A 144,179-nucleotide genomic window follows, 5' to 3' on the forward strand; every position below is an offset into this window, starting at 1 on the left:
GCCCATATCTGGTGTCCCTTGTCGTGATATTGCTGGAATATTGATAAAGCGGCGTTAAACCATACTCACTCACTCACTGTTTTAACGTAGGACAGTTTTAAGATGGCGGTCACTATGTAGTCGAGTATGGACCAGAAAATCCATTGATTGACACCAAAGAGCATCGATCGACACAGTTGGAAACAATGCCATGGATTTTTAAAAAAACATCTTTTGTAGTGTGTTATGGGTAATTTTGTAATCAGGTGAAATTGCTGATAGTGTGACATACTGCCCGGGCAACCAATGTTATGGAAGGGGTTCATTTAACATCTACATGTATATATGCCACCATCGCTGCAATTTCGTATTTTCAATCAATAGCTATGATGGATACACAATGCCATTTAGAAAGTGGTCCAATGTAACATATGTTACATTTGGGGTTACACTTTCTCCGTAAAGTACAGATTCTAGTACTTTTGTTTGGTTGATGTAAAGAAGTTACAAAGTGAAGCTTCGGGTTAGAAAGCTTTAATAGGAACAATGGTTGGTGCTAATGAGCACATGGTCTTGTTCAGGAAGTCCAACTGGAGTGATCTCCCCCCTTAGTGTATACTACAAACCTACAACTAGTAATGTTGATAATGCTATGGCAGGGATCCTCTGTTGGCCAGAAATACACATGTTACAGTTGAGTCTAATCAGGGATTTAGAGTCAGACACCTAATCGCCAGCACACAAAGCTGTCTAACCCGCTCAGCCGTCGCGGTTTCCACAAGACTACCAGTTGTCCGACTTCCATTTTTGTGGAAGCCGCGGTGGCTGAGCCGGTCAGACGGCTGACTAAACATCATACTTCTCAAACTTTTTTCATCATCACCGAAACACATTTGAATCCTGGTTATGTGAATGGGTCAAAGAAGAAATCACAGTTCCGACTCGTAACTGATAAATGGTACTGATACTCTTTCAATTTCAGGTTTTTCTATGTGTTACATATTAAGCCCATGGGGTGGAGAAGGAGATAGCCTAATGGTTAAAATATTCGATTACCGCGCCCAAGACCCGGGATCGAGTACAATAAGAAGCACATTTATGATATTGCAGGAATATTTATACAACTGGTGTAAAGCCATCCTCAGTTGCCCACTCACTCACTCTTGATAATCTTCAACTGTGTTGTAGAGCGTAAAACCAAAAACTGTACGACCGGTGATTATGTGAAAGTTCACTCTCCTAAGAATGGACAAATTAATTTCAATTAAAGTAATCATGAGCTCATTTTTGATGCGATATATAACATTGAAACATATAGTTTGACATTACTCAGAGAATTCACTTATGTTAACTAATCAAACAGTCTATCACATGGTGATCGATGCTTTTTCACTCTTCCTGTTTAGACGCAACAGCTGTCAGTTTGGTTACCGTCTTTACAATCCGTCCTTATGATATACAGTGTATAATCGGAAGACTTGCTACGTGATATTTGAGGTGTCTTTTTTCTGCGGAGACGGAAAAACGTATCGGAGGTCAAGCCTATATTTATCCTTTCATTATCGTAGACATGTTAACGAGGCTGTTCGTCACGATATGCCACTAACGTTACACCAAATCCCAGCCTATATATCACATTAAACCAATAGAAAACGTTAAAAGGATCTTTTTTACATTTATGTCCCATTCACCACCCAAACTGTCACCTTGTCTTCAATGATGAAGTCCATTGGGATTATTGCTCTATTTTTATTATCGTAATTTCCCATAGCACTCCCAAAAATGCAAAACAAAGCAGAATCAATGTTTTAAATGTTTTTATATTATTCCCTTGTGTAGATAAAACAAATTAAAATGTGTAAATTCTGATCTTCATAAACCGATCGACCGAGCACATTTTAGATACGGGGTTGATACGTGAAACACATAAATATGCGCCTAAGAATTATATCCCTTATATCTCAGTAAAATTATCATTAATGTGTTCATAACATTGATCATGTGAGCATGGCTTTAATTAGTGTCAGTGACAGATTAGGCTTCCAGTTGGACACAAACGTGTTAACATAAACTACCACCATACACCTGAAGAACACACACACACGTACGCACGCATGCACGTAGTACGCACGCACACACACACACACACACACGCTTAAGAATGGTACTTATTTTATTGAAGCCGGAACAATATCAAAATCGTAAGAAGATGCCAAAAGCATATAGTAGTCACTGCGAGAATGTTTCAAATCATTTTGAAAACAGAAACTTACAAAAGTTTCAATTAATTTGTATGTATTGCACGCGCGTTACGTTGTTGAAACTTTAATTTGATTTTATAACTTTTAAAAATTCATAAATATATATATTCACATCATACGCAGTTGCTGACGTGGTACCGTAGACAACTTTTCACCGAAAACATTAATTCCTCATTTTTCAGCGCGAATTTACAGCATTACCAACATGGTAGGGGGCACATACTGCGAATTCATTTTTTACACCAGTCGTAAGTGAAACCAATCTATTTTCATACAATGTAACCCCGTCACAGATTAATCTTTGCTAACCAGAGCAGGAGTGAATGATGGTTAAATATACATTATCAAATTACCTACGTTTTTTTCATTCTTTAATAACATAAAAATACAACTAATATCCTTTCTTTTGCACTATAGTTTAAATAACTCGTTCTATAAAATTCATTTCCTGCAGGTCAGCTGCAGCCCATGAAGACTTTCTTAGTCAAAGAGCCAATTGACGAATAAAAAAGCAGCATGTACACTTTTAACAAAGCCTTGTGGGAATTTTCCATAAGATGGTGTTGGCGATTATCTTGTACAGGCATTTCGGGGGAAGTGTGAAAATGGGAGGGGGATCTTTGTAAGCTTGATTAGGTTGCGTTCTATTTATAGTGCTGAAGGGTAATGGTTTTCTCTTATTCCTGATTCTTGTTGCATGACCAAACAATAATTCATGCCGTTGTACCTTGTAGTTCTTGAAAGCTTGTGACTGGGAACACGGTATGTTGTAGTGTAAACATCAACCTTGCCTACTTGATCATTGAAGGTCACTTTGAACCCAGAGGTTTTGTAATTCTTCAAGTTAGACTGAAAGTGTCAAATTCACCGTAAACCATTTTGCGTATCATGTGATGGCTGAATTCGAACGTTCTTGGGCCATGAAGCTTGTTTGTACACGTAGTTTACAAATGCATTTGAGATAAAGATCAATAATTTCAAGTCGGGATATAAACGATCCCATCAATGCCATTCCATCGAAAAAAAGTTCACGATTTGTTGCTTTATATAATAATTAAAATAGATTACAGAAGACCAAGGCCTGATATATAGGCAATATCTGTTACCTTTATTGAATATACGATTCTATATTATTCTCGGATTCGTTTAACAAATTGCTCACTGAAACCCCCATCATAACGTGTATCGTAAACAAAGCCTCAAGATCGTAGCAACGCAAGGATTCCTTTGTGACCTGCTTTCCCCTGACTGCTGGTGTTAAAGTGATGAGGACCGTATAGAACATGCTGACCTTCATGCTTTGATAAAATTAGTCCGACCTTAGCCCCGCAGCTGTTCGCCTGTTTAATAAACAGACAGCTTTAGACACTGCAGGATCTTCAGGCAATCAGTGGCCAGTGTCACAGTGACCTGCTTGGCAGCTAGTCACGGTGACCTCCATCGATGATTCACTGAAATCAGCGAAACACAAAATAGTATATTTGAGACATCCATGCGTACTCATCATTTAGCCACTGGTTGGGTGGCTTTTGAAATGCTACCAATTACGACCTAACATACAATTCAATTAACATAGTATGCAGTTCAGTTTCATTACTAGTATATCATCGTGGTTTATGAACTGACTTCGTTGAAACCCTTGAGCCACTCTCATTCTTCAGAATTGTGGCGTTCTTTCCTTTATTCCTTATTCTTCGTCACGATCGTACCTGATCACAGACATAATTTAAATGAAACTTGAGACTAACGATTGTATGCTTCAGTTATGTTTGAAATGAGTTAATGTGGTTGGACATACAAAGTTCATTTCTTGTCAGGTAAATGAATTCAGAGCAAGTTATCAGGGCCATTTAAAAGATGATTCTTGAATGAGAAATTTGCACTTTGTTTAGGTTCGGTGAAATTCTGGGCGACTCTGCCGACTATCGTGAGCCAGTGTTGATGCTAACGATTATAATTTTAGATTATATTTTGCAGGAAATCAATTCTCTACTTCTTTGTGAGCAGTTATGCCTACTTTGTGTCACTATAATAATTATTTTGATGTGTTTGTAAGATCGACGAAGTTCAATAACATTTGTGTAATTGTTAAATTATTTGGTCAGATTGTACCAATATCGGTTTCCTCCATAGCATATTTACCATTCACTTATTAATTGGGGCATACACCCTTCACACAGTCGTGTCTGGCATTGACACGTTTATCTGAACAGCCACAGAACTCACGTTGTAGAGATGTTTTGATATTTCAGAACCTGTTCTAGTTTACAGAAAACGCATCTTCACTTAATAATCGATCAATTAATCGATCTAAGTTAACCCTTTTCTGCTGAAAATAGTTGGTTCAAAATGTTTTGACGGAAATTTCCATGGAAAGCTTCCGTATATATAATATATTACATAGGTTTACAAAGTAAACGCTGACCACGATCAAAACAGTGGAGAAATTACGAAAAAAGGGACTTCACTAATTTATACAAAGGCAACATGTTCCTTTATTAAAATATGAAAACAACGCAGCAGATGCTTAATAAGAAATATTTCACTAAATGTAATAAAATCTATCAGATTAAAAGAACCAATGTCTGATCCAAGTGGTTCGAAAAAAGAAACGTGTGTTCTTTTAAGCTCATGATTGAACTTCCACAACCTGTCACAAGACTTTTCATACTGCTTCCACCTGACTTCGTCAAAATTTAAATATTATCCTAAGCCTCGTGAAGAACCAGCTACAATTTGAGTTCACAACTTTAAAATGAATATGGATGCTGTAGAGGAATTTGCCACAAAAAGGGGGACAATTGAAAGGTGAATTGAATATTGAATATCAGACAGTCAATGTGTGATGTTGTCATTGGTCGAATGCACAAATGGAACACGAGGAAACAGAACTGGGTCCCGATCCACAAAGCGTCCGTAAGGTTACGACCTGTCGTAACTCTAAAGTTTATCAAAGGCTTACGAATGTCGTAGCGCTACGAACGCTTTGTGGATCGGGACTCTGGACTGTATCTATTCTGTCCCAGGCAGCAGTCATCACATGTCTGCCTGCTCTATATAAATCCTGTTATTGTATACCATTCAACAAATTTGTCATCACTCTTCATTCAACATAAGTTAGTGGATAGTTTGATCTGCAGTGAAAGTACGTAATTTATGTGGCAAGAACATTCCCAAAGAAATCAAGCTTTCAAACACAACCTTGAAACATTCATGAAGTACGTGGTCTCGAACAGCACATACCAGGGGTGGTAACGCCAGATTTACCATTGTCACTCAGACTCGATTGTGAGGAGATTTTAACTATTTTCTTGTAATCAAATGCATAAAGGCGCCTTAATAAAACACATTTAGTCATTTAAAAGTAATAACTGAGCGTTTATGTAGACATATATCAGAATAGGTTTGCCAGAATTGTTACCAAATTCCTCCAACAGCAAAATATCAAGCATTCAGTCTTGTCCTTTCCTCCACTGAACAAGTCTGCAACGTGTGCTTTTCTTAAAGATCACATATACTCTAGGGGGGGGTACAAATACATAAATCACTAACTGGCATCGCTATAAATGAAACCCCGTCATTAAAACTACTCACTTCGATCTTTAATCAACTTAATTCGACCTTTTTGACAACAGAGCACAATTCTCACCAGCGAACAAAATTTCAACCAATCAGAGCGGGGCGTCTCTGTGACGTCATATGAGGAATAGCTATGAGGGCCGACGCAGAATTCATCTACATTTCAGGGGGTAAATTATCTTGTTTACAGGTTTTTTATAAACCTGAAATCGTGACAACTGTTGTGGAAAATGAAAGCTATATGTTCTCGCAATCTACTGTCATATAATTTTGTCTCCTGCTTTGCCTAATTTCCGAGTTACAACTTGTTTTCATAGACGATTCTGTCAAAATCGCTTGGTGTCGCTCGGCCTTATTTGTATAATGACTGATCCAAATTGATCCCATTTCTGTGTTTTTTTACCTCGATATTTAATCATGTCACGTAAAACTTACACAGCGGATTTGTCAAAAGGTAGTGTTTATGTATGTAGATTTACAAATCTATACTGAATACACTCTGTCGTGTCTGTGTCTGCGTAAAAACAACATCCTTCCTTCAAAGGATTAACCGCCAATACAGTGATTGATTGCTCATTATTGGCTGACTAAATTACTGTTTTTAAAGAATGGCGGACATTATGCAATCAGTTGCCAGGTGTGCTATCTTGGGTGACCAATGAGACTATACACCAATGTGACATACCTGAAACGATATATCACTTTTTCGTATACTAGACTGTTAAAAGACACATTACTTGGAACAGCTGCAGATGAATGGCATATCACTCGTTTTTGTGGATATTGATGGATACTTTCCTCGAACAAGGTAATAGCCTGACATTGTTCCTATAACTTTAATCTGTTTTAATTTTAATATTTGCATTTTGTTTTTATTCATTTGTCGTAGCATTCAACAGAATCGTTGTTTTCGCCGTGAAGTGTAATGAGACATACACTAGGGCGTGTGTGCGAATTATGATTCACATTGACAAACTATAAAATGTCTAGATATTACAGTCCTGTTATAAATGCACTATAAGTATCAGCAGATCGTCTGCTTTTTATTTAGTTTCAAAATGCATACAAGTATGATAATAAACTAATTAGGATTATAAGACCAATATAAAGTCGTACATTGACTAGTATCTACACACTGGTGAGTGCACGTTAACAACGTGAATGTAGCAAGAAATTTATCGCGCAGTATTGTCACTTCTACCCCCCACCTCGCTTCCGTGGAAGAAATCGTTATGTTATAAGTTGTGTCATGCAAAATGCTTTTGGTTATGATTCAAATACATATTTAACTACTAGTAGAAAGTAGTTTTGATTTTCTAACTTGATGAAAACAAACCATAATTTCATTAATTCTAACAGACTTTAGCCCGTGACTTCACGATTTTCAAAAAAATGGCGGCGCCCTGTCGCGAACATCCGCCAGTCTGAGTATAAATGCTATTTAGGTTTGTTTTCACCGAGTTACAAAATCAAAACTACTTTCTACTGGTAGTAAAATATGTATTTTATTGATGGTCAATAGTTTTTTGCATGACATAGCTCATAACATAACAATTTCTCTCGTGGAAGCGAGGTGGGTGTCAATATAATACTACTTACAGTATTATTGTTACTTCGACCAGAACCTCGCTTCCGAGGAAGAAATCGTTATGTTACAAGTTGTGTCATGGAAAATCTTTATGTCATCAATCATATACATATTTTACTACGACTAGTAAGTAGTTTTGATTCTTTAACTTCCGTGAAACGATCTGAACACAAGTAAGATATCGTTTCAGGCTTCCACAACGCTCGCTTCGCACTCACAAACATAACCCATTTTGCACGAACTGCGTGGTCCTGTGGAAATCTGTGCATGGCGACACCATCGCCCGACCTCTAGGAGCAATTGACGACAACGCAACGATTTGGCATGTCTTCGTTGATGTCGAGAAATCATCAAAATGACAAGCTTGCTACACACTTTCTATACAGCTAACTGAAAACCCTTCCTCATATGACGTCACTGCTGTGCTCTGGCGACAGAGTTACGTAACCTGTCTGTGGTTTCGTTGGCGGGAGAGAGTGAAGCAGGCGACTTTTTGGCAACCTTTAAATCGCTCGGTACTAATTAACCACAAGTTTTTAAGAATGAATTTGGTGTTCCGCATAAGACTGACCACAAATCTTTCATATGTAATAGTTAAAAGAGTAAAAAAAAACAAAGTTTATTTGTTCTTTAACACTACAAGGCTTAACCGCAGAGGTTGTAGCTACATATTGTTTAGGTTTTATAATTAAGGTTGTCATGTGCCAAATGGGCTAGCTTCTATCTCTTTATTTTCTTTTTGAATCGTAAATTTCATTCACGTCCAATGTCCAATATTTAAAGGCGTCCAATAACCAAGATATATTCCCTTATGTTACAGCTGTTGAGTGAATAACAAAATATACATGTATTGGTACCATCGTGTAGCAACGTGTACCCCGCGTAGAACTAATTAGCGGAAATTTGGATACAATTCAACTGTACAATGACGAAGTAGATACTGTTATTGAAAACTATATAATATGGAAACAGCCCAGACAGTGGTACCATAACAAGATGACTGATAACGCTGTCATCACTCCCTCTAGGCTCTACACTTGAGACAGCTTGACATCCTATGTCAACCAAATACGTTTTACAACATATTCATAACAGTTATTTATTGTTCAATATGTGAAGTGATACACAGACTGAGCCATTGTAATGACAATCGTTGATATAAAAATGTGTATTATTATCAATAAAATACTATATACCGGATTGTAAATTACAAATCCCAGCCTATTGCAAATGAGATCTTTTATAAAGTTTTAATGCCAACGTCTCACGGTAACGATAATGTTTGGGAAGTTGTACCAGTATATGAGTAACTACTGTACACAATACTTTTTCAAATTGATATATTCATTTCGATTTTTCACACACAAACAACAAGTAGATCTAGATAAACAGTAACTATTGTATTTTTTCAATTACGATGTGTTTCTATTTAAAGGGGCACTGATCCAGAGCAATCTCAGTGGACTGGTTGTTGCTTTTGTTATTGTTTTTATCCCGTGAGTACCCGGATGATATCCCATAATTCTTGACTGGTTCGCGACCTCTGCTGCGCTACCCGCAAGCGCAATTGATAGTAGCAGTATAGATTGATCAACAAAGGGGAAATCGTTTTTACTCGATAATATTTCTATCTTCATTAATTTCATAACAAATGAAGACGTTTAAAACGTACAGATATGGTTGTTTTTTGTCATACAAAAGTAATGTTTACACCTATATTCACCATGTTGTTCCTTGAACGTAAAGTTCATACATAAACAAATGAAACTATGAGGTAAGAAATAATATATAATGTATTGAGATCACTGCAGTCAGCTTTTCAAAACATCGCCAGTCTCTGCAAAATATACAAGTTACCCTACAATAAAATCAACAATGCTATCTCCTAATAGTGCAACTCTCAACTTATAGTAAAAGGAATCGAGTTGGGGAACCTCCTAATAAGCGTTTTATGGACTTTAATGTACAACATTATTTGTCCAGTCCTCGGTGGTATGGGACGGTATTGTGACGGATATGTCAACCCGTCATGCGTATTTCTTACTAGAATACACGGGATTTTCTCGGTTAAGTATGTTACTTTTCCGTTTTTTATGATGTAAAAGGGAGAAAACTCCAGTTTTGTGTGAATTGTGAGTTTGGCGCCATGTAACAGTCACTCCGAGTAAAGAAGAATGTTTAACTCCCCAAAACGGGTTGAGGTTTATGTCTTCACAAATGATACAGCAACACAGCTGTCACGTATAGTCACATATAGTCACAGTATCACAATGGCTGCCCGATCTATAGTCAGTATTGTCCATGGCAGACTTAAAGGTGTCAAGATGATAATGTACGTTGTCATCGTACCAGAATTGCTACCAAATTCATCCAACAGCAAAATATCAAGTACTCAGTCTTGACCACAGAACACGTCTGCGACATGTGCTTTACTTAACACTACACGGCTTAACCGCATAGGTTGTGGCTACACAGGGTGTAGGTTCTATGAATAAGGTTGCCATATGCCTAATGGACTAGCTTGTATCTCCTAATTTACCCTTTGAATCGTAAATTTCAATGACGTCCCATGTCCATCATATTCTATTTACAGGCTTTCCATAACCAAGACATAGTACCCTATGTTACAGCTGTTGAGTTATTAATACACAGGCACAACAGATTGGTACCTCCGAAGTGATGATGATACATAAGGGGCAATATGTACGCCGCGTTGAACTAATCAGCGGAAATTGGGATACATTTCAACTGTACAATGACGAAGTAGATTCTGTTATTGAAAACTATATAATATGGAAACAGCCCAGACAGTGGTACCATAACAAGATGGCTGATAACGCCGTCATCACTCCCTCTAGGCTCTACACTTGAGACAGCTTGACATCCTACGTCAACCAAATACGTTTTACAACATATTCATAACAGTTATTTATTGTTCAATTGGTGAAGTGATACACAGACTGAGCCATTGTAATGACAATCGTTGATATAAAAATGTGTATTATTATCAATAAAATACTATATACCGCAATGTAAATTACAAAACCCAGTCTACTGGAAATGAGAGAGATGTTTTATAAAGTTTTTATGTTAACGTCTCACGGTATCGGTGATGTATAAGAAGTTGTACTGGTATATGAGTAACTTCTGTGTCACTTTTTCAGACTGATATTTTCATTTTGATTTTCACACACAAACAACAAGCAGATGTAAATAAACAGTAACTATTGTATTGTATTTTTTTCAATTACGATATGGGATAAGTGTTAGACGTCTAAAACGTACGAATATGGCTGTTTATTGTCATACAAAGGTATTTTATATTCACCATGTTCTTTGAACTTAATGCAATCAGTTCATACAGACACACATGAAACTATGAGATCACTGCAGTAATAAGGCACAACTTTTCAATACATCACCAGTCTCTGCAAAACATACAAGTTGAATCTGATTTCACTTATCTATGCCTTGGGCACTTCATTGCGGAAAAGTGATCTGAATGTGAATCGTTTTCCATACATCAAGTTTTATAGTATGAATAAAATCTTTAAAATAAATTGAATTTTCAAATTGATAACCATCGTCTGAGTGTTCTAAAACTCAACACAGGTCGTGCGGAATACAAGGAGCGACAATTGGATCTATTCTTTGATCACTACACAAGGAGGAAGTTTTCCAGAGAGAGAAGTCTATCATTAGATGTTTAGTGTTACATGCTGGTTCCGCTTTGTAACGCACCAAAGAATCTATGCGCCTGAATTACCGATCACGCATGCCCATAATGACGTCACTTTAAACTGTCTCTTTATTGTGTTGCAGTGGTTTGTGTCCTCATATATCAGCTGCCCATTCGCCATGTGTCATGTTTTCTTGTAAGTCGTGCATACCTTTGCAATTGATAAAAGAACAAATGGTTGGCATTGTGCAAATACCGACTTGTCAATTACTGTTGTATCAGAGTTTAATTGAATTCATGTATGTTTCCATGAATGTCAACATCGAAACAATGTTTCACTTTCGATACAAACAGTATCAAAATTACAAACTGATTTTGTGTAAATATGATTAGTAATGGAAATCCCCGTTACTTCCTCTTCTCAAGGGGCGGTGGGTTAGTCTAGTGGTTAAAGCGTTGGCTCGTCACGCCGAAGACCCGGGTTCGAATCCCCACATGGGTACAATGAGTGAAGCCCATTTCTGGTGTCCCCCCGCCGTGATATTGCAGGAATATTGCTAAAAGCGGCGTAAAACCAAACTCAGTCAGTCCTCTTCTCCAAAGGATTTTATTAAAAACAGAATTATTTTTCGAAAAGAGAATTCAAGAATCTAAATAAAAATGGAGAATCAAATGAACTGGCAACTCCTCTTTTATGCGATTGAATCGTATAAGAGACTCAAAAGTTTACCAAGAGCGTGACTAATTATTTTTGTATATTTGTTTTTTTAAAACGGCATGTGCTGCTGCAGAATACCTCTTCCGAAGGATGATTGGTTTGCTTCATGGCATTGATGGGGTAATCATGTCGAAAGAGAAAGAATTAATAGGGCCATACAGGGGCTTCCTGAAAATATTTCATTGTTTGCGTACATGGAGCTAGTTGCTCTTTTTTTTCAATATAATCCCCGCCGGGACAGATCATTTTCAAATTCGATGCATCATGATCAAGATATCTGTTTCAATTCCCGTCATAACAAAGTAGGAACAATTAAATACTGTTTCAGTACTTTGACCGAAGTATCGCAATCACTTCAAAGATTCTCGTTGATAAGTTATGGAAAATGTTTTAGATATAATTGAATTACTGAAAATATCTGTAAACATGGTAACTAATCAGTCTCAGTAGTTATTTGCAATATTATTTAACCCTTTAGACATCAATGTTTGTGTTATGCGTTATTTTATGCTGCTTTTCCAACTAAGACAAAGATGGAGATTTTAGTTTAAGCGTTCACCATTTATCTCGACCGCGTGTTACCTTTTTAATGTTTATATACATGATATGTGATGTTCCAGAACGGCTCCTCTATAATCAATAAAAGGTTATTTTAATACTAAAGCTTCATCGAATTTGTTGTGAGAATTGCAATTTGATTTGCTCTCACAGCACTTCCATGGGAGCCCTTTCAGAGAGAAGGCCAAGCATAAATTTGATAACGACATGAAATGTTTTATGTGATGTGAATGGCTCCGATCAATGTCAATGACAAGTTCGAAGACGTTAGTGCTCCTGGACTAATGGAATAGCGGAGACTGAAAAACTGCTCCGATAACCACTGGGTCTAAAATTCTTTACTGGTTATTCAAACGCCACTGTCACTGCCACTAAAATTTAATGACATTGGTATAAATGTGATATTTATTGTGCTGAAGTAGATCTTCTATCATTTCACTCAGGATTTTTCTGTGAGAAATGAACTTCGGGTCATCAAGTTTAAAACGGCCAGCCACGTATTCCAAAAGAAAAGAAATTGGATGGAACTGAATACCAAAGGGAAATTCAGTGTAACTTCTTCGTCCTCAGATTGTTTCACTGGCTTCTTCCGATGTCTGTGATACGAGAACTTGTGTACATCATTGATTAAAGTAATGACTCAATCAACCTCTCTCTACAGGTCCGAAGTTTAAAGCATTGCCTCTTTGCAAAATAAATGAAATAGTTCCTACATTAAACGTCACCATGAAAAGAACTTTACACTTGTACCTTATAACTGTATAACTGTATTATGAATGACATGTTTTAACATCGACGCACGTACAAGATGATGTATCAGCAGAACATAACGAAATAAAAACCTATCCTATGCTCATAGAAAGAGTGCAGTGTTAAATTGTAGAAAACCCCAAATATTTTCGCATTTTCGTAACACTACGAGGCTTAGATCTCGACTGCTCTTCTCTCTCATACCTCAGTAGCAGGGTCATGGGTATAAAACTCCAGATGCAACCCTAAGATGATCCCCAGTCTTTCAGCTAAGTGATGAGGCTCTTCAGTAACATACGAGCAGCTCATATTCCCGCCACAGTCACTAGTTTCACGTGACATGTTTATTCGATCAGTAACATTGTTTCAAGTACATTGCATTGTTTCTGTAGGTATTCAGTGCAGTGGTTTGCTGGTTACTAAATTTAGACTGGGAGACAAGACTGATCCAGAATTTTCAGGCCTTCCGCAAAAGTCCTGTGTGGTCTGACAAAGAGAGTTAGAGAAGTTCAGGAAACGTTTCGTAAATAAATGGGACGTGCTGGTGCCTTACGCATCTCACATTATATCACAACTTACAAGAATACAGGAAATTGTGCGTAGATCATTCTTACTCTGGATACACAGCCTTGGCCTATTTTGTAAGCTTGACCACTGTCGCACCGATGTGGCAATTATCACCACTTCATCGCTACAATGACTGCATTTATATGATATCCCCATTGCCCTTGGCACCAAAATCTGTACTATGTCACTCTATTTTGTACTGGTCGGCTCGGAGTAGTTATTCCTTTGTGGTCATTATGCATAGCTTGATTTACACAACGATGCATAGTTATCACATTCTCAATACGACGTTAAACCTAATTGCATTCATCTTAATTACATCATACACTTTTTCTGTTTGTTGTATTGACACTGACTTCTTTTTAGGACTGATTTCCAGTTAACCTATAGTTTCAACTTGAAGTATTATGTTATATTAGAATCTGTTCTTAGATAACGGAGTGGGGGCTTCTGTAATACGAGACACCATCAAGAATCTGTGTCTGAGGAATACATCAATTCGTTCATGAAGTTACGACAAGAAGCATGATATATTTGCTATGATGTTAACGCTCTCTACATAACAGGTATGTGCACTAGACGAACGTATGACACTAACGAACTTATGATCTACAAAACCTGTTTTGTTGAAATGGAAAAAAGAGTAATAAAAAAGTAAGCTTCACGGATATTGAAATCTATGGCAGTGTTGACATTCTACGGATCAAATAAGTATGACACGCTCATTTGCAGGAAGTCATTTACCTTCAAACACGCGTTTTTTAATAGATAGGCAGCTGTATATCGACTGTATATGTACACTCAATGGTCCTAATGTGTCGTAGAAGTCCTGGTACAGGTTATACACACAGACAAAATGGTGTATTTTTGTGTGTACGTTTTGTACAAACGAATGATGTTGCATATTGCTGCCAAAGAATGTTTTCGGATGTGACAGCCATATGAAGCGTGAAAGCCCAAGTTTACAATATGTATTACAGTAATGGTTGCAAACCGTGTAATTCCATGGATAGCAACAAACTAGACCAGACTTGCACATATGAAATGAACCGAAAGTCCCAAGGTTTACAGGATAATTACAAGTGAAACGGAGACAAAGTGACATAAACGTATAACGATAATAGCTTAGATGTTGAGACGTTATTGTTGTCAGCCAGCTAATGGTTCCAACATTTCAAATATCAAAAGGGAAGAAAAGGACAAGATGATTATTTCGAGAATGTTATGGTCTTTACAGAATTATTATAATTCTCTGTGCAAACATTTCATATCAAGAAACATGCTTTCTAATGAATAATTGAATAATACGCTTTCATTATATTAATAAAATAAAAAGTTAATTTTCTTGTGAATACGGGCTCTATTGACAGGTTAACATTGATATCGCTCTAATGTGTTTACTTCTGCACCGCAATCTCAAGACCTGTTCCTAAGCGGTCTACAAATGCATGGAGTTAGCATAAAGCTGTCTCATTTTCTCGTCTTTCTAGAATGATAATGCGTTTAGTTCCCTTGGCAGGCGACTGTCACAGACAACAGACGTGTACACTCGAAGTGAGCATTCCCTTGATACCATGAAGCTGGTTGAACCTCAGCTATCTGCAACGTTGTGAGATGCCTTAAGCATTATACAATGCTCTCACTGTTTGACGATAGCAACATGGTGGTTGTCAAGAGTATTTGTATATTCATACAACGCTTCTTCCTGTTGTCGTTATTGCTTTGCAAGATCAGTTTTGAACACTGGTGGAATCACAGGTGATTGGAACAGATGGTTTATGGAATAATAGTGCGATGGTGTATGTCAAGAGTGCTGCTGTCATTTTCACTTTGCTCTACCGTGTTTTATACGATATAATTTGGAAACGCATATTCGAAGTTTTAACATTGACATTGAGTTGCTGTGTGTATCTAAAACAGCAATGTCGGTCGGGTTACAATCGAAATGGACTTGAGCACAGATACACACCATGTCTGATGCTTGAAAACATGCTTTTCTATTTACTTGTTTCGACTAATGATCAATACTGAACATTATTTACTGATGGCGTTCAGTTATGTCATTGCACGTGGGATATCCACATCCAAATGGGTGTCAATGACATCGGGTTAGCTGATGTTCTTGAATATAGCACTTTTTCTGTTTTCCTCAAGACAGGTGACAAAGACCATATCTTTACATGACCAACCCTCTGCTTATGCATACTATTTGCCATCTTGTACACAAATATATTTGGTTGAACAATATTTTGTATTGAGTAAATGAAAAGCCTTTTAAAAACAGTAATCTGAGATGTAATACTGAAACGTGTATCATCTCAAGGAAATAGGTCGGTTTTAATTAAACGACAAGGGATCTATACACACGCACATACACGCACACACAACCCCATTTAAAAACAACCCAACACACTAAGAGGTTTACACAATTAGTCTCTGATCCCATGTATGTATGTATCATGTATGTAGACGAATGTCTGTATGAATACAGAATGTACTATCTGTCTGTCTATCTATCTATCTATCTATCTATCTGTCTATCTGTATGCATAAGACATTAGGAAAGGTCTTTCCCTTTTAGAAACATGAAGTCACCATGTTCTAAATTTCTGTTACAATCAGTAGCACGTTTGACCACCCCTGGAAGTCACGCAGGACGGCGGCTCATTCACTTTGCAGTGATCGCGGTGGAATAGTTTTCCACTCAAGAGTCAGGTAATAGTTGGTGCCAGTTGCAGGTCTCAGTATTCCTTCCAGACACCCAGCAGTGATTGTTTTCTCCCGCAAATCAAGGAAGCGGTCGTCCCCTCTAGTGGCTCTAGGGCGTCCAGACCTGCGTCAGGAAGGTTTGATGTTGCCGACATCTGTGATGCAACCTGTTAATGACAGATTGACTAACATCGAAAACATACCTCATTTGACCAACCTATAGCTCTAGTTCTTTCATCAATTGTGAGATGCCTTCGTTGAGGAATATAGCAAAAATGGCCATTATTTCACCATCTAATTCTCTTTTTGAAACATGCTTTAGGATGAGCATCTCAAGAAAGATGCTTATGTTAAACATGCACCTCTAAATGATGCAGTTTGGCTACTTCTGTGGTTGGTGTAATTCAGCGAGTAAGACCAAACATTTTCTGAGAACAACACTCCACAGCAGCGATAACTGTGTAAATCACAGCATGAAATTTCACCTTCAGAGACCTCGGTGCCTTCTTGACATTCATAATTGCTCGTTGACCCTATCACGCCTTTGGGGAGAAACAAGGCACCAAAACAATTTGTTTTAGCAAACATATATCTCATTACTTTTGCTGGTCTCATTCAAAGATATTTCTTTGACGAGGTTTTCAGCAGCGTGCATTTTCCTAGTTCTTCGGATGACCGCTCTAACCCTCCTCTTCGTGTCTCCAGTGTGATGTCTGATGCGTTCCTTTTCCTGGGGATTCGCTGTGGAACGGTTGTTCAAGTTCGTGACGAGGACAATCTTCCATTAACGATGCTTATTGTTCGCTGCCTTTCGCCGTTAGCAAACCATCTACAAGACACGTTGAACAAGAATTACTGTCAGTAACTGTTCATAATAATCATAGTTTGTTCTTGGATTTAACATCGCCTGACAGAACGTTTGTAACAAGTCGCGAGTGGCTTGTTGCATGTGAAACGTGCAAGTGGATTGCTGCGACTGCCAGAACCGCTGAAGAAACATTCACATCTTATAAAACTGTTTGATGCATTACCAAAATGATTTTACCAATTAAAATCGCGGCTGCGCGAGAGTGATTAACGTTTGGAAGGGACACTTAACGTTCTTTCCAGATGTGAGATTCATGATTACTTGTGGAGTTTGTCGATATGAAAAGACAACAGGGTGAATAGTTTTGCCAATATTTGTTGCCTCCTGGGAATTTAAAAACTGTTGACTGTGTGCCGAGGAACGACCAAATATATCGCGTTCAAAGTTAGTGCCTGATAGAGTGTGATGGTGGTATACGCCAGTATGTCAGTTATACCGCGATGTGAAAGGCAGATGTGAAACTTATGAGGACAGGTATGGTTGTAACAAATCAGGAAACATAATCGGGGGAACCAGTATTTCAATCGACAATCATAGGTTAGTACAATAACATAATTTCTAGTTTGGTCAAAGCAAATAGAACCGAGTTAATGATAAGATATTAAATACAACCTCTGTACGTCTTGGTCGTGTTGTTTAGCGCAGCACTCAGCAGCATTCCAGGTCTATACATAATCGAATCTGGGCTAGACATTAACATCACGAGCATCGATCTACAAAATTTGGAGAGCAAGTATCGGTCAAATCAGCGAACCTGACCTCCGCATGTATTGCCTCTCACGACAAACGGGGATTGCTGAAAAGCAGTTCTAACCCTGATCTCCGTCAGTCAGAGTGACAGGGCGTGCAGTAACAGATTCCAAGATCAACGCGATATGAATGCAGGTAAAGGATCCGCTTTAAGTTTAGTCCTCTCGACCACCAATATAGCAGTACATCTTCAAATTAATGAACTATGTTTTAAAGAATTAACATATGTATATTTTTTAATTTTCAAGAAAGCTAGGATAAACAAATTGGAATATATCCCATTACCTTGCTACCGAAATAGCCCAACACGTTGTACAAGTGGCCCTTTTTCATATTGTATACCTCTCCTTTGCTTTGTACTCAATTGACTCACATCTGATGTATTCGGTCTAAATTAAATTTTGTTTTAAAACTGAAACTTAATATCCAGAACAAAATGTAGCCTTTCAGACCCTTTTAAGACGGACTTTCTTGTTTGACTTTCCAATGAACCTGACTATGTCAGCCTCCGACAAGTTTGATATTGATTAATGTTGTAGGGTGTCTCAAATTGAACGTTGTGTGTGTATTTTACCACGATAATCAAATTTAGTTTGCCTGTAATATGATTGCAACGGTATATAACGCTATACTTTAGTTTAGATATTCCGTTGATCGAAGCTAGAAAAGGTGTCGTGTTGAAGTAATTTGATAAACCAGTAGAGAACTGAACAATATAAAATACATCTGTCGGACACTCTCCATGCGTCTTTATCATATATGGACTCAGTGCCTCCAACAGAATGCCAACATGTCTAGTTATATATTCTTGGGTGTCCTATGCCAGCAAATCGGCAATTTGAAAATAGGATTAACTTTTCAATTTAATATCCATTCCAACAATTTGAATATTTAGAACTTTCAATTTAATCAAACTTGCCTGGTAATGCTTCAAGCTCCACTGAAAAGTATTTTGTGATTACACTGTTTGAGTTGCTGTAACATAAGCAATCACATCTGAACGTCTTCACTTCAGATAGAACGAGAAATCAGCATTAGGATGATAACGACCTGGTATGTCTGTCTGAGGTGAATGACTCTAGTCATTGTAGATGACAGGTTGGAAGGCAGCAGTCATCCTGCTCTAACGTCACTGTGGAAACTGTCCATTGTTGCTCTACCAACAATATGGTCTGTAGCTCCATATAGTTCAGCAATTAGTGTACGTTTCACAACGGTTCCTTTAAAGCTGAATCGGAAGGTTTTAGGACCTATACACAAATTTAGGTCAATGTACAGTTCATGAGGTGGATAACCATGTAGCCATTGAGGTGAAGTCGTGAGCAATGATCCGCTCAAATCATCGGAAAATCATTAATTATTTTTTGACATTTTGACGAGGATAATGAAGTGCTTCAGAATACTCTGACGTTGTTATGCATGCTATATGAAGTTGTTTTGTATGAAATAGACAACTACATATATCTGGTTTTATGTTGTTTTTTCTCAGTTTTATGAGTATTACGTATCACACACGAACGCACGTATAATATTTATAGTTTAAATGCATTAAGATGCTACCGACAGAGCAGAAGATCATTGTATTTTATACACCTGCTGTCATCATGTATTTTAAGTGATCCATGCGTATAATTTTCACAAATAATTTCCCTTTAACACCGAATGATTTCTGTTTTGGCAGATATGTGAAACAGATTATTCGTTGAATGTAGTGTTAATATTTATATCACGCAATCTGCACTTGAAGCACATTATGTCAACATACACATGCCTGTATATGTATTAACGTCTTTTAAACTATACATTGTATTCACAGTGTTTCATATACAGTGACTGACTTTAACAAGTTCCAGTTTTTTGCTTTAATACCCGCTATAATTTATCGTCCTATTAGCAAATGATTTACACTGGCTTGCGGTTCGCATAAACTTTTCCATTTGGGCTTGTACTTATGACAGCTGTCACTGTCAGTATATGTACAAAAATACCCACGCAACGTGAGACGTTGAGTGCTAAAGTTGTTGTGTCCAATCACGTTGTTAACTATATCTAAACCCTATATGTACCACAACTGGTTTTAAATCGTAAATGTCACTTGATCAGTCCTGTGATAGCGTACATTTGCATCAAATCACTATTATATTGCGACAGAATTTCAGTATCAGCTAATTGGAACAGACAGTCAGTGTTGCGGGATGCATGTCGTTTATTTACGTACATAGAAAGCGATGCTTACAGAGTACAACCGTTATATACTACCAATCAAAAGTTTAGACTCACTAGTGTAAGTGTAGCCTATTGCTTCAATCAATTTATCTAACCTTGATTTTGCAAAATATTCAATTCAGTTTAAAGGTACTGTTTACACATGAACTAATGTATTGTAAAACAAAGTCATAATGTTGAAAATATTATTGTCAGTAAATGATGAAATCAGTGAAAATTGGCGAATTTTTAACAAAACTTTACACCAAAACGCAGCTGATCACATGAATGCTATTTTCACATGCTTTTTAGCAATATGATTCTCGTACAATTCATCTGCATAAAGTTTGCAGTTGCTTCCTCCAAGTTAGTGGAGAAATTCATGTTCGATGTAACCATATGTATATACATAACATATAGTGAGTGCTTTAGGTGAATCTAAACTTTTGATGGGTAGTACATTTGTTCAAGATGTGTTTTTATCAGTTAGTGAATCATTTAAGGATAGTATAAAATAGCAATGTGTTGAAATAACTTGCTATCATGTGTCTTAATAAAGTTTGTCTGAGGCAATATACAGGTAATATTATTGTGTTTTGTAGGTTAATTTGTTTTCTGTAAACCGTAACGTCATTCCTGTTCACGGTTTGTGATGTGTCACTTATATTTACTTACCAAATATCAACTTAGGAATACATTAGCATCAAGTGATTTTACAATTGATAAGAGTGACAGTGTTGCTTTTTGCGTCCTTTATTGCGACAATTATCAGTTTTTAGCATTGATTTGATGTAATTGGTAATCCTTTAAAGGAAATGTGTGACAAAAACTCTAAAACTGACATTAATTGGTAAGTGTAAATCATATGAAGAGATCACTGAAATAAGTGATGATAGCAGGTGCCATCGAAGAATGTTGTGCTAATCATATTTCAATTAGAGCGTATATCTGAGATATTTGTTGGATACGGCATACTATGTTTGTACAGTTCTTTGCAAAACACAGTGGAAGCTGACTGATTTAATATTATTACACAGCAATTTCTTCCTGTACGGTATTTCATCGAAGAACAATATTTTTTGTGTGAGGTTCAGAACCTGAGGAATTCCCCCCGTTAGTTAGGGACAATGTTCTGTTTTGTAAAAAATATCATCCCCACTTCGGACTTTGTTAACCACATAAAGCACACTCGTCGTGATACAACATACGATACTTAAAGGAATACGGTTCATAAACGGTGCCAAATCCATCTCACTCCATCACTGGAGATACGATTAAAATACTGATCAATCCCTCTCAGAGGACAAATCCTTCAGGTACGGTCGTTTCGTCACTGTAGAAACTGTCGTCGCTTTCCTCCTGTAATGTGTTAGTCCTCTCATTGAACCCTTTCAAAATTACAGAAATGCGATGAACATCAGTTGGGTTAAGGACATGCCTCACCATATTGATTTATCAAGGGAAAAGGTTTTCCATCTTTCCTGACAGTACATAAGATTGGGTTGTCTTCCTTTTCTTTGGGAAAGGTAATTAACGTCCAAAGGAGTGATGAAATATAGTGAGTGAGTTTGGTTTTACGCCGCTTTTAGCAATATTCCAGCAACATCACGGTGGGGGACACCAGAAATGGGCTTCACACATTGTACCCATGTGGGGAATCGAACCCGGGTCTTCGGCGTGACGAGAAAACGCTTTACCCACTAGGCTACCCCACCGCCCCGTTATGAAATTGAACAATCTTATCAATGAGACAGCTCACTCCAGAACGTAAAACTGCACGAGGTCAGTCATAGTAGAAGTGTATTTTTAAGAATTCACTGACGAAGATTTTCTAATTGTTTCGAGTGTCCTTTTCCCCACAGTTCCTTCATTAGGTCAAAGTAAGTGCATCAGCAACGATCAACATCATTGAAAAGAAAGAAAAATGTTTCTTGTAATTGACAAGTTGTAAATTCGATGATCGGAATTGTATGATGACCTTTTCTTATTTTCGATTTCTTAACATACGTTTATGTGAATGATATAAACCATTCTTCAATATCAGGCATATATTTTTATCATGCACATATCAGAAGTATTTTAGGCTCAAAATCTTTTGATAGCCCCTCGTATTAACTTTCTTAAAACACATCATGCAAAGTATGTTCATAATTAACATAACGTACGTACTAAATCCATGTTTCCACATGGCTATGTCCGTGAATACCCTGTGCGAAATCTGTGAATTTTGTATAAACAAAATGCATGTAATATAGTTAAAGGTTATTATGATATTTCAATGTAAAAGGAAACATTAACCTTGCAAAATGCATATAGCAGGAGGGTGGAGATGCCTAATGGTCCGCTCGTCATGAATACCTGTGTTCGATTCCCCCACATATCTTCCTGGAATATTGTTGAAAAGCGGTGTAATACCATCCTCACTCTCGCAGCGTTGAGAATTTTCAGGTTCTATACTCAAATACTTATGATATGGTCCGAATCGAACAATATAGGGTCTTACGTTGTCTGATATTCTTTACTTTTGCACAAACGTTCGTTTTGCTCCTATTGTGGTTAATCTACGCCATAACCTTCCTGGAGATATCTTCCATGGTTGTTGCATGAATGCGAACTCATGAATACACTTTTCTGAGTGAACATTTGATGCTCTTTGTATTAATATAATATGATTTGACGTATATTTGAATAACAGCTTGTATTACATCTCCGATATACTCTCCTGAAACAATTTAAAGATGAAGAAACAGTGGGTAGTGCACGTTCCTTCGTTAAATTAACATTGACCTGTTCCCTCTTAGTCATAACATTTTCACATCAGCATCAACTCGTATTCCCATGCGATCTACACATGCTTGGAGTTACCATAAAGATATCTCATTTCCTTGTCTTCCTGGAATGATAATGCATTCAGTTCTCCTGGCAAACGACTGTCGCTGGCAATAGAGTGAACCGTCTAAGTGAGCATTCCCTGGATACGTTCAAGCTGATAATGTTGCCGTTTGCTGTCACGGTTGTTAAATACCTCATGGTTACAGACTGATGTACTTGTCAGACAAATATATGGTGGTTGTTCCGAGTATTTGTTAATTCAATAAAACGCCACCATCTGTCTTGACATTGCTTTAAAAGAATATTCATTATCATGAACGATTTTGTGGCAGAGTTCAGCATCAGTTCATTTGAAGAGACACCACTGCAATGAACGACATGTTGCCTGCTCCTTAACAGCTCCACACGGCAGAAATATGGGAACAATGTCTGTTTTATGTTATTATCGGAACAACGATTTATCAGCCGAATGTGCAAAAGGAAAACACAATAGACTCTCCAGTAAAGACTTCAGAACAATTGTGCAACTGTGTATAGGTGACAATAGACTAACACTTAGTCCCTGAATATATACAATTTTCATAGTTACAAATAAACCCATTAAAATTGAAAAGGAGCCCCGATGGGGTGGGAGATTCAGATTCCTGAACCTGGGGAAATCTAGACTTGCATCATTTAGGGCTTTAGCATTGCAGGGAGGGCTAGGAATTATGGAAAATAATGTGGTTCAGAGACTGTGAGACTAAGATGACAAGTGTATACAGTTATCAACATCATTTGCAAGTTTAATTTGTATTCATATTATTTCATACTGACATTAAGGTACACTAATGAAAGCCATCATTATGTCCTGTGTCAGACTTCATGGATGGCAGTTCTCAAACATTGTTATGATTTTGTTGATATTCAGAGGAATTGACATTATTATCTTACTAGTAAAATGGAAACGTTTCATTGCGACAAGGTGTTATGTCCTAAGGAAACATTGCTTGCAAGACCATGATTGTGTATGACGGATGAAATGTATAAGCTGACATACACTGTACATATATGCATGCTGGGTTTATTATTATTATAGATTTGGTTACCCCGAGAAGAAATGGTTTTACAAAGGCAACCTCGTTATGTCGTGTCAGGCTCACTGATTTTGTTGAACCATGTCATCGTGTCCCAATTCCGTAGATCGATGCTCATTCTGTTGATCACTGGATTGTCTGGTACAGACTTGATTATTTACAGACCGCTGATATATAACTGGAATATTGCTGAGGGCGGTATAAAACGACAAACAAACAAAAGCAAGGGTACTTATTAGAACGGTAAAGAATTCTCTGAACAGCATTTTTACGAGAGTACCCTTGGTTAAATATCATAGCTGCCTAACACTGGATACACAATTTTTGTTTCTAAATTCGGCATGCTTTACTAGAATTTGGTCTGAAATAACAGACCCGTCAACACTTTTCAGTGACGTCATAGGACGTGTGAGGTCCACATCCAAATTGATGGCGATGCCAAGATGCCATGGGCTCAGGAGAAGTTGCAGTGACAGTAAACGTTTACTTTCGTCAAGACTGGAGTTACCTGACAAAGTCCATATTTTATACCTACTTTTATCATATAGTGCGATTTAAATAGACGTGCTGTCCTGTATTTACTAAGCTAATGTATACGCGCGATGGAACGGCCGTGTGAAACAAACATTGAATGCGTTTTCTATTAAATAGTTGAAATACATGATGCTTCTTACGTGACCTCTTAACGCAGACGTGCGCGCGTCTCACCTTGGAAGACTTAGCTGAAGAACCAAATAGATAAAGATCAATTAATTTGCAGTTTTCCATGCAGACGATTTTATAAATGTGGCTTCAACGTTTTAGTTATTCTGTGAATACTCATCCCCCCCCCCCCTTCTCTCTCTCCTCTAATCCCTAACATACTGACGATGAATATTTCCTTAATTTCTTAAAAAGTTCAGGGACTGTGCCAGTTATTGGTACTCCGCAATGCCACAGCTATTCACTTACAGCGTAAATTTTAGTGTAAGTACAACATGATGAATTCACGAAATAACTTTTTTTGTTGTTGTTGTAATTTTATTTCTGAATCCCTGTTACAGTCAAAACTAAGCAGCCAGGGGGCAGGTCAGTCTGAAGATATACAGTAATTTAATGGGATACAGGTGGAAATTTTTACGAAACAAGTCGTGTTGATTGACCCAATCATATAGCTGAAAGGTGATGACTGAGGTCAGAATATGGTAGTTTGTTTCATAATTCGTCATAATTGCCATACATAATGCCTAAGATAAAGATGGGTCTCTTTTCCTTATCTCATATATGATGTAAATATGCTCAATGTTGAGACAGATCCACATCACATTTACTTTTACAAGAACATAAATGAAGACGTATCTGTATAGTCGATATCAAAAGACTAGAAGATGATACACAATATTCAAAATAATTTTCAAAACTATTTTCAGATTAGGAATGAAGTATATGTGTGAGACATTTTCAAGCTGGCAGTGTGCAACATAGTGCAAGTAAATAATTCCTATATGCACTTACCACTAATTGACAAATTTTACTTTTTACACAATTTAATTTTTCTTGTTATATACGCTGTTTTCTCTTTTCCGCCCAGAGGAATCTGTTTTCGGATAATTGAGACTGGCTATTCTCTGAGGAGGAGAGCGTTTATAATTACATGAATCCGAATGTTCCAATAGTAATTTTAAAAATCTGAAATCGTTTGTTTCATGCAGAATGAAATGACTGATATATTTACTATTGATCTAAGGCGTCTGGTGTTTCAAAGTACGAATTGTTCGTGTTTTATCCCGAATAATTAACTTTTCTTTTCCTTAAAATGATTTGCTTTTTATATGTTTTTATTTGAATGTGGTTATTCCTATTTATCTTGAAGGTAATACAACAGGGAGGTTGTTTTAGAAAGAAGATAGATAAAAGCATTTGCCTTAAGCACTCGAAGCCTCCATGAGTGAAAGTCCATGGTACGATTATATTAAAAGTAAGATTCGACTGTACGACATACAGCCGTGGTATGGCAGGAGTATTACAGTGCGTCGTTCAACAACAAAAACGTACTTATTCATGCAGATAGTGTGAGTGGGGTTGCTACAGTAGGGTTGTTTAACAAAAATAACATTTTAGCAAACATCTGGTTATTCATTAATATGACTGATAAAATAATGTCCTCCAACAGAAGTATACCATTTGCACATAGGAACATCGGTGAGCAATCGCACGACTTAATGTTTATAATCTGCCCTTTTGGGTTAATGCTTCATATTCTTGTCAGAATAGACAGTTTTTGAAAGTGAAATAATTTTGGGGCAGCATTCAGGCCTTTTGCCTTAGATATTATCTGTTGTTTTAATCCCTCAGTTCATCAAGTATTACGTCACATCTTATAGGTGACATAATCATGTACTTGCATTTAACTCACATAAAGTTGTATTGTTGAATATACCACACGTAATTGTTGAATATACCACACGTAAGTCAACGCCGAGGGTTAAACACTTTAATCCACAAGGAACTCTAACTCAGAGACTGAACACATCAGTAGAATGTTGCTTGGTCACCCATCATTCATGTGCCTTGTTGGAATACGAAAAGGCAAAACGAATCCGTCATTAGAAACTGTAAATCTCTCTCATATAGTGCATGCCACTAAAACATTATTTCTTTGTTCAGCTTTAAATGCATTCCGTAATTACTGATCCGGTCCAAAATGATCCAAACATACTTGAATCAGCAAGGAAGCCCAGTAAGCATTGTATGTGGTTCTAGATTGTCACTGGCAATAATGGCATTAACAGCAAATAAGGAGCTATGACGTTGAGGGATGCGCTGCACGTGGTTATGTCTTCTCACTGTTGTAAAATACTTAGAGCATCATGTTCATGCTGATTTGGCTGGTAGACGTTAACATCAGAAACATTATTTACATCGGTTGTTCTTTTAACATGACTGCCACATTTGATTCAATTTGTAATTGTTTATAAGTCATGATGTTTTTTATTATATGGGTTTCTGTGGTCGACTAGGACTCCGTTGCACAAAGCTATCTTATCGCTAGGATAATCGTGCCTCCTGTGTGCTTTAACATAGACTTATGATACTCTTGGAGTTAAAATCGGTTTGTGCAAATGTTCCCCAGGATGCTGGGCTGGTAGTAAGAAGGGATTTTATGGATCGGGTGGACACGTATGGTTGATGGCGTATGGATTGACCAAACAGGAACAGCATCTGTACGGAACAGTGTCTATATTGGACGTGGACAGTCCATGTGCCTTGTTGTTGGAATACTAAACGGCAAAACGTATACATCATTAGAAACTGTAAATGTTCTTCATCCAGTGTACACCAATCAAACATTATTTCTTTATTCAACTTCTATTGCATACCGAAATTCCAAATCCGGTACAAAATGATCCACACATGCCCGAATCAGCTAGGATGCTTAGCAAGCCTCGTATGTGGCTTTAGATTGTCACTGGCAATAAACGCGTAAACAGCAAATAAGGAGCTATGACGGCTGAGAGATGCGCTGCACGTGGTTATGTCCTCTCACTGTAGTAAAATACTTTGAGCAGCATGTACATGCTGATTTGGCTGGTAGACGTTAACATGAGAAACATTATTTACATCAGTTGTTCTTTTAACATGACTGCCACATTTAATCTGCTCAGTAATTGTTTAACAATCATGATTTTTTATCCCATGGGGTTTCTATAGACGACCAGGGCTTCGTTGCACAAAGCTAGCTTATCGCTAAAAAGAGGATTATTGTAACTCATATACTTTAACATAGGCCTACGATATTCTTAGCGCTGAGATCAGTTTGTCCAACGGAGCCATGGTCCCCAGGAACCTGTGCTGGTAGTAAGATGGGAGTATATGGATCGGGTGGGCACTCAGACTCCGTGACATGGTGTATGGATTGACCAACAAGGAACAACATCTATACGGAACCGTGTCGATATTAGACGTGGACAGTTCATTCATACGCGCTCTGCTGTTATGTCTGAACTATGTTTAATAAGACATAATTTCTTGTTTTATCGGAGGACTCACAAGTATTAATATCGTGTTGTTTGGCTCTTTGTTTCTATCATGTAACATAACAAATTCTCATCTAAGTGTTTCTTTAATGTAAAAGTAGCAATATAACAACAAAATCTTAACCGCTTCAATACAACCTGTCTTTTGAACCCAGAAATGTTATGTCATTGTTACATAAACCACAACTAGATAAGTGAACCTTTGCTATTAAACGAACCAAGAATATGGTAATATAAGTACACCAGAAATGATCTTGAGGTTGTGTGTTAATAACAAGACCAGCGGTTCATAAAGTATCAACATTTATTTTAAATCATTCGCTTAATCATTTAAAAGGGAATGTAAAGATACAAGTAAAAAGGTTCTCCTTAAACTGATTTAATTTCGAATATATATCATTCCTACATCCGTTGACAGTTTAGTATCTGTCAACACCTGTTAGGGTCACCTGCCACGTAACATGAATGGATCATGAACTGATCCTTCTTAATGTGTTCGTACCTGAATCACCGCCTTTATCTAATCTCTCAGTTCAGGATTTTTGTCTGGTGTTGGAAGTATCAGTTCTAGTCACATTAATCTTTCAATTAATGCTGCAGAGAGACCAGCTAAACCAATGTTGGTGTGGACCAGGACTTTTGTGGACAAGAGTTGTTAATGCAAATGGTCCCACAACGCTCCTCAAGATGCAAGCTTTGTATATTTTTTACTAGTTTCGACCGGTTAATTTCTTTTTAAAGCCAATGCTACAAATGGAACTACCATTTATATATTGATGTGCTAATTGTAATGGGCATTTAAGCTTGCTTACTGGTATGATTGCATTTATATATATTTATGATATATTTGAATAATTGTATTTTGCCCATTGTATTATGATCAATACCTGAAAAAGATATCCAATAAGTTCAAAATGTATTGTTAACTGTGCAGAAGAATTGGTGTTTTGAAACTCGAATCATGTCCATTCTCACTCCCATCAATTAGTATCGGATCATTCCTCAAACCTGGGTGACAAATCAGTTCTGTTATTTCTGTAATGTGTAATTTCCAGTTATTATTATTGACAGAATTGTTGTTTCACTTCCAAAAATCCTTTTGCAAATGATACACTCCTCTATAAGTGTATAGGCTTTTGCACATATTCACGTAGCAATGTTGTCGTTACTGCTTTTCAATCTGTTTGTAGTAACCAATAAACAAAATGTCTGCTTTAACTGATGGCGCGTGGTCCCACGTACGGCGCACCACAAAAGATCAGAAGAAATTAAGATATGTTGGTGATGGCTGTAATGTGGATGACAGTGTGGAGCTTGACTCCTGATAGGTTCCTTGGGGTTCGGTGCTGCTCCAATCCGAAACACTTGTTATATTTGGTTTCTGTTGAGGTAAGTAACTTTGTCTGGAATTTGTGTCTGTTCATCAAGTCGTAAATGGGTACCCGGTAGGAATGAGATAATTATCTCATGTTAATCTTCAATTTCCTCACAAGCCAAGGTTTGGTTGCATGGCCCGCAGTTAAATTACAGCAAACTACGGTAAACACAAACTCAAAGGATCCACTAATTTTTAACTCATTATGACAATAGTTGGTCATGCGCATTTCGACTAAAACAGGGTGTTGTTTCCCTCAGATCGTTATAGACAAGCTCGTTATAAACGTAGTTTCCTGTGTAATGAAATTCGAGATCTTCACACAGAGGTAAAAACGCAGTTTTACAAGCATATTGCAAGCAAAGGATTTCATTAAAAAGCTTTACTTCAAGCATTGGTTGTCGACATATCGGAACTTGATGAGGCTTTTGTCACTATTAACGTGGTATTTCTCAAAGTTGTAAAAATTATTAAAATATTTCTCTTAATTTGGAACTATGGGCCGAGAAGTGTTTGTGTGAAATTTGTGAAGAAATAGAACCAGCTTTTCAAGAAACTAATAAAGGCTGGCCTTGTTTTGTGATTAAATATTATTTTGACGTACCTGAAACAGGAAATCTTTTAAGGAAAGGGGAGGTGGAGTAGCCTAGTGGTTAAAGCGTTCGCTCGTCACGCTGAAGATTCCCCACATGGGTACACTGTGTGAAGCCCATTACTGGTGTCCCCCGCCGTGATATTGCTGGAATCTTGCTAAAAGCGGCGTAAAACCAAACTCACTCACATTTAAGGAAATTGCAAAGACCTACATAAACCATGATAGAGTGCTACACCAGTGTCGTTTTCTTTCAGCCTGGATGAATGGACGACTGGTCTCTGATCTCCCAAATATGCAGCGCTGGTCATGTAGAAGTGTCCGCTGCCTATAATTGGCAACATTCCTGACAGTCTGATCAGTGTCTTGTCAATCAGGTTACACAACCGTTGATCCGAAAGCTACACTCGGGCCTGAAGCAAGAAAAATCGTTATTTTACTCATCTGGAAAGATAGCTTTCTAACTTAAACCTTGGATAATAATAACATCTTTATTTCAGTGGGACTTTGCATAGCGGTTTAAGGTTTCGCCACGTTTAAAACAAATTATATATGATGTGATTATATCCAAAGTAGTCTTTGAATAATTGTAATCATATATGTTTCAAATTTCTTTCATCAGAACTGGTCTAAATATGCTACAAACTACCCTCTTGGATACACAAAATATCCACATAAGGGACGGATTTACAATTACTAAGCCGAAATTAAATAAAAGTAATAATTAAAAATACTCATCATCAGCGTTTAAGAAAAACTTGAACGTATACTATATTTGAACAGATGTATAATCGATTCCAGAATATCAAAGACGATGTTTGGTTCTAAAGCATGGAACTTCATACCGGGACATCAGACAATCACAACAGAATGAATCAATGTTCTCTGTTAATGTGATGTTTTTCAATGATAGTGTTAAATAAAGATGCATTTGCCTTAAAAAACTACTTGTAAACGGATTACAGACATGATGCGTTGAGATAATAATGGATGCTTTGACGGCTATTATTGATGGGACACCATGTGTCCCGTATTTGTCCAAGCGCAGACATTGTCTTTGTTACGGCTACCACAGGTGAGACAGGACACAATTAACGACCTTTTAACGAACATCTAGTACCATCAGTATTTGAGAATGATTCATAAACACATGTTTATGATATAGTCGGAATCATACACTGGTTTATCAAATATATCTTAATGTGTTTGTACTCGATTCCGCATATGTATCTCAAAGCGTTTTCACAAGCGTTTTCACGAGCGTTTACGACGAAGCATCGGTTCAAATTTAAGTCTAATTTAATGCAGGTGAAAATATACTTCTAAACCTAAATTAAAGAGTTTCTTGTAAAATAGTGAACATATATTACCCCACAATATACCATTTCATTAAGACGCAGACTTGAGTCTCATGCATGTTTTGACCTATTTTCTCGCACTTCTTTAACAAAAAGCGACCAAAGCTAACATGAAAGTATTTATGTGATGTTTTGAAATGCTTGTAATGGGCATTTAAGATTCTAAACTTTAATTAAATTGAAATAAATTAAATTTACTGGATCCTTCTAGACATGTCTCTGTCGTTCTGCGTGGCCGCCTCCGTGCTTTCTGCGTACGGTCGTAGTGGTCAAGCAAATGGATTTCATTAATAGTTTCATTTGAACTATATTTTTTTAACGATCGGAACTATATATACGACAATATGGTTATTAATATCGGTATTTATTCAGCTGGTAAATATATATATGTGCAAATACAGCCATATAATAGAATAAATGAGGATCGTGGCCAATACGGAGACATTGCCAACGTACCAAGAATATCCAATCGTAGATGACCTCGGTCTTTCTGAGATTATGTACTTGAAACAGAAAATTTATTTTAAGGTTCCAAGACCTACATGTGTAATCAACCAGGGGAGCATCACGTCAGTGTGGTATTCTATACTTTATGGCACACTCCGGCACAGCGATGACTTAACATAACATCACTGCCACAGGCTAATTTGCATATCACGTGACCGGACTTTTCTCTTGTTTGTAATCAAACGCGCATATTCATATTAAGAAGAGACTGGACTCACAAAAGCTTTTCGGCGCTCTCTTCATAATGTTTTACATTGTTACATATATATTCTTCCACAACTGCGACAGTAAGGTCTATGACAGTACATATTTAGATATCACACTTGCTGCATCGTTTGCTCTCCATCAGCTTCCATGAGAGCACGAGGAGCCGTACAACCTATGTAAACAAAGGATCGCTACGCAAATCGAAATAGTGTTACATGTTTTAGGATATTTTCTCAATGAAACTAAACCATTCTATCAAAGATGTTTAATAAGTTGTGTAGACTCGTCAAAAATAAAAGAGTTGAGAAATATGTAAATTATATTGAATGGACGGTGCAAGATGTGACGAATCGTCACATTTTTCTGGCCTGTGGCAGAGATTCTATGCTGGCTTGCCGCATGGAACTCTGGGTAGGAGGAAGTGTACTTTATGGCGGTCGCCGAGATGTATGGAAAGCTGCTCTCTGATCTCTCAGACAGCTAGATATGCAGCGCCAGTCATGTAGAAGTGTCCTGCTCCTATAATTGGCATCTTCTCTGACAGTCAGGCCAGCGTTCCTTGTCAATCATGTTACACAACCGCTGGACCGAACGCAACTCTCAGCTCTAAAGCAAGAAAAAAATCATTATTTCTGTCCTCTTGAAAATTGTTCCTTTCCAAAGTAACCCTTGGAAAATATCAACTGTATTTTCTGTATCTGACCTTTGCATGAGCGTTTAAGGTTTGGGTTTCGTGTTATGTCCGTATATTGATTCTGTTAGAAAGGTCATCATGTTTTCGGTGAGATTTACTCTTCTGTCAGGTATATACAGTCAGCCTACGTGAACCGTATGTAAGTAAAAGTGACAGTGACTTTCCTTGTCTGCGGCTTTTCGCATTCATGAGGTTGCGTTCCTTAAAAATCGAATAAATTGACTAGACTTTTTTGTTGCCAAATCTGAATTGGAGGATAACTTGATTCTAGACTATATTAAAAACGATGTTTGGCATTTGTTGCATAACACATCATACCACGACGACACCAGAACAAATGTGTGTGTGTGAATGTGTGTGTATGCGCGCGCGCGCGTGTATGAGTGTGTGTGTGTGTGTATGTGCGTATGCATTACGTATGTGTGTGTATGCGTGCATGTAAATTCGTGGGTTTGTGTGTAGGTCGGTATGTATGTTCGTATGTTGATACTTTTAAATGAACGCTTGTATCATCATGAATGTTATGGAAAGGATACGTAAGTAGACTCGTACATAACTCTGTGGCTTGGTGTGTTTCGTCGCCAGTATCCTTGAGATGATGGTATCTGATTTCATTCTTCAGAAATTGATGGTATTGTCAGAATCCTTTCTATTGACATGCGTTGTTGCATCCTTCGTATGCATGGAGTCGGTGTTCCATAATGATTTATATTTGTGAATGAACGTGTGTTCGTAAATCTCTTCTCAGAAAATTGGTGAAATGACCTTGATGAGTTAATGAGTTGGGATGTCCTTCCCGAAAAGGCCTTCTGATAACATCCAATCACAGGTCTCAATCATTAGTCTCACATGAAAAAAATGTAACTCAGCTCCACCACGGAAATCCATGTTTGACATCAAGACGCAATAAAAAGATCCCAGGAAAGAAATTGAGAAAGATAGATGCATGCTCGCTTGCAAAAAAACCCGCCCATATTGACGTGCAAGCTATCAAAACAAACAATCAATATCGGGACGCTGTGACAATGAATATTTACATCATGTAACATTTCAACTATGAAACTGTCACTCAAATGTGAAATATATTTTGAAATGTGTGACTGTACGTGTGTAGTTGGCACATCTGGAGGATGGTATGACTATTTTATATAAAAACAAGGTCTTGCTGACCTTATCGTTAACATTCAGTATACGGTATCGTATGAATTCAATCGATTACTGATTGTACCCTTTACACTTCTGAATATTTGTTTAACTACTAATCAGATTAACTACGCTCGTAATGTTAATTGTGACCTCTCTCTGTGCTCCTTTGGTAATGAACGGGAGAAGTGAAAATGGAAAATGCGTAACATAATTAGCGTCCTAAAGTAGGTGCCAGACTAGGATAGGCATATCGGTTCCTGGGAGAAACCTTACACCAACATACATAATGCAAGAAAATACCGAAGCATGGGTAACATGGTTTAAATACATATTTCGCTGGTTACTCATATGGGATCGAGAGATCACACCCGCCTGTGATAGTAACTCACTTACATGTCTGAATCCGTTACACCAGGGTGTTAGTCAGTGTATTCCGAACTGTTATTGATCAAATTAGCAAATAATCCGCATTTGTGGCCAAGCCTGTTAGTCTCTCCTCGGGGATGGTCTGGTCAGAGCAGGTTAATTGTATCATATTACCGTGCATGTACATCAGGCCTGGTAGCGATTGTACTACTTCATGACATGATGACCAGCTGGGTCTCGTTCCACAAAACGATCGTAGCGCTAAGATGATTGTAACTCCCATACTTTAACATAGACTTACGACTGTTGTAGCGCTAAGATGATTGTAACTCCCATACTTTAACATAGACTTACGACAATCGTAACGCTAAGATGATTGTAACTTCCATACTTTAACATAGACTTACGACTGTTGTAGCGCTACGATCGCTTTGAGGTTTGGGGCCCAGACGAGGAAGGGTGGAGGACAAGCGTGAGTGAGAAATTGAGTTTGGTTTAACGCCGCTTAAGCAATATTCCAGCAATACCACGGCGGGGGACAACAGAAATGGGCAAAACACATTGTACCCATGTGGGGAATCGAACCTGGGTCTTCGGCGTGACAAACGAATGCTTTAACCACTAGGCTACCCCACCACCCCTGGAGGACAAGAAGATTTTCACTAATCCATTCTTATAAGTTTCACAGCCATTTTTCTCTTTACACCAAAGGGAATTTGTTTCTGGGGATAGTCAAGACTTAGACTAGTTTTCTTTTCCACTGACGTTCTATATTTGATTAACTGGGTCGATGTTTCTGCTGGTAGACTGGACTCCCCGAGATTCATCCATAAGGTCAGTGGCAACTCAGTCAACTACACTAGAAATGTTTGGTCCGAGACATTAAATTAACTGACCTCCAATGTGTTGTAAAACACTTCTTTTCCAAACACTTTTCTTTTATTTATAAGCATCGGAATCTCTCTACTTCCACATACCAGAGGTAATTCCGAATTAAATAACCGGACTTTCCCCTTTACACCAAACGGAATTCGTTTCTGAGGATGGTGAAGATTGGGTATTCTTTTGCACTGGCGTTTTTATATAGCGTTCTAAGTGTTACCCTTAAGGATTTGAATCCTGGACTTCAATATTTTAACCACAATGCAATAAATGCTAAAGTACATTTACACGCGCTTTAGGCTAAGTAAATGAATCAGTGGGTAGGGTTTAACGTGGGGTTTAAACTTTGTCTTGGTTCAACTTGGGCACCCGTGAAGATCCGGGTTAGAATATTGATCTTCATAACCCATGCTTGTCGTACGAGGCGACTAACGGGATAGGATGGTAAGGCTCGTTGACTTGGTTGACACATGGGATCGGTTCGCAATTTCGTAGATCGATGCTCATGCTGTTGATCACTGGACTGTCTGGTCGCAGACTCGATTTTTACAGAGCGCCGCCATATAGCTGGAATATTGCTGAGTGCGGCGTTTACATTACATTTATATCACAACGTGCCACTTTAATGTGGTAGGAAAGCCACAGTTGTAACAAGTTTAACACTTACCACGGATATGGTGCCGATGAAGGATTCGAACACACAGGTTCTTCTGGTGTGCCTATAAGGCCGCAAACACGCATAGACACTATAGACGACTGTGCCACTGAGGCCTCTGACACTTGCAGGTGGCATTCAAGGTGGTGAGTAACAACGAAGCGAAGTTACTATTATGGCTGACAACTTCTTTAATCTATTCTGATGCGACGTCTTGGATCCTTATACCCTTGTCAAGCACGACTCTTGGCAGTTTCAGGAACAGGGAAGTTGAAACCTGAGGTATTATAGAACTACTCAATACACAAGTCGCATCTAAACCAGAAACAAATCGAAGATCATAGAATATTCTTTCACGTTTTGTTTAATGTAGAGTAATACAGATGTCAGGATATTCGCGAATAACGCGACATGCATTTTATTTCATCAGGTTTCGTAATGAAATGGTTTCCAAGTAAGCTTGCTTGGTTGGGTTGCTGTTTAACGCCGCACTGAGCAATATTCCAGCTCTACTGGCGGCGGTCTGTGGCGGTCGAGTCTGGACAAATCCAGTGATCAACACCATGAGCAGAATTGGGATACGATGACATGTGTTAACCAAGTCAGCGAGCCTGACAACACGATCCCGTTAGTCGCCTGTTACGACAAGCATGGGTTGCTGAAGACCAATTCTAACCCGGATCTTCAAGGGACACCAACCTACCCAGTATTAGAATGACTGTTCCGCGTGTCGAACCACGTGTACTACAGTGTCTGGTTTGGTCATCTCAAGCTACCGCAACAGGGACTAGCTTTCACAGTTCGTTGTATCCCGTGTATGTGTAATTTTGTCCTCAATGTTTACCCACTATGGACTGCTGGCCTCGTACAACGCCTCGTATAACATCCGTCTATTAAATTTGGCAATATAATACCAAGCCAATATAATGTCAATTGTAAGGCAAAATATACATGATGTTCATCTGAAACTATTCTCATTGTAATTACAGATAGTAAATTTCCTGGTGTGTTGTGGATTTTCGAAAAGGCAGGATTATATTATAATGCTTAGTTTCATGACGCTGTTTGTAACAGTGTCTAGTAGTTTGACCTTTTCATTGTAGACAGTCAGGAACTAATGCCTACGTGATGAATAATAAATGGGATGATATTAGATTTGAGCGTAAATTCAATCTTCAACGCATGCCCGTCGAACACAACACAGCTGATTTAGACCAACATTCAAACAAGGCCTACCCAAAGTGTGTATTTTAGGTTAGTATTATCCACGAGGACGATGAACACCTAAATCAATTCGTCTATGTTTTATGAAATGTGAAATGCTTAGTAAATATTCGTTAAAACGTTTTTAATACCCTTTTGGAAAATTTCCAACGCTTTACTAGAAAATTCATTGCTGTTCCATGTATTGCATTAGATTTGCCCTTGCAACACTTTGATAGAAAGAGTCCCCATTAGAGGTGAACGACCGACCATTTATTTGTTAAGAACATGAAAGGACAGAGGCATATTGGAAGAAAGCAGCCGCCATGCTCTAATATAGAATGGAGACTGTAACACACATGTATTAAAAAGTAATTTCTTTTTGATCGCGATCAGATTTCATCGGGAGATCGGAGTCAGGTCGGGAAATGATCACGAACCGATTGCGGCACGATAAAATGTTATTACGTGATTGGATCACGATGGAAATCCACTATGATCAAGGCGGATCCATTTTGCAAATAACAGCGACAAAACTCAAATTGAGAATCTTTTCACTCTGAATTTTGAGGCACAGCGATTTTCCTCACAGCACAATTGAAATTGTATTAACTTGAAGGCCATCATCGGACAAAACTGGAACGGAAGCTCGTGCAGTGAACACAGTTTAGATAGTTTGATCGGGCTTGCCAAGACATTTCTCTTCATGGTAATCTCAGATATCCCAATTCTCGTTCCGAACCTTTATCACAGAACGTAAATATTATCAGCCTGCGAAAGTTCAATCTTATAATACGTGATACCAGATCGACAGAATGACGTTTAACTGGGTCAGTCAAAGGTGTGATAACTTGAAGCTATCCACCGGGAATAGAAACGAGAGAAATAGAATAATCTCCACAAAGATAAACTTCCGTTAGCAGTATCTAACCAGCACACCAAACGACCTAAATCAATGTTTTCGACAAGATCTGTAGCACTTTGCATTTCCTCTCTGCATTAATAAGGAATCGTCTTAGCTCGGAGTATGGGGGCGGTGGGGTAGCCTAGTGGTTAAAGCGTTGGCTCGTCACGCCGAGGACTCGGGTTCGAATCCCCACATGGGCACAATGTGTGAAGCCCATTTCTGGTGTCCCCCGCCTTGATATTGCTGGAATATTTCTAAAAGCGGCGTAAAACCAAAACTCAGTCAGTCAGTCAGTCGGAGTATGGAAATGAGTGTCCAAACCGCTAAACAATATATACAAGCGCATTTCAAACTCCCTGTCGGACGGCTGTGGCATTCAGGGCAGAATAGCAGTGCCAAATCGCAGGAGAAACATTGAATGAAGATTGAATGTTTTCGACGTGTGATTTAGAGTTGCGCATGCTTTCGATCACCGGTGCGTCTGATCCAGACTCGAATCTAGAAATCCCTTCGTGATATACGTTAGAGAAACAAAACAAGTATACATAATAATAAACGGGTTGGACATCAAGCCCAATTGAAACCATGACACTATCAGCTTCATGAATATGCTGTAATTAACGGGAAATATTGTGGACAGTGTCATCAGTGCACTAACACTGTGATAGACTGACACATCAAAGATACTTCTGTGATCATGATGATATGGTTGACTGCCGGGTTTCATTTACTGTGCAGTTTTCAAGACGTTGTAAAAGATCAAAGGGAGGCCACTCCAGCATTAAGTGATGAACGTCTCTGCCTCTTGGATTAAAACACAGAAGCATCTTATATCCAGTAACACATATACATGTTGATTGGTATCATTGGATTAATGATTCCATAGTATTTCATACTAATATGTGGTCCGGTCACGGAATCCGAAAACTGTAAGTGAATCAGATAATGTCTTGTAAACTGACTCGGCACGTTTAACATATTTGTAGTTTGACGTTTGAGTATCTTCTAATGACTTTAGCGGCATCTAAATGATCATACATCTTCGTCAGCTTGGGTGGCATGTTTAGTTGTTGTTGTTAACAGATCACAACATAATACCAACAGCTTCCTCCATCGATGGCTGAATGATGGCTCCGGCCATGTGATGTACAGACAATGTGCACCGGTTCTTCATATGTCTGTTCCACATATACAGATACTCTCATCCTGCCACGTGCTATGAGAAAGATTTGTTCTTGAAGTTGTTTCTGGAACCACCACCGGGGTCAGACGAAGCGCGATCCCAAACTGCACGTGTTGCTCATACAGGTGTTCCCATGCTCAATACACTTATCTTTATTTACTTTACAAACGTTTTAGAAACTCTGTTTAAAATCCACCATGGCATGTGCTCTCTAAGACCATATTTTCCTTTGCTGCCACAAGCTAGACATGTTTATTATCAACGAAACCGCCATACGTCTTCCCATCAAGAAGTAGATTATCGGATGCGGAGAAACTTTGTCTTGGCTTCTTCCTGGTTCCATGTAGAGACTGCGTGGCTGATGAAGCTGCACACGTTGGTTTGATTCTTGATGGAATTTCTGATTATTTGGTCATGGCATTTCTGGAACGATTGAACCATGAAATACAATATCTTTTTTACCTCTTAGATTAGCTTTATAAACATGGGGTTGAATTTATGAGAAATGCGGACAGTGGCGTTGGGAAACTGACAAAACCAATATAACCACTCCGATCTCATACCAGTAATTACCCAGTGCATAATGCCCTTGGCCCATTCGGAAATATTACCATTGTAGCCTCATATGGCTAACTTGTCCGAGATTTCTCTCACTTTTGAGTGTAACCTGGATCGTTTCTGGTGTGGAGCTTAAAATATGATTTACATGAAACGTAAAAATGTGATATTGTCCTTTTTGTATTTATATCGTTGTTGCTGAAATTATGTGTCGCCTAAATGTTTAGAGCATAACAATGCAACAGAGAAACTGAAACAATGACCATTTATAACATATTTTCATACACTATATTTTCATTATTACACTGTGCCTTTTAGAAAGTGGTCAAATGCAACACACGTTGCCTGATATGTTGTTTTACAGTATTCTATTCTCGTGAGTCTATTAACAAGCATAAAATACATTTCTGATAAAAAAGTTACACACTGGCCAGATAATTACCGTCATCTACGTCCCTTTGGTGAGTTCAGCACAATGATGGCGTTAAACTGCAGTGCCACACTTAATTATATCAGAACAGTTCCATTTAACAATTCACTGGACACTGGAATTCATACACTGAACAAATTTACCCATGCATGTGACATGCTTTGCAAGTCAACACACAAGTGTTACAAAACATTTAGTCTCACCCTTTGATCCTTTCAATGGGAAGTTAGAAGTGACGTTAATGAACACTGAAGTACTGTAACGGCAACGTGTTACCGAGGAGGAGAGGACAGTAAGCATTACCTGGGGGATCCTTGCTCTCGTGCAGACAGCACAGGGATCAGTTAACACACATCAGTGACACGGGGTGCTGTTCAATAATGAATAATGCTACACTAAATGACACTTAAGTTGAAAGAAATTCCATACCTATGGACAGTTAATTGCACAATTTATTCACCGGATTTACGGTGTGGGAATACATGTTAATATTGTCAAGGATAAAGTAGATGTCAAAATGTCCAAATTAATTTATACATTAGCTCTTTTCCTTTGTTGTTATTTTTTAGTGCTTAATACCTGTTTAGGTGTACTCGTGAAATTGGGTCCGGTGGCTGCTTCATAAAACAGTAATACATAAAAAGCTGCTTTTACATCACTGTAGAAAAATAGTAGCTCGTTTTTGCAGCACTGTAGAAAAATAGTAGCTTGATTTTACAGCACTATAGAAAAATAGTAGCTCGATTTTACAGCTACTGCACTACAGAAAAATAGTAGCTCGATTTTGCAGCACTATAGCAAAATAGTAGTTCGCTTTTACAGCACTATAGAAAAATAGTGGCTCGCTTTTACAGCACTATAGAAAAATAGTAGCTCGATTTTACAGCACTATAGAAAAATAGCAGCTAGATTTTACAGCACTAGAAAAATAGTGGTCAAGCTTTGACAGTACTAACCACTGTGTCATGTGTAAATAGGCAGTTGTTGATGCGATCTACAGCGTACTTTGAATATCACAGATACCATAACGTAAAACACATTAGAAGTTGACACCTCTAAATTTCATACCATACAAGTGCCTACCTTTATAATTCTCCGCTACAAAGTTTACAAATACGTCACAATACCCTATGACGTAATTTGTGACGTTTTGTCGCAAGCTACACGTGCAAAGCAATAACCTGTGACGTTAACTGTTACGTGTTTATTCCCAAGTTGAAACCAGCTAACACATATATACTGCACATATACAATTGTGTTCTAAAATGAACTAAATTCTCAAGTCAATACGCCACTCTACAGGTATCTCTATGGCAGTACAAGATAGAGTGGCGGCACAAATTTTGAGGTAATATAATATCAGGGCAGTGATGATAGACAATGGTGGTTGGATTCAATTTCTCAGCATCAGCAGTCCAACTTGGAAGAATGGGATTGTCATAGAGTATCCAGAGATTGAAGTGATCACACTGCTGGTCTTCATATAACTTGCGATGTAATATGAGATGAGAGGCAAGACTTAATTCCCCTTATATACCTCTCTAAGATGATTCTGGAATAGATCCTTCTCAGTCTTTACAAATTATTCTGCACTATTCTCTGTCACGGGAGAAGCCTCCAAAGATGTATCACAAGTCTAAAGGTGTAAATGGGCCTATTACAACTTTTATAACACCCATTAAACTTTTAAAGATCAATCAATCAATCAATTTATCAATCAATCTAAATACAACACACCACTGTCCCTCACTAACAAGTAAAACATTGTTGTGCAGGGTACATGTATAACACTACCTCATAACATAACTTAAATAGCGCTGGGTCGGTGAGTAGTGAAAGTTCCTCTTAGTGACCTTTCATCTCTCCACTCAATGACGTTGAATAAGTTTCCAATATTTGTTGTGAAACGGGAACAAAAGTACGAGCCGTTTCATAAACACTAAATACCGGCATATTGTTATTCAGTGGTATGTTCAACAGGTGTGTTATAAATGAAGTCCTGCATTCTGACGAATATAGCTTTTTTTAATATTCATCCTTCTTTAACTGTTATTAGCGGCCACATGACGTCAGCAGTGGTGTCTGTATTACGTCAACATTAGTACCTTATTACATCATACATGACATCATCAACGTTGAGCTGAGCTCATACTTAAAAATTGGTGGAATTATGACTCAATTTAACTGCATTTCATGTATACATGGTGCATGACATGTACAACTTCAAAATGTGAAACCCTATCTGCATTTTGCAACAATAGTCCATCTTTTTTTTTAATCTTTATTTTTTTTAACGTCTAAATTTCATACCGTACAAGTGCCTACCTTTAACCCCTTGATGCCGAGTTTTTTTTCAGGCGCACATTTTCATACGGTTTGAAAAGTGATCGTTGTGCGAGAATTGCGCTCGCGTGGTCCTGGATCTACGTACGGCTATAAAATTACACAGAAATGTAGAATATTAAATTTCCTATCCGTTGGTAAAAATATAAGTGCAACTACCTCGGCGGTTTGAGAAATAGACACTGCTAAATGTTGTCCAATTTTTTGTATGCGTTAAAAGACAGTAATTTTATCCGCTTTTTATCGCGCACCGATAAAAGCACTGTGCTACGATTTTTTTAATGTGGCATCTTTACGGAAAGTGTTAGCGAAGAAAATACAGCCTGATATCTGAACGACATAAGTGTATATGAATTGGGTTTATGTGCTTGTGAATAACGTTATACACTCAACATTAAAAATGACTCGCAATAAATGTCAAAAATGGATTTTCTTCTATGACGTCAAACGACGACAGAGAGGTCATACACGTATAATGATAAGGGGGCATAACTCCGTTATGCGTAACACTAGGTCCATGTAACTCAGATCACTTGGAGAGAATTTGTTGTGGATACGGACGCTATATTTTCGTTATTTTATGTTCATGGTGAACCAAACTATTCCAATTCAAAGTTCCCCAATGTGAGCGGATGCAGTTTGGTAGTTTCACAATTTACAAGAAAAATGATAACGTATTACATGTGAAAGCACGTAATAGCGATTTGGATGGCCCTATCCGATATATAAGTTAGTTCTTAGATTCCCATATTGTCCTGTTTGTGTAGATGTATTTTGACTAATTTTGCATCGTTATTTCCAGAGTACTAGCCATATCTTCAAATGTAATGAAATTGCTGAAAATAATACACCATTTTAGTTGACGTCATTGCTTGTTTTATGCATTTTGCGACGTCGGAAAAGACGACATTGGTATGCTGTTTAGTACATATCTCACCTAATTTCCATTAATTGTGTGAAAGGTCTCGGCTTCTATGTCAGAATTTAAGACTCTTTAGACAAAACATAAAATGACTGATTTTTCCATTTAAATAGTGTTCTGAATATATCAACAATTAGACAGTTTGACTGTGTATCTTTTTGTGAGAAACACGCGCACCTGTTTGGCATCAATTTAACGTAAATGAAAAATAACATTTCACAACACCCGAATATTTTGTTTAGGATAAGAATTTTCTTTGTTTATGATTATGTAGCTATTTCTCTTCATAAGTATGCAATGGAAGATGCAAAAAGATAGCTTTTTATATATTGAACTAGTACGTACTATATATTAGAATATGGATGTAAGATTTCTCCAAATTAAGACATGACATGGTTTATATATTTTTAAACAATTTTCGTATAAATGTAGTTAGAGTTTGATATCCTGTCATCACAATATTTTTAAATCGAATATGAATTGATTATATTATCGAAAACAATGATAGTGAATCATAAAACGTTTCCGACAAACGCGCACCTGGCCAATCAATTTACATCATTGTTTTCTCTATAAACCGACACACAAATGTGCAAAAACAAGACAATTCCTTTAAATATGTGTGCATATACATTTCATACCATATATAAATCATTTTCATTAATATTATCAGTTTTACTTATAAGGTTGAATTAAATCGCCGTTCATTAACCTGTTCATGTGAAACTGCAATATTAGTCCAAATGCATTGAATATTGTACATCATCGGAACTAATGCAATTGCAGTTATGGCTACGTTTGATCTTCTAACACTTGTGTAAAGGTTTAGAATATGGTGTATTGCACTAAATATGTCAATTTCCTATGTAAATATGATTCAAACAATCAAACACTTTCAAAGAATAAAACACCGTAAACTCTATACGCACGTATGATATGATATTGAACAAGGCTAAATGTGGATACTGAAGTCAGTTTCATGAAAAAGTATCTGAACTATACGCAAAATATACACCATAATACTGACAGTGTAATCGGAAGGATTGGGCGATTGTGTTTACTCTTGTTCAACCGACCTTCACCTCAAAGAAATTGCCTAATATGTACAACAATGTTGACGTATGACATCACTACCGCTGACCGATTTCTTACAAAATGGCGGCTTTGCTGACAAGGGTACACAGGATTTTGCGAGGACTCTTCCATTGATTCAGGGATCGTTTGTACATAAATATGAGATGTAAGTAATCAGAATGATTCTGACTAACTGTGTATTGTTATATGTTTCTATCGTTTTCACTGTAAGTAAGAGAAGAAGCCAGAAATGCTGATATATTACAGTTGTCGTTCTGCGTGATTTTGCGCCAGACATGGCGTCACGCTGCACGGAAACTTTGACAATTTCTTATGAATTATCAAATCATTGCATTGTATCTATTTATAATTTCCTATTTCTTACTACGATTATCTTTCCATGCATATTCAAAAGGAATTGAGCTATTGCAAGCTATGAATAAACAGATGAATGTTGGAAAATTTCAGAAAATGCTAGGCAGTGTAAAATCGGAATTTGTCTTTGTTTACGTTTCGAACCAGCGCAGTCTTTCGAGCACAGCGTTCGTTTTCACACCCAATATGTTTCGTCTCATTTTATCTAGACAGTTGGTGTTGGTGACACAGACCAGTTGCAATTTGATTCTAAAATGTATGGGGAATTCAGTGATGCATTTTTCGAAGCTGAATATGAAATATACGTGATGTAATAGGCGTCTCAATACCGGCCTTCGCGAAACGTGATTTTGTAAACACTATCCAATATGGCGGAAAGCGCTCTACGGCGTTCGTGTAAGTGCATTTTCGAAAACATCCCAACCGATTCTAGATTCATCGGCAACGTTTCAGAATTATAATTAGCGATTTCATGTAAAACTGATATCAGTGATCATGAATAGGTTAGTTTTGAAATTCAGTACCCAGGAATTATCCAGGAATACAGCAAATCCGAATCGCGATTTCACATTTCAAAAAACATACATTTTGCAAATAACTTGAGCTTTGTCTAAAATAATAGTGGATTTCATACTGTGTCGAAAAAATGTTGCCATTTTTTTCGACGGGTTGAAGGGGAAGCCTATTGTCCCTTGGCAAGGGGTTAACATTCTGCAGTACAAAGTTTACAAATACGTCACAATACCCTATGACGTAATCTGTGACGTTTTGTGACCGTAAAAATTCTGGACTTCATTTGGACTCTGATCTCTTTGAAAGCTCATATTGACACAGTCTGCAAATCCTGTTACTCCATTTGCGTATTCAGAAACTCCTACAGTGGCAGCTCATGCTCTAGTGCGATCTCTGGGTTTTTTTTAAAATTGACAACTATAATAGCATCTTCTGTGGTCTTTCCGAAAAACTTCTATTAAAACTCCAGAAAGTACAAAACTCTGCAAGCTCGACTTGTCAACAAAGTTCCCTCAAGGATCCGCATAACGCCTGTTCTTGAGACTCTGCACTGGCTACCAATCAGGGCCAGAATTAAATTCCAGGTCCTAAGTCTTGCCTACCAGCTAGTCACCAAGCACAATCCTTCCAGAATGTTAAGATCTTGGGAACAAACGCTTGATCCTGAGTTCGAATCGCCCGATTACGTTTCTAGGTTTCGCAACACGCTCTCCGTGCTCGTTGGTTTCGCCACATCGGTAAACGTCTGAAACCTGAATCACTTTGGCACATTTACCGGAGATGCAAAACAGGGTTTCACAGTGTACCGATTAGAACCATGGTTTCATGAGTGAGCAACACCGTCAGCGGCCGATGTTACAAACATATAACACTGTGTACAGAAATAATGTGATTTTATTGATCATTCAAACAGTCATTCAAACAATGATTCCACGTCTCAACATGAATCAAGTTTCCACCAGATGTGGACTAACAGAATAACAAGAAAAGTCAGAGAAGTGAGTTGCATGAAAGATTGAAGGGTCTGGTGCCAAGTGATTGTGGAAATACGATAAAATACGGCCTGCTTTAAATGATCCTGTTAATTAAGAATTGTGTTACAACAAAATACCATATATCAAACAATAGCAATATGATTTTGCTTTGCATCTAAGTGATCCTGAGTCTTTGCCATTAAGAATGGTTCAAATTACTTATGCAATATTATTAAGAACATTTTCCAATATATTTTCAATTTATTTCGGTATACACGTAAAACCGGTTTGCTCACACCGTTTTTCATGTTTATACTCCAAATGCAAACATTTACTTGACGTTTTATAAATATACAAGTTAAAAGTAACAACCTCATAGACATCTTACTTTAGTATGAACACCCAAACTGGTTGACAACCACACGGAATCACTTATGCTCAAAACTGCAACACAAGCCCCACCCACTCGTTTATCATCCAATCAAGAAACAGTATTCCCGTAGTGGGCGTGACCTAATATCTTTCGGGTTCATTGAAACAATCGTAAAATTCTTGGATGGCAACTAAACAGCCTTGAAAAATAAATTCACACTAGTTTGTTAAACTGTTTCATCAAATCGTTTGAGTCAAATTATTACTAGTATGGTAAATGGGTGAAACCCAAATTATTGGTTAGCAACTACAATACCTTAAAATAACGCGCCCTAATTAATTAATATGTTTGGTTCCGTCAAATTATCACTATGGTAAATGGCTGAAACCCAAATTATTGGTTAGGAAATATAATATCTTGAAATAACTCGCCCTATTTTATTAATATGTTTCATCAAGTAGGTTCAGTGTAATTATCAATGCGGTAAATGGCTGAAACCAGAATTTCGTTCTCAGAACGCAGCATTTGTCCAACAAGAAAATCGGTCCTTTTCAAGAAGCAGCGTGACTATCACAAACACCAAATATTGCACTTGACCTTCTGACACACTCAGATCTAAAACAGCTTGCAAAGGCTAACAGGTGTATTGAGCTTATGGATATAAGCTGAAAGACAAAAACAAGTTAACGATAACGATATGAGATCAGTGTTCTATATCTACACAACAGTTGTTGTTGATCGACCCGTCTGAACTGTGGGCATACTGCCGAAACCATGTTTAAACAAACTTTGCAAAATAAATTGGATGTTCATTATCTTATACAGGTTTGATTAGCACAAAACATTCATTTTATTCTAACTGTTTGCATCGGACAGACACATGTAATATTCTAGAATATGCATATATCTGAAGCTTCTAAGGAAACATGAAGGCACGTCGATTTTGTTATTCTACATCTTGCACATAGAAGCTACAGACGATGGCCAACAGTAAATGAGCACTACATTGTAAATGGGTGAATAAATGGTATAACATATAACTACCATGTGTTTATGGATGTACAAATAAATCAGCGTAACCAATCACCAGTTATATTTAAAATACGATTGAAAACCATATGTTTATTGCTTCAAAAACACTAGCTTTAGTCATTATTGAAGCTTTTCCCAATACACGTGTCCAGACAACAATTCAGATGATGATACGAGAACGAGCAGTTTTGATGTTGTTTTCATTTTTTCAGTAGACTCTTGAACTTGACACTTGAGCTCTATTTGGTCAGGGCTCACGCCGCGTTGAAGAGTATTACATACGTATAACAGAATCAGCGTAATGTGGGACGTACCTCCACGCGGTGAGGGTAGAGTTATAGACCAATGAGGATGGGTATTACCAAAGGTCATAATCTGGCCAGTATTGCACCACGTAAGCTAAAATCATGACGGTAACTCGAGAAGTGTATGGACTTCAAGAGTTGTATTGCAAGAATACAGGTATCTAGTTAACCGAGGAAGTGTTAAATGGGAAACATGGTGCAAATTTATGTAAACATCTACAATAATTTCAGCAATACTGAAACATCTCACACTGTCGTGTTATTCAATAATACTTGGATTGCATTCTTCAGTGATTGTGCTCATTGGGAAGCGGATGTGCGTTAAGGTGAAGACGAATAAGGGTTTAGGTTCAAGATTCCTACCGATTGTTACTTTGCTTGTGAAGGCGATAAGGAAGCCATGGAGTGAAAACTCATTGTCACGAACCAAGGGCTGTCATGAAAATGCTTTACTCTCAATGCCAACAAGGAGTGAGCTGAGGTCAACGCCGTTTTTTAACAGTATTCCAGTTATGTAACGGCATGCAAGCTAAATGGGGGAGGAATGCCAGACGTTCAGGGCTTCACACGTTGTACTTATGTATGCGATCGGTGTAACGAGCTAACGTTTTAACCACAAGGCCACTCCACCGACCCCTGAAACATCAAGTTAACCGAGTTCGAGTTTACGAGGTTCCACCGCCTCGAGTCACAGAGTAAAGTTCATTGCACTGTGAATACAGAAACATACTTATCACCACAAACAACATGTAATGTGCCATAGATTTGAAGGATTCATTTCAAGAGAAGGGCTAATACCAAAGGAACAGTCACCGGTACTGTGGTGATTCATATGAAACAATATATACACTAGTACATAACATATTGCAACAAGGTAAGAATAAAAATGTGTAAGACAAGGTAGCACTCATACGTTCATTCATATCATGGCATTGCTAACAAAAGGAAATTCAACAGTGAGAAATTGTGTAGTACAATGTGGCTGAAGTGCCCAATATCGTGTTGAGAAACACCTCACTACTACTCAAATGGCATGGCTACATCATATCAAATAACATCAACATTGCACAGATGGGATTTATATATTTTTGAGTGAGAAAGGTGTTGATATGGTTTAGTATGATTGTCGCAGCTGAATCTGTCTGAGGAGCTTACATGTATATACCGTTGACGACGAAGAGCATCAAACAGTTCATTGCACGAGGGAAACAAAATGTCGTCCGGTCAAAATCTTTTACCAAAATTTCAAAACATTGATGACGGAAAATATTGTTGTTGTTTGGATACCCTTCTCAGTGCCAGGGCTTTACTTCATAATGACAACTGGAAGATATTTTTTCTGAAACAAAGACACATTCGTTCGATTCGAATCATTGTGGCAATGCCAACAACTGCTGATAGTCTCTGCTTCGAGAGCCACTTTAAAATAGTTCAGGTATCGTCCAAATAACCACAGGAATTCCGCCCAATAAAATATGCATTCACCTTCAGATATGCTGTATAGCTGATATAGTCCAATTAACCAAAGGAATTCCATCCAATAACTTATGCATTCACCTTCAGATATGCTATAAAGCAGGTATAGTCCAAATAACCAAAGAAATTCCGTCCAATAAGCTATGCATTCACCATCAAATACGTTTTGTAGTTGGTATATAGTCCAATTAAACCACATGAATTCCATCCAATAACCTGAACATTCTCATTCAAATATGGTATATAGATGGCTTTAGTCCAAATCACCACAGGAATCCCGTCCAATAAACTATGCATTCACCTTCATATATGCTTTATAGCTGGTATAGTCCAATTAACCACCGGAATCCCGTCCATATCCTAAGCATTCTCATTCAAATATGGAATAGAGTTGGTATAGTCCAATTAACCACAGGAATTTTGTCCTATAAGCATACCTACACCTTCAGATATGCTTGAAAGCTGGTCTAGTCCAATGAACCACAGGAATCCCGTCCATATCCTAAGCATTCTCATTCAAATATGGAATATAGTTGGTATAGTCCAATTAACCACAGGAATTTTGTCCTATAAGCATACCTACACCTTCAGATATGCTTGAAAGCTGGTATAGTCCAATTAACCACAGGAATCCCGTCCAATGACCTAAACATTCTCATTCAAATATGGTATATAGTTGGTATAGTCCAAATCACCACGGGAATTTTGTCCAATAAGCTATTCCTTCACCTTCAAATACGCTTTATAGATGGTATAGTCCAAATAACCACAGGATGCCCGTCCAATAAGCTAAGAATTCACCTTCAGATGTGCCATGTAGTTGGTATATACACAATATATTATCTTTCATGCAGTACATGTAGTACCCCGCATCTAGTTGCAATGTTTAAACCATACACATGGTATACAATTCCTTCTACTCCGTCACAAAATACAGCATCACAACCCTTGTCACTGTTGTTTGTCAATGCATCAACAGGAATCATATTCTAACAGGAGTTTGTCGTTATTATGTTCCATTTGTCAAATAACCTGGACCCTTGTCCACCATTGTCCACCAGTTCCATGTTATTCAACGTTGATGTAATACAGCCAGTACACCATTATGAACAATATGAATGCCACGGGGAAGCCGATTCTGGAAGCCACATCTAAGTACATGGCGTAGACTATCCCACGTTTGCCCGGTCGCTTTGTGCTATAGCTGTCTCGAGGTGTGCCGCCGTCCAACGGTGAGGATTGCTGCAAGAGAAGACACACACTGATGTACGTATTCTGGTGGAAACAAATGCAGTAGCACATGCAAAGACGTGATTTCCAACTTTGCTCATTCGTTAGTAAAGGTTCCACTAAATCAGAATCACATGCTACCTGAGCGAGAACAGCATGTAAGAGATAGAGACATGTGACAGCTGTGATTGGATGAAATAGTGTAAGATTTTTATGTTTTTCAAAATCACATCTATCCAGTAATTAAAACTGACCACAATTTTAAGTGTTTCTTGCTGTCATATTTATCACCATGATGTATGCTTATTGTGTGTACAGATATTTTCCAGTAGGTGACATTTGGTGCGGAACTGGGATTGATGTGTTCCGCTGCCTGTGCTCGGAAAATTAGCAGGATAAGTTAGCCGGAAATTGTGTTTTTATTGTAGTTTAAAGGCCAGACTACCCATGTATACATGGCTGTTGACAGCCTGGATGATTTTTAAAAATGTAACGTTACTATAGAAGTCTATGGGAAAACATTTGGTGTTGTGTAACCTAAAGGTTTCACATTATCTGGATACCCATGAAGAACCGTTTTATAATTGGTCTTCGGCAACGCATGCTTATCGTAAGAGGCAACTAACGAGATAGGGTGGTCAGGCTCGCTGACTTGGTTGACACATATCATCGTATCCCAAATGTGTAGATAGATCCTCACGATGTTGAAAACTGGATTGTCTTGTCCAGACTCGAATATTTATAGACCGCTGCCCAGTGGTTAAAACGTTCGCTTGTCACGCAGAAGACCCGGGTTCGATTTCCCTCATGGGTACGATGAGTGAAGCCCATTTCTGGTGTCCCCCGCCGTGATATTGCTGCAATATTGCTAAAAGCAGCGTAAAACTGAACTCACTCACTCAAATCAGGATTGAACCCAACTCACTTCCTAACAAGAAGCTACATTTACCTCTTTCAGCTGATCCCCTTTTTCCAAATCTCTAGGAATACTGAACACATTGCGTATCGTGAAACCAGAGAGGGTTTCCTTGCGGCTCAAGACGTTGACTATAGCAAACTCCAGCAGTGCGGCAAAAACAAACACCAGACAGGTGGACATCCACACGTCAATAGCTTTAGTGTATGACACGCGCGGAAGTGAGGCGTTGACCCCTGAACTTTGCGTTGTCATGGTGAGAACAGTCAGTACGCCCAATGAAATGCGGCCTGGAACTGAGTTGACGGTGAGCCAGAATGAGATCCAGGACAGCATGACGATAAGGATGCTGGGGATGTACATTTGGACGACGTAGTAGCCAATGTTGCGAGCGAGGAAGAAGTTTGCCTGGAGGCAACTGTGAACGCCTGTAAACAAAGACAAAACAGCATAAACAGAATTGATGAAAAAATACACAAACACTGTGAAAGCGTAGTGGATTTCCTGTACATTTGTGCGTAAAATGATAGTGATTTAAATGTTGAACATATTAAAGTGTCAACATTTTGTTTTGGTAATAGGGGTGAATTTACCACATTCTTATGTAACAGAGTGAGGTCAAGACTTCACCGTATGGAGTGATCATATTGTTATATATCTTATAAGAGGAACACACTGCCTGCTCCAAGCGCTCTAAGGAAGTTTCCGAATATATTTAATTGAAAGGTGTTCAGCTTTATCAAGCAGTTACAATTCTTGCTTATAGGACATGGGCAGTATTGGATATTAACACCACTCTACTTCTATAGAAGTATATCGCCCATACGACGCCACATCACTAGCTAAAATAACTTGATAGATGTTCAACGTTTTCATTTTTCCTACCCACATACTCGATTCCCATCACAATATTTGACACGTATTCTTTGCGTTTACTAGTAATATATGCGAAGAGGTATACCACCAAATTTTACTCTCTATAGTATACATCCATGTTGGATTCTGATTGGCTGAGCAATATTGTATAATTCCAGATGTACCCAGGTAACCTATTACCTATAATTCTGATGTCATTTTTCGTCGACCGATAGTCATGCTGTGGATCACCTGATTGTCTGGTCCAGACTAGATTTTATACCGCCGCCATATAGCTGGAATATTGCTGAGTGCAGCGTAAAGCTAAACTCACTCACTCACTCCGATGACATAGTTTCGTTTTGTAGGTTATCAGAAAGTCCCAATCCCAATCCCTTTAATCAGTGACATCCCACAGATTTTTCCTCGCTGATGCGTGTAATTTGATTGGTTGGGTGTCTTTCGCTTCCATACTAGCGATCGAATTGGTTTCGGGTATTTATCAATATAGAATGGAGAAATGGTGTCGATGACACAATTACCTGTGCTCTGATGGTATTTCTTCCTGCATCTGTTGGCTTCGGATCCTGTCACTTCAAACTGAGGCAACTCCACGATGTCGTTAACAACAACGGGCTCGCTGTTAGACGAATTCATCCATTTAAGGTTGAGTTTGTCCTCGGCGTATCCGACTGCAAATATAAATGTTAGGTTGCATTATGACATTTTACCCACAGGCCCTCGTGTCTCTGCGAGGATTAAAGATTAAAACAAATAAATTTTGATATGACCCCCGACGCGAGATACTTCACAGTACAATAAATCACGAAGCATTTCGTGTCGGCGGTTATCTCAATATGTTTTATTTCAATTTATTTTTTAACCTATAATCCTCGCAAAGACACGAGGGCCTGTGATTTTACCTGCATCTGACTCAATGTTTACGTTGAGAGACCAGAGATACGAATAATAAATGAACGCAGTGTTAAGTGAAATAAATGGTCCTTGTCCTCAACTGATAAGCAAAGCTCCGTAGTGGTATACTGTTGGACAGGCGTATAGCAATAAACAACCCATAAACAAATATTAATAGTTAAAATCAAATACGTGAAAACAATGATAAACTTTTAAAGTGATAAACTGGCGATAGTTGTGATCATAAGAATATCATTTCAGACAAGCCAAACAATGTGAGCAAGACTCACTAATACCCAGACCGTAACTCCCAACTTCACCCGAAAAACAGTTAATAATGATTATTCTTGATTATACAAGATTTTTATCACACTTTGCAGTACACTTTTTTCTTATAATCTGAAAAGCCATTACCCGAAGCAAAAACATTCATTAAATGATTGTAAAGTTATTGGTTGAACAAATTTGATGTGGGACATTTTTCAGAGTTCAAGAGTTTGTGATAATTCTCGATCAATCAAAAATATCAAAATACAATTTTGCACAACACCTTCAGATGTGGAGGGTAATCAACGCATTGTACCCATGTGGGGAATCGAACCTGGGTCATCGCCGTGACAAGCGAACGCCTTAACCACTAGGCAGCGCCACTGTCACTGTTTTTTAGACTCAGCTACAATATACAATTATTGCATCTCGTTTGTGATATCCTAGGCTAGTTCGGCAAAATTGTATTGAATTAGAAAATGCAATATTCAGAGGCCCCAATGAAATATCCTGATGAGTTTCTTTTAAGCACTGAGTCGCATTGTTTATAGGCATGCCCAATCCCATGCGATTGAAAGAAAACAAAACAATTAAATTAAAACCTAAAACCTTATCTGATTAAATGTTTCAATCAATTTCACTTTTTAAAACTTTTTTCTTAAGTGTTTTTAACACAAACTGTATTGAGTCATAAATTGATGTCGAACCTAATCAAATTTACCCGTATAAAAAGAAAATCAATTAATTTCAATTATAATATTGCCAATCAATCAAATCAGCGAAAAAAGTGACCACCGCAATCTAATGCCCGTCATCTGGTCAATTCGACAAACAGACAATCGGATGACGGCTCAAAGGATGACGGCTTCAAGAGGCAGTATCATTACGACCTTCTCTCCCCAGGGTTACACAAGGCCGTGACAAGCGTTTAATGATGCAACAATGCGTCCAGTGTTCATCATTTGCTAATCAATCACGAACGGGAGAGACCGTCTACAAATACAACCCCAAGGGGACCAAAGCAATTTCCCTGGCTCCCAGTAAACAGGTTCTCCTGAATGTATGCGATAATGGCGCGTGCGCAGCTGCTGCGATGACAATACTTACAGCTCATGATCTGGACCGAACACGACTGTTTGTCGAATGGATAGTACCGCAGGTTCATAGGGCAACTCAATGTCATCGATAACCTGAAATTAAACGAAAGAAAGATCATCAAAATCTATTCGAAGCTGATCTCACCGCTTCAACCTGAAGGCACTTATTTGGCTGCAATACAGGAATTAAATTAATTTGGACCAGGGACATCTTCATGGGTTCATTGTATAGTCTCTCTTTGGGTCTCTTTTAAAAGGCATCTTGGGTCGTCGCAATACATTTAATTACGACAGCGTCAGAGAAATTACAGTCAGGATAGGGTATGATTTGGTGGATTCTCGAAAGGGTGTCAGCTCTTTGATCTGGTGGTGCTTAGATCTGGTAGCAAGGAAACTCTGAATGACATCAAGAGTTGTACTGTGATTACCATCGTCTTACCAGAATGCTTGATGAGGGAGAGTGGGGGTGGAAGTGGGGCAACGGTGTGTGTGTTTGTGTGGGGAGACATATTCCGATGAGTTATTGAGTACTTGGCTTGTGTAGTGATATTCCAATAAAGCAACCTGAAATTGTCTTCGCTCAGTCTGGTTGGTGGGGAATCTATTGTCTTCGCTCTGTCCGTGTTTGAGGGAAATTCGGCGGGACTAGCAAACACTTTAAACGCTTGAAAACCCCAATCTCCACATTGCCCGTGAGGTACATGTGATGCAAAAATACCATTTTCCAAAATACCATTTCTTATTACAATACACCCGTGAAGATCCGGGTTAGACTTGGTCTTAAGTAACCCATGCTTGTCGTAAGAGTCGACTAACGAGGTAGTCATGCTCATTGACTTGGTTGACATATGTCTTCGAATCCAAGCTACGTAGATCGATGCTCATGCTGTTGATCACTGGACTGTCTTGTCCAAACTCGATTATTTACAGACCGCCGCCATATAGCTCGGATATTGCTGAGTGTGGCTTTAAAATATTAGATGTTGTATATGGGTAGAAATGGTTGAATGTCTTACATGTACTCGTAGTGCGCTGAGACCCATCGAGTTACATCTTGACATCATCATTTGAAATATTAGGTTTTAATAAAATCATTTAATATTGAGCAGTAAATAAATGAACCCGACTCATGTGTTTGAAGCGTTCATAACATTTCAATTCCCCACACTGAGAGTCGAACCACGAATCTTCTGATACCATGTCGGACACCTCAAAATTACTAAATCGGTTAATACATACAGTAAACAGACAAATAAAGTTCCATGTGACCAGCGAAGTGGCAGGTACACTTCAGCCCCTTGTCCATGGCAGGATCCACTGCTCGTAGTTTCGAACAGGAAATATGCGCCATGACTCCAGGTAAAACTGACAGTCTACCAATTCACAAGGTACATGCTCCATTGATTACATTGTCAGCAACATGCAAGTAGACTTGGTCCGTTTTAGAAATGATCCCCAGTAGCCCATGGTTGTCGTAAGAGGCGACTAAGTTCAAGCTCATTGACTTGGGTGACATGTCATCGCATCTCAACGCATGGATGCTCACTGTGTCAATCACTATATGTCCAGTCCAGAATCGTTTATTTATAGCTATACACAGAATGCCGCGATAAACAACAAACAAACAATCAATGATCGCAAGGGAAACACCGTCATGTACACATAACGTACAATTCAAATCCTGGCACTTTCTCGTGTGTGAAAAGCAACAACAAATAACACTCAGCTACATGATCAGCAATATGTAAAGAAGGATCCCAGTTTACAAGGACAGCTTCATTGTAGTCGTAAAACATGATGATGCGTTACTTACCTGGATATGTAGAGAATCAAACCATCACGATACAATCGCATCATCTGATTGGCCATCATGACGTCATGGAAGCTTGCCTTTTTTTCGTTCGGGAAGAATATATCTGGCACCCATATCCTTTGAATACTTTGTGAGTCGAATTCGAGAAATGTAAGATTTCCAAATGAGGGACCAATGTTAAAGCTGACAAGACGTGTGTCCTTCCATTGTAGATGCAGTAAGACACTTAAGGTAAAGTCCTGCAACACAAGTGGAGATATACCATGAGTATATAATAGGTAGGTACATACAGTGAATCCTGGATGAATCGAACATTCCGCGGTTATTTCTGAGCTCGTTTATCTCAACACGCGTTAATTCGAACGATTTCACACGAAGTATCATCATTTGGCTTAACGGGGTTCGGATTAATGCCATAAAGGTGTTATTATCGCCAAACAAAGATGTCCTTGAAACTGATATTCTTAGTCCTCTTTGTAATATTGCATAAAAGGAAAACAGATCTTTATGACTAGGTGACGATTCACAATCGTTACAAAGTAAATGCTGTGGCTATCCTCGACAGTTTGAAATTTAACGAATTAGTTCAGATTTTCAGATTTAGTCTCGCATATTTGCGAAAGACGAAATATAATCGACTCACATGTCTTTGATAAGCGAACTAAACTTTACACACTGCAATTATTGTCATTATATTTGTTTATACATAATTATTTACACATCGTCAGTAAAGTTTTGAACCCTGAGTCTGAATGACAGCTATAATCTAAGCCTTTAAAAACAAGAAACGGTTCTCAGGTAAAATCCTTTAAAAATACATAACATTATCTTTCTTTGATTACAACAAAGTAGTATATGCGAGGAAGAAAACTCTCAAAAAGATCTGTGTAATATCATATCCAGAATACTTCTTACTTTATTGAGTGTTAAGGAATCTCCCTAAGATATAAACCCTGTTGGAAGTGTTAGGAAGAATTTATTAATATAACCGAGAGCTTGATACTTCTTCAGCATCCGTTTAATTTCTATCAAAGAAATGGTTTGATAAGGACCCTTTGGCCCAAATTATCTATACCAATATAAATTAAAAATCTTCAGGCAAGTTACCAGGAGCATATCCATATAAATAAATACAAGGCTTTATTTGTGTAATAACATGAATATTTAAGACTTGTGATAATAAATGATATGGTAACGTGAAGCTAGAACATTTTAGGAAACACTTTATGAACACTTCAGTATGAGAAGGTTTTTGACTTGGTTGGCTAGGTGGTTTGTTGTTTAACGCCGCACTCAGCAATACTTCAGCTATATGGCGGCGGTCTGTAAATAATCGAGTCTGGACCAGACAATGCGGTGATCAACATCATGAACATCAATCAGTGCAGTTGGGATACGATGACGTGTGTGAACCAAGTCAGCGAGCCTGACCACCCGATCCCGTTAGTCGCCTCTTACAAGCATGGGTTGCTGAAGATCAATTCTGACCCGGATCTTCAAGGGGGAGACAAGCATGGGCTGCTGAAGATCAATTCTGACCCGGATCTACACGGGTCAGATGTGCCTGAAGACAGTACAAATGCAATTGGTTCACGGACCGATTTTCTTTTGAAATTGGAAACTTCTCTTTCTATTTTTAAACCATTCTTATTTAAATTAGTGAGATTTATACACTGAAGTGTAGGAAGTAACATATGGGCATGTCGTATGATATCCCATTTTGTATCTATGCTACTTCAACACTATATACCAGTGACTTTCAGGATTGCCACATACCATATTTGCTTCGTTGATGGAGTCAATGCTATCCACGTACAGCATAACCTCGATATCTGTTGCCGTTTCTGAAAACAATAAAATATAAATGAGTATGATGATAAACAACAAAAAATAACCATAGCAACTACAGACATGGGGTCTGCTATTTGGCGCAAAACTCAGTGCTCAGCGCATAGCCTTATACATATGAGCCCGGTCAACGATTTTGTGTGCATTCAAATTGCATTCTCATCTCCTTGGGGAGAATAAAACCCAAGCTGCCCGTTATCGAGTGGTGAAGTTATTTTATTACTATGAAACCATATAGATTTGTATGTAACAGGAATATAAAGTCTGTTGATACAAAAGTGCCAGAGGATGTTTATGTTCGAAACTCATGTTTTGTCCAGTTGCGCATTTTACTTTACGTACCATGGGGCTTATAAATAGATTGTTATAATCTAAATGCGAAAAGTCTCAGACAGAGAAACAGGACCACTCTGTCTACTGAAACAAATACCACTGGGCGAAAAACGCGAAACAGCGGTGAAAACCATATCAGTGGATCCCTTAATGTCAGTGATGACACCGGTGTTATGAATGAACATTGTATAGCCATAGTGTCTATGTCCATGCAGCTCAAAGATAAATGACAATACAGTCAAATCCCGATGAGTCGAATGCCGGCGTTTCGAATATTATGCATAACTCGAAGTACCTGTCGCTCCCGACCATTCACTGTTAGTAAGGTGCCCCAATAAGTGATTGAAATCTGCTAAGTCGCGTTGTTTTAATAAAGTCTAATCTCTGGATGCTGCCAACTTCATACTGTCGCAACAAGTCTGCCTGGATGACGTCTTGTTTATTTGTGGATTGGGTAAAATCATTAGATAAAAAAAATGCTTAGGCGGAGGAATTAGGACTGAATCATCTTTTGTTTCTACCCTCATAGACATACCTATGTCTCGAATACATCGATAAGTCGAATTTATTACTTGGTCCCCAGCGATTCGACTCATCGGGATTTGACTGTATATTCAAAAAATATAAAATATGTACTTTACCTCATTGCGTCATGAAAAGTGTCACTGGTGTGTGAATGAGAGAGAGAGAAAGAGAGTCTGTGTGTCTGTGTGTGCGCTTTAAGCCATTTCAGCCTTGTCAGGGTACACCAGAAATGGAAACTACGCTGAGAGTCGAACACGGGCTTTCGGCGTGACGAGCGAACACTTTAAACCCCTAGATATCAATGAGATATTTACCCGTATATCAATGAGACAGAAATCAAACCATTCATTAACACGACCGAATATCTTAATTCAAGACACGTTAACTGCATTATTGCATCATGCCGCATCAATAACAGAAAACAGAGGCAATGACGAGGTGAGGTGAAATTAGGTTTGACGTCGTGCTTGAGAATATTTCGCTCATATGACGACGTGCATGCGTGTGTATGTGTATGTGCGGCTGCTTGTACTAGCCCAGACTTAGGCTGGTTTTATAGTGCTAGCCCACTGAGATACCATGCCGCAGTGAAGCATGAATACCCCACTCAGACACATTATACTGACTCCCGAGCCGACCAGTCCTTGTTGTACCAATTAATGCCGAGCGCCAGGCAGGAACCAACAAGTACCATATTTTAACGTCTTTTGGTATGACGCGGTCGGGGATCGAACCCGCGACCTTCCGCATTCCGGGCGGACGCTCTAACCACTACACCACGGATGCGGTCAGAGGCAATGACGATCCTCAAATATGACTTTTATTTGGACTCTAATGATTTAACAACTAAATGTGGGCTGCAAGATAAATGTACGTGTATTGAAATACCAGTTAATTACAAAAGGTGTTTCACCTGTATATACACGTAATTTGAATATGACAAAGGCAACATCTTTTTGCTCGATTGCGTCGCCTGTTCTAATTTGAAGAATAATACTTTGCTGTCAAAGTATGAAAACCTTCTCCATCGTTTTGTGCATGAGTACATTGGGAAGATCTAGAAAAGGTTGACAGGGAAATCTCATTAACAAGAATTCCCTATCGGGCCAACAAATATGGTTAAATGTGGGAAGTAGCACGGACTGGCCAGTCTTCTGTGGCGCCGTAATTCGCTGTGCCCAGAGTTGCGACGCTTGGGTAAGCCTGAAACCTATAATTGTGGGTTCGAATCCATGTTTGCCTCGACAATGCTTCCAAGTATGTCAACACCATACATGTGCTCGTGGAGTTCACATAAGTGATAATCGCCATGCATCACTTCGGGCTTTCATCCGACCTCAAGCTGATACACCTTGATATGACTTGAATATTGTTCAAAGCAGTAACTCACTCACTGACTCTAATACCAGCATCCGTTGTTCTCCAAAGTTATACAGTTGTATTCATTTTTTGTAAAGGATTCGAATTAATGAGGTTTCGCTTTATGAAATGACACATTGATCTGGAATCATAATTTTGTATTGACTAGGCACTGGAGTTTCCATTATCATATTTCATACGAAAATATACGAATGCATACATGTCCAATAGTACTATCAGCCAGACGTTCAAGAAACATACAAAAACATTTTCAACTGCACCTTATTTTATTTGATTTCATTAAAGGCTAGCTTGTTCTTACACATTACCCATAATTTCACAAAATAATTGCACTCAAAGCACTCAAAATCCATAGTACGAAATTAGAAGGAATGCATGCACTTCAAATCCACCCACGTGAGTTCTAATATAACACCGCCAGGCAATAAAAAACATCAGCAACATTAATTGGTCGAAAAATTTGAACAATTGAAACAACTTGGTGCAGTTTGAGTAAAATATGCTAACGTAATGGTACATTTCTTCTCAAGAGCTCCAGATCGTACAAGACACTCGGCGGCCCAAAGGAATTCTGTTGGATGGCAACCAACATCAGGGCTCTACTGAAGGATTGATGGGAGGAACTGTGTAAATTTCATGAAGGGTTCCAGATGCCTGTAATTGCTACACTATTCAAAAAAATGAATATCAGCTTCATTTTTTACTGTCAGAATGATGTATAACATCAGGGATCAGTATCCTATTATACAAGAAACATTGACACCCGTGGAAGAAATACTGGATATGTGTCAATACAACCGATCAAATCCGTACGGTACCTTCTGACGTATTGATATCCAATGTTGCATCAATTACGCCTTTAAGATGAATAAGGATCAGCATTATTAGCCGTGTGGGTCGCGTCGACATGAATAACGCCACCGGATGTACCTCTGATTTATGTACGTGGCTGTTTACCATGTAGAAAGCCTGGACTAGCAGATGTTGTTTGAGGCAGAATGCCGCGCTGCCTTTCTATGTTAATGTATGTCAAGATCTAGTGGCCTTTGTCTTGTTTATTATTACGTATTTTGAGCTGACATGTTTGTTGCTGATGGCCTAGAGTTCTTTAGAATATAGATGAAGCTGTTCAGAAACGTGTACTGTAAGGGTTACTGTATCCAAGACGTGTATGAGGGTGACTGTTTCACAGTTGTATGTGGGTGAATATTCCACAGCTGTATGTGGGTGAATATTCCACAGCTGTATGTGGGTGAATATTCCACAGTTGTATGTGGGTGAATATTCCACAGTTGTATGTGGGTGAATATTCCACAGTTGTATGTGGGTGAATATTCCACGGTTGCATGTGGGTGAATATTCGACAGCTGTATATGGGTGAATATTCCACAGTTGTGTATTGGTGAATATTCCACGGTTGTATGTGGGTGAATATTCCACAGCTGTATATGGGTGAATATTCCACAGTTGTACGTGGGTGAATATTCCACAGCTGTAAGTTGGTGAATATCCCACAGTTGCATATTGGTGAATATTCCACAGTTGCATGTGGGTGAATATCCCACAGTTGTATGTGGGTGAATATCCCATAGCTGTACGTGGGTGAATATCCCACAGTTGTATTTTGGTGAATATTCCACAGCTGTATGTGGGTGAATATTCCGCAGCTGTATGTGGGTGAATATTCTACAGTTGCATATTGGTGAATATTCCACAGTTGTATGTGGGTGAGTATCCCACAGTTGTAAGTGGACGAATTTAGTATATAATCGTAAACTGGTTGGATATTAAACTCGGGCTTGATAGCATGAACAACGTCTTGCGATAGGGTTTGATAAAAGGCAGGGAACACCAGACAATATAGCCGTCACTAACGATAATGAGAGATGAGAGTCACCGGTTAAAAGTAAGACTTGCTCGTAACTGGATCTGGAACCTATGGCAGAAACAATATAATGGTTCTCATCGCGGTAGTTAAATCCTGTGGTGATTCAGTGTGAAAATGTCCTCCGCATGTCCACCATAAACGTTTTGAAAGCCTGAAGCCTTGAATGCTGTAATCCCGATCAAACAAGTTGTGTCTATTGACAGACTATAAAATCTCCGCCCAGCAGGGTACTGGATAATTGCCTGATAAGGCGGGTAATTCGGAATTAACCATCCTGCTATACATAACTGTAAATGAACGAAATCATCCTTATTACTTACCGCCCTTCTGTTTGTTTGATATACACCCCTCCGTACTGCTCAAAGCAATTCAAACAAGATCTGCGGTCTTAAACGCAGGTTTACAAAAACATTAAACATTTCATTTTACTATGGATCAGCAAAGATAAATTTGAATTACCAATAACATGATTTTTTAACATTAATAAATTATACGATCATAAAAAGCATCGTATAAGACAGCTGGTTGACATGCGTTATGTATTACCCCAATTCCAAAGTTCTTAAGAAAACATTCAGTATTTTGCTGATTAATTAAGATAATTTTGACAGCATGGTCCCTACAAGCCTCTAAAAGAAACAAAAAATGTGGAGATGTATTTTACAGGTGAGTGAACATGACCACAGCTGGTCGGAATGAAATCCCCGAGAATAAATGCAATTTCAAACATTTGGTGTACTTCGCAACCTCACTTACAGGCGTTGTGGCATGTGCGTTATTTACCAATCTCCACTGACCCCAGGTGCCCGTGAGCATGCACCAAGTACCAATGCCAGAGCTTAATAAGTTAAGGCAACATTCGTCCAAACACTGTATCATCACGCGGCTCTAAAACACCGGCTGACGGCGAACTGCATTTCAATGACCTCAACATTAAAGACTACTGCTCCACCAAGCCCAATCAATTGTATAAACATCTTTTCCTGTCTAAACTACACCCTTTGATTTGCACATCTCTGGCTTCCACGCCTTTCCTAACAGGCTTTATCAGCTTACTGCCAAGTCAATTATTTCAATTATGTTGTTTTCTTTGTTACATTCAGCATATATCCATCCCCGACAACCTCACTTTACATTTCTGCTTGACAGCTGTACAAGAATCTGTATAGAAAGGTCGCACTCACTATGAAGTTATGTGTATACAGGTTTGACAATCTTGTACGTCCAACTTCTAAAATGCCGCTAAAAGAAGTTACAGTATTGGAAATGGTGTCATCAGCGACCCATTTTAAATATTGTTAAAAGGAATATTTGTCTTAATATTAATATATTAATACGAATATATTTTGAAAGTAACCTCGATCGAATTTTTAAGTGAAGCGCCTGTTATCGCACTAGATCCTGTGATGATTAACTTAAATGCATGGGTAAAAATTCAGAGGTTAAGTGGTGAAGCCAGGTTGTCCGAAACCGTTTTACAAACATTCCGTTATATAATTTGCATGTGACGTAGTTGAAACTTAAAGGCCAGGAAGTACGAACGAGTGCAATTCCAAGAAGAATCATTGCCTAGGAAACATCAGAGCCCTTTGCTCTGGTACTTGTTAAATCTATTTTGGAATTGAATCGGGGGGATTATGGCAGCCCGGTAACGCAAGGTGTTATAGCCGTGTTCCCACACACTACAGCCTTTCAGGCACGTTGATAACATCAACGCAGAGATAGAAACAGAAGAACTGGAAGGGTCTGGTGTTAGAGACAGATGACTGCTGGTGTTGAATGCAACAGGCGGTTACCTGAGTTATAGTTTGGGGGCGTGTTCTTGACATCCTGGTCACCTGTCTTGGCGGTATTCAGAAGTAGTTCCAAAAGTTGAGATCTGAAAAATAGCAATGACAATTGTTAGGAATATATGACACTCAAGCATCAAACACAAACAGAAAAACACCGGCATAATCCAAACTTTTCAAACAGTTGAAGGCACGGATGGGTTGTTCGACCTGGGCACCGCAATTTGCTGTTCAGGGTGCTGTTGTATACAACAACCTTAGCGCAAAGACTACCTTAAGTCTATGTTAAAATATTGGAGTTACGGTCACCTTAGCGCTATGATCTCTTTGAACAACGGCACGCAGATCTATGTTCTTAAGAGACGACTAATCAACGGGATCGGAAGGTCAGGCTCGCTGACTTGGCTGACACATGTCATCGACAGATAGCTTGATGCCCATGTTGTTGGTCACTGGATTGTCTGGTTCAGACTCGAATATTTACAGACCGCCGCCATAGAGCTGGAATATTGCTGAGTGCGGCGTTAAACAAACACAATCAGATCTGTGTCCTAGTGGCACGCAAGAAACCTATGATAATGGGTTCGAGTCCTTGTTTCTCCCGATTATGTTTCTAGGTTTGTCAGTACCAACCGTGCTTACAAAGTAATAAACGTACATGACACACCAACATAACAGTAACACTGCTGATAGCTCACTCAAACCACCAGTATACTCCAACTCAGTCCTTCCTCTCACATCAAGCTGAAACGCCGTGATATAACTGGAATACTGCTCCCTCACTCACTCTGGTCTAGTCCCGTCTTAGGATGCCACATGTACATTTGTAGGTATAAGGTAGGTGGATGTAAGTGTTGTTTTCTCATTAACTGTGGCAGTGGGTAGTCTATAGGTTAAAGCCTTCACCCATCATGCTTCGTTTCGTGTTCAATTCCCCATCTGGGTATACTGTATGTGAACTCCCTTCAAGGGTTCTCCCGCTGTACTATGGAATCTATAACCCTCTCAGCTACTCAATTTCTAATCAGCAAAGTTTGGCGAAATGTTTCTTCAATACTTTCTGCAAAAATGGTTACATACCTATATTCCTCCTTATTGTTCGCGAAACATTTCTAATGTTCAAATACGTATCAGAGATAATCGGATACATGATGGAATATAATGTAATTAATGTATGTACTTTTCAAGATGAACAATCTTAATTTATACTGTTATAATAAAATCAAATCTAAACATTTTTCAAAAGTTAATTGCCATCACGGAAACTGACGTTACAATAACGTCGCTTTCAGCGAAGCCGATTAGACGTAACATCGTAATAATTGAAAAAAGACAAATATAGTAGATTTTGATGAACTTGATCAAAAGCTGGTTTATCAGGTCGATCATTAATATGGTATGAATGGTTCTGATAAAAGGACGGCTCTGAGTCTCGTGAGAATGTGACCATGTAATCACGCCATCTGTTTACGGCGTTCAGAATGACCTTTTTGAACTCATTACTCAACGTGAGGCCGCAGAGAATACGAAGTCACTAGGAATGCATAGATAAGCGATGACCATGAAAGGGAAATTGATGCGTAAACTCATAAAAGGAAAAGGTAAAATGATTTGATTAAGGTGGGATAAAAAGCTTTCCTCCAACTGACGTTGAATATAAGTCACTGAGCCTCACTGGGACATCATAGCGTTTTTATGATTGTTTTGCAGACAAGTCCACGTTACTATCTGGTACTTCATCTGATTTCAAATCTTTCTTTGATTAATGCCTATATAACTGTCACCAATGCTAGCAACAATATACCGTTACCAATTGTTTATCCATATATAGTGACTACGTTTATAAATAACCTCTGGATATAACGAACTGTTCCGGACACTTGCTGTATACTTCAATCACAATGTGTATAACGAACTACGGTTATTTCGAACTAAAATTAGCGGTCCCCTTGAGTTCGTTGTAACCATAGTTTACTGCATGTACAGGTCTTTTTAAATACGATTTTTTCGTTTCTGTAAAATTGTAAATAAATTAGACCCAATATCATTTTCGTAATTCAAATGTCTCTGAATCTCACAAGGGCATTACAAAATATCATCAGTTCATATATCACTTATCAGAAACATTTGGATACAGAAATGACGCTTCACTCTTATCGAAGTGTAGATTATCTGCAACTAATTCACCGACTACTGGTCTCCTTTCTGCAATAACATTTTAGGTACTTCAATTTCACCTGAATTACATGGCACAAAATGCACCTGCAGTTCAGTTTTTTCAAATGAAGTGAGATGTTTTTCTCATCTATTGCATTTGTACTACATGAAATGTCCGAGCAGCATGTCGCACTGTATTTATCTTCATGCAATTTTATTCATGTCAACTTTCACTATGCAATTTCAATCTGAACAAACATTTTGTAATTTTGAAGGAGTATTTTAAGCGAGTGTATACTTTCAAGCAATATGTACATAGTCAGTACTGTTCTGATCCAACATAACGTCCACATCTTTGGCTATATTGACCAGGCAAGCATTTGCCAATCTTAACGAATTGGCTTGTCTAGATGAGAAAATAGAATGAGTAATGTAGTTACCCTTTGGACGACACCCTTTGCTCGTTTTCCCTCTACGACCACACATGGCAGACAAACATTATCCACAAGTATGATATAGATGATGAAAATGAGAAATGAATGCCTGCCAGGATGCGGGTCAGGTCTCAGATCTTGCCCCGGACATAGATGAGGCGTTGATCGTGGGAAGAGCTATAACTCAGCGGTTGATTGGACATTTGTCACATCAAATCGACATCGCTTACTGCTGCAGTAATACGAAAAGCCGCTGTCTTAGACGCTGCTGGCAGTGAGGATGAGCTCTGATATACTGTGTTGCTCTTTAGTTACGTTGCATCGTGTTAGGGGCGGTGGGGTGGCCTAGTGGTTAAAGCGTTCGCTCGTCACGCTGAAGACTCGGGTTCGATTCCCCATATGGGTACAATGTGTGAAGCCCATTTCTGGTGTCCTCCGCCGTGATATTGCTGGAATGTTGTTAAAAGCGGCGTAAATCCAAACTCACTCACCCACTCATTTGTTTGTTCTTTAGCGCTGGCGGTCTGTATGTAATCGCGTCTGGACCAGACAATCCCGCGATCAACATCATGAGCATCGATCTACGCAATTGGGATAGGGTGACATGTGTCAACCAAGTCAGCGAGCCTGACCACCCGATCCCGTTAGTCGCCTCTTACAACAATCATGGATTGCTGAAGGTCCATTCTAACCCGGATGTTCACGAGTTGATGGTTTCTGTGTCACATGGAGGGTATGATGCCGACAAACCTTGTAAAATAAAATACTACTGGTGAATCTTGGATTTGAACCATGGTCGTAATTCTCTGGCATAGGCAACCCTGTATAGTTGACCCCTGAGACGACCTCACCCCGTGTACGTCGGAACCACGGCAATCATCCGATGGTACACAAAACCTCAAGAGGGATAAACGAAAAAGTATATTTTTATGAAGAGAGGTGTTATTGAAGACTGAACAGGCGCATATCTCATTATGTTATTGTAAAGAAGATATTTAAGCCCAACGCTGAAATCTTAAGCTAAACACCAGATGTGGCAAAAATATCAGGACGTTTCCCGTTTGTATACACATTGTAGCCCTCGGGATATCAGCTCAGATTGATTTTAAAGTGAACAGAGTACACACAAAATGTGAGATTACATCTAATTGAATTCGCGTTTTTTGGCTAGATAGTTAGTTCACAAAGTCATGAACTGAGCTACACGTGTGTTATATACGCTTGCGGATGTGTACTGAGAACGAAAGCATCAAATTGGAGCGGAAACTGTCTTTTGCAGGTGCAATTTATACACAAACGCGAAATTACCTGACATAAACATGTAATTGTTTAAAGTTCCTGTGATAAGGATTTTCATCAGCACGGAATATTGCCTTGAGGAATCTGTTCTGTTCAAAGTCAATAGTCACAAACACATACAGAGGCAAGTCAAGTAATCATCTGAAACCACACGAGAACGTATAGTATAAGTCAAAATGGGGTAAATGCACCCACCATCCTTTTTGTCACTGACGTATCCAATTTGGAAATGACTTCCACCTATCTACCATAACATATCTACTGGAACCTTGAATGTTAAAAATCCGATCAAACGTTTAAGGAAAAGTCGCAATACGGTCTTTTAAATCTTCGCGAAAACAACTTCTTGACTGTACCTTGTCTGTAGTTGTGAAATGGGGCTACTGGAATATTACTCGACTTAAAGGGAAAGTTGACTATTGGGCAGTTGAAGACTTGTCATTATGTCTTGAGGACAGGTTTTTTTGTGTGTGTGTTTTCCACCAAACTGAATCTTTATGGATAGCTGTAACTGTGATGACAGATGGGTTAAAGCAAAATCAAATATACTGATACGTGATGATGACAGATTTCTTCCACAGTTCACATATAGCATGAGTTATTTGGTAAAACGTCATGTAGTCCTGCGTACATAGGGTGGTTATGTTGTACGATGCCTTGTCTGTGGAAACGTGACGCATTACATGCGAAGCACCAAACTTTGGACGAGAGCTGGCTGGGATAGAGTGCGTGTACTTCAATTATGTTTCCTCTTTTTCAGTCTGAGTATTTTGACATCCTGACAAAGCCCACTCTTGAAGACATTCCAAGGGTTCTTTAATTCTGTTGGCGTATGCATTGTCATTGCATCGACTGCATCCATAATTATTTTAAACTCCACGAGATAACAGGCTATACACGACATGTTGGTTCAAATTGGTGTCTAGTCGATGAATACTGGTAACTAACGATCGTTCAAATTGTGAACAACAGAAAAATGGCCTGTTGTAATACGAAATTTGAAATATTGTGGGGCATTCAGGAAAACCGCTTATACTTACGCTTAAAGTTTATGGTTTGGAAAATGTTTCAACGCAGTATGAAGAACACTACACTTTTGTGGTATCTGGCTGTTTGTAGAGCCCATCCAAAAGCAAAGGCTGATCACGAGTATAACCAATTGTTCTTGAAGGAGAGGCTTCAATGGTATCATCTACCCCTCGTCGTCACCTTGTCGTAGGGGTGACGGAATATTTTCCAAATAAGAGTTAAACCAATTTCACTACCTTATTCACTACAAAAGCTGCAAATCCATCGCATTTACCATTCCTTTGCTTACATATTACTCGCACTGTATACTATCAATTTGACACACACCAGCCAAAATTCACCCCCACAACTCTTCACATCTACATGCTTGTCTATTAGGTTTCTCCTATAGATGTAGGTACGTCATTGCTTCCAGAATCGGTACTGCTGGATGCTAGCTACATATTGTGGCCAAGGAAAATCTGTTTCCTTTTCCTAAGGAACTACAATTCTGCCCAAAACACACAAACATATTTAAACGCATAATGACAGACGTTGAAGGTTCCGTATTTGGAGATGCGTGTTATCTGCCTTACCAGTTAAGAGATGGACTGCAGCAACGCTTTCGTGTTTCAAAGGATGTTCCATATTATATAATCTGACAGCACAGACGTCAGAGCCTCTGTAAATATCCGGACGGCTTCTCCTACACTTGATTACTTCGCCAAAGAACGTATCCTGTAGCAAGGGTCTTCAAGACCTTGGGCCAACATGTTACTGACTTTAAATACAATCACCCAACTTTGTTAAAGTGAAATCTATTTTAGAAACGTACTTAAACTAGATCTTCACATGCAAGCATCCAGACTCATAAACCGGGAGAGGGCTATCTGTAAGTGGAACCTCGAGCTCAAAGCATGCACCAGGAGAAATTGGTCACCAGTCTTATTTGCAGAGTTAGTATCTTGAAGATTTACAATATAGCTAAGATTGGTTGCAACGGTTTGTTTGGCACAGGTGTTACAAATAATCGACATGCATGCTGATACAGTCTTGACACAAAAATCTGTTTTGCTAGGCACGATATAAATATTTCTGAGACTGCGCGATCACAGTTACTAAGAAAATAGACATTATTTTTAAAAAAAACAAAGGAGGAGTATATGAATATACACCATATATATGTAAAAAGTGAGTGAGTTTAGTTTTACGTCGCTTTAGCAATATTCCAGCAATATCATGGCGGGGGAAAACTAGATTTGGGATTCACACATTGTACCCATGTGGGGAATAGAACCCGTGTCTTCTGCGTGACGAGCTTACGCTTTAGCAAGTAGGCTGCCCCACCACCCATATGTGAAAAGAATTGCTTGGAGCAGAATTCACGAAGTTAGGTGAAAACAAAACTTGACCCAGTTCCAGCCATCGAGAAGTCGTAGGTAACATGAAACCATTAGCAGTAGACTGAGAAAGAAAAGTTCCACCGTAGGCTGTCGACTCGGTCTGTGACACTCAAAGACTTTGATTGACGCTCGAGGGTCTATGTCTTGATCCGTCTAATCTCTGAAATTACTTCATATTCATCCCTTGTGATTGCAGACAGTGCCTGAAGCGGTAAGGATCCCGTTTTGACTTAAATGTGATACTGAGTAACACTATTACCCTTAAAGCCGCAACAAATCCCAGAGCTTTTTCACTACAGTTGAGCGTCTACGGTCGTGATAAGAACATGTATGAAACGTTCGGTTGCGCTTGTTTAATTGAATATCATGCTCCAAGACACAACCTCTGAAAGTATTCATCTTGTGGGATGAGACTGCATTTATGTCAATGTTCATTACGATCACTTGTAAGGGCACGATAACATTCAAGTCCATTGCCATGCGAGAGTCGACAGTCAATTGTATATACGCATGGCTGCATGTACAGGAAGCGCACTACATACTGTTTAACATCAGGGGCGCTGGGGTAGCCTAGTGGTTAAAGCGTTCGCTCGTCACGCCGAAGAACCGGGTTCGATTCCCGACAGATACAATGTGCGAAGCCGATGTTTTATGTCCCCGCCGTGACATTGCTGGAATATTGCTAAAAGCGGCAAACTATAAACTCGCTCATTCACCTTTAAGATCACTTCTCCCTTCTCCCGCATGGCTGTGAAATATTACAGCATTATCATGATAAATATTGCAAAAGTGTTTAAAAAACTTTAAAGCCATAAAACGAGACCCTCTTGAGAAGGTTTCCAGTATCTACAGCTCATCACCACTCAAAACAGGTGGTTAAGTGCTTGAAGAAAGTAATCAAATGTTAGCTTGACAGGTATACAGAAGTGCATCAAATAACTGAAAATATACAACTTCCTTGCATGGCTGTAGTTTTACAGTAATATCCATTGACTTCCGGGCAAAACGGATACACCCATGTTTAATGGTCGCTAAAATGAAACAAACAAAAAATGGTCGTTCAGTGCTGATGTTTTGTTTGTTTGTTTGTTAACGCTGCACTCAGCAATATTCCAGCTATAAGACGGCGGTCTGTAAATAATCGCTTCTGGACCAGACAACCCAGTGATAAACATCATGAGTATCGATCTATGTATTTGGGATACGATGACATGTGTCAACCAAGTCAGCGAGCCTGACCACCCGATCCCGTTAGTCACCTCTTACGACAAGTATGGGGTGCTGAAGACCAAGTCTAACCCGGATCTTCACGGGTCTAATGCTGATGTATTTCGTACTGATATCATGGATATGCTTTTTTTTTTTGGCATTTTTGGGTGACTGCTTCAACTCTGTTGCCGTTTTGAATGTGTGTACTACAATGTATATTGGTCAAATCAAATTTTCAGTGTATACGTTCTTCTGTTCTGTATGGTTTACAGACTTTATTTATAGCCTCTATGGAAATATAACTGGATTCAGAAAATAAAGTTTAGTATTAAGTTCGGAAAACACACTGGGTTAGACAAAGATCAGAAGTTTACTAATAGCTTTGATGACCAACTGCCCAACGAATAAGTAAAGTTTGAACATTCTGGTTATAACATAGCGAGTCGAGAAATTAGCAACCTTCGACTTGCCAAAATCGGCGCATAATGTTGACATGTGAATCGAGTACAATAACACACTATGAACCAAGCCACTGTGGTCATTCACCATGTTCTGTTCATAACCGACAAATACGCTGCTAAACCTGGACAAGCACCTTGTAATGTTACAGTGTGATCGCTTTGAAGAACATTGCCCTGAACCCAGAATTTCCCTCGCCTGTATGTATCAATAAACTGCCAGTACTTTGATGAAACAGCAAGTGAGTATGGCAACATCATTTTGATTTCACCGAGTCATAGATCTCACATTGTATCCATAGGGATCATCAAACTAGGTCGCACCTGAGTCCAAAGAGCAGGAGGAACATATGCAGAAAATGATGCATGTAAGAAACAGAAACACACCGGTAATCGGTAAGAGAACGTAAATGAATAAAGATACCACATTCCATGAGAACTGACCAATGTGTACAAATGCAATGCAAAAAGACCTTCATTCGAAACCCGACAAATCCTTTTGTAGGACATTGCCTTCCCTCAGCCTATGAGTAATTCTGAGTAATTCCAGACTCCCTTCATCACCAGCCTGATGGCTCCCCATGGCAATATCAGGAGAACTGGCAGAAGATGCCCAACCTTCAAGTATCGCTTGTACTGCGTTAGGTAACAAGTAGGCTTTTATGTACATGCTGGATCCTGGCCAAGATGGAAATTTAAAAGTACGATGCGAAACATTACCCTTTATTACATGCATTTTCCTACTTCATTTGGTTCTGACGAGGAGTTATAACCGTGGTTTCATTCCCGTTAACTCATAAAACATGTAAATGTGGGGTAAACGCAGTGTAATTTTTGCAATTACGGTTTTGGTCTTAGAGATTCGTCTGACTCTTATTACCACATTATAATATTGGTGTAGTTACTGTACAATTCAATTTAAAATTGACTTAATCTAAAATAATGTTATTAAGACTGTTACATTTACACTATTCTTTATCTTTACTAATATTATTAATTATCTCAAAACACATTCTTTAAATTAATCAAATATCCAATACTCATCATTTTGAAATGAGCTTCGGTAACAAATGATAAACGATGCAATTCCCTATTTGACGTATGACACATGTTCCAGGTGTTTTTCGGGTTAATAATTGACTAGCCTTCTCGTGTGTTTATGGCGGTGCCACCTTTCACAAACACCTGGTATCATCACTATTTGATAGTGAATTATAAACATATTCTCACGATATAGTCGTAATCGCACACTCGACTCTGCTCTTGGCACGGATTTGTTGTGGAAAGGGTTTTGTCGCTTTTATTCAATACCGCTACGAGTGAGTGAATGAGGATATTCCAGCACTATCACGGCAGGGGACACACACATTGTACCCATGTGGGGAATCGAACCCGGATCTTCAGCGTGATGAGCGAACGCTTTAACCATCAAGCTACCCCACCGCCCGAATAGTTAAGATATATCATTGTCAGACTGTTGAGGAAAGTAAACAAGGGATACAAGCCGTAGACGTTTACCACTGTAGTCTCATACCATGCTAAAGTAAAACAAATAATCAAATCAGGGAGAATCAAGGATTCGAATCCATTCTCACCAGATCATAACACGGCGAAGGGACGTAACTCTACACAGTATCGTGGTTCACTGAGGCACGCTAACAAAAAATTAACTGACACATAAATCCACTTTCTGAACCTCCCCAATACTGTCAACATGATCGTGTCGTGTCAATATGACCAGACAGTTTATATCGATGTTAGTCTATTTAACATCGATCAGAATCATGAGGCCTTTGAAGTTAAAATGAAAGAATTAAAAAGCCAGTTAAGAATGTGTCTTCAAACGGTTTTCAACAGTGGATAAATCTTACCGTCCTCCAATAATCACGACAGGGGGCAAAACATTGTTTCGTTCCATGTGTGGAAACACTCTATGTAACTGCTGTTTAAAATGTATTCATTGTTAATATTTAAAGATTGTATTTGAAGTGGAGCATATTGGATAGATACTGTGATTTATGGGAGCAAATATACTCAGATTGTTGAGTAGGTATTCATGATGTGATTCAATAGACAAGTTGATCATGTTATTTTGCGTGATTGTAGTTATTGGAGTTTAATGAGTGGACGTTGCACTAAACAGTTTATGCGGTATAGTGGATGTACGTCTGCCCACAGAACGGGAGGTCTTCGATTCGATCCCTCCCCGACCGAGTCATTACCGGTAATACGTTAAAAGCGTTAAAAGAAGGTTCTTTTTGTTTACCTGGAACTTGGTATAAATACTCTCCTCTCTCTCTTTCTCTCTATCTCCCTCTCTCTCTCTTCCCTCTATATCGCTCTCCCTCTCTCTGTTCCTCTGTCTCTCTTTATCTCCCTTTCTCTCTGGCTTCCTGCTCCCTCTATATCGCCCCCCCCGTCTCTGTCCGTTTTTCTCTCTCCCCCTCTATATCTCTCTCCCTCTCTCTCTGTCTCTGTCCCTCTATCTCTTTCTTTCTCTCCATTTCTCTGTCCCTCTATATCTCTATCGCCCTCTCTATCTCTCTCCCAGTCTCTCTCTCTCTCTCTCTCTCTCTCTCTCTCTCTCTCTCTCTCTCTCTCTCTCTCGCTCCCTCTCTCCGACAACAAACCACCACACCCTGACATTTTACGTTTTAGGTGACTATAACGTCCTCTAGCATATTTATAGTTTCGTAACATAAACCTTCTACAAATATATTGATCGTCCTCAGTAAATATAAGTTGTCCAGAATAGGAAAACACGCTCTAAATATGTTCTCTGACGATAGCAGCGAGTAATCGTCTCATCAAACCTGCACTTGTGTAATACTTGTCTGTTCAAGTGACACCACCTCAAATAGCCAACCAACAGCTGCAAACACACATCATATTTTTGTTCCACTAGTCCATGCATCTTTCACTTCATAAAGGCCTAATCGCAGTTAATTCAGCACGTGATCATGGCCCAAGCACATACACTGAACTTCCATATCGATTAGGGAACTTTTAATGAACAAATAGTGTATACGAAGAAGCGATGATGACTCTATGAACCACACTTGGTGTACTTTTACCTACGACAGCTATTTCATGTTGGATATGGGGCGGTGGGGTAGCCTAGTGGTTAAAGCGTTGGCTCGTCACGCCGAGGATCCGGGTTCGATTCCCCACATGGGCACAATGTGTTAAGCCCATTTCTGGTGTCCCCCGCCGTGATATTGCTGGAATATTGCTAAAAGCGGCGTAAAACTAAACTCAGTCAGTCAGTCAGTCATGTTGGATATAATGTTAAAGGTTATCGGAGACATCGTGCATTTTTCATTTTGAAGTTATGACCCCTGGTGCAAACATCTCTACTGAAAGCTATTTGCTTTTAAATATCTCATCACATTAGAGAGGTAGTAAAATTTGGATGAGCGTGTTTCATTTTCGAACCGATCATAACAATAGTCTCATTTTCATGTCATCGCAGAGGTCGGAAACGTTTCAAATGCCAGGATAATTTATCAATGTTTTGTTTTTTCTTACTGTAGACAGTTTGGCATCAACGAAAGAGTTTTAACATGTTTGGCTTTAGAAGTCGGTGCTTGTTTCCTGCAGTTTCCTAATGAACAAAATATGCTATTGACTTAAATGTAACTTAAAGTCGTTCCAGTTGAAGGCTTGCACGTCAGGGCCGAAAGAAGTTGGTTTAAGTCAATTCTAGATAGGATTTCATGCATTGATTTCTTCTTGCTGGATTGAACAACACCGCCAGAGCATTTCTTTCAGTAATTGATGAAACGTGTACATAAAGGGCGACTTTCGTAATGAAGGCATGTGTCCGTACTGACTCAACCTGATGTTCATGAACATCCAACAGTTATTGGAAATACATAATTTAGTTCAAAAGTAACTAAAACTGATAAAACTGATACATTTGAATTATGACTCCCTAGGTACCATTCTTGTATCAAGTTACTGTATCAAGTTCAGGGAGGGTATGTGTTGAATATATTGAAATAAACGACCCGAGCCTATTCGAAAGAGAGAAAAAATATACTGGGAACGGTATACTTTTGGAAATACAAGAGCTATGTCTCGCCAAGACCTGATGTTTTACCAAACAGATCTAGTCAAGTAATGAGACGTTCACTTTTCATTAAAACAACCTCAAAATAGTGTCTAACTCTGAGGATGCAACATTTTGTATCGTTAGTTTCCACCTCTCTGGTTCGCGAAGATTATTAGGGAGAGAATCGTATACCCTTCATATGATTGTAGGTTCATGTCTACCAATGCATGCAATCCGGATTAGAACCGTGCAACCTTGTCTGATCAGACTGACTGAGTATGGTTTTACGCCGATTTTAGCAATATTCCAGCAATATCACGGCGGAGGACACCAGAAATGGGCTTCACACATTGTAACCATGTAGGGAATAGAACCCGGGTCTTTGTCGTGACGAGCGAACGCTTTAACCACTAGGCCACCCCACCGCCCCTAACACATTGCAACGTAACTAAAGAGCAACATAGATATGACGGCGGAGGACACCAGAAATGGGCTTCACACATTGTAACCATGTAGGGAATAGAACCCGAGTATTTGTCGTGACGAGCGAACGCTTTAACCACTAGGTTACCCTACCGTCCCTTGTGTGGTCAGAAGAGGCGACCAAGTGGATCGGTTGGTCAGACTCGGTTACGTGGTTTATTGCGTGTCGTCATACTACTATAGTGTGGCTTGCTGCTCATAACATCAACCGCTGGATTTGCCTAGTCCACAGATGATTATTTACAAGTCCTTTCAACATATATGGGGTATTGCTGAGTACGGCGTTAAATGACAAACAGACAAACAATGCATGCTTCGGAACAAAGCAGGTTAGGGGCAGTAACGTGACTGAATATCATCGTACACTAATGCCTGCTCATAATAGTGATTGTTGGTTTGTCTGAGTCAGATTAAATTATATGAAGGCTGCCGTGATATAGCTGGAATAGTGTGTGTTGTGTTAAACAGCAAACAAAAACAATGCATACTTCGAACAATGCAGGTCGGTGAAAGTAACCTTGTGTATTCCACTGAAGACGTTCAATATCGACATGGACGGAATGATCATACTTTTACATTTTAGATTATACTTTATAGATTAACTCCCCATTATTTCTCTGCAAACATTTGGTGGATGACATGTCGATTTCGAATCCAAGAGTTCCACTAAATTATATGCTTCCAGATTTGTCATCATTACATCCGTGTGGTCAACTGCATCACCATTTCGTCGGGATCAAATGGTGAGAATGAAAGATTCGTTTCGTTTGTCATTACATTCTCATCTGTTTACCTAAGTAATCACATTGTGTCACTTACTAAATACCTTGCTGTACTCATATGAAAAGGAAGCAAACGAATTTAGGCCTAATATTTTTGTGCTGATGCTAATAGTATTGAATTTCGAAAAATGACAATACATCCATACTGTGTTCCTCTAAAAGATGTCATTTGGGTTTCGACGCAGTAACGTTGGAAGGTATACGATAGAAATTTGCACAAAACGTTAATATACATGTTGAAACAAGAAAGTAATAGTAACGTGTAGACATATTTCTAGTTACCTTTAACCGAGCCTGGCCAATCGTCAAACATGGACGTAAAAATTGATGTGAAGTTCTGATTATTAAATGGTCGATACACAGCTTTACATAAGGTCCATTTTTCAAATTCTGAATCTATGACATTAATATTTTTGTTAGCTTCGATTTTCTGTAATACTACCAGATTTGACTCATCATTAGGAATATTAATGTGTTTTAGGGTCTCGGGAAGGGTAACAAAATTATTGTAATACACAGAATACTCCTGGAGGAATATTGATGTTCCGGGCTCAGCAAACTTTATGGTTTATGGTTTAATATTCTAGCTGAATACCGTTCTCCTAAAATATCGGCGGTTGTTAACTTTGGCAATGAAATTAAACCTCTCTGCATTTTATGTCCGTAAAGTCTACATACAAGAATAAACGCTTATTTCTGTGACGATGAAAGAGACTGAGGTCGACTCCCTGATAAAGGGCACGCTGTGGCAACCAAATTAGGATGATACATGTATAGCCATTGACAGATATTTCATATCATGCAGCTACATCGTCACTACCTTATTTATAAAAAACCTAGGACATTACATAAAAGTAATGGGGGTAAAATAGACTTACAACTAGTCTCTGAAATGAACATATTTTACAGAAAAAAAAGCTAATAGTTAAATTAATAAAATATATTGAAAAGGAGCCCTGAGAAGCTGAGGAAGTCTACACTTGCCACATTTTCTAGACTTGCGTGGGATTTCTTGGATATATTTGCTTCAGGGTCTGTACGACAGACTAGGGGTAACCTAATGGTTCAAGTGTCCACTCTTCAAGCTGAAAACAGGGGTTCGATTCCCCACATAGGTACAATGTGTGAAGCCTATTTCAGGTGCCCCCTGCCGTGATATTGCCGTAATATCGCTAAAAGCGGCTAAATGCCATACCCACCCACTCATACAACTATGCTTAAAAGGTAATACAGAATTACTTCCTTAGCTTACAGGATCCACTTTGAACTGTTCGAATCTAAGAATTGCCGCAGCGTGTCTTAGTTTTTACCTATGTTCTTTGGTTACTCAAAAGTAAAAGGCGGCTATGTGTTTCAGCGTTTGGTCTTCTTACGGTAAGCTGACAATCCGTACTACAACTGAATTGGAGTTTTAAGAAGCGTTAAATCCATCGCTCATTAAGTCCGGTAACCGGATGTCTTGTCTCTCGGAACCACTCTTTCACTTCCTATTGGAACTTTTGTTTACAGCAATATTTTTCAGTTCGATGAAGTCAGGTGATTCGCGACAGTGCTTCTTGTTTGAGAAAACCAATACTGAAACACTGCTGCGTTGCTTAGACAAACACACACAGGTTCCTATGTTCGAATATTGAACAACTCAACATCAAAAGTTGATGGATCATCACTTTTTTACACATACACTGTCCTTCAAATGTAAATATGTTATCGAGCATTTCGAACTGCACAAACACAAAATTTCCATTTATGAGATCTAGAAATTAACATGCGTGACTTATGAACCCTCTTCAGAACGGAATCTTATCGAACAGTGTGCATTCAAGCAGGCTGCACTGATGGCAGGAAAACAAGATACAACACTAGCTTCACGGCAGACAGGAAAGGGATGTGTACAGACAGCCATACAATGAAGCTTGACGCGGTAAATGTAGTGAATAGAATACATAGAGCAGCTTCAGGTATTTCTGTTTCAATATTTTTTTAACCTTCACAACGAAGTTCACCATTATGGATTTTTACTTTGCTGACTATATATTATTCCTTGTGTACCTGTATACATGGATTTAAAGTGACTAGTGTCTTTATGGGCTGGGGAAAAAAGCAGCTCAGAAAAGAATATCTTCGTGGTTATTGATTTGTTTGGAACGATCAGAATAATCTTGGAGTTTTCACATCAAAATAAGAGTGAGTTGGTTTAACGTCGGTTTAAACATTATTGACCCGTGAAGATCCGGGTTAGAATTGAAGATCCATGCTTGTCGTAAGAGGCGACTAACGGGATAGGGTAGTCATGCTCGCTGACTACGTTGATACATGTCATCGTGTCCAAATTGTGGAGATCGATGCACGTGATGTTGATTACTGGATTGTGTGGTCCTGATTATTTACGGACCGCCGCCATATAGCCGGAATATTGCTGAGAGCGATGTTAAACAACAACAACAACAACAACAACAACAAAAACCCAAACACTTAAACATTATTGTGTTGATGTTTCGATGTGCCAGTTTAACGCTGCTATCTGGTCGAAGATGTTTACCAGTTTCATGGACACAGATTCATGGAGACGGGCCACATTCGTTCTGCAAACAAAGACTCATGAAGACGAATATGCGATTCAAACCCACGATAACAGGATTCTGGCTTGAGGGACGAAACAGTGAAATGTAGCTACGAAGATGACTGGGGCACTGTGCTCTCGGGTAATTAGACTGCGGTTGGACGCTAGTACTATGCATGCACTACAATATAGTATTTGTTAAATGAAAGAGAGAGACGTGTCTTGAATAGTATAAGAGAACTCATATGTCAGTGATTTAAGACACACACACACACACACACACACACACACACACTCACACACAGCATTTATATTGCAAGCTAAGGCTATAGTGTTCCATTCAGATATAATCAATCGTTTTCTTACACATGTTCCTGAGATTTGTTTACACAGCACTCGGTTGAAGGTTTCACAGCAAAGGTTTATTTCAGTTAGCAATTGAACAGTAACACATTTTGCAACTTCCCTGTATTCCTTACACACGACTGAGATACGACCTCAGATTCATGTCATGCATTTTGTGTTCGGTGATGAAATACTGCATGGATTGGGTTATCGTTAATGGTTATCTCACTCGAGTAAAAACTCTTTTACCGGAACTACTTTCAGTATTCCTAAAATCACTGATGTTTTTAGAGGAGGATCGTAAACATCGGTAGATATAAAACAAATCCAAAAAAACATTGATAATGAATGGAACATGTGTCTAGTTTTGTCAATTAACTTGACAGCAGTTTATCTCATCTTGTGGTACTTCACTATCATAAAAATATCACGATGATAAGAAAAAACACACGTCCTCTATTCACATGAAGTCTATCATTATTATTCCCCTATCTACAGCAAATATGAAATTAATTCAGATAATGGGATATCACAACATCACTGATGAAGAAGTTAATTGCAGTATATATGTGTGTCCACGAATTAAAAAAACAAATGACATAATGGCTCTCTGAATCTGGCACAATGACCATGCTATGGTTATAGGATGCAATGTCGGTGCCAAGCTCCAGCAGGAGACATATCTTACAGATGAGGAGGCATTTATAGAGACATTCAGAAAGAGCTGGAAACAACCTTATCATGCAATGCTGCCACCGTGATGTTCCACAGTGGGATGATTGTACAGGCATAGATGCCTGCTGTAGTCAAGGTAAATCTTTATAGCCTGGCTGCGAATTACAGCACCATAAAGATAAATGCGGGTTTGTGGTTTGTACGTGAACGACCGTGGACATGACTGGTAAGTGGGTGTCTGTGAAAGAAGGTAGCGAAGACTTGCAAATTTTTCCACACTTTCACATTTAAGTCGTAATCTTGATTTTGTTTGGTTGGTGTTCAACGCTGCACTCAGCAATACTCCATCAATACTCCAGCTATATAGCGGCGGTTCGTATTCTTGATACCGTTGACGATATATTGCATACGTTCAGCTCTGTCGTGTAATGATGGACGCTTTTGTGTAAGCGTGATCCAAACTCTTAACGTTTGTGTTGCTTATGTAGCAGGTTTATTTGGGTGTGGACCGAGCAGTTTAGTTTAACACAGAGTATTTCTGTTTTATCATGGCGTGTCAGCTTGTTATGGGAGAATAACCTGACGTGATGCAGGTCTCAGACTTTTACCACTTTGATGAAGCAGTTATTTGTTGATAAACCTTTACGAATCTGAAATTTAAAACCATGATTATATATTTCTGGCACTCCTAATGGGGGCAGTTATGTACATCGAATCGCGGCTTCTTAGGCTTAGGTTTTGTTGAGCTATAATTTATCCATTTGAAATCAGTTTTCACAAATGCTTTGGAATCTATTATACAAAGAGAAGCCAGCTGAATACACGCTTCGCAAAGGCACCAGATTAGACATGTGAATACACCTTTTGCAAAGTCATGCAGTCAACCAGATGAATATACGTCAGTCATGTCACAGAAGTAGCAAGACGAATAACCGTTGGTTGTATGGTGAGAAGGTAGGTGAATATACCATCCATCATGTCATGTGTAGCAATGCGAATATACTATCCGATTAGCCAGGTGAATACATTTCTGTCAAGTACACAACCACCTAGGTGACAATACCACCCGCCATGACTCACGAGTAGCAATCCGAATTCACCTTTCATCGTGTCAATCGAGAAACCAGGTGAATAGACCAACTTTCATGTAACATAAGTAGGCTGGTGAATATACCATTCATAATGCTCTTTGAATAGCAAGTTGAATATACCATTTTAAAAATCACTCGAATAGCCATGTGAATATACCCTTCGCAAGGATACACGACTAGCCAGGTAAATATAACCTTCGCAAGGCAACGCAAATAGCGAGGTGAATATATCTTTCGCAGGGTCACGCGAATAGCCAGATGAATATACCCTTCGCTGGGTCACGCGAATAGCCAGATGAATATACCCTTCGCAGGGTCACGCGAATAGCCAGATGAATATACCCTTCGCAGGGTCACGCGAATGGCTAGATGAATATACCCTTCGCAGGGTCACGCAAAAGCCAGATGAACAGGCAGATGAATTCACCATCTCCTCTTACTTACGAAGTGCACACACAGTTAGCATCCAAATTGTTTTATGATCCTTTTCGTATATGACGCAAGTCAGCATAAGGTCAATGTTAACTGTACTTTATTGTTGAAGTATTATGCCACCTTCTCGAGAGAAATGATAAAGTAGGAACTTTGAAGTGTCGATTATCACGATTGTTATTCTTATCCCGCCCCTCATCACGTCTACAGGATGATTGATAACCTACTCCATCGCGTCCTCGGTAAGAGATTATATGAGCAATGCGCCCTCATTTCACTTACATCTCAGACATGAGCTTCAACAGGATGATTGTGTTAATGCTGAGAAAGCATTTCAAACTATATTTTCAAATACGTTCATGAAAGTGAGTGAGTGAGTTTAGTTTTACGCCGCACTCGGCAATATTCCAGCAATATGGCGGCGGTCTGTAAATAATCGAGTCTGGACTAGACAATCCAGTGATCAACAGCATCAGCATCGATCTGCGCAATTGGGAACCGATGACATGTGTCAACCGAGTCAGCGAACCTGACCACCCGATCCCGTTAGACGCCTCTTACGACAAGCATGGGTTACTGAAGATCAATATTTTAACCCGGACCTTCACGGGTCTACGTTCATGAAAAGGGAGACATCTAACTAGCTGTGCATCAGATGTTGACGGCGATGTCATAGCCTTATAGTTAAAGTGAGTGAGTGAGTGAGTTTGGTTTTACGCCGCTTTTAACAATATTCCAGCATTATCATGGCGGGGGACACCAGAAATGGGCTTTACACATTGTACACGTGTGGAAATCGAACCCGGGTCTTCGGCGTGACGAGCAAACGCTTTAACCACTAGGCTACCCCATCGTCCCTTATAGTTAAAGAGTTTCCACATAACTTCTTTGAGACGCATTTAGAAGTTGGAGCAGTAAGGAATGATAACAATATATGGATGAACAACTTCTTTATTGACGTGAGAGCGACGTTTCGGTGAAGGTTCTAACACCGTTATCAAGCAAGTGATGTTTCCTCATCTTGCTAAGGAACCGGTTTTAGTTTCAACATGGGTTAATTTCATATACTGACTTTGCATGTGTTTGCGACTGCTGGAGCTCTTGGGCCAGGATACGTTCACCATTTCGAGAACACCTTGTATCATTAGATTTTGATAAAAATTCATAAGATCATGCTCATGATACAGTCAGAATCGTTAGTGAGTGAGTGAGTTTAGTTTTATGCAGCTTTTAGCAACATTCAAGCAATATCACCGTGCGGTTCACCAGAAATAGCATTCACACATTGTACCCACGTGAGAAATCAAACCCGTGTCTTCTGCGTGACGAGCGAACGCTTTAACCACTAGGCTACCCCACCGCCCCAGAATCGTACAGTGTAAACTGCTTTTAGAAGAGACTTTATTGAATAAGGAAAGTTTTTTTCGATTTTATTTCCTTACCCTGACGTTGCAAAACATCGTAAGTCCATTTTTTCCACTAACATTTGAATCGGGCTGTGAAACAATGACGAATACTTTATGATTGGTTTGTTTGTTTAACACCGCACTCAGCAATGTTCCAGTCATATGGCGGCGTTCTGTAAATAATTAAGTCTAGACCAGACAATCTAGTGATCAACAGCATGAACATCGATCTACGCAATTCGGATACGATGACATGAGTCAACTATGTTAAGCGAGCCTGACCACCCGATCCCGTTATTCATCTCTTACGACAGGCATTGGTGGATGAAGACCAATTCTAACCCGGATCTTCACGGGCCCTGTCGTTATGAAAAGAAACCAACAATCAAGATGGCTCAATCAAAATCTTCATTTCTATTTCTTCCAATCAATAAACCAACGTGACAACTTTGCCCGCTGATGTTTTAAAACAATGTTTAAAGCCTAATTGTATTTTTTTAATATTTTTCATCATAAATCAGCTTATCGAGATACTTTTCTTTTTAATAATGCGGCGTAAAACCGTATTCACTCTTGGCCTATGCCTGTAAAATAGGTCAATCACAGAGCAAGCATGATGTAACTCGCCATTTCGACGATTAAGGTACGCTAGATTTCCCATTTCGTTTAGCTCACGGATCCTCGAGCTCAAAGCTGCATGTGAAGTCTCGCGAGAGAAGCTATGGCAGCACGCCATGAGAGCCAGTTAACCTCCTGCAAGCCGTTTACCACATGTATCTCAGTTTGTTTTCACTTGCCATTATTCGATGCATCCGCACATAAGCAAGAGACTAACGTCAAAACATATTGCTTCAAGATTTATTATGTACTTCCGACGAACAACAGTGAATAATAGAATGGCGTGTATGACTGAACGCTCAGGTGGTCTGACTGTTTATTACAATAGAAGCAATTAGCATATCATGTTCCATAGTTTACATGGCACAAATATGCCCAAAATATGTTTGGCTACATGACATTCGGTGAATTTTACGACATAACAGAACACTTATTGTGGCTTCCTGTGTGGCTGTTATTTTATTCGTGTACACAGGTATACATGTTCCACCCAACGCAAATTGTATGTGGTGGATGATCCTGGCCAGCTAGACTGCCTTGCAGACCCTTTAAAAAAGGAGTCCAAGTCAAGTCTAGAATTAGTGTAAGCTCCTGAAACTGATCATTGTTGTTGAATCCATTTGAATTTTCCTAAGTTTCCATTTTGTGGATATATTTCTGAGATTGAATGTACCCTTGGGCAGGACATGAATACCCTTTTTGTGAAAACCTGGTGTTATTTCGTTGATGTATGTAAAATATAAAACTGTCTAATAAGCGCTGGAAAAATGTTCTTCAGATTGTTGAAAAACGAAATAAGTTATCAGCCAAAGAATACATTGTTGAAAGATTTGTTGTCTAAAAAGTCTGCTTATAGATTTAAAAATTGAAAAAATACCCTGTTCTTCAGGAACATCTGCAATATCTAGTTTCCATACAAAGTCCCAGGTTTCTCGAATGGTCGGTCAGTAACGTACAGACTTGTATCTCCGGAAACAGCGTAAGCTGCTCTGTTGTCTAATTAAGAAGCCGCGGTTCGCGGAGTTTTTGTACCTTTCTCTTGCTTCAACCTCAATTTAAGCACCAGCTGTGGTAGATGAACTTAAACAATTCATGTATATACGCAACACAATAGCAAGATGGGAATACACATGCCCATGTAACAAATAAACAAGAAATCGTCAGGAACATCTCTCAGGGATCCAGGCAATGCGGGTTCGAGAATCAGATCCAGCCCGAATTTGCCCAGTGATCCATTCTCATTGGCTCCAATAAATTAAGCAGGCGGTGGGGTGGCCTACTGGTTAAAGAGTTCGCTCGTCACGCCGAAGACCCTGGTGCGATTCCCGACATTAGTACAATTTGTGAAGCCCATTTCTGGTGTCCCTCGCCTTGGTATAGCTGGAATATCATAAATATGCTAAAAGCGGCGTAAACCCATGCTCACTCACACGCTCACTTAATAAAGTAAGGTACCCACGCAGGATAAGGATCAGACGAATCGTCATATAACTGCAGTTCACGAGCCATATCATGACACATGTACTGTAGCAATGTAAAAGAATAAGGTGGCACTTTACCTTTATAAGTATTATAGTAAACGTTCACAGATACTTGAATTAAACCAACCCACCATATTACAACTGAGAAACTGTTCAAAGCAAAGTTAACTGCTAACTCATTTACTTATTTACTGACTCTCTTCGACTGATCTGGGGCTCCGGTGACCTAAGGTACCGTAATTCAATGGACAGAGTTGCCTCCCTTTGGCGTGCCAGAATCTTATGATTGCCAGTTCAAATCTTAGATCCCTCCTGATGGTGTTTGTATGTTTCCCAGCAGTTATTGATTTACACCAAAGTGGTAATATCTAAGACCTGTATCAGTTTGGCCGTTCTTCCCACGTCAAACAAATACAAGAAATAATGTTCAACGTGGTGTTAAATCAACCTCACTCGCTCACTTAATCCGACATTTGAAAAGACTTACGGTTCATGAGAAGCCTTAACTTATTTCCCTTTCAAATCACATCTCAGCGATTAAGTTAGGACAAGGCTGCTTAACATTTCATCTGAAGGAATGAAACATCTATCGCACACGGTGATACTTTACTGAGACCTCATTTCGAACTGGATTACGTACTGTATTTCAAACAGGTTCCGTTAGGAGCGTGATTAAGTGACTGGAGGAAACCAATTACTTGAGACTTCAATCCCCACTCCTAACCACGGAAGAGTGAAATAAGGTGTCTTGAATTATCTGTGATTGAGCTACTTAACCTCCCTGCCTGTCACCCAGTTATCTGTCCGTCAGGAAATAACCCACCGGTTCCGGCAACTGCAATGTCCCAAATGGTCTCTCCATCGCTAACTGCTCAGTGCAAGAATGGACTCATTTGTTATAACTGTCCATATTACGGCAAACAGTTGTCGTTCCTGAAGGTAAAGTGTTTGATCAAATTACATTAAACAATATCGGCCCCGTCATCCATTCCTTTAAGTGTGTTTTTTGTATGTCTGATTCTTTGTACATGCGCAATACGTATGACCTTGGCTATCACACCCCACTCTTGGCCATCATCACTTATTGGAATACTTGTGTGGTCGTCACACCATCACATATAGATGTCTACTGACAAATCCTTAAACTTTGTTCATCTTCATATTCAGCATCAGCATTGTCTGAATTATTATTGAGCTGTTGAAGTCGTTATAGACTAACATCTAGTCTCTGAAATAAACATAGTTTTGCAGAAAAACAGTTCCTAATTTATTATCATAAAACATAAAATAGGAGCCAAGGAACGTTCTTCATTTTCGGAAATCTAGACTTGCCGCATATTCTAGACTTGCGTGGGCTTTCTTAGATACAGTTGTTTCATTTTTGTCATTATTGCTCGGATCATAGCCGCACACCTCGGTTTCATCACGATATAAGAATATATAAGAATAATGGCGGTAAGCCTAGCTATTGCCCTCGGACCTTTAAAAACTACACTTCAGGCGTCAAATATCCGTAGCAAAACACGCAAACAGACACACATAGAGGGAGACAGACAGACACAAACACACACACACACACACACACACACACACAGATACACCATAAAATCATTATAAATTGAAACATTTTGAAAACTGATTTTGAAAAATGTTTCGGATATAATTTCAGGTAGCTGTCGCTGTTATCGGTATCAAAGTTGAAAGACTATTTTTACTACGCAAAGATAGTTGATCCACGCTGGAAAAAAATGTTATCGTAGCATCAGCGGTGCAAGATAAATCACATCCCACGTTGGCTTCAAAGTTGGAACAACAGCTGTCAAGACCGACTACATGTGTTTTCAGATATCCCAGCTGACGACCAAGTTCGGCCAGGAACAGACTGTTTATACTGTCTAATGGAACTGTCGGGCCCTTTCAATGGGGACTAACTAACACCTGTAAACAACTTGGCTACTGATGTTTGCCCATACACGTTTATAACCAGTGCAGGAATGTACAGCACATTGCGAAAAAATAGAAAGGGAGGCTTATATGTTATACCCAAAGGAGCACCTATATGTAATGATACTTGACTCCTAATTAGGAGCATTAGAAGTCTATTAGAAAATTTCCATATGTGAAAGATGCAGGTATCAGGTGAGATTGAAAATGACCAAATGCACGGCTCTGGCATAGTTACCAAGTTGATTTTAATTCAAGTATAGGTACAGTAACTCGGGAACTATCATATGTTTATAAATATCCGCGCCGAGTATCCATCCAACCATTCATTGGTACATACGTACGTACATTCATACACAAATACACATACATACACTCACATACATACAGACACACATAGACAGACACAAATCACACACACACACACAACATACATACATACATACATACATACATACATACATACATACATACATACATACATACATACATACATACATACATACATACATACATACATACATACATACATGTGTGCGTGCGTCCTTGCCTTTGTGTGTGTAATGAATAGCGTGCATGCTCCTTATGTTCCGCCCTGCAACTACATTGTATCAAGGTGCGCACAATTCGTTGTTCAAAATGCGCCTTTGTTCACTCAGCAGTGAATGAGTACCCGGAACCAGAGACGTTAACCTTCTTTCGCCCAACAAGTTGGTGCACTCCCCAAGGAGCTGAGAATGAAATCATGTGCAAAGAGATCCACCTACTGGTGTCTTAATGGCGCTGTGCTTTGAGCATGTTCCTGTGTGGTCTATAAATATAGGGCAATGTAAATGGCTTGTCGTTATCATTAAAAAGCTTTTACGTATACAAGGAAATTTGTGAACATATCTCATTAATTATAGTGACAATTTGCAACAATGTATTTACATTACATTTAAACATATATTAATGGTATATACAGATAACAGTATTTACGTAGGAGTTAAATTACAATGTGAAGCAGAGTGATTTATTCATTCATAAGATAAAGTAATGGCTTGTCTTCAAAGCAGTGATTTGCTGGGATCCAGAAGCACTCTGAATGGTTTGATAACGAGTATCACATTCCACCAGTTGACTATCGCCCATATATCCTCTCTACGCAAGAATGGTTTATATGTCTAGGTGGAATTGTGGTGGAGTGATTAACCTATATACGTCACAAGTCAGTCCGTGTGATCTACTTGAAATTTGAAAAAAAGATGATATGTCACTGTCTACACACCAGGTATGTTAACCTCAGAGTTCGGATAGATAAGATTGTCACATTAAATAGTAGTAGAGTCTGTTTTGTTGCAGCATCTGAAATTGTAATAAAAGACAACAAAGAAATAACACACGCTGGTAAATTGTCGGCGCTGAATCTTTTTGTGTGTATGCATATGAAAACGATAGCACTGTGTTTTTATACTGACGAAAGTACACCATATAGCGTACATACATCATGTAGTTCTGAGAAAAAGACAACCATTACCGCATCACAATACAAGGCCAGATAAATCATCAGAAAATATGAAAATAGGTTTCACCTGGGTGAAGGACCGACCAGTTGAAATTCTTTGAGGGTTGTGGTAGATTGGAATCAAAACAAAATAAACTCTGCTCTAAAATTTTCATTTTCCTCTTAGATTTTTCCAACAAATCCAACAGCAGACTGGACGTGTTCGATGTTATTCATAACAATCAGTGGAATTTGGGTAAGTATGATTACCTACACCCCAAGCCCCTTACGGTGAAGAAACCGTATGCTTGAAAAGAATATCTATTCTGTCTCAAAGGAAAGCATCAGCGAACACCCTTCATCCCCTCATCCCGACTCTCAGATAGTTAATAGTTCCGGAGGTATCCCTTTGGAATGAAGGCTGGCCGAAATTGGCATCTTTAATGCTTCTTCAGTGTTTAGTTGAGAAATAGCGTTAACCGCACAATGGTAGTGTTAAAGGAGGCTCGTGTGACCATATGTATAATGAAAGCTGTTGTTAATACTGACGTTCATTAACACAACATGAAACATGAGATTTTAGTCGTCATATATTTTCTCCTCTTGAAGCTGTGGAAGATTGAAATTCGGTGGACACTGATTCAAAGGGTCTCCTTGACTGTAAAGACTGATATTCCAAAGGTTCTAGAATGTCAATGTTATGTGCTCAGCAACATCGCTACCTCGAATACCACTATGACAGGTGTGTCCAGCGCTTTTTCCCGGAAGTGATCACAGCTCTATCAATATCGTAACACACCAAAACCCGTGTTAGAATAGATCTTCAGCATCCCATGCTTGAGGCGACTGACGGTCTCGGGTGGTCAGGCTCGCTGACATGGCTGACACATGTCATCGTATCCAATTGCGTGTATCGTTGCTCATGTTGTTGATCACTGGGTTGTCTGGTTCAGACTCGGTCATCTACAGACAGTCGCCATATAGACGATTAACGGTGGTCTTTTAACTCTAAGATCGCTTTGTGAAACAAGCCTTTCGGCCAAGTCGGAATCCAGTGAAATCTCCGACCTCACTGTTTTGTATAATTTTGCTTTTGTTTGTCTATCCAAGTTTGCTGGACTAAGTTACAAATGACTGAGAGTTCCAAACTGGAACGTCATCGTCTATATTACCCTAATCTGTTTAATCTTGAGGCTTAATACTCCAACAACCCTTTGTCGTCAACATTATCATGAAGCTTAACCGAGATGAATGACCATTTATGATTTTTTCACTTCCATCTGATATGATCTTGTTGATATGAATTATGCCTATGGAACCTTTTGCTGTGACGTGCAAACATAATGACGTTATTTTTCATCATCATTACGCGCTCGCGTAGAATAAACGTTTGGGTAACATTTTGAGGGATAACAATCAATAGAACTATCGATGCATTGCAGTTATCAAATGGCACTGATTGTCTATCGATATTACGTTTAATAGCAATTCTTGACATGGATACCGCTCTATGTATCGATGGTATCGATTACAGCAGGTAAATGGGAATATTGACTTTACCGTAATGATTATGCTTTCTGTAAAGAGATGATGGCTTTTGCATTGAGAAGTCGTTTAACTTTTTATGAGGCAATAATCAGAGCTGCCTACCTTAACCTTCTGATACCTTCCCAAGTATTCCACTAACCTAGATAGTCCTTGTGACGCTGACCTCCTCCGTGACCTACTGGATGGAGCGTCGGCCCTGAGAGCGGAAGGTCGGTGGTCCGATCCCCTGGCCGCCTCATACCTAAAAACGTCATAGTAAACTACGGTTATAACGAACTCAAAGGACATATAATTTTAGTCCGTTTTATTCGAAGTTCGTCTATAAGCATTTCCACTCAAATATATATGTGCCCAATATATGTCCCAAATCAGTTCGGTTTTATCCGTTCGTTAGAAACGTAGATCGTACCTGTTGTACACGATATGAAGGAGGTATAACAAGGGCTGGTCGACTCTGTCATAATTTGTTTGGATGTTGTATTCATTTTGCACTGCAAAGGGTATCTCAGAGGGAGAGCAAAACCGACTGAAGTTCTGATGGGTACAACCAGCCACAGCCACTGCCACTGCCACAACCACAGCCACTGCCACGCCACATCCCGATCCCCATCCACAGCCGCGCCACATTCACAGCCACAGCCACAGCCACGCTACGCTACGCCACGCCACGCCTCGCCACATCCACGCCACATCCACAGCCACTGCCACGCCACATGAACAGCCACGCCACATCCACATCCACAGCCACAGCCACATCCACATCCACTGCCACAGCCACATCCACATCCACTGCCACAGCCACAGCCACGCCACAGCCACTGCCACAGTCACAGCCACAGCCACAGCCACGCCACATCCACATCCACATCCACATCCACATCCACTGCCACAGCCACATCCACGCCACAGCCACTGCCACTGCCACACGCCACATCCACATCCATATCCACAGCCACTGCCACGCCACATCCACATCCACAGCCACATCCATATCCACAGCCACAGCCACGCCACGCCACATCCACATCCACGCCACAGCCACTGCCACGCCACATCCATATCCACAGCCACAGCCACGCCACGCCACATCCACATCCACGCCACAGCCACTGCCACTGCCACTGCCATGCCACATCCACATCCACATCCACATCCACATCCATATCCACATCCACATCCACATCCACAGCTACAGTCACAGAGACATTTACGTCTCCAGGTGAGATAAGTGATTTGATCTTGAACGCGGCGCTTATCCCTATTTCATCTCACCTCATTAAAATAGGTAATGGCATACATTTACATGTTATAACTAGGCATTGACATCATGTCGAATACCACAAGGGCATGATGCATTTTCCCGATCAACACAATGCCATTGCTATTGTTTTCAGCAATAGTGTTTCACCTATCCTCTTGCATATTTTTAGATGTGCCTGCATTTAACTTTTAAAAGTGATTTCGGACAGCCGATGCAAAGACCGCCAGTTGTCAACCATATATCGGTATCGAATGTGACCTTGTTTCCATTTAACAAAGGTATTTCGGTTACCTTGTGTCGCTGTTGATTAGGCACAAATGTGACACGATATGACATTTCCACCTTAATTAGCAGAAGGGTATGCAATGTGTACATGACATATACATGTACATTGTCTTGAACACCTGGCAGCATGGATAATGTTGATGCCAATTAACAAAGGTATTTCGGGCACCTACCTGTAACAGTCTCATTGACACAATTATGAAGCAATATGTCATTCTCACCTTCTGTGTGAGTACAAACTAACAGAACAGTATGTTCTGGACACATGACATAAACGTGTACATATCCTTTTACACCTGGCAGCATGAATGAAGTTGCTCCAAATTAACAAAGGTATTTCGGTTACCTACTTGTAGCAGCCTAATTGGCACAACTGTGAAGCAACATGCCATTTTCACCTTGTGTATCTACAGACACAGCAGTATATTCTTGTCACATGACATATCTATATCTACATAGCCGTCAACACCTGGTTCCTTGAATATAGTTGTTTCCAATTAACCAAAGTATTTCAGTGAGCTACATACGGCAGCAAATTTGGAACACTTTTGAAGCAACATGTTATTTTCATCTTGTGTGTGACCACAAACCAACAGAACGATAGGTTATCGAAAAAATGACAAATACATTTACATATACAGCAACACCTGGTTATAGTTGCTTCCAATTAACAAAGATATTTTGGTTGTATATAAGTAGGGACATCTGTCACAGATAACATGTGTGACGACAACACAACAGAACAGAATGTTATGGACAAATGACATATTTACATAGCTTTCAGCACCTTGTACGTGTGTATAGTTCCTTCCAATTAACAAAGGTATTTCGATGACTTACACTCCACATCTGGTTTGGAACAACTGCTACAAGATATGTGGGTATAAAATGGACAAAAATGACAAATATATCTACACAGCCAACGACACCTAGTTGCATGAATATACTTGCTTCCAATTAACAAAGGTATTTCGGTTACTTCTATTTGGCACATATGTGACACGATATGTCATAAGTATATCATATGACTACTGACCAACAGAACAGCATGTCATGGACACGTGCCATTTATTTGTACATTGCCTACAGGACCTGGGAGCATATGTACGGTTGCTTTCTTTGATGACCAAATGCAGAAGCTGTTTTGGAAAATGTCTTTTTCATTTTATGTGTGATAACAAACAAACATGCCTTGTGTGTGTGGAAACAGGACACATGACAAAACCGGGCTTCATAGCCACGTGTTGAATGATAATAGCGTGTTAATTTCTTTCTTAGTATATTTGTGTTTTATAATGATACATGCTATTGTTACGAACATCTTCAATGCTCGGATGCAGTCAACCATCAATACCTTTTGGGTAACATGAAAGCAGTTTGATTCCTTTGATAACGCTGAAATATTTTAGAGTATATTCATAAACTCTCTTCTTACTTCTTCAATGCTCAAATGCAGTCAATTATCAATGCATTTTGGGTTATATGAAATCAATGTGATTCCTTTGATAACGCTGTTATAGTTTACATCATATTCATAAACTTACACGAGTGAAATGGTATAGCTCTATTACTATCTCCATGAACCAATTTGCATTAAATGTCGTTCAATGAAGAGATCTGTGGTTTAGTATGATCTCCATATCAAAAGCTTGTAACACATCAGCGCAAGATGATAATCAGTCTTGATTATCTGCCATCAAGTATCAATGGTAAGATAATTGAGAAAATAGTATTAATGGATGACTTAAAATCAGTGATGACACGGTATTCGTCACAATGGACAATACATAAAACAAGAAGGGTATTGTTTTGTTTAACGAAACCCACGCAGTAGTACTTGCCACACTACGATGGTCCATAAACAATTCGCCTTTACCGGACAATCAAATGGAACGCAGAAGGCCCATTGAGACCAATAAGTTGCGTGTTTCTCAGCCTAATGGATCAAAATTACATTACCATAGTTTATCAAATACTGATTAGATTTGACACTCTACCGATCACCCGTGAACCTTGCAAATACATAATACGAGTAGTAAATTTCAAATCAATTACGATAATAAACTCTACCAAGTGAGTAATTGCATGAATCAGGACAGCTGGTAAAACGCTGGCTAATAAAAGATCATGCAATAGATTATATTTGCACAATATGACGTTCAACCTTGCTAAGTGATCTGAGACTGTTTTATTGGGATGTTATTGTAAACGTGGGAAGTCGTTTTGATTTGGGCAACACAATGCGTAATGGTAGAGTGATTTCTGTATGCGATGACTAAAGCAATATGCTTGTTATGATAATGTGTAATAACAACTGAAATTTTCTCTAATGGTAATTCGGTTATGGTCGTTTGTGCTGACAATGGGGATTTGGTTATTAAATTCAATATCTGACAGGAGTCTACATATAAATCTTCATTACAAATGTATGCTCCTTTATCTAATGACTTTATTGTACTCTTCTTTACATACATATAAAAGGGACATTATTTCTGTTAATCAATAGTGTCTATCATGTTGTAGTTCTATGGTCTAGCACTGTTTGAAAACGAACGGGATCACATATTGAACGGCAAAAATAATAACGATTTGTTTTTCCAAACAATTATTGTAGGGACCGCCAACGTATACTACTAAAAGAAGTTAAGGGACTCGTGACATGAAAGATTAACCACAGTCCTATGAGAATACGGGTGTTCATGACAGAGTATCATTTGAAAGCAATAGGTCTTCTTAACATTTGGATATATTATATCAAAATATATATTTGGTTTAGAAATACAGATACATATCTGATGCAAATAACTGCTACTTGGAATGTAATGTACATGACCCCCATAAGCTAACACTGGGAATCATCATGTGATGTGAAGAACTGCTTGAAACAAAACGTAGGGAACAATGCCTTCCAACGACGTTCCTACCAATTACATAAACAGCTTAGGGTTATCAACGTATGAAACGTCTGTTGATCCAGTTAAAACAATTTATCAGGAAATCATTTCTGTTCAAGGAATTCGGATTGCTGTTTCACAATTACCAAAATCTCCGAAAGTATATCCATCATCCCCTGAACAATATACCCCGAGAAACTGACACGTCTTCTGAGCAAAATCAAATGATATAAACAAAAGATGCCTGATAATGTGTTTCTGAAAGATTTCGTTCTGAGCCCAAGAAACATCAAATCGACACTGCCTTCCATTTTGGTGATCCAGCTTTAGTATCAGAGTCGATATATGGCCCTGAAATCGATGTAGCTGTCAACCTGTTTGATGAATGTCCACATTTCGAACTAACGTGATTATTGTTTATTCGACGTTGAGCTTATCGGTTTCTTATACAGCTTTCACTGTCACATGTTACGTCTGTACTTAACACTTATTTTTTAAATATTTTAAATCCATGGTAGTGATCCCTAACACTATCGTGGATGGAGAACAAAATACGACTGATTGTATTTATGGTCACTGGAAACAGAACGGAAAAACAGAAGGCATAATGCAGCTGTTAGTATGCGCTGTGGACTTCTGAACAAAGTCCTATCGGTATTGGAATTCTTGGTCATGTTTCTTTCAGAGCTTGGCATGAACCAGGGTTCTTTGACGTGTTTCGGTCCTCAACACGACATCAAAGAAACGTGACCCACAAGCTCCACATTTATTGCCTGCGTTGCCAAGCAAAGGGAATCGTGTTTTCCAGCGTGATACTGATTCCATTTCATGAAACTCTGCTAGGCAAAATTTGTCGGATTTTATCATGTTTTATGTATTTTGTCCTTATTTTTTGTTTGTTTCTTTGCCCTCTTAACAAAGATTGATCAAAAAGCAATTGAATTTTGTCATTATATTTGAATAAAAGCAGTATAACATTTGAACATGTGACCTCCCTTCGTGTGCAGGTTGTCATTGTCTATGATTGATCAGCTAAAGTGATCTGTTAATACACTCTGAAAAGGCATAGTGGACTTTGGGAAATATTGAAATACAGTAACAAAGAAACTGGTTTGTGATAGTGAGGTCTGAAGGCATCAAATGCGTTTGAACCTTCACTGATGTTGTCATAAATGAACACAGTAATGTATTTTAGTATTTGGTATATATGAATTTAATTGTAATTCCATCATTGTATATTAATCATGTGTGATTGAAAGAATATTTTCATTATCCATATATTCATCCGTATTAACAGACTGTTCTGTTATGCGTCCATACTATTAGACCGTCAAACACCATTGTGTCGAATTTGAATGGATCTACGTGATTACTTCGTGTTATTCGAGGTTCGATACAAACAAGATGACTAAGGAAGTAATACGCAGGGACCAGGTCCTTATTCTCGAAATGTTCGTAACCCTAAGATTTCTTAACTTTTGTCGTAGACAATGTGTTAAGAATGGGTTTAAGAAGTTCGTAGGGCTACGAACGTTTCGAGAATTGCTAGCCAGGTTTTTACTTCGAGACAATCTTACGTTCGACGCATTAAACGTTCGACACAACGGTGGTTGTACATATGTCTTTAAAGACACTGCACACGATTCAATACACAATCGCATGACAACCAGTGCTTGCAGAGACCTCTTTGTCTGTCTGTTCCTCCGGAATTAGACCGCGGTTGTGGTAGTGAATGACGGGACACCACTGATTTTCAGTTATCCATTTGTATAATTGCCACCGCTATATTGCCTTTTACGCCCAGTGGAATCATTTCGCCAGATAATCGAGGCTGGTTATTCTCTGCATTGATGTTTCATATTTAGCTGTTGCAAACCCGTTCATCTAAGTCCCATGTAGATGGTAGACGTCTCCAGTGATGCGTCGGAATGTATACTGCGGTAGATTTTAGTCGGTTGAGTAAGCTGAATACAGAAATAGTAGGTTCTGGGCAGCGATGGTTCGTGGGTGCGGAATAATGTATGGCATTATGCTCACCCGCCTGAGATAAAAGTCCATCATTTTATTTCTGGCATTGAGTCTAGACGTAGCTTTGTTGAAGAATGTTGTACTTTCTATATAATAAAACCATATCACATGGCTTTAGAGTGAACTGTGTGCAATAGGGCATCACTTATATATATCATCTGATGGCTATGATTAAAGTCATTCGTACGTACCATGCAGGCCTGCAATAAAGGCTGTCATTTTTTATGCTATACAACCTTATCATTTCATTTATGTAATATCCATGTCTCAAAGCCAAATGCCACGTTGTCCTTATGTGATATTGCGATAGAACAGTCTGGAAGAATTCCGGATCCAATGACATTTAGCATCTTTAAAACCAATCCAACTGCATTAGCACACGCAGTTCATTTTACAATACTCGCATTACTGTCACTCCGTTTGCCTGAGTCACCTCAAAGCATACATACAGTAGACTGCAGTTACCAATTGTTGCCAGCGGTACGATTCCATTAAATCATTCCAGTGTGTACCAAACCGTAGAGCAGGCAAGAAAGCGAACGCCTGGGCCTAGATTTTCGAAGCGCTAAGGTAGTCGTAAGTTAATGTTAATGTACATCACTTACGACTATCTTAGCGCTAAGAGAGCTTCGAAAATCTAGGCCCTGGATGGTACCGACGGAATGGACATACCTCCTGTCATGAAGACGAAACTAGGATTAGTAGCGCAGACGAAGGTCGTCATTTTGTAATACGCTGTTGCCCGATAGTAAAAAACACATGTTTATATCTGTACAAATGAAGCCGCAGGGATCAACAGCTGATAGAGGAATCTACAACAGCGAGCTACTGATATGTGTTTTGCTGTCGACAGTCATGTGCTGTTTTGATGTCCGTGCGCTGATATGTGCCAGATAATCACAGTCGGTCCATCTGGATCTGACTTTACGTATGAAATGATTTATTATATGTGTGTGTTGAAAATTCAAGTTGAGCTTTAAGTGTTTTAGATTAAAAACGTCAAAAACCCTTTCCAAAACCGAGCAACTTCTAAGCTGGAGTCAAGAGTCATTCTGCGGTCTTGATAAGTGGGGCATGTTCACTTGGAAACTTGATTTGACACCTTTTTCAGTTTCATAAGCTTTGAATGTATAGTCTTATATATATATGGTGTTATAATTATTTAGAAATATAACTGGGTTAGTGAATTATGTTTAACAGTATTACGTAGTTCACATCTAAATGTGACGAAAACCAGACCATAAAGGGTTACAATTTGTAAAACACATGTGGTGTTTGTAGTTTAAGAATCAGTCTTTGAGAAAATCTGAGGTTCGAAAACGCGACCAGCTTATTCTGACACGTGAAACTTACGCAAAGGTTTACAGTGAATTTTAGCGCTAAAGATCACGAGATTACGCGTGGCCCGGCCTGCGAAAAAGGTTAGTGTTAAATGCTAATACTGGATCTCTATTTATGTACGGTGTACTGGTAAACAGTTTAGCGAGAGCTGTCTACTATGGATAATCCTTCGTCGTTGGAACTCTTGTCTCACAAAGGTGGATAAAATACTACGATCAAGGCTCAGGAATTATAGACATTTAAGTGTTGGCATCTTATACGAAACCACACAGAACCGATATGAGATACAGCTCTACAGATGACCCTGCACTGTAGCTAATAGGCAAACGAGAAGAGCATTATTTTAAATGCGTTCTACCAACCAAAATAGAAAAGCTTGAGCGGATTTATGCCTGATCACATTTCTGACAAATCTGATCTTTCCTGTCTTCGTGTAATACAAAATTTAACAGAGCGTGTGTTGTGTGGAATTTTCAAACCAAGCGTGTACTTCTGACCCATCTGTTGCCAATATGAAGACCACGGGAAGCTTGGCTTGGAATGTGCAAAGTATCAATAGTCATCAGAGCAACATCAGCAACCGTGTTCTGGCAAACATATTCTTATCATCTCGATTGTCATTTAAACGACCCTCCTTAACGCGAGAAGAACACAGGAGGGCAGATAACCCCCTCCCTAGATGATAGACACCAACGAGAAGACAGCTCCATGAAGATAGCACACATTTATCCGACAGACCAGTAGTTAAAAGGTCGTTTATCTTTTTTCCTTTTTTAAACGACGAAAATAGCAAATGTACGCCTGGAAGATGCATTTTAATTTAACCATATGTTACGGTTATGTACTCAGCGAGTCTGTATCACTTATAGCTGGGTTAAGCCCAAGCCAAGAAATACATTATAAAGTTGACTGAACGACTTGGTACTTGGTAGTGGAGATGCATTAAACAGTGTGCTTTTGTTTTGCAGTCATATCCTTCCAACGTGTCCAATGAGTTTTAAAAGTGACAATGCTGTTCCTTAATTTCTATCCCAAATGAACAATTTTAACATTTCAATCGTTAACACTCCTCCTGGTAAATTTAATGCAAATTGTTTAAAATTGTATTACGTGAACAAGATTGTATTACTTGTATGCTGATGCATATCTGGTGTATGTTTATCAACATGAGTTAGTCATTGATATCGACACATCACAGACTTGGTGTCCCAGTTCAACAAAGGCAGTAATTATAACATCCAAAGCAATATTGAAATGGTCAATTGACCAGACAGAATTGTCTCCTTCTAAGCTCTACTATGGTAATGAAGCTATTACAGATATAATTAGAAATGAAACAGAATCTGGAATATATCAGGTACCACGGAAACAGGCGAGCAGTGTGATTGATTTCCAAATTAAATCCATGCCACTCTTTAATGAAACAGGTAATCAATGACACAAAGATTGCATTTATAACCTTTACTTTAAGAAAGAACAATGTTCATTGCTAACGGTTTCCCAAAGGATCAGTAAAAATAATGATGACAAAATTTACTTATTGATGGAATCTGGGACTACGTGTGCGAGATGTAAATGTTGGATAAATACTTTTATCCACAAAGTCTGCTCAGTATTTTCTTGTAATGCAGGGGATTACAAACACAGGGACGTTCTTGGCTATTGATTTTCAGGTATAATTGCAATTTTGATCCCAAAGGCGGTTAGTGGATCACAGTAAAAAAGACATTGGGTTGGAGTGCAAATATTCATTATTCTTCGATCTGTTTTATGTAGAAATGGTTAAACGTATTCGAGGGAAGGAAAGTACTTAACACAGAAATGTATTGACTTAAAATCTTAATGGGCTATTTTAGCAGATGTCTGATGGAAATATTTCATATGAAACATTCTCTACTATTACTGCAGGTTGAGATAAATAAAGGGTTTGTGCTCGGGAGACTTGAATTAACAGAAGGACAGATGTATGGTGGCCTCTTATTCTCTTCAGCTAAAATCCTGATGACATTCCTATGCTGCCACGTGTTACACCTATTCCCTCTGCAACATGTACAGTTATGTAACAGTAATATTGTTCTGAGTACTGTGTACCTAAATGCCATTTTGAGTGAGTGAGTGAATGAGAGAGTTTAGTTTTACGCCGCTTTTAGCAATATTCCAGCAATATCACGGCAGGGGACACTAAAACCGGGCTTCACACATTGTACCCATATGGGGAATCAAACCCGGGTCTCTAACCACTGGTCTACTCCACAATGCTAACCACTACGCTACTCCACCGCCCCGAATGTCATTTTGAAATAATATTTTAAAAAAGATCACCTGACAGTACGAACAGGACAAAACCCTATTGTGTCTCCAGACTGTCTATCGGGAAGCGGAAGGTCGGTGGTTCGATACGAGGTCGCGTCAAAAGACGTTAAAAGATGGTACTTGTTGTTACTCTGCCTTCAGATCTACAATCCTGGAATAAATGAGATCCTGGAAGGCTCCAGTCACAATATTGAGTCTGAGTTGGGTACACACCTTTAACCGCGTCGTGGAATGCCAGTGAGCGAAACAAACACCAGCCGGGGCTTGTACAAGCAGCCATGTACACGTGCATGTGTGCGCTGCATAAGTGCAATAATCATCAATTGGACTTTGAACTTAATTACACCCCACCTCGCGGCATGCTTTACTAGGAGGCCGTTATATTTCGTTATGCAGCACACTACGGTTACTCCGAACTCAAAGGGACCAGCAATTATGGTTCGTCCCCGGATATAATTTCCGTTGTGAATACTAAAATACTAAATTAAATGTATAATAAACTCCGGTAACACACACACACACACACACACACACACACACACACACACACACACACACACACACACACACACACACACACACACACACACACACACACACACACACACACACACACAGACACACATTCACACAATGAAGATCCCACACCTTCTGGATCCGGCATTTTCAATGGTTTGACTGAAAGGACTTCAACATGGAATGGTACCAGTTCCCACCAATACATATCCCCGTGTTAGTTCATCGTGCTGAAGTGACGCTGTCAGTGCAATTAATGTGGGTTATTGATATGGATTACTGTGAAGAACGGAGGTTGTACGAGGAATTTCACATGGCTCAGCATCTTGACATGAAAGCCGCTAGTCAACAGCATCCTCACTACTCAGATGTGCCAGTGTCTTACGCAGAGCCTGGCTTGAGTTCAAGGACTAATTGGAAACTACAGAAAGGTAGATCACACTGTCGGTTGGGTATACACAGATTAATGTTATCATTATTTGATGGATCTTCTTGCCTGACAAACGAAATTCTGAAATGGTTTGAGATAAGCAGAAAACTGTAAATCATTAATGAGCATTATTCACAGTCAGCCATTCATTAAGTGAGCACGAATATTCTTGAAAATCTGGAATTAGTAATCTAATCACAGTTTGCTGTTTAGCCCCACACTGCCCCAGTGCATTGATGTATAAAATGCCTAAGAAATCATTGACATGATGATTCAGACATAGGTACTAGGAAAGTACCCACAGCCTTTTTCAAGCAAGCAACGAGAACAGGAAAGAAGAGGCATATGCAAGGGGAGTTATAACAATGAAGGAAGTTTCATCATTGATGCTGCTTACCTCTTTCGGCTCTTCTCAACAGATACAGCGTCGTGGATTATTATTGAACCTATTACAGCGTAAGCCACAAGTCTGCACATCTCCATCCTTGCTGATGTAATTTCCTCCTTGGGTACAGATACCAGTTCAGTTAGCGCTCTATAGTGATGCATAGGAAGCTATGCTACGTCCAGCCTTGAGATGTGCACCTCTTTCAAGATATGTGTTTCTTAAAGTGAGAGCGCTTCGAGAATCGTGCAGATGCGGCTTGAAGACCCTTTGCGACTGGTTACGAGAAGAAGGCAAAGGCCAGTCTTGTACTGATGGCTTACCATCAGGGCCTGACAGCATCACAATCAAGACACAGGCATCTGCAGAACTTTACGTCGCTGTTGCTTGAACATGTTCTGGCGCAGCAAGCGGGAGCGTAAACCAATACACAAACACAAGCCTCTGGAGTAACCGCAAAGCTGATTGATGATATCTTAACCATCGAATCGCATCTTCTCAAGCCCATTCATTTATTGTGTATGTAAGAAAAGCAGTCTCTTGTTGGCAGGTGTGATTATCGCCGCATCTGTGCTGGGGATAAGGAAGTCAGACCGTTACTGCAGCGTCTTAGTAACAGAGAATCCCTTAAGGCAGAGTTCCCAAGATATCGCATCTGGAGGCACGATCAGTGCAATTACCTCTTTCGCTTCATCAAATTTCCAATCGTCTTGCAGTGCTGATAGAGTATACTGAATGATTAAATCAGTTATCATCGCTTGTCCATGTATACCCTGTATGTTGTTTAGCTAATACATTAGGCTGTTTCATTGGCTATCATCATGAAAGAAGCACATGGAAGGGTCACACCCACTTCGAGTCTGACCAACTGCTTGGAACTTAGCACCTGTTCGCACGAGTGCAACGCTACCACGGCATGAGATAAGCAGCGCACCGGAGGTAACTTGTCTGCATCCAGTGAGTTTTCAAAGTAACCAGACTCCTAACAACTGGTGTTTTTAAACCGTCGTTATCCTCTGCAGATCAGTGTTATGTTAGACCACAACGGATATCCCTCGTGCTAGCCTCAAGTAATTTGCCACCAATTCAATCGATTTATGCAATAAATTACTGTCAATAATTGTCCATCGTGAATGTATTAGGCGCCCACAAACATTCCCGTTGCATTGACTCGTGATCTCAAAGGAAATAATTTCTCAGCACGACTTCTTTCGTAACCTATTGTAACATGTGATCACGTGCGCCTTTATAGAAATGATTCCTGACTCCGTGAATCCTTGGATCGTATAATCAATTTGAGATTCCGTTAGTGGACTTCCTGACATTTGTGTATTATATTTGTGTATTCCCTTATTCCAAATAATATAAAAGTGACAAAACCATTTCCATATTCTTAAGAATTTCTGTTAATTGCAGACACGCTTTAGCCATTTCCACTATATCATGATTAGGTGTGATATTGTGAGGTGTTCGCAAAGTACGTGCACAACGTCACAAACACAAGGACACACACAAATCAATAACCGCCCACTTAAAAGACTCAACCACGCGAAACTATGGCACAACTTATAATGAGGTATTGCATTGGACATACCTTTTTGTTACTGATGTGGCAAATTTGGAAATGTCGTAAACTGACTACCGCAAAACGTTTAGAATGCTTTAATGGGGCCTTGTTGGTGTCATAACTTCTGGGTAAGGGTAAAACGAAAGAATTACATGCACAATTTCGTAGGTGTTCGCAGTTTTACAAACATTAATGTACGAACTGGGATTTTGTAAAACAGATATCTCAATAATTAATCTGTTTTCTACTAAAGCGCTCAGTAGTACCATTTAAAAACATCTCATGAGTATTGACAGGAAATTATTTCATCTAAATACCTTCATTAAGTTGTTGATATCGAACAAAGTTCATTACATTTCCGGAACAATCAGTAATAACATCTATTGATGTAGTTATTCTTTAGGTTAGGATATGATGGCCATTGTCATGACAATATCTGTGCTGCATTTTCCAAATATATCACATGAACAATATATTACAAATAAATGTAACATTAAAAGTGCAAACTGCATGTAAAGTGATCATGATAATGACGATGACGATGACGACGACGACGACGTCGACGATGATGATGATGATGGCATGGCTACCTGACCGAGTCGCATGGTGCAATTGTGAGTCAACTCAGCATTGTTTTATCCACACCCTCAAAAAGTAGCGTCAGACAGGGTAACAATAAGTACCATCTTTTAACGTCGTATGACGCGACAAGGGGATCGAACCAACGATCTTCCGCCCGGCAGATGCTCTGTACACGGTACTGCTGGATCGGTATAGATTTTAAATCTGTCATAAATAGTACGTGTTTTATCACCGCCTACTCAGCAATTCTGAAACTCCGTTTTAAAAGTCGTACCAGATTTGCGCATCCATAGTGAGTCTTAAACATGTATCTTATCTTATATGTGGAGTGATGTGACCGGTGCTTTTAAGGTCAAACAAGTTCAAAATGTTTAAGTACATCGATGACTGACATGATGACAGCATCTGCCCAACTAGACGGAAGTTATGGTAACATTTTTTTAAAAAGATGCAAATAAACAATTCTTATCGTATTCATAAAAACAGTTCCCCATTACGAAATGACAAAAAACATTTTGTCCGGGCTATTGCTGTACGTTTTCCTTGAATAACGAACTTCCATTGGCGAAAGATACAGACAGATGGTCTGTGGGAGAAAAGTTATATTCCTCAGACATCGTAAAGGCTATTTTCAGAAGGTACTTCCGCCCGGTACCGACTAATGTCAGTCAGCAAATGTATAAAATACTGAAAGCTGATACTAACCTTTCAACCACAGACCTTCCTAGGTCCTGTAGCTCACCTTCAAACTTCAAAACCTCAACCTAGTAATTACCAAACGTTTAAACTCTTTGGCGTAATTTATTTGCCTTTACATTAACTGTCATGAAATGTTCTGTACATATGATCAGCAAACTTTAAGCGTTTTGTATTGTGCGTTAACAGATGAAATATGTCATGCGGGATATCAACGACCATTTCAGCTTTTTGTTCAGCATCACACGGTGGTGAGATCCCCAGAAGCATTTCCTGGTCGAAAGAGATGACGAGGTGGATTTGATGGTCAGACTCGGTTACTTGATTCATTACATGCCATCGTTCTCCGTTCTGATCGAGACTAGCATACTTGAAGACTGTCGTCAAATGTAGCTGGAATGTTGCTGAGTGCGATAGTAAACAGAAGACACAAAGAGTTCAGTATCTGTTAGACCTGGCCAATCCTTAAACTAGACGAATTATGATCTATTTCAAACATTCGATATTTATCAGTCATGTTCGATTATGATGAAGTGAAATGTAAAACGTCAGATAATAATGCGATTATGTACTGGATTAGATGTACTGGATTATGTACTGGAACAGTTCTTGTCAGACACATATTTAAAAGTTGACAATTTAACACAGTAACCACGCACAATCTTACCGCTAAAGATCGATTACTTGGTTGATTGTGTGTCATCGAATCACACATTGCCATCGAATTACACATTGTCATCGAATCACACATTGTCATCGAATCACACGTCATCGAATCACACATTGTCATCGAATTACACATGTCATCAAAATACACATTGTCATCGAATTACACATTGTCATCGAATCACACATTGTCATCGAATTACACATTGTCATCGAATCACAAAATTGTCATCGAATTACACATTGTCTTCGAATCACACATTGTCATCGAATTACACATGATTTCGTCGTTGCTCTTATATCAGATGCTGGTTTGTGTGGACACAAGCTGTCGTCATGTAACGGGAATATTTCTATCCATGGCGTTGAACTACATACAAACAATAAAACATCTGAAGAACAGAGTACCATTTGAAAATAAGGGTTATTGTGTTTCAGATGTGCTGTTCTAAGCACAATTGAACCAATTTATTTGTTATTGTACCCTGGTTATCAAAAAAGCCTTCTGGGCTCTTCCTTTTCTCCTTTCCGACTGAACTTGGTTACAAAGATTCAATAACGAACCAATTTCCTGCCCTAAAAAGTTGAAAAAACACTGCTGATAGTTCCAATGTTTTCATATTATTTTACAGTATTGACTGTACAGTAGAGATGAATAGGCTCAAGTTTGAAGGAAAACATTGCAATCTGATTTGGTGAATTTCTGGAACATCTCTTCAGAAACTCAAGCACACAAGGCCGCCATGTTTCCTCGAAATATTTTGTTAAAGGATTAATTACAATCAGCGATTTCTGTAAATGCACGCTTGTGGTTTCTCATTAGTCCTAATAGCATTGATCGTTGATGTTTCATCTATAACACTGTTATCATAACGACTGCTTCTGTTGTTATCTTAGCGGGCGTGTATGTGCAGTTTGTTAACCCACTGTACGATGTTGGAATCTCTCTTCATATCTCCTCAAAATGAACTCGGTCCGGCAGTAAGGACTTGCTGAGCAACCAATTCTCGTTTAGATTGTCCTATGTATATAGAAGGTGTCGATTGTAAATGTATTAACTGAAGGGTCGGTAGTTTTATCTGGGCGCGGTCTGCATTTTCAGAAATAACATAACCTGAGAGAACTAATTTTGTTCTATTTATCAGGAAATACAGAACACCTTAGAATGAGCACTGTATTATGGCACATTCTTCTTTTTGGATGGTGGCAGGGGAAAAGGAATGCCTTCTGTCAGGATGAGATATGTAGTATGTTGGGAAGAATGCGTATATTGTATCCAGGAACCATATGCCAGATTGACCTGTATGTTTGACCATGGCTACACACAAATGCTGTTAACATACAGCCAGTGAGCTATGCCAACTCTTTTACTCTCCAAAGTTAACATTTGACGTACATGTACATTTGTATTTTTAACCCAGCTTGCCATGATTCCTTAATGAAAATACTTAATATGTCTCAAGCCGTTGTGAAGAATTGCGTCCCCTTGGTTGTGTGAGGATCCGATGCATTCGGCAGCATGCGAATTTTGTTTTCAGTATTTCAATTTTGTCTTGTTTGTCAGCTTATGTTTGTTTTCAACAGAATATCAAGAAGATGACAAAACAATTGAATTTATACTTTTCTCCAACATTGTTGATGTAATCCGGTATTCTGAACAGCGAACCCCGTGGGTTCATATAAGGTACACGGGTCCACACAAACCAAACATAAAACGTCGATGCGAGAGAATAATGTTTCCATTATCCATTAACGCAAAATAACGGTGAAAAGTATATGAATAGAACACACAAAAATCGGTGAAGACACCAGGCGTTCTCGAAAGCTCTACCGTTGGCTCCCAACACTCATACAATTATGTTTGTTGTCTGATACAGCAGTATTCCTGCGAACGTACGTACATATCAGGCTTAAACAAGTTTCGCAGTTTCTCTTTAATTCGAACGCCGATCCTGAATCTGACATGAGCAGGATGCCCACACGGTTCCTTTACGTCAGACTTAGCTAATTGAATCTTCATCCGGAACATTTTGCCGACAGTAAATGTGTCTAACCTACAGATAGTTTCGATACGATGCAAAGACACTTGTTCTTCCAGTAAGCGAGTGCCACAAACCTACTGAATTGAGCTTAAACATGTACTTATGATATAGTAAGAATCGTCCAATGGAATCTGTTTTTAGCATATACCAACTGCGTAGATCGATGTTCATGATTTCAATCACTGGATTGTAGTGTCCAGAATCGGTTGTTTATAGACCGCCCTTACATAGATGGAAAGTGCGGCGTTAAACAACAGACAAACATATTGTAATATTACCGAACAGACCTGACAATTAGAAAAACGGCTTTGCAAATATGACCCTATCTGACAGCAGTGATATATTTCCCATAAAAAGATATACATTATCTAAGTGATGATTCTTGTAAAACCTTAAAGTCAAGCGATCTTCACAGCCAGTTTAGTCTGTTGACGGTGCGTCAGTCACATACTATCTAATACAGTGTCCATATCGCTGTTTGGTATCACCAGATTAGAAGCACGATAATCATGTGTTTTAATCATGTACGCCTACACTTCCTCCTATAGAATGACGCTAAGCTGTTATCTGGCAAGATGGCGATGTGTGAGCCAACAGCTCCCGTTTACACATCTGCACCAGGTTGTTTTCACCGATAATTTCAGAGGCAGGCATATGATCTTGTCTAAAGTCCTTGACTTCGGTTCTTAAACATGCGTGAGTCACAGCCTATCCTTGGTGTTTTGAAATTTCATTTTAACTTCCTAGACTTGATTATGGGAGGAAATGAATGTGTGGAACTAACTAACGTGGAAATATCATATTATCTCATTACAGGAGAAATTGTTGTAAATAGAAGAGTGAGTCTAGTTTTACGCTGCACTCAGCAGCATTCCAGTTTATGGCCGCGGTATGTAAATAATCGAGTCTGGACCAGACAAAACAGTGATCAACAATATGAGCATCTATGACATGTGTCAACCAAGTCAGCGAGCCTGACCGCCCGATCCCGTTAGTCGCCTCTTACGACAAGCATATGTTACTGAAGATCAATTCTATGAAAATAAAGAAGAAAAAACCCACCTTTCAATAATCATAAGAAGTCTGAAAACTGGGTCCATTTCACGAGTATGATTGAGATTTTGACACCTGGTGTTGCGATAAGAGAGCGTGTCCTAACGGTGTCACCCGTAATGAACAAATGCAAAGACAATGCAGTGTTCACCAACAAACAACAAACATGGGGACAGTACAGGTAAAACGATAATTGCATCTGACACCATAATGGTCGGACGATTACACAAACAGAGTAGTATACTAGGAAAGAGTGAGTGAGTGAATTTAGTTTTACGCCGCTTTTAGCAATATTCCAGCAATATCACAGCGGGGGACACCAGAAATGAGCTTCACACGTTGTGCCCATGTGGCGAATCGAACCCGGGTGCTCGGCGTGACGATCAAACGCTTTAACCACTAGGCTACCCCACCGCCCAATATAGGGAAGGAAGGTGGGGTGACATGATACAAGTAATATTTACCTGTCCAGAAACAAAGACTCAGTGATCAGAATTACGGACAGATTTATTCGAAAGGGCCCAGTACGGATAAGCGGTGGTTCACTGTGGAACACAAATCGCACCTACAGCAACGTGTTCAGACTAAAGACGGGTCGTCGTAACATGTGTTGTACATGTCTACTTCAGTAGAACAAGTCATCAGTAAAGAGAACAAAGCTTCTCTTGAGAGAAAGTGATTGGGTGCAGTTGATGTATTACAAAGGAAATACCTTAAACAATTAATGAGTCGCATAACACAAAAAGGGTAAGAGCTTTCAACACATGCAATGGCTTGCTTATGCTGGGCTAGGCAAGACGGTCTTTCATTTTGTTGATTCATGAATGTTTAACTACGCTGGAACATATTGACTACAACAAAACAATATGTTTATCTACGGTGTTGTTTACTTGTTACGAGTACATAATGAGAACTGCACGTATGGCTTCGGAGAGAAAATACATGATACGAGTAACAGGGAAATGGTGGCGCGTTTAACAGACTTTCTTATTTCAACGCTAATGACAGCTCCTTAAAGTGTGTATGCACATTTGTACTGTAACGTGAAATTAAATTTTGAGTGATTTATCTTCTACTCCATAAAACTGTTTGGATGAATAACCTTAGAATTTTAGACTGGTTACGTAATCTCGCCACCCCCATCCATGTCTCTTCTCACATTCATCTACTCTATCCCTGGAGCGGTGGGGTAGCTTAATGGTTAAAGTGTCCGCTAGTCACGCCGAAGACCCGAGTTCGGTTCCCCACATGGGTACAATGTGTGAAGCCCATTTCTGGTGGCCCTGCTGTGATATTGCTGGAATGTTGCTAAAACCCATACTCACTCACTCATTCCATCCTTACACCTCCCATGACCTAACGGTTATTCATGTATAGTTCATCATTCCAAACGGTACCTCAACCACATGCACTAGGACGTTCATTGAAATCTGCATCCAGTCTGATCTGCTTCTTCGCCACACGCAAAGATTTATGCATACAACCTTTTTCATGGCTACAGTTATGCATACTTTTGAATTTCCAGTAACAGATTGATTTGATTATTATGTTAGATTTCCAATATCACATCAATCTGGAATTCTGAAAAAATGAAACTCTGATTAGCTTTTCCAAACATTTCGGAGTTAAAATTAAAAACGTTGATTCTAAAACTCTATTGATTAACACTCACAGTTATTGTTCCAAAAATCGCATTAGTCTTCGCATCCTTCGCAAGGAGACCATTGTGACTTCAGTACACGCGCAACTATGATACTAATTACCCGTGTGCCATTATATTGACATGATGCATAAAGCGTTGCTGGACACACATTCCTCGTTTTGTAATGGAAATAAATCACGCACTCCAGCTCCATCAGCTTGTACCGAAAACAGAGTGTGCAAACATTCTAGTAGCACCAATTGGGGATTCCAGTATTAGGCAGGGAGTGCCCCATTGTCCATTTGTGGTTAGTTTCAGTTGGTGTGTTTTGTCGATGTGTGTGACTATTTGGTGTGTCCGAACTGGGATATTTAAGAGATATTTGAAATGTGTTTTACGTACATGCTATCGTTTAAAGTCACTAAGAAACCGTGTACATTAAAGGCCCGCTTTTTTACAGTCAAAGGTAGAGCTGTTATATAAATATCAGTGATAAGAGTTTCCATCATAATATTCATTAACACATGATACAGTCAGATGGTACAAACAACGCCGCCTATAGCCAACATTTCATGTGTCTATGATATTGTTAGTTTCATTCAAACAAAACTAAGATCCCCCGGCTTAGCACGTCCTTAACCATCGGTTCTGTAGTTGGCAGTATCTTCTTATGGTTATGGAAAGGGTTCCATTCTTATATTGTCATAGATGTGATGTTTCATGTTATGGTCATGTTTAGTGTACTGAATACTTTGAGAGTAGTACATGGTGTATGGCATAACAACACTGGTCCAGACTCGATTATTTAGACCACCGCCATATAGCTGGAATATTGCTGAGTGTGGCGTTCAACAACCAACCAACCAAACCAACTTACTAGCCAACCAACCAATCAACCAACCAACCAACATAACAACATCAGGCATGAGAGCAGCTCCAGGCCACTCCACTAGACCTTCACAGGCATCTTCTGTAATGTGCGACAGGATGCAAGAAGTGCTATACATATTTGTGCCATCGCTGAGTGTCATGTTAAGAGGGGCGGTGGGGTAGCCTAATGGTTAAAGCGTTGACTCGTCACGCCGAAGACCCGGGTTCGAATCCCCACATGGGCACAATGTGTGAAGCCCATTTCTGGTGTCCCCCGCCGTGATGTTGCTGGAATATTGCTAAAAGCGGTGTAAAACCAAACTCGGTCAGTCAGTCAGTCATGTTAAGAATTCTTTCCGTTTGCTGGAGACCATATCAACGTTGTGTAGTGTCATTACAGTAAAACAAACAGGTATATAACATCTGATATCAGCATCCAACATAATAGGAAACACACCAAGCACAAAAAGTCATAATTTGGGATGTAGGTAACAATGTGTCTCTTCTGTTCTTTTAACATAGGAGAGGGTGCACCTCGAGTTGCCGGGATGCTATGAATGCTCAACCTACAATGAGCAGCACTGGCCAGAAGATTCAGCTCATCGTGTAAGTACAAGCGATGTGCACTGATGATATGTCAAGAACAAAAACACGTACATGTACCAGGGAACAAGGCAACACACGGAAATACGACTCATACATTATGCATTGTCTGTGGGGAAGCACCAAGTCGGAAAAGAAACTAAAGCATTCTTAGATGACTCTTGGATATGGATAATCTGAATTGCAAACACCTGTCCCAGGTGGATTTCTTTGGTATATGAAGTACACCGGTGAGAAAGTATATAACGATGAATGCTACGGATGAATCCACTAACGATGCTATCAGATAAGGTTAGTACAGTTTAATACTGTTCCTTAGTGAATAATGGCGGGTGACTGTTACTCCAAGAAAAGAAACTTTCCTGGATGAGTAATTCATGAAAAGTAGGAACAAGCCACAAAATACAAAACAGCTTATTCCCGACAGACGCAATCTTCATTTTTCTGCGTCATTTTTTGTGACGGTTTTCCGACTAGTGACAATGGACATTTTAAACTTATCGAATTACCTTCACGGTCTGGAGGGCCCCCAGAACATTCACATCATAGAATCCCCTCCTAGAATCCTAAAACCAACTCTTTTTTGGCTAATTGTGTCACTGTCAGCTGCAACCGGTACAGACGGACATGCTTATTCTTTACACGAAGATGGTGGTATAGTCACTAATTTTCGATGATCCACTCATTGTACTTACGCCTTTTTCGCGTAAAATCGAGACTGGTCATTTTCCGACGATGACGTTTCATGTTCAGTTGTGTAATATTTCAAGGAAATATATACAATGAGGCAATTCGTGGAGAAGCATGGACACTTTGTCAATTGAATTTCGCCTAAGCTTTCATTAGCAAATATCATTTAAACCCTACATGACTAAATACCTAATAGTATCATATTTGAATAAACTCCACATTTTTATAAACCCTATGCCCAATCAACTGGATGCTTAATTGTAATTCTTAAATTTGTCTCTCCCCGTTTATCCACTTCATCGAAAAAAACGTAACTGGCAATATACGTTCCAGTTGTAACCTTATCCAATAATTAGAGATATTTACAACGTCTTCAATCCATACTTTACTGAGAAAGGGTAATCCCAAATAAGACATATGTTACACTTGACCAAAAGGTATATTGTCTTCAATATGACAGTGATCATAAAAGGGAAATTCTCCTTCTACTGAAAGCGGCCACTTATTGCCACATGTTGTTCTATTGTTATTTCCCTGCCAGTACAGACTGAGAACACTATACAAGACCTGGCCTTGAGTGCATGGTGCGTGGAAACGTGTGCACCATACGCTTCCTGGTAACCTTTCACCCCAACCACCTTACCTCATCCCTCCCACTCCCCCGGCACTTACAACAGATTAGTGAGATGGAAGACTTGTTGCCTCGGGAAGATATGGCTAATGATGAAGATGAACCTACTGAAGAGAGGCCAGGATTTGGAGGAACAGATGCGTGATGACATAGCTGAAATCAAAGAAACCTTTATCTTGCAACCTTACACCTTACAATGGTACAACACATAGAGCACTATTGCCCATTGTAGTAAGGACCAGAGGAGTTAAAGGTGGGTGCTCACATAACAGGTGATACTTTACTATGATGCATAGCCATATCAGTACCTAGATCACGGTCGAACCTACATGATAAACGTAAACGTATGGAGTGCAAGAGCGTGTTCATACATCCATAAAGATTAATCATCTTTTGTGTGGGCGACCTATGTGAGATAGGTGGAGGTAATATAGTGCAAATACGCGTAGAGACAAACAAATAGTGTTACTTAAGAATACGTATATGTACTTAAGAACAAAAGGAACAAGGGTAAAGACTAAAGTGTTGTAATGAATACCTCTAATTCCTCTTGGAGGAGCTTATGTTGATGGAAAAGAAGCACAAGACTTGAGTCTGTAAGGAAGAGGATAGCAATATGGAACGATGAAATGATTAGGTAAATTGATAAATTAGGGTTGTCAGGGATGACTGTGAGCGTGGGACTCTGATGCTTGGATAGTGAAGTTAATCCTAGATGTTAAATGGAGGGTGTAGGTTAGCACCATGTAATGGATCTTTCCTATTGAGATATTTTGACACATGCAGAAGCTCAATGAGGCCGATAACTACGGTTTGTTGCTCCGCCTAATTAGCAAAGAAGACGGGAAAACCAAACTCCCACATAGAACATAGTACATTCGTATGAGGGGTAGTTTTCTGTGATGAAGTCTTGACGTAACTACTTGATAATCAATATTTTGGATGAGGATTGATACACTAGATATATATCCTACAGAAGATTGTTTATTTTTTCGGTTTGACTTAACTCTTTGGGCAAGACAGGTACCATTTGGGATGATTTATATTTCTGACAAGGAACCATGCCCTTGATATATTTCCTGCATCCGTGAATTGTGTAAAACACAAACACAACTCTAACAATATTAAATTAATTTAAACAAACTCTTCTCGGCGAAAATACCGCAATCAGTGTGGAAAAAACATTCTAGATGATCTACGTTCATATTGACGGCAATCCTCTCAGGTCCTGTGGTCAAGAAAGGACACCTTAATTAGCACTATGGAAACTTCGAGATGCAATTGTCCCAGTTCTTCGAACTAACGAAGTAGTTCTGAAGTGACTGCATTCCATTTCAAATGCATGTGTCGATATCCGCCATACGGAGCATAATACTGTTAATAATGCATTATTGTTTGAGTGTATCGACTGCGGCATGTACCATCTTGTTTTGTGTAATAACATTACATGTTGAGTCTTGATCACCAATAAATAACTACCACCAATCACACAATACAACAGCTACCCAAAGTTGTATTCACTACTGGTAACAAAGAGCGCTATTATACAATCAACATGTACAAACTGTAACTTCGAATAGTTATTCAAACCATTTGTAACCAGTGGAATTAATGACGGGAACTCATTTTCTCAACAAGGAAAAGATGAATCAACATAGTCACGGCTCTGTAACTCTGGATTGCTACAGTGACACACACACCTCAATATATGCTCAGGTGACAACGCAGTGGTCTAAACGAACCCGATCTAAGTGCACAAGACAATGATGTAATAATGATGATCAATAGAATATAAATTACGTATGATCGACAGATTCACCATTGAAATCCATATCGAATATGCATTGCAATGAGAGCACGCGTAAGAACATAATAATACTGGGTCGCGGACATGCACTTATGCAAAAATATCTCAGCGTTGAAATATGTTTTTGAAGCATGGATGGGAGGCTTAATCGATTTGGACATGATTAGCTCCGTTCTCAACCGCCTTTCAGGAACACCAATTAGTCAGAAGCACATGGTTCTGACAACAGCTGGAACAGAGCAACCACGTGGCACCGTCTGTGGAACCTCTGTCCGATTCTGAGACAACTGTACATTGACTACACGTCAACAATATGAAAAATGAACCCTGTGCACTTGATATCCCTCCAGTCCGGAATTCTAACATGTCTTTGTTATAAGAAAAGAATAGATACATTCGAATGATTAATTGTACACTAATTAAATTAGACCTAAATCAGGATCACATATTGACCATACATGCAGACTATAAGCAACAACGTAACAAATAATGTTAAAATACAGACATATAGATCTACTCTTAACATGATTTTAAAGAATGCACCCACTTACCTTACATTTTTTACACAGAAGCAATTCAGGATGAAATGTGTTAGTCATGTCTATCGTCATCTTCTTATGCCATGAACTGACAACTCTTACAGCAGGGAAGCGTGTAATATAGTTGACATACATATTCCGTTTGGTTATAAAATATATCATACACTTGTAATATACACATATGTCAAACTTGAGTGGATCATTTCCTTAAAGTGAGCCAAAAAACCGTAATAGTATATCCATAAGCCTTACAATAATGCCTTTTACATATTGCTTAAACGTTTAACATCATAAAGTCTTCATTTAATTATTTGCATAACGTATATTGATGAAGTAAGCATGTTTAGCATTTACAAATATTTGTAAATGATATCAAAGATTGCCATTGTGCCCTCTCATAGGAGCTCTCCTATTCATAGTGTTACTGCAAAACGTTCCCGACGCAAAATGTTATAGCTATTAGCTGTCGAGTACTTGAGCATTGCGTGCAGTCGCACGCTGACTCGGAGGCTCGCGAACGTGCTTGTGCACCGTAAATATCATAACGGAACCTGTCTACATATTGCTGTACCATCCTCTTGTGTAAATCCCATTAATACTTCACTACGCACCCACGTTTCCTGTTATGAAAGATCCGGGTTAGAATTGGTCTTGGCAACCCATGTTTGTCGTGAGAGGCGACTAACGAGATCGGGTGGTCAGGCTCGCTGACTTGGTTGACACATGTCATCGTATCACAGTCGCGTAGTTCGATGCTCATGCTGTTGATCACTGGATTATCTTGTCCAAATTCGATTATTTACAGACCGTCGCCATATTGCTGAATGCGGTGTTAAACAACAAACCAACCAACCTACCTGTTAAGAAATCAATTACAAATTCTGATTTGAAATTTTGAACATGCAACTCAAACGGCCTTGCTGTGACTAGATTCTGTTTACATGTATATGTATGATGTATTATGCATACAATAACTGCTGCTTTAAAACAAGCTGCCTTTATTCGAAATTGTCTGTTTTGCTTCGGTTCTTCTATTAATTTTTATGAGGTTCTTGGACGACTTGACTTTGATCTTCAGTCACAACGACAAGGCCACGTTGTGATCCGCCAACGGCATCATAAAAATATCTGAGGGTTCGCAAGTGTGGAGTTCCATGAATTTTGCTCCCATACCCTTCCGTCGTATGTGATGGTTATACGAGCGTGAATGCACTGAAGTCTGTGAGGTCTCATGAAATGGCAATTTTCCCTTAGCGAATTGATTCCTTTGTTATTTTCCCGTAGTTTCGTCTCAGGATCAAGACCGAAACACTCGGTTATGTGTACACCCTCAACCGTCGCTAAATTTATGAACTACATACTCATGTCACTTTCTGTTAAGAGTTGTTTGAGGACAAGAAAATGCAGAATCGTTTCAAAGGGCAGATCGCAAAAGTCGATATTTATGCAATTTGCATTTCTCCATACTTAACAGCAAGCACCTGCTTCTACATCATGTCATCTTTTGATATAGTCAGAAATACATAACGAGACCACAGGGACGTGTGTTTTGCATCTCGTACGTATTCATTCTAAGTAGAAGATGGACAAGTAAACCACAGAGGACATTCTACAGACAGCTGGGCCACGATTGGAAGACAAATAACTCAATGTTTTTTATAAGCCTTGGTGCTTTGCAAGAGTCTGCATGCACCTCACAACAATATACAACTTCGTCTGGGTTCTCATACCATTCAAACCATCTACAGAATATATTCCCTGAGGTAGTGAAGGATCTGTTTGATACGCATACTAAATGAACTCGTATTGACGAAAAAACACAATCCAGAATAATAAACTTCATTTCAATGTTTTTCTCCTGTCAAGCGAGGTCGGTGAATATGAATAATGTTTTACCAGTGGCATACAGAAATATCCAACACATGCATTAGTTGTAAATAAGATTCAAATAGGAACATGTCCTGTCATTCAGAGCAATATTGTTGTGATACATGTGTTGTGAGTTAATTTATGCAACAGTCTCTTTGCATGAATGATGTCGGTGTTTTACGTTTTTTTCAGGGTCATATTTAGTTACATGTGTTCTTCTATCTTCAAATGGCAGTCTAGAGGTTAGACCATCGCACGGCACCCCAAGACCAGGGCTCGACAGGGGGTAATCCAATTCAAAATTTGATTCAATCGCCGTCTTATTCATTATCTATTAAAACAACGCGATGAGTAGAAACATTTATACACGTACAACCAACGTACTCATAGACATTCATAGATTCGATGCAATCGCGAGTAATACATCATATATACAATGAGAGAATCTAGAATCCAAACCACCAACCATCTTGTTGATGGCCAGAATGATGAGAACTATTTATGGTAATGGTATAGCTGATGACAAGATGAAGTAGCTTGGTTGCTAAATGCAAAGGAGAAGACCACGGACGATGTTAGTATCAATTGGCACTTAAGTGTGACAATGAGACTGACAGATAACTGTATATGTGTCTTATACTGCACCGATTGCCTCAGATAGGCCCCGGCAATTTACTCGTGACGTTATCTCAAACCGATATGATGGGGAATGGCTTCTGTTTGGCCCAGACCTTTGCCCAAGGCTTACAGTGAGTAATGTTCTCATTAGGTCTTAATCTTGGGAAGATGGTTTTACCTTTCCCATCCCTTCCATAGGCACACGGGTTAGAAAGCTATGTTTTCTTAAGCATTACTTAAACATTTATACCATGGAGCGACATCTGCAAAGACTGGGGATTGTTAGGGTCATTCAGAAGATGGCTCGGGCATGCCAGAGCGTGGTCAGGTTTATGTTGAGCAACACTGTCATAAACACAGTCGGTGATTGGAGAGATAATAATAGCCTGAAAATCAGGCACACTGCTTGCCCAAGCCATATTTTTACACGGGGAACATATCCGCTTTCGTGACTAGATTCATCTTCAAAGGAAACACTTCCCATATAATGAGGAGTTATCAAAATTAGCAGAACGTGATTATGGGGATGGCCATTAAATTAACTTACTGAGCATGGAGGAAGTGTGTGGGGAATCCACTTAAGTGATAAACACAAGGACAATTTAATCAATAACCTGCACGTTGTTATGACAGAAACAGCATTTTAGCGCGTATATCCGGTTTACTCTGCTACACTCACTGAACCTTACTGAACACAAAACGTGGCATAATATTGATGTAAGTTCACACGATGTTCATGTTACTGAAGATTTTTTGTAAATAAATAAAAAAGGAAAATATGATTATGTTTCTCAAAGTGCTTTGAGAGGAGATTTTCATAAACGCATGATCAAATGTTTACCTGTAATGTATCGGAAGCCCTGACAAGAGTTATAAAAGTCTGAATGATGTTGGTATATTAAAGCATATGCTGTAAAGGTCGCTTGTGGTTTAATTGTTCAGTCACTGAGCCTATGTAACAGTTCGATTTCCCCGTGAGTTTGATGAAGCCCATTTATCGTTTCTAGTGTCTGGTCAGATCGTTTTACTTGCACTTGCATGCAGACACATTTTTTACAATCGATATGTTATTATGTTAGTATTCGCTTTCATTCGACTCGGTGTCCATTTTTTTTCATTTTGGATGGAAGACGTATACTTCCTTTTTTCATATTAGCAAAATGAAATGTATTGCTGAAAAAACTATGAAAATGTAGCAACAATGTACGTATATTCGACTGTATGCCACTGTATTACACGGTAACTTTACAGCTTAATTAGCACAAGCCACCTTAGTTATGGGATAATACTTTTAAAAAATACATGATGAATATGCATTGAAAATCTGTTATGAGATGAATCACGTGTCGAGGTTAAAGTAGGCGTGGTATCGTTGTCTTCACCATTAGAACATACAAATTAGAAGGTCACCGTAATCTTCGACGTACTGCAGTACAGACGCCTTTAATCTCCCGTACGATATGGTAATATAATCACAAGGGTAATCGCAGGTAACGTAAACACTGATATAGGGGAGGTGGGTTAGCCTAGTGGTTAAAGAATTCGCTCATCACGCTGAAGACCCGGGTTCGATTCCCCACATGTGTACCATGTGTAAAGCCCATTTCTGGTGTCCCCCGCCGCGATATTGCTGGAATATTGCTAAATGCGGCGTAAAACTAAACTCACTCGCACTAACACTGATACATGTAAGACCCATTACAAATGAGATCACAGAAAGATGAAATTTTAGAAATATCTTCACAATATTAATTTTCTCTGGATCGTATGAAAAATAATTCGCAAATATATTAAACATTGATATAAATAGCTGTTATAAGTAATAACTATAAATACGAAGCTAAATAAGGAACTTTCCAGAGAGGCTCTATAGGCACACGTTGATAGGTTCCCGGCACGTGTCCGTTCCTTAACCCTGCAATATGGTTGTCATCACAAATATTCCCACTCACCTCTTTTTGTTTTTGTCCACGGAGCCAACAACGTCAATGCTGCAGACCACAATCACAAAAAGCAGATCCAAGAATATCCAGTCAGTGGACCCTACACGTATCCTCATTGTGAGGAGGTCTGACAGAAGCCTTTGATCTTTTCACAAATGAAGCTTTACGTTTACAATTTTGAAACTGGAATAAAATGGGTCTTTGGAGAACTGTATCTTATTTTATAATCTGACAAACACGGTGAGAAGCGGAGTGAAAATAATAGCTCCACGAGCTCTGCTTTGCGTGTCAGGACAAGGTTTGAAGTACGTGGAGTTTCTCATGAACCGGATCAAGCCCTGGGCTGAATAACGCTGAAAGAATATCCTCCACAAAGTAACCCGTATCTCTGATTACTTATCCTTCCGCACACTGCAAACTCTCAATGCTGAACAGCTGTCCGCCTAGCCCACCTGTCAATCTTACACCCTCTGCGCGTGCGTTGGCTCCGCCTTCGGCGGCAAAGGTAAGCGTGGTTTCCTAAAGCGCAGCGCTAATTACGGGCTCCGATTTCACCGGTGATCGAAGCCTGTTCATGCTGCTGATTATGAGGGAACGTTGTTCTGTGTCCTCTTCATCAGTGTTTTTCACAACCTGTACAGTATTCTCGCACTGGTGTTTGAAATGGAGGAAATTCCAGTAGTCCCTCTTTGTACTCGCTAGTTCTGCTGGCGCAAGCACTTTCTTCTGTCGTTGGATCAATTTTCGTCGTGTGTTGGTGATCTAAGTATGACCGATCCAGAGGTAGCCGAGAAAGCCTCCGCAGCCGTCACAGTGTCCGCATCGATTCACAAAGTCAAAATAATCCCACAAAAATGTTTCCTGAGATCTTTGGAGAATTTGCCCTTTTTAATATGAAACCAATTTACATCGGGGATTACCCGAACCAGTAAACCTTGATTTTAATCATGGTGAATTAAGCAGCAAACCGCTTCAGTATGCTGCTAGTAATTTCTGGGATTGCCCAGAAGTCGGTTTGGCCCGCCAACTTATTACATATGGAATCTGGAATAACATGGGAAAACATTTGCTACTTTTACTGATGATTCGCACGGAAAATAGTGCCTTGGTAAGGCGATACCACGAAGCTACCTTTAAAGTGTTATAAGCGCATTATAAACATACATAAAGTGATGTACCGGTCAATACTCGGTCTTTATTGCAGCGCCAGTGTGGCAGGAATACTGATGTGCGGCATGAGGCAACAAACGAACACCTGTCTATGCAAGTTGTTCCTGTAGGGTATTTGTGTCCTTTTCAGGAACACCTACAGTCCCCGTTTATTGTAAGTGATCCATTCGAATAATTTTCAACATTATTTTGCCCAATGGAATTGGTTTCGGAGTTTTATACTTAAGTCATGACATGAGGCACTGAACTTGTTGTTGACTAGACAACAAGTATCGTACGTTATGCACAGTAGCGTCCCTTAGTCGTGTTAGGATCTGCTTTGGTAATGCTTATATTTTTGCAGCACCATACCGTGTTCGTTAGTTTCACTAAATGACTACGAACTTCGTCAATTTTCACTCTTCGTACACATTCAGCTGTCAGGTTGTGGTGGAGTAGCCTAGCGGTTAAAGCGTTCGCTCGTTAAGCTCAAGGTCCGACTTCGTCAATTTTCACTCTCCGTACACACTCTTCTAACAGGGGCGATTTGAGTAGCCTCGTTGTTAAGCGTTCGCTCGTCAACACTCAAGATCCGACTTCGTCAATTTTCACTCTCCGTACACACTCTTCTAACGGGGGCGGTTGAGTAGCCTCGTGGTTAAAGCGTTCCCTCGTCAAGATCCAAGTTCGTCAATTTTCACTCTCCGTACACACTCTTCTTACAGGGGCCGGTGGAGTAGCCTCGTGGTTAAAGCGTGCGCTCGTCACACTCAAGATCCGAGTTCGTCAATTTTCACTCCCCGTACACATTCATTTCCCAGGGGGCGATGGAGTAGCCTCGTGGTTAAGGGTTCGCACATCGACATATCCTACTCAGTTGTTACGATATTATAAATTGGGATAGGCGCCGCAATGGAACTGAGATGCGGCTATAAAAGTTGTTACATGCCACAACTGATATGTCATGAGTCCTTTATCTACATTTCAATAACATCCCGACGCGTTAGATCAATACTGCAGGAAAGCCAATAGTGACTCAGGACTCAAGTTTATCTCTTGCTTAAATAATTCACTGACAAATCATTCAGGCGAATTCGGTTTCAGACCACCAGTAAGCCGTTTCTTACAGTGACGGGAAGTCACTCTTCACTCTTTCTTTAAGTGAGTGATTTTAGTTTTACGCCACTTTTAACAATATTTTAGCAATATCACAGTGGAAGACAGCAGAAATGAGCTTCACACATTGTACCCATGTGGAGAATCGAACCCGGATCATCGGCGCTTCAACTACTAGGCTATCACAACACCCATTTCGCTGTACACCCAATGGGACTTTCATGGCGTATGGGTGATGCTAATATGAGGATCAGGAACATGCTACAGGCTGAGTATAGACAGGACAGCACATTCAAATAATACTTATTACAACGTGAGTCCGTGAGTGATTGACTTTCGTTTAAACGCCGATTTTCACAGCGTGGCAGATCAATGTTCGCTCGAAACCATGCAGGTGCCAGACTTTCACCAGTTTGGTAAAACCCTCGAGGAGGGTATGGTCAGACAAATCTTGAAATACAATATGGGCGAACCATAAATCGAACCCGCAATCATAGGATTCTGGCATGCCCAAGGGAACCAACTCTGTACAGTGAAATGCAGCGTCTCTGATCCACGGTTTCCTTGTGAATTAAGAAGGCGAGACTAGTCAGACTCGCATTATTGTAAGATCAGATTTCCAATATCGCGTGTTTGTGGGTCACAATGTGTAAATGTCCCGATGTCATCATGTTCTGGCGGCATGTATCAACCCTCATTATGTCAAACTCTAATGTGTCTGGTCCAAACACGACCAACAACAATATCCTTTGATACAGCTGCAACACCATACAACCACGTATTCATTAACGCCAGCTTATTCTGTCATTTCAATGTATAGAATTCTACACCAACTAATAACCTAGGCTGGCTGGGGCAGTCCGCCTCTTTGGCAATACACTAATCCTTTTATAAACTACACATGAAATGAACACGAGCGATGATGAATGTAATATGCATAGGATACAAAAGTTGGATCTTTGCACGGCCGTTCCTTGGAGTAAAAGCTGAATAGCTCTGGGTGATCAGTCTTTCAGACAATCCCTTAATTCTTGCTTTAAATCATAACGTGCGCATTGTAGCAATCTATCCTATGTACTACATATACAGGGAGTGGAATTAGCATGTTCTTTGTATAATGCTTCAGACACTAACTCTGTAATTTATGTAGTTTTACTTCCTGGATTTATGCCAAACAAATATAATAAGAAGTAGCCGATCCCGTTGTCTCGTATCAACGCTCACGTAAACGTACCCAAGACCTTCTCAAGGAAGCAGATGTACTTTTAGTCATGTTTCATTATACTCAGGTAGACAAAGTTAACGATTTCTGGTGTCCCCCGCCGTGATATTACTGGATTATTGCTAAAAGCGGCGTAAAACTGAACTCACTCACTCATTCAACGTTAACGGAAGCATCTGTAGTGTTACTCATATTTGCTAGACGCATAAAATGTTTCTTTATTATTTGTCATTTTATTGATTGTCGTCTGTTCATTTTTTCTGATTTCTGAAATGTTAATGTTAAGGCATTGTGGCAAACATCGTCATCGTCATTATCCTCAATCAAAAGGATGCAGAGTAGATCAATTCTCTTTAAAGGGCCATTTTAGTTAAGGGTATTTATCAACCCAAAACACACAAGCTTGATGTACCCCTGAAGATCAAGGTTAGAATTGGTCTTCAGCAACCCATGCTTGACGTAAGAGGCGACTAAAAGCATCATGTGGTCAGGCTCGCTGACTTGGTTGATATATGTCATCTTATCCCATTTCCGTAGATCGATGCTGATACTGTTGATCACTGGATTATCTAGTCCAGTCTCGATTATTTACTGGGGTCCCCCGCCGTGATAAGCTCGAATATTGCTGAGTGCGGCGTTAAACTAAATTACCATATAGTCGAGATAATAAAATGCTTTGATAATTGTCATTTGTCTCTAATTTCCATTGATTGCCGTATATTGTACCATATTCTGAAATATTACCATATAGATAATGGCATGGCATGTACTATATAGATAATGGCATGTACCATATAGATAATGACATGTACCATATAGATAATGACATGTACCATATAGATAATGGCATGTACCATATAGATAATGACATGTACCATATAGATAATGGCATGTACTATATAGATAATGGCATGTACCATATAGATAATGGCATGTACCATATAGATAATGACATGTACCATATAGATAATGGCATGTACCATATAGATAATGGCATGTACCATATAGTATGCATGTACCATATAGATAATGGCATGTACTATATAGATAATGACATGTACCATATAGATAATGGCATGTACTATAAAGATAATGGCATGTACCATATAGATAATGGCATGTACCATATAGATAATGGCATGCACTATATAGATAATGGCATGTCATATTGTGCGGCTTCAGGCAACAAACAAGCAACACGGATCCTACTGGTCTACCCTTTCGCGAACACCTGGTGTCATCCCTCATTCTCGTGATCCATTTCGTATAAGTGGCACCGTATATCCGTCGACGTTATGACGTTGACGCCAACGAGCACGGGTACTGTGGTCACAGACCAATGATCGTGATAAAAGATTGTGAGTGATTGTGGTTTTACTCCGCTTTAGCAATATTCCAGCAATATCATGGCGGTGATCGTAGATAAAAATCCAAAGCGTGATGAAGATATTTACAAGTTGAGTCAGTATCAACGAAGTACAGTATTATGTTCTTTACGTTGCAACTGTAAACCTAAATGGCACTGGACCCAAAACGTGATGCCAAACAATGCCCTACAGTTTTCTTCTAATCTCACCAGACTAAAGGTTCTTTCCAAGAATAACCAATGTTAAAAAATCAACACGAACTCCACACGCTAATCAATATCCAGACGTTCATGGTAAGACAAGTGTCTCTCCTTAGACATTACCAGCTGCACTGTTCGCCTTTATCTGACATTCTCATTAGTGTGTCTACGACTTCTGTTATCCTTGAAGGCTTTGGGAACATGGCCGATGCTGCCAAGAAGACTGTCACTTTCCCAGAATCCTTGTGCCAGCGATTAACATTGCACATACAATATTTCTTTGAATTTCTGTTAGCATTGGTGTAGAATTATTGCTAGGTTTTCGACTGAAAGGGGTTGCTGTTTAACGCTGCACTCCACAATATTCCCACTGTTTGTCAGTCAGTGAACGGTCGAGTCTGAACCAGACAATGTCGTGATCCCGTTATGACAGGCATTCACCTTGGTTGCTGAAGACGAATTCTAATCCGGATCTTCACGGGTTTCCTCTGAAATACAACTTCTTTTTTTTCTTTCGGAGAGGTGGACTAACCCAGTGTTTGAGGTATTCTCTCGTCACGCCAAGGAGTGAGTGATAGTTTTACGCCGCTGTTAGCAATATTCCAGCAATATCACGGCCTGGGGAGCCCAGAAGAAATATCCTTCACACATTTTGCCCATGTGGGGAATCCAACATGGGTCTTTGGCGTGGCGAGCGAACGCTTAAACACTAGGCTACCAAAACCCCCAACCCCAACCCCATGTCAAGGCCCAAGGTACAATTCTCCACGTGGATACAATCTGTGAAGCCCATTTCTGGTGCCCCAGTGGAGATATTGCTGTAAAATTACTAAAGCAACGTCAAAACATGAACACACTCACTCACCCACTGCTTTATCGTTCTGTGTTATTTTTACCCTTCTCACTACATCACCATGCTGTGCTATGTTACAGACCGCCTATGATTAACTGTAACTCAGCAAAGACGTGTGTATCCCCGTTGGGGAACTGGTTATATATACATTCCAGACTTGCTGCTGATGTTCATCCACAGAAGACTAGGCTTCCAGTAACCAGTGCTTGTATAATGCGACTGAATGTTTGGTTTGGCTTATGGAGTGTGGATATAGTTTGATGATCGAGCACATTAGAAGACCAACCTCAGGCTATGAACTGGCGCGCTGATGTCAACAGGTCCATGTGTTGTAGACAGTACTGTTTTGTAGATATCCTTGCTTGAAGGCGTTTAATCAGTTGACATATACACAGCGGGAAAGTTACATGGATATATAACTGTATCATTAATGTAAGCGACGTTTCGATCTAAATGCTAACGCCGTTATCAAGCAAGTGGTGTACAATGCTGCAGGAAAGGCAGACAAATACATGAGTGAAGTTTGGCCACTAAGTGCCACTTAAAGACGTTATTCGGCATATAGTATTTGTCTTGTTGTTCCTGCTAAATGACAGTAGCCTGTTTGGATTAGACAATCCAGTGATTGATATTTCCAGCAACCATCCACATGGTCGGTGAAAGATAATTGTGTCTGTTGTTTAACGGCGCTGCACTCAGCAATAATGCAGCTTTATGACGGCGGTCTGAACATCATCGCGTTTGGACCAGACAATCCAGTGATTGACGTCGTGAGCATCGATCTTACCAGTTTGGATACGATGGCATATGTCAACCAATTCACATAGCCATCCCGTTATTTCATGTATGTTTAAAACAGTTCTTATCACCCATGTCTACGATAGTTTTCCAAAATCATTGCTCACCATGCAGAGAATATTAATATGCTCCTCGGGGTATTCGAAAAAATATTTTCATTCTCCAGTACTTCATTCGTACCACACATCCGGCTGTGTATATCAATCGACCACCTAAGCACGTCGATCAGGTGTTTCATGTTATGTTTACCTTGGTCACTATGATTAGCATTGTTGCCAGTGTTTTGGGGATGGCAGACTCCGCAAACATGTTAACAGAATCAAAGTTTAGAGCTCTTTTATAGCTCCCATAATCTCTCACAGCTGTTATAGCACGCGTCATGACCATATTCCGATTGATGAGGGCAAATGTTTTACCCTAATTACGGCAGACAGAAGTCATAGTTCTCGTGGGGGAGAAATCGTTTTCTTTAGTCTTATAGAAACAGTAAAATTAAATCTGCATTTATTTAGAGCCCTTGTTACCAGTATTGTTGACGTAAATGTGAGAGAGTATGGTTTGGGTGGTTTGGGAGGAATTTTACAGCAAATCTCTGCGAGAGACACCAAAGATAGGCTTCATACATTCTATCCATGCTGGAAATCAAACCAATTTCTTTGGCGTAGCAAGCTAATCCTTAAAACACTTTGATACCTCATCACTCCTCTTGCTTGAGAAATCAAGGACAAAAATCAACATGATGGACACATTTGACAAAATTACACTTGCTAATACTTGTTATAGAATGAAAAAGATGACAAACACAAAGATCTTCGCATGTCCGGAAAGGCATGTCCGTGACATATAACTATCAGCAAAAGGGTGTACAGGGACTAATCTTCTTGTGTTGTCAAAAGGCAACATTCTCATGATATGGCAAGTGTCCAAAGTTGCCAACTGACCTAAGTCATCTGGATTCTCTGAGCACAGTTGAGTCTTTTCAGTTCAAGGATTTTCCTCCTATTATGAATACTATTTTTCAATCTGGTTTCTGTAAATTGCCGAACGATTTCTACCTGCCTTCCATGGTTTTTGCCTTTCGATAATTATGTCGGCGAATACAAGATAGCTAAATCAACAAGGATTGTTGACGTCGCTTTGCCCTAATCTCCCTGAGTGAAAAAGTGTCAGTGTTTGGTGCATTGTAGCGTTATGAAGGTTTTCTTACACGTCACAAGCATCATTAAATATTAACCTTCCTACGTTCTCCGAGAACCACGCGCTTAATAATTTCCTTTCTGATGACAAAGAACTCGAGCTTCGTGATGTTTCCGCAAGATTTCATTACACATGGATTCCTGGTATATACATATCAAATGTATTTGTTAGGCAGCTTTTCAATTTTTCATTACTACACACTGTATGGTGTTGGATAATACTGGCACTCCCTAAAGCTGGGAATGTTCCGTGTAGATCTCCTCACCACGATCTAAATACGCACCCACACAACTCATTATAACATCATTGGTTTGGGAACATATTCAGCCAATACTTTCAAATCCAGACTGAGATTTACAACCCCAAATTAAAGACACCTCTGGGGAAACACGGAAATGTTAAACTACGACCCAATTCTATATTTCAGATAATGGCATGTATCATGTAGATAATGGCATGTACCATATGGATAATGACATGTACCATATAGATAATGGCATGCACTATATAGATAATGGCATGTACTATATAGATAATGACATGTACTATATAGATAATGAGATGTACTATATAGATTATGGCATGTACTATACGGATAATGGCATGTACTATATAGATACTGGCATGTACTATATAGATAAAGGCATGTACTATATAGATAATGGCATGTACTCTATAGATAATGGCATGTACTATATAGATAATGGCATGTACCATATAGATAATGGCATGTACTATATAGATAATGGCATGTACTATATCATGTGTTTTATGTTATGTTTACCTTAATCACTATGATCAGCATTGTTGCTAGCGTTTAGAGCTCTTTTATAGCTCCCATAATCTCTCACAGCTGTTATAGCACGCGTCATGACCATATTCCGATTGATGAGGGCAAATGTTTTGCCCTAATTACGGCAGACGAAAGTCATATATAGTTCTTGTGGGGGAGAAATCGTTTTCTTTAGTCTTATAGAAACAGTAACTTAAACCTGCATTTATTTGCAGCCCTGGTTACCAGTATTGTTGGCGTATATGTGAGAGAGTATGGTTTGGGTCGCTTTGGAGGAATTTTACAGCAAATCTCTTCGAGAGACACCAAAGATAGGTTTCATACATTCTACCCATGCTGGAAATCAAATCATGTTCTTTGGTGAAGGAAGCTAATCCTTAAAACACTTTGATACCTCATCGCTCTGTAGATACGAAGGACGAAAATCAACGTGATGGACACATTTGACAAAATTACACTTGCTAATTGTTATAGAATGAAAAAGATGACAAACACAAAGATCTTCGCATGTCCGGAAAACATATCCGTGAGATATAACTATCAGCAAAAGAGTGTTCAGGGACTAGTCCTCTTGTGTTGTCAAAGGCGACATTCTCATGATATGGCAAGTGTCCAAAGTTGCCAACTGTCCTCAAGTCATCTGAATTCTCTATGCACAGTTGAGTCTTTTCAGTTCAAGGATTTTCCTCCTATTATGAATACTATTTTTCAATCTGGTTTCTGTAAATTGTCGAACGATTTCTACCTGCCTTCCATGGTGTTTGCCTTTCGATAATTATGTCGGCGACTACAAGATAGCTAAATCAACAAGGACGGTTGAGGTCGCTTTGCCCTAATCTCCCTGAGTGAAAAAGTGTCAGTGTTTGGTGCATTGTTGCGTTATGAAGGTTTTCTTCCACGTCACAAGCATCATTAAATTCTAACCTTCCTACGTTTTCCGAGAACCACGCGCTTAATAGTTTCCTTTCTGATGACAAAGAACTCGAGCTTCGTGATGTTTCCGCAAGATTTCATTTACACGTGGATTCCTAGCACTGTTATAACCCGGAGTTTTATCAAATCTGTTTGTTAGGCAGCCTTTCAAATTTATATTACTACATACTGTATGGTGTTGGATAATACCGGCACTCCCTAAAGCTGGGAATGTTTTCGTGTAGTTCCCCTCACCATGGTCTGAATACACACCCACACAACTCATTAAAACATCATTGGTTTGGGAACATATTCAGCCAATACTTTCAAATCCAGACTGAGATTTACAACCCAACATTAAAGATACCTCTGGGGAAACACATAAATGTTAAACTACGACCCAATTCTATATTTCAATTTGAACGTGTATTTATGAATGTGAATTGACAACGGAAGTCTATTACACCGGTCTGACACTGCAATACCTGTTTTTCAAGTCATTTTCGATGCTAACGTAGTCATTAGCAGTTTAATGACTTTCAAGCTCTTCAATTCATATGTACACATCCATTATGTAACCCAAACTGACAGACAGCATGTATGTTTGCAGGTTCACGTATTGGGATCAGAGTGAGGTGCTACTGAGACCACTTTTCAATGCAATATTTAACTAGATTGATTCCTGACAACGAGGACATAAAGACACGTCTCCACTCCGTGTTATTTCTCATCAAAATCTAACAAAGGTTACACGGGAACTAAGCGGTTTAACGACCCCTAAGTGGTTTCAGTATCCGTTGCTTTGAATGTTCTGTGTATCAGGGCGAAGATCAACACTGTTGGTGTTTAATTTCCTTTCTACATGGGGTACCTCCGTGTATTCTGCTCTTTACCTTCATGTCTTGTGTACGGAGGGATATATAGCACATACGTTGTGTCCATAGCTCTGTCAGTCTGTGCAAATGTGTTGAAGAGAAACGGAGGCGCTTTGGCAGGGTTTAAGAAGTATATTCATTAAGATTTATTTCAGTAAAACCCGAAAGAATTTGAGTTCAAAGTTTTGGTGAAAGTTTTAGCTATCTCTTAGACTTTGATAACGCCTTCCACAGTCGTGGTTTTTGTGTTCGTTGGTGTCACATAAGTCCAGGTTCTGGAATCATAAGCTGTGATGTCTTCTTCGTGAAGGAGAGAGGCCATGCCACTATACATAGCCTGTGTTATATCTGGAAGTCAGCTAATAGTAACCTAATGCGATTATCATTAGAAATGGTAATGTAGACAGGTGTGCTTGATACCATATGGCCCTTCTTTCACATAAAGTATTCTAAAGGCACACGGTATTCCAAAGCACAAATCAGTGATCTTATTTCTGTTTTATCTCTCAGTCAAGTTTTTGGTAACCTTCCAATTTGGAATTCCAAATGTTTTTAATGTTGAATCACATGTTATTCCATGAGCATATTGTACAGCATAAACGTAGTCATACGTAATATGTTGCCCTTTACGATTAGAATTAAGACTACTTATTCAATATATCATTCTTCCATTCCAAGAATGATATATTCCCAACAGAATCATAACAGTTAAACGTCAGTCGACAAGAGTGGTTCGTGATCTTTGAAAAAATAAAAAACAAACTGGATTTAGTGGTGGCAATCATGTTGTTACATGCGCATAGTCATGATTTTCTGCTAAAGATATTCTGTCAATTTATAAGAAATAATAAGAGACACCAAGATGTTGTTGGACTTCCAATGATTAAGGAAATATATTCCATTGCCAGACTCCTTTTAAGAATTTATTTTAATATCAATGTTCATCACAATGTATTGATAATCTGAATAAGAACCCCTGAATATAGAATGTCTTCATTTGGTTTATCCTTCTACACGAATATCATATATATATACTTTAAATGTTTGTTTTGTTTGCTAAATATTGACTTCATTCAACGGTCGTGATCAACAGAGAGAGACTTGTTTATCCTCTATCTTTCATTTCAATAAAAAATCTAAGTTTTTATCCCTTTGTATCATTTAATGTTTCATACAAATCTTGATCGTAGAGCAATAACATATGCCCATGGTGCCTCTCTCTTGTTTCCTTTGAATATGAATCATCTTTCAACATTGGCAGATAAGAATTAATCCAGCATTTCAATGTATGTGTTTTAGCATTTGTTTAAGTTATAATATCTTGTGGGCAAGTTTAATTGGATTGACTTTTCAATGATTCCCATTTAGTAACATATACAAAGTATTCATTTCTAAAACCGCGTTACAGTTTCATGTTTTCCTCGTGGATTTACATATCTGTTTGATAATGTATCATCTGACGCTACAGCGGAGACGCCAGTGCTGGCAACAAGATGAAGGTAGTCATATTTACATTTGCTGTCTTTTAGATGATTGGTTTTGACGTGTTATATGCTGTATATGCTGGAATTCCTTTCTTGGCTTCTTTTTTGTGCATTATAAATGTGGGATGAAATATACCAAGCTCGACAGGATTCTTTGGATCTGAATACGGCATCGTATATTAAATACTCAAGAGAACACATAAAAAGTACCATAAGCCTAACAGAGTCAAATCATCAAAACAAAAACAAAAACTACATATTCAAGCAATTCCGTTCTGTTGGCAGTTTCCTTTCTCTTGTATGTTTAGATTTGCTGGAATAGAGAGTTGTCATGTTAGTACACATACCCCATACTTATAAATACTTAATACATAGTGTCGGCTCTCATTTACGAGTTACTGCGTTGAGCTGTAGGTATTGCTGACTCTTTAGTCACACATAGTGGCTTTTCACGCATGGACGTGTTGCCAACAGCAATGTGAGTTATGCCTGTTTAATTGTTAATGCTAAAGGGAGATGAGAGAAAAGAAATGTCTGCTTGTTGACCACTAGTTTAAAATGATTGCGTTGTTAATGATCACTGATATCCTGATTGCGAACAGTGTCTACATTATGCATGAGGTACTTGCATCAGTATATGTGGTAATACCTAAATGGTTATTTCCTAATGCACAAAAGTCATTTTCGCCATAAATGTCTGGTCATTGTAACAGTGAACAAACGTGAACATGTGACACAGTGACGTACAACGTGAACATTTGGAAGTATAGACAGCTGAAGGGACGCTTTCGATTACCATAAAATGCTGAACTGACATCCGTGTTGTTAGATATCATAAGTTTTGAAGATATCACAAGGTATCGTGAGTGAGTGAATGAGTTTAGTTTTACGCCGCTTTTAGCAATATTCGAGCAGTATCACAGCGGGGGACACCAGAAGATCACACATTGTACTCATGTGACGAGGCGAACACTTTAACCACAAGGCTACCCCATCGCGGTATCGCATTTGGAATGTGTCCCTAATGTAGAAGACAACAAAGAGTTCCAGCTATTACCTAATGAGGTACATCGGTTATTGCTATAACTGAGACTAAAATTACATGGAAAACAGTTCCCTCCTCCTGTGTTAGATACGGACAAGCAGGCTCACGGCCTTAATCACGGAATCCAATTATCGTAATAGTGTATTGCCAAATGTAAATTACTTTTATTCATTTTGCAACAATTATTCCAAGGGGATTAAAACGGAAAGTAAGAATGTATAAATCATGTAAATCAGTATTATATGTCCGGTTTCATTATTGCTGTTTACATTTGGAGCGAGTGAATTCGGAACATAAAGTCACATGGCAAGACTATCCATAATGTTATGACTATATCAACGAAATGAAATTTGAAACAGAATGACAGGATTAAGTGTTCAACTAGAAGTAATACTCTATTCTATACGAATCGAATCACTGTAATTTATTGGTTTTCAGGAAATGCGTCAGTCTCTTACTTTTGGACATTATATAACTTACTGTAAATTAATGTAGTTTTTAAATGGCCAGAAAGATAAAAGAAAGAAGAAAAAAGAAATACAAAAACTACCGTGTCATATGGAAGGGAGTTCGCATCAAGTCATCGGTTGCTATTTTAGGTCGATGCTACAATACCAGTTTCCCAACAACTTCTTTGAAGAAGACGACGTGGTAAAATGGCAAAAACATGAAGGTAAACATTGTCTTGTTAGCGTCAATATTTACATTACAACCTTCTCACTCTGATTTGGTTTGACATATGTACATGCATAGAATTCAGAAAGAACGTGTTTCATGTTTTCCAAGGAAAGAGATCCCTGAAGTCCTGACAGGGGATGAAAGCCGAAAGAAACAAAAAAACATACAGATCAAACTAATGAACCTATAGATGTCTGTTGCACTCTTGCACGTGTGTCTGGGAAGGTGTTACTTCTATCTTGTAGCTGCTGGGTTATGTATTTGAATCTGAGAAACATCCAAATCATATACCTTGCTGTGGAAGCACATAGTCCTCGGAGGCCCAGTTGCCCAGTTATAAACTGGTTGAATCAATCCGCACTTTCTTGTCATTCATTAATGTTTCTCTGATTAACTCCGTCAATGCTAGGCATTAGTTACCTTTACGTGTGTTTCTGACGTCAGAAAAGAAACATACAGGAATAAGCTAACACTCACAATGAACTGTATTCGGAAAATTACCGTTTAAAGTTTGAGGTAGTAATAATAAAAGTGTCATTGGGACGTTGGGGTAGCCCAGTGGTTTGAACGTAACGCCGAAAACCCGGGTTAGATTCCCCGAGTGCAGTGTGTGATGTCCGTTTCTGGTGTTCCTATGCGTGATAGTGCTTGAATATTGCTAAAAGCGGCGTAAAACATATTCACTCACTTAAACTATTTAAAAAGACAGGATTCTCTCAGTTGAGGGATGCAAGTGTGGTCCTGTGGTCAGAGGCGTCGTAAATTTGTGAACCTTCGCCGAGAGGAGATGATATTTGAAGGTTTTGGAGGATTTGTTCCCATTACAAGTATTCATGTTTTATCTCACCACTCGAGTTGACTTCTATTAGAAAACGTCTACAACGCTAAACGTCGTCTACACATGGTTTCACCGGAGCAATATAGGTCGATGGCTTCGCGGTTGCTTTGAAGTCCTATGCTCTCAAAACGTCAGTAAATGAAATTATGCAATATTACTTTATCTTGTAGATATATTTTCATGTCATCACGACCAGTATCAGTATCGCTATCTTTTTAAGTTTCCCAAGAGTCTTGCACTTAATAGTTTACTTTTTGATAATGAATGGGAAGGTGTACTAACTTGCCCAAAACGTACTTAAACATGCTTTATTGGATTTTACGTAGATCCTGATGGGCCCGAAATGTATATGTTCAAACCTACGCACTGTATATACATGTAATTGTTGTAAAGTGCTGGATAACAATGGCGCACCCTTTAGCTCTGAATGCTTTAATATATTTCTCCGTTGAATACCCCAAAGGCAATTTCACACCCACACATTGTCTGGGAACATATTAAGCCAATCCTTTGAAAACCACGATGTGGTCTTCATGAAATAGAAAACTGTTCCTAGCTAATCAATCAAAAGAAAGCTCCTGTTTCTTTTACATTTATAATTTGTCCAGTTTGTCTTATGGGTTTGAACTGACAACTGATCTACAGAACATTTCAAAAGGTCGACTTAGTCTTGGCGACGGATCAAATCATATGGGATAGTCACGAAGTTAATTCAGCAGTGAATCATAAATTTAGTGACTCTTTGTACTTCACATATACACATCCATTTCGTAATCATGTTTTATCAGTAAACGCGCAATAGGGTCAGGGGTTTGTCTGATCCAGACGATTGGGTTCATAACGCCGTCTTATGTTGGATAATGTTGTATGGCGTAAACAGCAAACAAAGGCTTTTTGTGTCAATTGTGTTAGTGGCGATTGTATTGGAAGCGCAACATGGTTACCATTTTCACGAAACCCAACTGTCACCACAGATTTCAGTGAACCGTTCTCACCACTATTTTCCATTTTAAGCCCAAAGGAATCCATTTTGGCAGATGATCGAGACTGATTATTTTGTAACGTTGGCGTTTTTTAAACACGTTATTAGATAACATGTATGTTTACACGTTCGTGAGTCGGAATCAATATCCTACCAGAATAAGTGCTGCCTATACCCTTTCTCATCCACTCAGTGCCTTCAGCATGTCGTGTTAACAAGATTGATTTCTGACATTGTCGACATAAAGGCACGTCTCAATTGACTGTTATTTCTCATCAAAATGTAATTAAGGTTAGGCGGGGAGTGAGCGCTTTGAACAACCTCTAAGTGGTCGCCCTACCTCTTCTTTATGAGCATGTGTTTATTTGGGCAAAGATCAACTCTACCTTTGATCATATAGGAACAGGCGTATTCTGTTCTTCACTCCCATGTGTAGGAAGGAATATTAGGAAAGGAGATGGTAGCTAACAAGGCTTAACAAATGGTTTTATCCGCATTTTCTTTCAGAATATCATTTTAAGTAAAGTTATACTTAACTTCGGATTCACATTGATATTAGAGTCGAAGCTCTGGCAAAAGTTCTACGGTATAATATCCCTCTTGACGTTGAGGGGGCGGTATTGTAGCCAAGAAGATAAAGTGTTCCCTCGTCGAGCTAAACACCCAGGTTCGATTCTCCACATGGGTAAAATGTGTGAAGCTTATTCTTGATGTTCCCAGCCGCGGTGTTCGCTAAAATATTGCTAAAATGGCGTTAAACCATACACACTACGTCTTTGACGTTCAACGTGAATAATGCTACTTCACCAACGAAGAAACAAAAGAAAGAACAAAGTTCTTCCATGATCAGTGGTGTATTTGTCACACACGATTTATATTTATAGTTTCAACCTTATCACTGACAGAAACATTTGCCTGATTCCAATATCCCGTTTCCCTTGTACCATATGTTCTGTAGAGTTTGAACAGTGAACAGTTTACTTTCAACATTTGACACCAGTGGGGCAATGTGCTCTCACATATCTGCGTACTCCTGGTATCCTCACTGTCTGATAGTGTTTCATATACACATGCTTGTGACAAAGTCGGAATCATACAATGAACTTAACGTTAAGTACTACATATTTTTCATCATGGAAATGTGTTGTCGCTGTATGTAACAGGCTTAGTATTTCTCCAACGAATACCATCATCCGCACTCCAGAGACACACAAGTTTTCTTTTGCTTATTGCACATATGTAAAAACGTTTTTAGAGTGACACAAACTTCTATTTAAATTTTGGGAATCATTTCCTGAGATGTTTGCATGTTAGTAAAACCCTTTATAACAACGCATTCTCTTCCCATGGGCAAAACCTTTCAAAACATGATTTCTACACTTTTTTATGCTTAAGGACGTAATGACATTATTCAGAAAACACTGTTTCGGATATTTCCGATTCCAAAGATAGAGTGGTGTCAAGAATTGTTTTAAATAATGACGTTGAATAAATATACCTCTGACAATTTGCGTCAGAGCGCCGGAATAAAGATAAATGCTATCTCCAATCTGGCCTTTTTCATTACAAAGGAACAACATAGACATGTTTAAAATAGTTTAGGTTTAGCCTTTGCCAACTAGTGACTTCTTCCAATCTACAGTATCGTCAGGCGGGTAATTGTTCATTCTGTATCTTTTATTCCGTTGTTTGACATTTTCTATTTCCATGAATGTAAACGGTGCAATTATAACAAAGTGAACTCTATAGAGTATAGCTAAGATATAGATACATGTATATACAAATTTGCGCACTGTGACGAATACTGCTGGGCTTCAAACTGTCATCACTTATACCATATTGTTGAAAGATGTCATTGTAACATAATAATACATTAGAATGTTTTTGGAAGTTTTAAACAAAACTGTTCTATGCAAACTAGATTATGCATTCAGAGGACTTTACAAAAATGTGGGAAACAAACAGCCGTTATCATTTGGAAATATGTACCACGTGAATATGTATGTTATAAATTTGAAATAGTAAATATCATCATAATCTCTACCACGTGTTCTACCATGGCTTTCCTTGTGCAACTTCTAAAAAGGTATATTGAAACGTCTCCGAACAGCGATGTCGAAATCTTACGATAAATATTATCTTCAACTGTTTCAGTCAGTGGTAGTTTTGAGATTTTAAATTTATTTGATTGCAACTAAACCAGGAAAGCGACTAGTTTTCAACGACACAAGAGACAGTTGTACTGAAAATTATATTCTAAAACATAGCTTCTCTTTTCTATTCTCAAAATATAAGCACAGATCATGATAACCTCTATTATATCGTTTTATTGTTTTTACGGTTTCGGGCTATGAGAGGAGAGTCCTTATCGTAAACAAGATAGACAATATGTCCTTTCCAAATGTTACATTCTGGGGCGGTTAAATGTCCTTCCATTGCCTCTTCTTTGGGACGCCCACTGATGGCAGTGCTAATTCTTCATGCTGTGGAACTCAACATACCTGTTCCAGAGTAACTGCATAATTGGTCACCGTTCTATCGTTTAAGGAACGAAATAATTGCACATCACTTGTAAAAGAACTTGTAGAGAACTGCAGCAGTAAAAGGCACTGCGTCATATGTACATGCAAACGTTATTTAGATTATTCTTGTCTAAAAGTGATAACGTGAGAATCTTTTCCTGTATTGACTTTTGCAGATATGAGGGGGTGCTGAAATATGCAAAGCGACTTGAGATTTCTATGGTTTTGAACAGTTATGAACAGTCTCTCATGAGAAGTTCTCAATTGGGACATCAAAGGACCTTCATAAAGCTCTACATTTACAAAATCTTGAAAGGATAAAAAGCAAAGGCAGTAATGTGGTCTTTTTGTCATTCAAGAGATGCTTAAACGATATTAATCTAAGCAATGTGGGAGTTTGTTTTTACCGGTTCCTTTAGATTAGTATAAATGTGGTATGATGTGTTAGTTTTCATTCTAAAGCCAGTCCTACACGTAAGGCCAGTCTATAAATACTATATACTCGCTGTGTTACTGGATGGCGCCATCGCCAAATCGTCAAACACAGCTTTTTACGCGGGGCTGGGTGCCAACATTGAAGTCAGTTATGTCTATCTATTTACTCATGTTAAATGGAGGTGGTATGTGGGAAAGGACATAGACGGTTTTTATCACAAATTTGAAACAAATGTTGCATTTTGAATACACCTCTCGCGATTGCAGAAATACGTTCGTGTCACATTTTGTCTTGATTAATGATAATTATGCAAGCCCACATTTCAATGTTTCAATAGCGCATATGTTGTGTCCACCGTTTTGTAGGTCTGTGCAAATGTGCTGGAAAAAAATCCGGAGACGCGTTGGCAGGGTTTAAGAAGTATTTTCATTTAAATACATTTCTTTGGAACCCAAAAGAATTTGAGTTTAAAGTTTTGGTGAAAGTTTTAGCTATGTTTTAAGACGTTGACTAATGCCTTCCATAGCCTTGGTTTGTGATGTTCGTTGATGTCACATTAGGGCAGGTTGTGGAATCATAAGTTATGATGTCTTGTTCGCGAAGGAGAAAGGTCATATCATTTTACAGTAATCCTTTTATAAACTACACATGAAGTGAACACGAGTGATGATGAAGGTAATATGCATAGGATGCAAAAGTTGGATGTTTAAAAAGCAATTTGGGTGATCAGTCTTTCAGACAAACCCTTAATTCTTGCTTTAAATCACAACGTGTGTGATATAGCAATCTATCCCATGTACTACATATACAGAGAGTGGAATTAGCATGTTCTCTATATAATTCTTCAGACACCAACAATGTAATTTATGTAGTTTTGCTTCCTGGATTTGTGCCACAAATTATGATATCACGTAGCCGATCCGGTGCCTCGTGTCAACGCTCACGTAAACGTACCCAAGACCTTCTCAAGGAAATAGATGTACTTTTAGTCATGTTTCATTATACTCAGTTAGATAACGTTAACGATTTCTGGTGTCCCCACCGTGATATTGCTGGAATATTGCTAAAAGCGGCGTAAACTAAACTCACTCACTCATTCAGTCAACGTTATTTGCTAAACCCGAATAAAATGTTTCTTTGATAATTGTCATTTGTCTCTAATTTCCATTGATTGCCGTATATTCATTTTCTTGAAATTTCTGAAATAGTACATCAAACCATTCGATGTACATATCAAGGTATTGTGGCAAAATGTACCCCTGAAGATCAGGGTTAGAATTGGTCTTCAAGCAACCCATGCTTGACGTAAGAGGCGACTAAAAGGATCATGTTGCCAGGCTCGCTGATTTGGTTGATATGTCATCTTATCCCATTTCCTATTATCCCGTAGATCGATGCTGATGCTGTTGATCACTGGATTATCTAGTCCAGTCTCGATTATTTACAGAGCGCCGCCAAAAAGCTCGAATATTGCTGAGTGTGCGGCGTTAAACAATTTACCATATAGATAATGGCATGTACCATATAGATAATGGCATGTACCATATAGATAATGACATGTACCATATAGATAATGGCATGTACTATTGTGCGGCGTCAGGCAACAAACAAGCAACACTAATCTTACACGGATCCTACTGGTCTACCCTTTCGCGAACACCTGGTGTCATCCCTGATTCTCGTGATCCATTTCGTATAAATGTCACCGTATATCCGTCGACGTTATGACGCTGACGCCAATGAGCACGGGTACTGTGTTGACAGACCAACGATCGTGATCAAAGCTTGAGTGAGTTTTACGCGGCACTCAGCAATATATCCAGCTTATATGGCGGCGGTCTGTAAATAATCGAGTCGGGACCAGACAATCGAGATCTACGCAATTGGAATACAATGACATGTATCAACCAAGTCAGCCTAGTATCAATTCTAACCCGGATCTTCACGTGTTTCGTGACCAAGGATAATATTCCAAAGCATGAGGAAGATATTTACAAGTTGAGTCAGTGTCAAAGAAGTACAGTATTAAGTTCGTTAAGTTGCAACTGTAAACCTAAATGGCACTGGACCCAAAGCGTGATGCCAAACAATGCCCTACAGTTTTCTTCTAATCTCACCAGACTAAAGGTTCTTTCTAAGAATAACCAATGTTAAAAAATCAACACGAACTCCACACGCTAATCAATATCCAGACGTTCATGGTAAGACAAGTGTCTCTCCTTAGACATTACCAGCTGCACTGTTCGCCATTATCTGACATTCTCATTAGTGTGTCTACGACTTCTGTTATCTTTGAAGGCTTTGGGAACGAGGCCGATGCTGCCAAGAAGACTGTCACTTTCCCAGAATCCTTGCGCCAGCGATTAACATTGCACATACAATATTTCTTTGAATTTCAGTAACGGTGTAGGTAATTGGAAGGTATTCGACTTAAGAAAGGGTTGTTGTTTAACGCTGCACTCAACAATATTCCAACATTTTGTCAGTCAGTGAACGGTCGAGTCTGGACCAGTCAATCCCGTGATTGATCATATGTGATCCCGTTACTACAAGCATTCATGTTGGCTGCTGAAAACGAAGTCAAATCCAAATCTACATGGATTCCCTGTGGCAGACAGTTTCTTTTAACAATCGGAGCTGTGGGCTAACCCAGTGGTTGAGACATTCGCCCGTCACTCCTGGGAGTGAGTGAATGAGTTTTACGCCGTTTCTAGCAATATTCCAGCAATATCTGGCGAGGGGACACCCAGAAGTAATGGGCTTAACACATCGGCGTGGCGAGTGAACGCTTAAATACTAAGCTACCCAACCCCTTCCCCAAGCCCCCAGCTACATCTATCCACGTGGATACAATCTGCAGAAGCCCATTGCTGGTGCCCCAGTTGGTATATATTGCTGTAAAATTACTACAGCAACGTAAAACATGAACACACTCACTCATCCACTGTTATTTTTACCCTTCTCACTTAATCACAAAGCTGTGCTATGTTACAGACTTAACTGTAAGTCAGCAAAGACGTGTGTATCCCCGTTGGGGAACTGGTTATATATACAGTCTAGTGTTGCTGCTGATGTTCATCCACTGAAGACTAGGCTTCCAGTAACCAGTGCTTGTATAATGCGACTGAATGTTTGGTTTGGCTTATGGAGTGTGGATATAGTTTGATGATCGAGCACATAAGAAGACCAACCTCAGGCTATGAACTGGCGCGCTGATGTCAACAGGTCCATGTGTTGTAGACAGTATTGATTTGTAGACATCCTTGATAGAAGGCGTTTAATCAGTTGACATATACAACGGGAGAAGTTATATGGATATACATGTACGCCTTCTTTATTATTAATGTGTGACGTTTTTTGTGTAGATGCAGACACCGTCATCAAGCAAAATGATGTACATTACTGCAGGAAGGTTACTATGTACATGAGTAAAGGTAAGAAGTCACTAAATGCCACTCAAAAGCAGGTATTCGGCATGTGGTATTTGTCTTATTGTTCCAGCAAAATGACAATGGCCTGTTCGAAATAACTGATTTAGATTAGACAATCCAGTGAATAATATTCCAGGACTCAACCACATTGTCAGTGAAAGATTATGTTTGTTGTTTAACGACGCTGCAATAATGCAGGTATATGAATACAGTCTGTATATGATCGGTTTAGTCTGTACAATAGTGATCAAGTTTGGCATCGATCTTCAGTTTCGATACGATGACAAATGTCAAGTAATACAGCTAGCCTGACCACTCGACCCCGTTTTCACTTTTCGCGACATGCCTTTGTCGCGTTATATGCCCTTAACACAGGCTTATCAGGGACCTATCCTAAATCCTGGGAAGAACAGGAACCACCATGTTTGGAACAGCGTGTAACGCCGTAGACCGCGATATCTTTCCAGCTGCATCATGCCGGTCATGGGTGTGCAAATTAATGGGAAGAACAGCCAGTGCAAGCACCATGTCCCGCTTTCACTCGATGAGGACAAATGGCTGACCACCAGATACTCTTTTCAACTGTGTATCGCATTTTATCATTAAACGTTTAACATAGTTTTAGTGTTTACGATATCTTTTCAAAATCATTTCACTCTCACTCACTCACTCACTCACTCACCCAATGTTCGTGGGTGTCACATTAATGGAATACGTCTACCACGTTTCATTCTCCAGTACTTCAATCGCACCACACATCCGGCTGTGTACATCAATCGAGAACCTAAGCACATCGATCATGTGTTTTATGTTATGTTTACCTTGGTCACTATGATCAGCATTGTTGCCAGTGTTTAGAGCTCTTTTATAGCTCCCATAATCTCTCACAGCTGTTATAGCACGCGTCATGACCATATTCCGAATGATGAGGGCAAATGTTTTGCCCTAATTACGGCAGACGGAAGTCTTAGTTCTCGTGGGGGAGAAATCGTTTTCTTTAGTCTTATAGTCTTATTATATTTAGAGCCCTTGTTACCAGTATTGATGACGTAAATGTGAGAGAGTATGGTTTTGGTCGCTTTGGGGGAATTTTACAGCAAATCTCTACGAAAGACACCAAAGATAGGCTTTATACATTCTACCCATGGTGGAAATCAAATCGTGTTCTTTGGAGAAGGAAGCTATTCCTTAAACACTTTAATACCTCATCGCTCTATAGAAACGAAGGACGAAAATCAACATGATGGACACATTTGACAAAATTACACTTGCTAAGTATTATAGAATGAAAAAGATGACAAAAATAAAGATCTTCGCATGTCCGGAAAGGCATGTCCGTGAGATGTAACTATCAGCAAAAGAGTGTACTAGCCCTCTTTTGAGTGATGTCAAGAGACAACATTCTCATCATATGGCAAGTGTCCAAAGTTGCCAACTGTCCTCAGGCGTCTGAATTCTCTATGCACAGTTGAGTCCTTTCAGTTCAAGGATTTTCCTCCTATTATGAATACTATTTTTCAATCTGGTTTCTATAAATTGCCGAACGATTTCTACCTGCCTTCCATGGTTTTTGCCTTTCGATAATTATGTCTGCGTAATACAAAATAGCTAAATCAACAAGGACGTGCCCTGATCTACCTGAGTGAAAAAGCATCAGATTTTGGTGCGTTGTTGCGTTATGAAGGTTTTCTTTTATGT

The 144,179-nt window shown here is 39.1% G+C and overlaps 1 protein-coding gene across 3 annotated transcripts; it reads right to left on the reverse strand.

Moving 5' to 3' along the window:
• Positions 1 to 50,290: 50,290 nt before the first annotated feature.
• Positions 50,291 to 121,113, reverse strand: LOC124280228 (glycine receptor subunit alpha-1-like). 3 transcript variants are annotated; one of them, XM_046716130.1, is made up of 9 exons: positions 120,593 to 121,113; positions 91,452 to 91,553; positions 64,449 to 64,531; positions 58,455 to 58,522; positions 56,679 to 56,917; positions 54,876 to 54,958; positions 53,129 to 53,278; positions 51,765 to 52,159; positions 50,291 to 50,827 (listed from the first exon to the last, which is right to left on the reverse strand). In XM_046716130.1, the coding sequence occupies exons 1-9, from the start codon at positions 120,697 to 120,699 to the stop codon at positions 50,654 to 50,656; spliced, it is 1,401 nt and encodes a 466-aa protein (XP_046572086.1). In that variant the 5' UTR covers positions 120,700 to 121,113; the 3' UTR covers positions 50,291 to 50,653. The 3 variants fall into 3 exon arrangements, with proteins under 3 accessions (XP_046572086.1, XP_046572089.1, XP_046572088.1); XM_046716133.1 differs by lacking the exons at positions 91,452 to 91,553; positions 120,593 to 121,113 and adding an exon at positions 102,778 to 102,908; XM_046716132.1 differs by lacking the exon at positions 91,452 to 91,553 and having other exon boundaries at positions 50,293 to 50,827.
• Between the last annotated feature and the right edge of the window lie 23,066 nt (positions 121,114 to 144,179).

This window comes from Haliotis rubra, unplaced genomic scaffold (assembly GCF_003918875.1).
Source record: "Haliotis rubra isolate DU_JTF1 unplaced genomic scaffold, ASM391887v1 Scf262, whole genome shotgun sequence".
Lineage (NCBI taxonomy): Eukaryota > Metazoa > Mollusca > Gastropoda > Lepetellida > Haliotidae > Haliotis > Haliotis rubra.

Bases quoted from the DNA above. Each gene is read 5' to 3' on its own strand.
- LOC124280228 (XM_046716130.1), bottom strand. From the start codon at position 120,699: ATGAGGATACGTGTAGGGTCCACTGACTGGATATTCTTGGATCTGCTT. The intron at 91,554-120,592 runs GTGAGTGGGAAT...TGACGTTTTTAG, and splicing joins GTGGACAAAAACAAAAAGAG to GTATGAGGCGGCCAGGGGAT. The intron at 56,918-58,454 runs GTATGTGGCAAT...CTTGTGTTGCAG, and splicing joins CCATCAACGAAGCAAATATG to GACTTTACCTTAAGTGTCTT.